Below are 107,944 nucleotides of genomic sequence, written 5' to 3' on the forward strand. Positions count from 1 at the left end.
TGAAGCTATATTTTAGCAATCAAGATGTTAAATAGACAAGTGACAATTTTAAAAGATCGGAAGTGTATGCAGAAAGACTAGATTTAGAGGTACAGTAGATCAGAAAGTAAGCATACAACTGCAGAAATTTTATATGATTTAAATTCAGTATGAGGAATGATTAGTTCCTCTTGTGAGTATTTTCTAAAAGCTATCTGATTTGACATTCTTATTGGAGCTGTAGACAGAAGAGTGCAAAGACAAAAGTAAAAAATTAAGTTATTTCACTGTGCTAGGAAATGGAAATGAACTGTTGTGAAAGCCACTGATACTGAAGAATTGGTGAACTAAGATTGCTAATACTTGACTGATAAAGCAGCATTCTGTGTGTTTAGCCCAATTCATCAGTTTAGGTCATTTGAAAGTTTTAAATGTTATAAGTAAGCGCTTAAGGCAAGGAAGCAATGACACGGAATTCTATTTGAAAGCCAACAGAGCGTGCTTGGAAAAGCAGTCCCACTCGGGCTTTTCAGCTCTTTCAAATCTGAATCTATAAATCCCCACAGAGCACAGATAATCAGTGACAGAGTTGGAAGGAAACAGTTATTGCTTGGGGATTACTTCCATTTTGTACACACCCTTGGTTTGTGTAGGCCATATTCCAACTGGCTTTTTAGTAATAGAAATCCAGTATATAATGTATCAAATACATTTGAAGTTCTAATCTAGTCTGTTGAACTGAAGTTGGATTTTTAAAAGTAATAAAAAGTTAAATGTACTTCCCTTGGAGCCTTTATTTCTTTCCTTTTTGAAACAGGTGAACCAAGAATAAGGGATGACCCATTATTAATGGCACACATATGAAGAGATTACTGATAGCTTCCTGCAATTATATAAAGCAGGGTTCAGCAAACTTTTTCTGTAAAGGGCCAAATAGGAACTACTTGAGGCTTTGAGAACCACAATGCGGTCTCTGCTGTGACTGACTGTTGTACCCACAGTAGACAGTACATAAACTGATGAGGATGGATGTGTTCCAAAATAATGACAGAAACAGCCAGGAGGCCATCATTTGCTGACACCTGACATGAAGGATTTAAGATTTTATTCCGCCCAACTTTTGTATTTTGGAAGAAAAATAAAAGTACAGAAAGTTGAAAGAATGTTACAATGAATGAGGGTTGTCTTTTTAAAAAATGATTTTTATTTTATCATGTTTTGACATTTTTTCCATACAAGCTCTGACTCCTACACGGAAACCCCACACTCCCCCATGCCTGTCATTCTCCTGTTTGATAATATATTGCATTTGTCTGGTACTTCTTTTTACAAAGGAGTTTCAGATAATGATTCCTTACAACCATCCTGTGGAGCTGATGGGGTAGACACCTACATTTTATGGAAGCCGTGAAAGGATCTCTTATTTTTAGCCCAGAAGTTATCAGGATTAGGTTCCTATTGCTGTAACCATAGAATGGATGTCACCTCTCCAGCTTGTGGAACAGATACCGTGTAGAATTCACACTGAAAATGAGTATTCTATATTGATGGAAGGTATTCTCTTTATTGTACTACATCAAAATCAGTGGTTAATTTCTCCTGATGTGTTTGTACTTTTATTCTAAAAATTATATTTTTTAAAATACATTTTTACTGATTTCAGAGAGGAAGAAAGAGCAAGAGATAGAAACACCAATAATGAGAGAGAACTATTGATTGGCTGCCTCCTGCACACCCCTACTGGGGATACAACCGAGGCATGTGCCCTGACTGAGAACCGAACCAGTGACCTCCTGGTTCATAGTTTGACGCTCAACCACTGAGCCATGCCGGCTGGGCTATACTTTTTTCATCTCCAGTCTTAACTAGTTATTTAAATTGTTGTCAACTCTGGTTTTTTTCTCCCACTGATTTTATTAGCTACCTCAGTCAAAACCTGTACTTGATAATTCCTAGTGCCAAATAGTTTAAGTTGGTACAAATTTGGATTACTTTTGATCTCTTTAGTGAACAGTTTTCATCTGGTTGGAAAACAAGGGGAATAAGAGATCTGTTATTCAGCCAGCTTCTAGATTTCAACGTGATAACTTTTATTAAATGCTTAATTTACAGTTTAACATTAGAAAAGGCGGGGCGGGGGGGGGGGGGGGGAGAGAATAAGCCTTTGGATATGTGGAGTCCATCAATGGTAATGTAGTCTACACATGTATTTATAATTATTTAAAATTTTAAAAAATGGAGGAGGTGGTTGTAGGGAGAAGTTGATGTAACTTACTTTACCTGGCCAATGTGACGGTTATTCTTAGTGGTTCAATCTAAGCCACTAAGATTATGGGATTTAACCGTGAAGATCATTGAAGGGAATGAAGGGTCTAGAGCAGTGGTTCTCAACCTTCCTAATGCCGTGACCCTTTAATACAGTTCCTTATGTTGTGGTGACCCTCAACCATAAAATTATTTTCGTTGTTACTTCATAACTGTAATTTTGCTACTGTTATGAATCATAATGTAAATATCTGATATGCAGGATGTATTTTCATTGTTACAAATTGAACATAATTAAAGCATAGTGATTAATCACAAAAACTATGTAATTATATATGTGTTTTCTGATGGTCTTAGGCGACCCCTGTGAAAGGGTCATTCGACCCCCAAAGGGGTCGCGACCCACAGGTTGAGAACTGCTGGTCTAGAGAGTGATACAATGGAAATTGGTTCCCAGTTGGAGTTGTCAGACAGGTCTGCTGCAGGTTATATGCCAGTAGGGTCGGACAGACATAAGTAGGTAAATGCTATAAGTGTGGTAGCTGCTTTAATAGGTGTTGGCATGATAATGCAAGCTGTGTGGTCATCAAGTTGTCCCCAGCAGAGAGATGCAAAGCAGCAAGGCCTTATTAAGACCACTGCAAGGTGTTTAATGCAATAAGGTGGCAAGAGCCAAGGCTGGAGTAGGGAAAGGAAGGCCTGATGTTTAATGGAGGGCCTGGTGTGCCACCCTGAGGAGCTCAGATAAAGGCTTTACACAGCTGTTAAACACTTAACTATGAAATATTTTTCATTACCGCCTCCGAAGAAGTCAAAAGTACCTTCTCAGTGGTCAGTAATGTGAGCTAAGGAACGAGACAGCAGATGAGTACCCATCTCTTCTGGAGCCTCTGTTCCCTGCCTTGGAGGAGGTGATGATGTGTAGTGGCCTAGAAAGCAAAATGAGGAGAAGGTGGCCTATGTGCAGTAGTAGTTCAGGAAGTCAGAACATGGAAGACATGGAGGGCTTTGAGCTGCTGACAAGAGAAATGGGCCACTCTGGGTATAGGGTATAGATGGAATGAGTTGGGTGGAGGACAGACATCTGACTAAACGGGGAAAAGCTTACTGGTATAGCCACTTGCAGATATTCTGCACAATTATGAGCAATGGGGGAGGAAGCCCACAAATATGAACTTACTAATGGAACAGAGTTGGGCATTTTTAGGTAATGAAGCCTTTTATTTTAAACCTACCTCTAGTTTTTTTCATGGGGTTTAAATGAAAGAAAAATGTATTTTAAACATACAAAATGGTGAGTGAAATCAGGAACTATAGAAATGAAAAAGATACTAATCATCCCTTTTCAACTGTTCCTATCTAACCTATGATCCAAGTATTTTGTTGATGTTGGTTGATAGCAAAAGGAGCATCTAAACAGGGCTTCTGACATAACCCTGCAGCTTGGTCATCCAGCAGCACCACTGTCTTCAAAGTTTTTGGACAAAGTGCTGGTGCGAAGACCTGGCAACTACTTACCAGGTGGGGATTAGAGGCAATAAAAGCTTGCAACCTCAGTGCTTGCACAAGAGGTCTCCTGGACTGTCTATTTTCCAGAGGATTCCCTGCTAATGAAGCCAGTTGGCTGTTTGCCTAGTGCCATCTGGAGACCGGAAGTGTCACAAGTTTGTTCGGCCTTTTAGATGTTGACTGTGGACTTGCCTACTGACAGGTGGTGACCTTCACTGGGTTGAAGGTAGAAAACTATGGCGTTGTGTTTGACTCCTTCCAGCCTTGTTCAACCCCCTCCCACACCTATCGCCTGTTTAATGGCCACTTGGTCTTTCCTGCCATTTGGTGGCATCCGTTCCGCCCACATTCCTTCCACCTGTCAGTTCCTAGCCAGATCCTGCCCAATCTAGCTCCATCCCGTATGTGCATATTTGATGAAAACTGATAGGATGACGCAGAGTCACTTGTATTTTTTCCTAAGGGCCAGGACAAAATATCCCATAGCACCCTCCCAGTGGTTAGCTTAACCCTTCACTGGTTTGAAGGACTTGTTATCCTAGTTATTAGAGGAGAAGGCAGATGATCATAATACAGGAAACTTGGGAGTCCTGTGTAAAGCCAAGCTTTGGGCTCCCTGTCGACTATTTTGTCATCAGAGGCTGCGAAGCCATGTGAAAACCCAAAAGGGAAATTCAGTCTATTTTTTCTGCTTACAGTTTAAATGAAAAAAGATTGTTCTGGGCGTGATGCTGAAAATCTGTACACATTTGGTGTGTTTTACTTCTTGATTAGGGCAGTTTTGCTTGCATAAAAGGTCTTTGAAAAGCCTCATGGTAATAATACTTTTTATGTCTATAAATCAAAATAGCTGTTCTGACAATTTTTACATTTAGGGGACAACATAGGAGTGGGTTTCAAATATCTCTTGATTATTCTAAATTATTTGGGCATATGTTTTTAATTGACAAAAAAATAAAATAACCAGACTTTAGAAATTGGTCATTTTTATTCCATCCAGTTAATGCTGAATGGCTTATTTTATAAAGCATGTCTGTAATTTAACACAAATAGCACCGTACAGCTGTTCATTTGTCAATCTTTTTGTCTGTATGAAGCACTTTAGACTGTTTTAATAAAGGATAGGGTCACTTAGAGGGGAAACCGGTCATTTAAAATTATTCTTCCCAAGGCACTAGGTTAGGTGGGTGCTGCAAAAAGCACCCCTTCATGGTGAGATGGAAATCCTCTATTTTTTTCTGCACTGAAAGCGACTAGACCCAGTCACTAGAGAGAAGACTGACTTCATCCCTGCAGCGGAACGACGGTCTGAGAGCAGTTGGTAGGGAAGCGGACAGCTCTGGCCACTGCTGCATGCCTTTGCCCACGTGTGCACTGGGGAGTTGTAAAGTGAGTTATGCGAATCAAACAAGGCGGAAAGTCCAGCCTTGATCTTCAGGAGCAGCGTTCTCCGGTGGGAGCACCGGGGACCAGGGTCCTTGCCTTCAGCATCTTCCTCCGAAGTTGCGGAGGTGCCGGGAAGAGGAGGGGCTTCGCCTCGGGCGTCCGAGTGATTGGCTGCCCGGGGCCCCTGGCGAGGGCTGTGTGGTCCAGCCCGGGCGGAGAGGGGCGGAGCGGCCACTGTTCCAACCACAGCCACCACCGCCACAGTCGCCAGCCGCCGCAGCCTCGGCCGCTGGGCAAGTCTCTCCGAGCGGCGGCTTCTTGGATCCCCGACGAGGACTGGGGCGCCACGTTCTGTTCACTCCGCGCCGAGCCATGCTGGGCACGCGCGCGTAACCACCGAGCCAGGCAGCCCCGACCCGACCCGGTACCGTTCCTCGCCTCAGCCCAGCTCTCCGCGCACGCGACTCCCTCGGTCTCTGCCGGTCCCTCGTGACCATGCCCCGGGCGGCTGCTCTCGGGGCCCTTGGGCCACTGCTGCTGCTGCTGCTGCTGCCGCTGCCGCTGCCCCGCGACGCCGAGGGCCTTGGGGGGCGCTCGGACGCAGCCTCGGACTACTCCGCGCTGGAGGGCGAGGAGGGCGCGGAGCAGCAGCTGGAACATTACCACGACCCGTGCAAAGCCGGTAGGTGCCGCAGGCAGCGGGCAAGTCCAGCAGAAGTTTGCCTTTGAAATGCAAATGAGGCGGTGGGCAAGCCTGCACTGCCGTCTGTGGGGCGGGTCTGCCCTCCCCTCCCCTCCCCGAGGTCCCCCGGGCTCCCCTGGAAAACAATGCCCCAGAGGAATGGCTGCAGTGCCACTCGGACCGGGACGTCCGGGCCCCTGGTTTGCGGTGCGCTCGGCGTGGCGGCCGCGGGAGCGTTTCCGAAGCGAATCCGGGGAATGAGGGCGGGTGCCTGAGGCCGACTGGGCGCGGGGCTGGGGCGGGCGCCCGGGCTGCCTGACAGCCAGGTGGTCAGCACGGGCCACCGCCGGACGCGCGGGGCTGGAGCGGAGCTGGAGCGGAGCGGCGGGGCTGGGTGCGGCGTTCCCGGCCTCAGGTGCAGCCGCTGGCTCCGATTTCACCGCATTTGTAAGTTGCGCGTAAAGTTTTCCTACATCTTGCGGTTAGTCCTGGGAAGAGAATGTTTAGACACCGAAAAGCTTCTTCGCAGGCAGAGGACCGGGGTGCCTCACTCCAGTTGCCGCACACTCCCCTGTGGCCCCGCCTGGGGGTCGCCCCGCGCGCGGGAAGAGATGGAAGCCGGCAGGTGCCGTAATCCCGGCAGGAAGCGGCGCCCCGGGGCGCACGGATCCTGCTGGCGCAGACCGCGGCGGGGGCCAGGCAGCTCCCGCTTCCCACGAGCCACCCACCCGCTCGTGTGTCCTGCGGGGCGCGGCTTTCAAGCTAGACTAGTTGCAAGGACAGTCCCAGAAGCGCCCAAGTACATTTTCCAAAGAACCTATGGATCCGAGGCAATTCCCAGCTGGGACAGGGGGGTATTCACGTTCCCGGCAGAGGATGGTCTCAGAGGCCCAGAATAGGGGTGTTTTCCTCTAGCCATGGCCTGGCCTTTTCACGTGGCGGCCTGCAGAAATGACTCAATACTATTGACTAGAGGAAAGATGCTATCTTCACCCGCAGAAGAGCAGGTGCCATGGGCCAGTGGCCCAATTCTTCACTCCCTGAAGACGTCGAGTAAACTCAGTTCTCTTATCTCTAAACTGGGGGCAGTAGCCCTGCCGGTGTGGCTCAGTGGTTGAACATCTATCCATGAGCCAAGAAGTCATAGGGTCTATTCCTGGTCAGGGTGCACGCTCGGGTTGTGGACTCGATCCCCAGTAGGGGCGTGCAGGAGGCAGCCAATGAATCTCTCATTGCTGTTTCTCTCTATCCCTCTCCCTTCCTCTCTCTCTCTAGAAAAAAAAATAAATAAACTGGGAACAGTAATTATAGGAGGACTCAGATGATTTATGGGGAAATTCTCTGCAAGTGGAATAATGATGTTGGCCCTGTAATTATTTGTATTGCTACTACAGTGGTTGTAGTCTGAGCTGGTGTAGGGCAGGTCAGAATTAGGTGAAATCTGGAAAAGATCAGGTTACTAGGAGGCTGGAGGACCTAGGGGGTTGTGAGAACTGAGAATCTTTTGAAAGTTGAAGATCAAACCAGGCTTAAGGGGCTTGCTCTTATCGTGTAGGAAGATTCCTCCAGAATACCCACCTATTGCTGTACCTTGCAGGGCTTCTGGGTGGAAAGGTGGGCAGAAGAGTTGGTTCCAGGGTAATTTGAGAGACTATCAACCCTTAGCATGGCCCTGGCTGAGGTATCTCAGTTCATCACAGGTCTCGGGAGCACTGTAGGAATGGTGGTCTTGACTTGAGAAGAGGGAAACTGAGGCTGCAACGATGGGATTGGGGATAAAGAGGGTGGATCAACTTTCACCTGCACCGGTCAGATCCTTGACTTGAATGAGTGTGAGCTGGCGGCTGTAGGAGGCAGCGTGGGCAGCTGGGGTCTGGGCTGGGGAAGTGATCAACTTGTTGAGGAATGTATTGAGCACCTCTGTGATGCGGGGTGCTGCAAATCCAGGTGATAGAGGCATAGGTCTGTCTGTGAGAGCGCCCAGCTCCTGGTCTCCGCCTTGAGGAATAACCCTGAGGTAGGTTTGCCTGTTGGGCCTCATTTTTTTCTCCAGGAATTTCGGAGGAAATGCTGGATAACCCGGATGTGTTTGCTTCACAGACAGATGGGATGGATGGGCAAGGCTGGAAAGTAGAGGATGGGTGGTTTTGTCAACTCCAGGCATCCTCCATAGCCATCTTTGATCCTCCCAAATGGTTGGCCTCTCCCTGGGCTATGCTGATGCTAAGAGTGGCCAGAAGAGGGCGATGGCGAGGGAGATCTGGGGAAAAGGCCACATCTCACTCTGCCTCTGGTTCTAGACATTCCCTGCTCTGGGGAACAGGCTTCTGGAAGACAACAGGCAGTTCACCAGAGCACATCATGAGAACACAGAGCGGGTGTTCACACGTACTTCTTGAATTCTTGTTGAAATACTATAGAGGAATTTGAATTTTTGTAATAAATGAACAATTCATTTCGTGAAGTGTAGTTAGTTAGGGATTCTTGAATTCAGACCTGATAATTATTGGTAAACACGGTCTCAAAAATACGGGAAGGGTGAAGTTTATGGTATGTGAGTGATAACTCAATAAAGATTTTTTTTTAAAAAGTAAGTGAAGATGAGGATGGGCCAGGGCAGTGTTGGGGGGAGGAAACACACAGACGTCCCAACTCTGGCTAGACTCACATTGGAGCGGGTAGTATCTGGAGAGGGGGACCAGGAAAAGAAACACATTGGCCCCTTTTGGATTAGGGGCTGAGTAATAGCCAGAGCAACACCCCATTGACCTCTGACCCAGTCCTGGGGTAGATAAGCAGACTTGAAGGTTCCATTTGCATTTGGGGAACCTGAGCTTCTTGCCAAGATCTGCCTGACAGTGATGCTCCTTTGACTTCAGATGCCATAGCAGTAATCAGAGCTCAAGTTCTGCAGACAGAAAAGTCCTCAGTGGTATCAGCTAAGGTAGGTCCCCACTCTGACATCAGCAGAACCCATTTTTTCTTCTTTCTCCTGCCCAGTCCTGTGTGTTGAGAGAGTGTCCTTTAATCCTCTGTCCAGCACAGTGAGAGGAGATGAGAGGAGGGATGGGGCAGTAGCTGGACCACAGAGCCATCCACAGCAGCCCTGGATGTGCTGGCTCCGTGGATGTGCTCGGTCCTGCCCCAGGTGCTGGGGATCTAAGTGCCAACCAGACCTCAGCCCTGTCCCTGGGAGCTTCCAGCTCAGGGCGTGGCATTTTCAGCAAGAAAATGCTCCTGATGGCAGCTGAGTGTAGACAGGTCAGCAGGTTGTCTCATTCAGCACCTCCTGTGGTCAGTTCTGGGCCTTCCCCTGATCACTGCTTTCAGTCATTTTCATGGAACTCCCTGTCTTGGGCCATGGTTGTTGTTTGAGCACCTGGCTCCTCCTCACTCCATTTTTTTTGGACCCAAGCATTGGAGTCAGGCTGACTTAGGTTTCCTTCTCGGCTGTCACTTACCTGCTGCTAGACCTTGAACAATCCTTCATTCTTAAAGCCTCAGTTTCCTGTAACGTCGTTAATAGAAACTCCTATTTCGCAGGCTTGTTGTTCTATGAAAGGCACTTGATACGGAGCTAAACACTCAATAAATACATAAAAAGTGTGCAGGTTAAATTGAATCCTGTGCACAGTACCACTTTCTATTCCTGTGAGAGAGCCCAGGGGCTAAATGGGCAAACTCTGGAGGCAAACTGCCCAGGTTCACATCCTGGCTGTGCCACTTGATGGCTGTGGGATCTGCTTAAGCTTTCTGGATCTCAGTTTCCTTTTTGTAAAATGTGTCTACTCATATCTACCACAGGGGGCTGTTATGAAGATTAAATGAGTGAATATAGACAAAACACTTAAATAGTGCCTGGAACATGGTAAAAAAAAGTCAGTAAATAATATCATTATTATTATTATCATCCCATACAAATCCAACAAAGTTTCGAAGTGGCAGGAAACCAAGTATCTGAACAACTGAAGGCCTATAATGCCAGCGCAGATAGCTCCTCTATATCCAGAGTCTTCGGTCTAAAACCCAAGCTCTCTGCATCTGCCATGACTCTCATTGTCTTTCTTGAGGTTAGGCTGGGGTGGCAGGTTTCATGTCTTGCAAGCCAACCAGGTATCCGGACCCCACCTGAGAAGCCAGCCCCTGACTACCGCAGATCCTCAAATAAAGTCGTTTCATTTAACGTCATTTTGTTATAAAATGTTCATGAGATGCTGTAGGAACTATCGAGGATATTAAGTGAGGACTTATTGTATTTGTTTTTCATTTTTTAAATTAAGTAATTATTTTTTTTGAGGACTTACTGTATTTGGAGATGTGTGAATGGTGTTGGGCGGGAGCCTTCATTCAGCCAGTGGCTCCTCCCAGCTGCTCCCCTTTCCTATGGCCTCCAGATTCCAAACAGCTAAGGTATGACCAGGATTGGGGCCCACTTCACATTTGATGGAGGACCCATTCGTTTGCGTCAGAGACCTAGCCAAGCAATCTGAATAGACGCTATAACTTCATTGGACCCCAAACCTTTCCCTCTCAACCCTCAACATATTTTCCAAGAGGAAGAACAAGATATGAATCCTCACGTATCTTTACCTTTTTGCCTGGTTACAGCTTTGCCTTCGAGCTTTGGGTGACACCTGATGGTTTACAAAGCCCTTGTCCTTCTGTTCCCTCCTTTGGTCTCTCAGCCAGGAGATCGTCTGGGCTCCTGTGATTCTGTGGGCATTGCAGGACTGTGGTCTGTGTGCTTGCAGAGGGGAGTGGCTGGACTGGGACCCGTACAGGGCATTGAACTTGTACGTGGTAGAACAAACCCCTCCAATCTCTGTTCTCCCCTCTAAGCACGTGGCCTCTCCAACCCTGGAACCACTCCCCTTCTCCTGGCTCCTTCCGCACACAGCACATGCATCTGCATGCCGCCCAGGTGAAGGGCATGTTTGTGTACTTCTTCCCCAGAGTGCCATCACCCAACCTTCTCCCTCCCTTTGTCTTTATCCTTGGCTAGGACTCCAACAGCAACAGGGCAGTTCTGGCCTTCACAGTACTCTTAGTCCCATTGCATAGGGAAGAATGAATGAGTAATTCAAGGTGTCATAATGCACCTGTACCCCTCTCTGTTTCTCCATCCCTTTTTCAGAAGGCCTGGCTGGGGCAGTGCATGGATGTCAGGTCTGTTGAGGATGGTGGCTCCAGCCATCTCCCAGAGGAAGAGGACTTATATGGCCAGTGTTTCCCAAGGGGTCTCTGTGGGTGGCAGCCTGGGAGATAGAAGCAATAAAACATCCTGCTTAAGAGACTGTTTTGGGCATCAGGCAGCCTCTGGCGTGAAGCCTGTCTATCCTCACTGCTGGTGTGGTTTTGACTAAGTTTCTTAACCTCTTTGCCTCAGTTTCCTCATCTGGAATATGGGAACGATAGTAACACCCATCTAATAGATTTGTTTGAGGGTGAATTGGGGCAGTGAACATGAAGTGTTTAGCAAGTAGGCATTAATTCTTACTTCTTCTCCTTGCCAGTATTATTATTAGTCCTATAATTGCTCCCCGTTTAAGAATTTCCCTATATGTGACAATCTCTCAGGGGCCTGTGTGGGCTTATCTCTCCCTTTCAGGGCTGCAGAGAGTTCCCTTGGGATCCATAGCTTGTGGCAAGTGATAATTTATTGCTCCACCGCTTATTCGCTCTCATCCATGAAGCAGGGAGAGGACGACAGATAAACCAAATGCATATAAGCAGGTTTCTCATGGTATCCTCTTAGCCCGCTCATAATACAGTTCTGCCTGGATGCAAACATAGCAACAGGAACGGAGCTTTCCTGCTGATTGGTTACAGACCTGGCTGTGATCACGCCATCCTCTAACTACTTCTGTCAATTACTAATAAATATTCTCAAGCTCGCCTGCACGAGCACTTGAGTGTTGATGCTCACCCCCGAGTCTCTGCCTGCTCCACCAGCTGGGCCACTTATCTCCCAGCTCATCCTGCAATCTGCACCGAGCTTCCTCCCCTTCCTCCCACCTGGGTTACTGGCCTTGAGTTGATGTGAGTCTTGCGGGAGCCAGTTTCCCACAGGAGCAGGCTGCCTTCCTCCTTAGCTCTTTTTCGTGTCCCTGGGTCAGTTCTTCTTCCCGATGACCTGGCACTTGTTTCCCTGCCCTTCTCCTGGGCTCAGAGTCTGCGGTGGCTCATTGAGGGCTGGGCTCCATGGTGAGGTAGCAGGTGGCACCAGAGACCACCTAGTGCTTAAAACAGAAACCCAAGCACCATCCTGGACACCTGTGTCTCCCTCCCCCTCTCATGCAGTCCAATCCAGGTCCTGCCTATTCTGCTTCCAAAATTGAGTTCATCCACTTCTCTCTGTCTTCACTGCCACTATTTTTTTTTTTTTTTTTTTTTTTTTTTTTTTTTTTTAGGCAGGCCCATTGTCTGTTTTTTTTTTTTTTTTTTTTTTTAAATATATTTTATTGATTTTTTACAGAGAAGAAGGGAGAGGGATAGAAAGCCAGAAACATCGATGAGAGAGATCGATCAGCTGCCTCTTGCACGCCCCCCAGTGGGGATGTGCCCGCAGCCAAGGTACATGCCCTTGACCGGAATCGAACCCGGGACCCTTGAGTCCACAGGCCGACGCTCAATCCACTGAGCCAAACCGGTTCGGCGTCACTGCCACTATTGATCTAAGTCCCTACCAGCTTTTTAAATATGTTTTTATTGATTTTTTAGAGAGAGAAGAAGGGAGAGATAGAAATATCCATCTGCTGCCTCCTGCATGCCCCCTACTGAGGATCGAGCCCACAATCCAGCATGTGTCCTGACTGGAAATCGAACCAGTGACCTCTTGGTTCATGGGTTGACGCTCAACCACTGACCCACACCAGCCGGGTCCCCATTAGCTCTTACTTGGGCTACTACAACAGTGCCTAACTCCTCTTGCCTCCTGCAGTCTGTTTTCTATGTTGCAGGCAGAGTGATCATTTTGAGACTAACTTCTGATCATGTTTGCAAAATCCAACCTGCTTAGGACCCATTAATGACTTCCCATTGCTCCTGTCCCTCCTATTCATCCAGCCTCCTCCCCTTAACTGCCACGCTCCATCTCCCACAGGTTCATCCCCCTGCCTGGAAAGGCCTCAAGACGCCCCCCTGGTCACCTCCAGCTCATCCTCCAGGACTCGGCTTTCATGTCCTTTTCCCCCTGAGGCCTGCCTGAGCCCTGATTTTAATCATGTCCCTTCTCTTAAATCTCTCATCATGTCTGTCTCTCTGACTGGCATTTTTTACAGTCCATACCTGGGTTCAGTCTCTGGTGTGATTCCTTGCTCAATGTCTGTCACCACATTAGATAACGAGCTCCAAGGGGAAGAAACTAGACTCATTTGGTTTCCCAGTCACCAGCACAGTACCTGGCACATGGTGGGTGCTCACCTACTATTTGTCAAGTGAAAAAATGAGATCACATAGGGATTCAGAAAAGGTAGCAATCACTGTGAGGCAATCAAGGAAGGCTTCCTGGTGAGGAGGCTGGTAAACCCTGAGCTTGTCCTGGAAGAATGGATGGGATGTGGAGAAGGTGGGATGCAGGGGAAGGCATTTCAGGTAGAAGAAACAGTGTGAGTCAAAGTGAGGCAGCAGGACTAGTTGTGATGTGTCTGGAGCTGAGGTTTACCGTGGTTTACTCTGCAGAGTAGTATTGACATGATTGAAAGAGGCTTGGGCCCGGCCGTCATGACTCAGTGGTTGAGCATTGACCTATGAACCAGGAGGTCATGGTTTGATTCCCCATCAGGGCACATGCCTGGGTTGGGGGCTCAATCCCTAGTGTGGGGCATGCTGGAGGCAGCCGATCAATGATTCTCTCTCCCTCTCCCTTCCTCTCGGAAATCAATAAAAATATATTTAAAAAAAAAAGAATAAAAAGAAAGAGGCTTGGCACAGGCCAGTGTAGCTCAGTGCTTGAGCGTCAACCCATGAACTAGGAGGTCACCTTTCAATTCCCAGTCAGGCCACATGTCTGGGTTGTAGGCTGGATCCCCAGGAGCGGGCATGCAAGAGGCAGCCAATCAAGATTCTCTCTCATCATTAATCTCTCTCTCTCTTCCCCCCTTCCTCTCTCTGAAATCAATAAAACATTTTTTTAAAAGAGGCTTGATATACTGCATATTTGAACCATCCCTTAAGAAATATTGATGGTTTTTGAGCAGAGGACTGTCATATGAAGACCTATGATGCTTAGGATTTGTAGAGGCAGGAAGTAGGAAGACCACCAGGAGTTCTAGGCCTGGGAACATGAGGACCAGACTTGGGCTATGGCCTTGAGAATAGAAGGGAAGGGATGATGGGAGAGAGATCCTGGGCTGAGCTGTGTCGCAAAGTCATCTTTGAAACATGAATGAGTTAGTTCATTAAGACATACTCAGGAAGCATTGGGGTGCCCTTGAGATGGGCAGAAAAGGGAGATTATTTTTTTAACATAAATTTTTTTTTCAACTACACAGCTAAGACACACCCAGTGGAGAACAGTTAGAAAATATACTGGTAGAGGGCAAGAGTAAAAACTTCTAGTAATTCCATTGCCTGGAATAATTGTTAACATTTTGTTATGCATGTTTCTATTTTTAAAAATGCCGTATATACCACTTTGAACCTGCTTGTATTCCTTTCTCTTAGTACTATGAACCTCTTTCTATGACAATAAAGATGCTTATGTAATAAATGTACATATATAACATCAATATTAGTAAAATGGTTTTGTACACCATTCTATAGAGGCACCACAATTTATTTAATCAATCCCCTATTGTTGGACACCTACCCCCCCCCCCCATCTTATTCTTTTGCTTTTATAAACAATGATGCTGAAGTCATTTTTATTGCCAGATTTTTATGTATTTTAAATTATTTATTTAGAAAATTTTTCTACCGTTGACCTATGAACTAGGAGGTCACCTACACACAGAATTGCTGGGTCAAAAGTATAGATGCTTTTAGGACTTTTGATTCTTCTTTTTAAAGTTCCCTTTAAATATTTTTTATTCTTTTGCACTCCCATTAAGGTTGACATTTTGTATTCTAGTTTTAAAAGTCTTTGCTGGTTGGAGACAGACTCATAGATAGAGAGGAGGAAGACAGCTCTGGTGGTGGGAGGGGTGTTGGGGAGATGGAGGGACTGAGCAAAAAAGAGAGAGAGGGAGGGAGAGAGAGTGAGAGAACTCATGGACATGAACAACAGTGTGGTGATTGTGGGGCCTGGGAGGCGGGGTGGAGGTGGAAGAGGGTAGAGAAGGAATAAATGGTGATAGGAAAAATAAAATCAAATTTTTAAAAAGCAAGAAAGTCTTAGTTGGTTTAAGAAGAGAGAAATATTTTGCTATTTCTTTAATTCACATTTATATTGTAATTGTATGCCTTTTTCAAATGATTTTAAACTTTAAAAAATACGTTTTGACCATTTGCATTTCTTTTGATATGTTCATTTCCTGTTATGTGCTGTCCTCCTGCCCTTTCTATTCATGCTCTTTTGTTTTCTAATTAGATGTTCATTTGTTAAAATTTCTATAGGGAACTCTCAAATATTAAGGACTTCAACTTTTTACCTGTCATGTGTGTCATTTTGTCACAAATGCATTTTGGAGAGATTTTGAAAAAGGAGAAAGCTTCGTTAGTACCATACTATTCACTTTTCCAAGGAGACCATTGCATAGCTGTGCCAGTTAAGCTGAGGTTAAATTGCTAGTAACGGACCCAAGCTAATGGACTGTGCCCTTTAGAGTCCAGTTGGGAGACTGAAACCACACCAGTAATTTAAAATTTTAATATACAGGGTTATTAACTAGCAAAAAGGGATTGATTACTAAAGGAGGTAGGCGAACTCTAAAGACAACAGAAATAGCAGCTGTAGGGAGCAACTACTAGGGAAGGGATAAACGTGGGAGAGCCACCTTCCCCACCCCTCGCCCCCAAAGTGGGCTGAAATTCTAACTTCACAGGAGAAGGTATGGCTGTGACCCACTGGAGGTTGGAGAAGTTCGCAGAGATGCTGCAGGAAAAGGCTGATGAGCCAGGAAATGCCCATTGGACTATTGGCAAAACTTTGAAGGGTGGGCGCCAGGGAGTTTCCTGAACACTGCTGGCAGCCACTCCATAGGATAAGAAAGATGAGACCAGCAGAACCAATAAGAGAAGCCCCTTCCTCTTACAGTACCCTCTCTCTAGTGCCCTCTACTGACAGAGCAAAGGAGAAATGTTTCTAGGGTCCAGCTCCAGCATTGCAAAGCATGGCTAAGAAGAGTAGATTCAGAGCTGAGAGGCAATAGCTGGAACATTGGCTTAGAAAAGCTAGGAATTTCTTCCTCACATTGGTCTGGAGGTCTGCAGTGGAGGCCCAATAAGGTAGTTCTGCTCCAGAAGATCCAATCTCCTTCAGGGACCCAAGGTTGAGACCTTCATGGTCCAAGATGGTAATCAGAGCTTAAACCATCACAAACACCGTCTTTGCATGGAAGGCATGGAAAAGAAAAGGGGGCAAAGAGTATGTGAGAAGTTGTTTCCCAGGAAATGCCATTTGTCACTTCAGCTTTCATCTTATTGGCCAGGACTCAGTCACATGGCACAGATAGCTATGTGGAATTCTGGGAAATCTTTCTTCTGGAAGGCCTGGAACTGGAAATCAGAGGTCCTGTTATTTTGGAAGAAGGGCAGAAAGGTATTGGTGGGCAGTATGCAATCTCTACCACAGTGGACTAAACTTGCTGTATCTTTGCGAAGAAAATTTAGCGTAATGGTGATAGGCCCATTATCATTAACTGAATGTTAACAAGATACCCAAAGTAAGATCTTAGAGTAAAATCTTGTAGAATGTTAGAGCTGGAAGAAACCATTGGGAGTAAGTTTTTTATGTTTCCTGTGAGAACCCTGAGGGCCTAGGAGGGGCAGTTTCTTATCCAAGGTCATGTGGATAGCAGCTGGTCTGGCTGGAGGTAGATCCCAGGTTCCCTTTGCTCTCCACCTGCTGTGTCTTTCCACTTTCTGCACGGCTTAGGGTCTCCAGTGGGCCTTCGTCTTCAGAATGAGTCACACAGAATTGCACTGCTAACTGACGGCCCAATGGGAGGTCATTCCACAGTGGAGATCTTAGGGCTTATGAGCTGTGCCTGGGCCTGGAATCAGGCATATATAAGGTGCAAAATTAGAGCCCAAGAAGCTTCTGGCCTTTAGGACCCAAACTGTACCCTTCTCCCCATTACTGAGCCAAGGCCATGTGAGCTCAGGCCGCGGGAATGCAGCAGGTGTGAGAGAGCAATGAGTCATATTCTGCTGGAATTAAGCAGTGAAAAGTGTCATCTTAGGCCAAAGTAGCCATTCGCTTTACCCGTCTGAATCCCATCTTTCTATTTAGCTATGAAAATAATGGAAGAATTTTCTTAGAATGGCTGTTGGAGCCAGGGTCCCAGCAGGAAACAGACTTTACTCCAGATGTTTCAGATGAAGAAGCCTTAAGGAACGGAATACTCATAGAGGCAGGGTTACGGGAACAGACTGGACCAGCGAGCTACCCCTGTGGCTGAAGGGACAGGGGAGGGAGCAGTGTCACAGAAGCTGGAACCTTTCCGGAGTGCAGTGCTGGAGACACAGCACCAGAGCAGGGAAGAACTGCCTGCCTCGCTTTCTCCTCTTCCCTCTGGCCTGCCAGTCTCCTCCAGAGACTGCAAGCAGAAGCCAGAGGGAAGTAGAGGATGCAGTCGCAGGCTCAGCCTTCCTGGGCAGAGTGGAACAGAGAGGGTGGAGAGTAAGTATAAAAAGAATAACTTTAATCATAGCATAGACCTTGCCACACATATTCATTTACATGGATGAAAAATTTTTAGTATCTTTACAACATACATTAGTAAATGGCCAATCTGTGGGACCTGTGATGTCACTCCTCTGTGCCAGTAGCAGACATGGCTATTGATCATGGCTTTCTTTCTTATGGGTCCAAGAAGTGCTCACAGAAACATCACCACGTGAGTGGGGTTGGCACATGAGATGAAACCTATTTGGAGCTATAAAACTTAAATATCCTTGCAAGTATGGCCTATTGCTCATGCCAATCTGGTGGGTAACCTTTTTTTTTTTTTTCTGTGAAATTAGCTGAGTAGGTGTTTCTTAAGCCAAGGAAATCCTGTTTGGAAGCCAAGCTGTGACATGCTCTGAAATGTTTTGATGCAACAACATTGTGATACAGATGAAGAGTCAAGTCGGGAGGCCATATCTGCCTTGAGCAAGGTGGCCACCAGACAGACCTTCTTGGGTCACCTGTAAAATAGAATGATGGCAGCCAAGGTGGAAGTCAGGGCTGGGGGTTCTCTTGAGGTGGAATCGGTTTTCAGAGCTGAGTTGCAATGTCATACCCATCTGTGTGTGGCGCTCTCCTAGGTCCTGATTGAGCTATAGTTTTTCAGGTCCTCTATGTTGCTAGTGTGGACTCTTGGACCCAAGTTCAGACGGTAGGTGGTTTTGAGTACAAAATCCTTAGCTGGAACAAATGGGCAATGTGTTATGGGTGTTGCCAGCATGGTGTAGGGCATAGATGGCAGATAGTTCCCAACACATTTGCCATTCATATCAATTTGTGCTGGTGCTCAGTAGCACTGTGTTGAGATGGATTTGAAGGTTGTGTCCAGGTTCAGTGGAGAGAAGGGCCATGATCCATTAGAGATATCTGCCCTGGGGGATGGGGGTAAGGGGGGCACATGGTTGTTCATAATTACCATCCCTGCTGTACGGGAAGAACACATGTTTAGAGTAAGCAGACATGGGCTTCTTGGTGTATTATTTTGAACAAGTCTCTTAGCTTTCTTGGACCTGAATTTCCTCATATGAAAAATAAGAACATTGCTTAGATGACTTTTAAATTCTATCCATCTTAGAAATCTCATGATTCAAATTAGTGGTTTTTTTTTTAAGTCTTCAAGGTAAAACACGCAACAAATCTGTTTGATCCAATTAAAATATTTCCAGCTCCCCACTCCAATCTGCCCTATGCTTGAGTAACCACGCTATCTATCCCCTGAAGGCCATTTCCCCGCTGGAGCAGCTGGAGACCTTGGAGACAGAAGGCCTCCCATACTAAACAGATTCTACTCTTTAATCTCAACTGAAAGATCCAGGAGGCATGATTCACATCTCACCCATTTCCTCTCCTCTGTCCTCCGCCAGCCTGAACCTCTCCCCTCCTGCTCAGCAAATGCGCCTGAATGCAGAGTTCTGAAAATTTAGGTTCATGGTTTCAAAGTTCATGGTCCTGAGAATAAACAAAAAAACTATTGTGGTTGCATGGAGCTTGGACCCCATTAACACCAGCCCATGAATATTTATGGCGTGAAACTACAAAAGAACATAGAGGCCATATTGTATTTCCTAGAACTTTCTTTCCATGGGGTCCTTTCTCTGCGGGTCACTTTAATGTAAGCTTTGCTGATTTAGTTGCACACTTTAAGCCGATTAACTTTTTACTAAAAAAAAAACAATAACAAAAACCCTCCCTGTTTGTTTGTACATACACTCCCTTGACAAAGATTCACAGAAAACTGATTTAAACCTGTTAAATCCCTCTGCTGGAAACTTGAAGTGAACTAAATGTGTCTCTGGGTAGGATTTCCCTGTAACTCGCCCGGCCTCTGGCCCCTCCACCCTACCTCAGCCTGTTTCCTGAGAGGAATTCCAGTGGTTCAAATATTCCATATTTAGTTCCTCCAATAATCTCGGCTTATCTCTAGGTGACTATCTCCTGGAACATTAGCGAGGTCCTTCCTGAGTGGCTTGTTATTGGGGTGGACAAGCAGCAGGCCCTGGGTGGGTACTCTGCACGTCACTCATGGAAATTGTGGGGAAATCAAACGTTAGAGCTGCAGAGACCTCAGAGGCCATGGGCTCCACTGATCTCCAAACTGCAGTGTGGATGAGTTGCCTGGCCAGGGGGCGGGGCATGAATTGAACATGCCTATTTCTGGGCCCTGTCCCCAGAGATTCTGATTTCATAAATCTGAGTTGAGGCCTGGGGATCTTCATATCAGCAGCCTCCTTAGACACTCTAATTCAGTGGTTTGTGGACCATGCTTGAAAAACACTGCAGCTGTCTCATTGAACGCATGAAGAAAGGGCCACCAAAGGGAAAAGTCACAGACCCAGTGTCACACACGCCATTCAAGCTCCCTTTCCCCCAGGACAGGCGATGCCTGTGGTTCCATATTGCTTTAATTGGGCTGTTTGTGTTCCGGAAGCAGCTCTTCCATGCAACATTTGTGATCAGACCCATAAGCGCAAAGCTGATTGAAAAATAAAGCACCCGCAAGCCCAAGTTGTAAGTGTCGAAGTGAAAATCAGGAAATGGCCCAAATGGTGGAGGTGGGATGAGGTGAGATGAATACCTGCTGGAGGTCACTCCCATGGGATAAATCCAGGTCTCTGTTGGTTTTGGAGTGAGCCCTCTCCCTTCCTCTTTATAAAAAAAAAAATCAATAAAAAATATTTTTAGCCCAGCTGCGTGGCTCAGTGGGTGAGCATCAATCTATGAACCAGGAGGTCACGGTTCGATTCCAGTCAGGGCACATGCCTGGGTTGCAGGCTCGATCCCCAGTAGGGGGCGTGCAGGAGGCAGCCGATCAATGATTCTCTCATCATTGATGTTTTTCTCTCTCTCTCCCTCTCCTTTCCTCTCTGAAATTAATAAAAATTTAAATGTTTTAAAAAATATATTTTTGAGAGATATAATGCAAAATAAAACAACCCCCCACAAACAAAAATCCCATATCTTTCTTGTAGTATCATGTCAAACACAGCTAATGGCAACCAAAGCATGAAATTAACATTCTGACTTCCAGTGTCTTCACTTAAAGCCATAGGCTCATTTAGCTCACCATCTGCCTTCCAAGCTAATGCAGGCAATAGTATTGCCAACTACTTCATCACTGCATAATATAGGTCACTTCTTTTCAGCCTGTAGTAACAGTTTCCTTGACACCCCCTGGATTGCCCAAAGATGATGCATTTTTGCTACGGTGGTATGCCACTTTTGATAGCAATTTCTATATTAGTCAGGATGAAGAGGTTATGCTCCAATAACAAATAGCCTCAATTCTCAGATGCTTATAATAAACTAGAGGCCCGGTGCACAAAAATTTGTGCACTTGGGGGGGAGGGGGGGCCCTCAGCCCAGCCTGTGCCCTCTCGCAGTCTGGGACCCCTCGGGAGATAACGACCTGCTGGCTTAGGCCTGCTCCCGGGTGGCAGAGAGCACGCCCAATCCCTAGGTGCAGCCCCTGGTCGGGCTCAGAGCAGGGCCGATTGGGGAGTTGGGGCGCCGTCCTCTGTCATGCACAGAGCAGGGCGGATCAGGAGGTTGCTGAAGCCTGGCTAGCTCAAAGCAGGTTTCTGGGGTTTTGTTTAGCTTCTATATTTGTAACAATGTTTCAAACTGCAAGCTCAGAGGCCGGCAGTGGCAGGCGGGGAACGTTGGAGTCCTCCGTCATGAAGCAAGCAAGCCTCATGTTCGCTTCCAGCTGCCTGGCTGCCGGCCGTCATCTTGGCTGGCAGTTAATTTGCATATCGCCCTGATTAGCCAATGGGCAGGGTAGCAGAGGTACGGCTAATTACCATGTTTCTCTTTTATTAAATCGGACTAGAGGCCCGGTGCACAGGTGGGGTCCCTAAGGGCCTTCTGGCTTCCAGCTGGGGCCTTCCTACTGGCCGCCAGCTGCCGGTCGGGGCCTGCTGGACAAGGGTAGGGACCACGGGAGGTTGGTCAGTCACGGGAGGTTGGCTGTGGGAGCGCACTGACCACCAGGGGGCAGCTCCTGCATTGAGGGTCTTCCCCCTGGTGGTCAGTGCTCATCATAGCGACTGGTCATTCCGGCGTTCTGGTTGCTTAGGCTTTTGTATATAAAGATAAAGGTTTTTATCAGGAAAAGGGGGACGTACACTGAGTGGCCAGATTATTATGACCGGCCAGATTATTATGACCACCCCATCAGTACTTCACTGACACTTCCAAAAATACTGAATATTGAAAACTTCCTAAGCAAATACTCTCAAGGTTTTATTATTATTATTATTTGCATAACTAATTCACTTCATTGTACTGATGGGGTGGTCATAATAATCTGGCCTCTCAGTGTATATAATACTTTCAACAATAAAGATTTTTTTTAGAGTTTTTATATTTCTCATTCATGCTACATATTAGCCATCCCACTGCTCCACATGATCTTTACTCCAGAACCCAGAATGATAGAGTCACCCCCATCTGGAACATGGCTTGTCTTCTAGAAAAGGGAAAAGAGGACACGGAGAATCAGGTACTAGCTCTCTAATCTTCCTCCCGTGCTTAATTAGTCAGCAGGTAAAGTGACTCATCCTGACATCAGTGCGGCAGGGAAGTATAACCTTCCCCCAGGGAAGGACAGCAAATATTGTGAACAATAGTGTTATTTATCGCATTATGATTTGTCATGTGTATCCTGGGGACTCTGAAGAAGAGAGAAACAGCTGTCCTTACTATGGTGGTTTTTCCCAGAGTAGCCTACAGCTAGAGAAAGACAGGTGACCTTCCAAATTACCTTACAGACCTAGGCCTTTGATCTTTATGACAGTTGGCCCCAGCCCTGTGGCTTTAATGCACAGAATTATTATTTGTCTTTTCTTCTTCTCTACCAGCCCTGTGTCAGGATAAAATTGGATTGGCTGGACTGTCTTTTCTAGGGTTTGCTATCCAACACCCAATGCCTTCTGGGACATTAGTAAATCCATTTCTTGACCTCCAGGTTAAATTGACCCACTTATGTTTTTTTCTCTCAGCTGTCTTTTGGGGAGACATCGCCCTAGATGAAGAAGACCTGAAGTTATTTCAGATCGACAAGACCCAAGACTGGATCAAACAGTCAGTGGAGAAAACGGGACATCGAACAGGTAAGTCCTGTATTGTCGCCCTGCCCTGACTTGCCCTGCCCCAGAAGGAGGGGTCAGGGACTCACCAGGAGTAGATGTGGGTCACACGTCATCAGTGTTTGACCTGTCAGGCCAGTGCCCACTTGTCTGTGGAGAACCAAGGCTGTGGAGCTGGAGCCACCAAGTGTGCTGATCCTGTTAAGAAAATCTCACCTGCCTGTTCAGACTTGACTTAGTGGGTTCAGACTTGAGCTCAGTGTAGGTTCTCAGGACTCGGGCCTTGGGGTCCGTCACTCCCAACTGGAGAGGATTCTGGACGGGATGCATTTAAGGCATGTGTGATGCTCATGATTAGCACTGGCAATGTTTGCCCATGGCTGACACTTGGCTGACAACCCAGGCGGAAGTTCCCTGGGGCCAGGAAACATGGGTGGGCTTCGGACTTGGATTTCTGTCTTCCACTCTCCCTCCTTACCTCCATCTCAGGGTGAATAGGAATGGGACTGATCTTTTGAGTGCTCCCCACCTTCCAGCCCATTTTGCTCAGATACCCCAGCTCTGTGGAATCACCTTCCCAGAAGCAGTCTGGGGGGCTGAACTGTGGGGCTGATGGGCTGGTGTGGCTGACGATGGCTTATTTGGTGACAAAAACTCACGCGTACCTGATGCTACACTGTCTCTGCTACCCAAGACCCCCTGAGACCCTTTCCTGCCACCCTCTTTTCCTTTTTGCTCAAGGCTTTTAGAAATTATTGTAGTAAGAACACAACATGAGATTTGCTTTCTTAACAAATCTTAAGTGTACAAACAGTATTAGAAACTTTATTTTTTTCAGCAACATACACAACCTTAATTGAGCTCTAATGGAAGGAAGCATCTTTTCATAATTCTACCACTCCCACTAGCATAGTCTTACCCAGCTTCTTACCTGGAGGCCTAGTGAGGTTGACACGATTGCAATCTTTGTGTGGTTTAAATTATTTTTAACCTTTTTCCATTTCTTAAAAATAGTGAAATTCATATATCCCAAACATCTAGAATAATAAAAGGGTAATATGCTATTTAGACCAGACGTCTTCCGGATGTCATTCCAAATGTCCTTCCTGATGAAGCCGGGCCGGAGGGAAGCCAGCCTGGGTCCTGGGTGCCTGCGGGCGGCCGGAGGAGGAAGCCTGGGTCCCACGTGCTGGAGGGAAGCCGGTGCTGGCAGCCAGGGGAAGGAAGGCCTACTCTTGCACGAATTTTCGTGCATCGGGCCTCTAGTACAATGTAATGAGCTTTTACATACGTCCATGTAACCACCACCCAGACCAAGGTATGGAACATTTCCTGAACTCCTTATGACCCCTTCCATTGCTGCCCTTCCCACAGCAGCCACTAGTCTGACCTCTGAACTGCAGATTCCTTTTACCTGCATAAAGGAATCATGTGGTATGTGTAGTTTTGTGTTTCTTTTTCACTCAGCTTTATGCTGCGACATTCCCCCACATGGTTGAGTAAAGCAGTAGTTGGTTCTCTTTCATTGTCGTGCGGTAGTCTGTTGTATGAAAGTACCCTAGTGTATTTGTTCTTCTGTTCACAGACATTTGGACAGTTCAGTTTTCGGCTATGATAAATAAAGCTGCTGCTGGCATTTCTGTATGTGTCTTTTGGTGGACACAAGCCCTCACTTTTATTGGGCATAGAACCAGGAGCAGAATTGCTGGGTCAAAGATGCTGCATACGTTAAGCTTGGGTAGCTACTGTCCAATAGATTTCCAAAGTGGTTGTACCAGTTTACACTCTGCATGGGTACATATTGATTTGGAAAGCAGGAGGGGTGACCATGTAGGATCCAATGAGGCCTCTTGAGTCTTGGTCTTTCTGGCTTGGGGACCTGCCTCACTCCCAGGGCTAGCACAGCAGTCAGTTGACATCCATCACCATCCTGGAATGCTCAGGGTTGCCCCTATCAACCTTACCCTCATGGAATGCTCAGGGTTGCCCCTATTACCCTTATGCTGTTCCTGGGGAACCTGCCACGGGACAGCATAGGGGCCAGGCTTGGCCAATGTGAGATACCTCAGAGAGGGGCCTGGAGTGGCTAGCCCCCATGCCAGCTGCATTCCCAGCTGTCCTGAAGGTTGCCTGGGGATGCTGCCGTAAAGGGAAGCCTAGCAACCCTGCCTTCATCTCCTTCATGGCAATGCCCTAGTGGTTTTCACCTTTTTTCATCTCATGGCACACATAAACTAATCACTCAAAGTCTGCGACACACCAAAAGTTTTATTATATTTTGTGTTGATCCAACAAAAAGATTGGTATAATTTTCATTCTTTTACACTGGATGGCTGTTGTCATTTTTTTTTATTTGACAATCTGAAGGAAAAGAGGGCAGTGCCCCTGACTAAGTAGTCAGGCATTGCAAGTTTTAAAATTCTTGCAGCACACTGATTGAAAATCGCTGCACTAGCCCAATGCCAACATGATCAACCTTGTGGTCTAAGAACTTGAGAGCCTGTCTTCTCTTTTCTTCTCCCCCATGAGCTGAGAGAGGGCAGAGTCTATGTCTTATTAAGCTTTGGATCCCCAAAGCTCCCTGCACCTAGAAGGTACTGGCCAATATTGGCTGAGGAGGGAGAAGGAGCAGGTAGACAGAACCATCTCCCAGGGGCCTAAGAGGTGAAGAGCTTCAGCAGGGCTTTGCTTCCAGAAGGGTGGTTAAAGCACTGGCCACAGTCATGGGCTATTGGGTCAGACTGCCTGGGTTTGAATCCTTGAGCTGGACCTTAGTTTCTTCATTTGTCAAATGAGAATGGTTATGTTCTGAGGACAAAAGGAAAGAATATGTGTGAAATGCTTAGCATGGTGTCTGGCACTTAATAAATGCTCAATAATATCAGTTCCCCTTCTCCTCCTCTTCCTCTTCCTCCTCCTCCTCCTTCTCTTCCTCTTTCTCCTTCTCCTTCTCCTTCTACTTCGTCGTCGTCGTCGTCGTAGTTGTTGTATTTGCAGAAAGACTACTGACCTGGGAAGGTTTAAAGTGGAGAATGGGAATATTGGGGGCTTGGGCCAGAAGCCTCTGAAACATGTACCTACCTGGTGTTTCTTCCTTCCTAAGCTTGATATCTATATATCTATATATCTATATATCTATATATCTATATATCTATATATCTATATCTATATATCTATATATCTATACTGATGAGATAGAGATAGAGACAAGACAAGAGAGAGAGAGAGAGAGAGAGAGAGGTAGAGGGAGAGTTTTTTCCCCCAGTGTGTTTTTCTGATAAGGTAATTTTTATCCTGATTATTTTTCTCCGAGGGCCAAAAGTACTTTGCATCTATCTAGAATAGTTATTTTCAGAATGGGAATATTTTTATTATTTTTGCTGATTAAACTAATACTGCCAGTTGGGCTTAAAAAAAAAAAAAAAAAAAGCCCAGTTCAAAATTGTAGAAAGTACCAATCCCCTGTTATCCTAGCCCCAGGGATCGCCATCACTCTCTGTTTGCTGGACTCCTTCCCTCCCTAGATTCGGGCCATGTGCATAGAGATCTTTTTAAAATACAAAAGGGATTTTTTTTCACCACCTCTTGTGTAATCTGTGTCTTTCATTTAACACACCTGATGGACATCTTGGGAGGAACATTGGGGTCTATTGCGTCTAATGCACAACTCAGCCACAGTTTACCAAGCTGATCCCGTGAAGATGGGCATGGAGGCCGTTTCCTTTATTTTTCTGCAATGTTTTCTTCCTATTAGAAACTACTACTGTGAACAATATTGTGCATAAATCTTTAAACATTTGCTTTGATTTAAAATAAATAAATTAAAAAGGAACCACACCTTTACCCCCCTACTTTGTACTTCCAGACGTTTGAAAGGATGTATTCTTAGGTATAGGTTATCTCATTTCAAAGCTTTGCTAAGTTCCCTTGTTTATTTGTTTGTGTGTCTTGGTGGGGCTCAGAGGTGAATCCTGCAGGGGGATGAGATGCAGTATGCCCCCAGAGGCCTCCTTTCCTGGTTCATTTTGTGAACTTGGAGCTGCTCTCCTGGCTGCAGAATGAAACAATGCCATTGTGTTAGAAGTGACCAAGTTGGCCTCGTTTCCTAGAAGAGCCCAATGTCCAGAACTCAGTAGCAGAACCCAGGTTTCCCACCTCCCAGGCTGTGTCCTCCCCTGTACCAACCCTCCCCTATGTTGTCAGTTAGAAAGAATGGAGAACAACAGAGGTGCATGTAGGCATTCCTTTGCCATCACTGGAAAGTAGGCTGGATTCGCCCTGGACCAAGGGGTGAGCAAAGACCTTGTACCCAGGTTGGCAGCCCAGGCAACTAATACAAGCATGCTCCTCAAAAACCTTCAGTGGCCCCCTATCACTTACCAGAAATATTCCTTAGTCTGACCCCCAAGGCTCTCCATGCTTTGTCCATAGCCTGTATATCCAGCTCCCTTCCCTCTCCTCATCCTCCAGCAAACACAGTGACACTTTGTATAAGCCCTGAGCGCCCTCCCTTCCAGCTTCTGTTCCAGCTTTGCCCTCTGCTCCAAGTCCCCATTCTACAGAAAAAGAAATGAAGGCCCAGAGAAAGCCAGTGACCCACTCAGGGCCCTACAACTGCTGTTTTCAAGACACCTCTTTATTCAGCACAGCTGCTGGCTTTGAGGCGGCCTGGATTGACACTGCTGTTAAAATCAGCCTCATTTTGTGCTTGGAATTTCCCCCAATTTTCGAACAAGCCAGTTCCCCTGCATGGGAGCTGCCAGAAAAAGAGGCAGCAGCATTTTGGATGTACGAGGGCAAGGAGGCAAGAGTGCATTCTTGGGGGAGAGAAAGTCCTTCTGTGTGCATTTTACTTGCAGTGAGAAGAATAAGCGTTCTGGGCAGGCATTGGCCAGGCTGTTCTATGAATGGGGCCCTTGAATTAACATTGCAGAGTTTCCTAAAGCTGCTAATCGGATTAGCTGTGTAGTGAAGGAAGTACTTAGCGGGACACACACACAGATACACACGCAAGCACCCCCCCCCCCCCCCCCCCACGCCGAGTCCTCTTCGAAGTGATGGTGCAGATCCTGACAGCCCCACTGCTGAGCTCTGACACCTTCTCCTCTAGCCACACAGATGTGGAGGAAAGGCCTGGTTGATGTTTGGGACTTTGTGCATGTTTGTCTCTTCCCTGAAGAGTCCAGAAGACCATGTTGAACACTCCCATCTTTGCAAATGTCTGGAAACCTGGGGAGGAAATTTCATCCCGCAGTTACGCCATCCGGATAATGGATCTGATTTCTTGACCTTTGTAATGAGGACTCTGGAAGGGGAAATGGTTTTAATTACTTATTGGCTCTGATGGAAGCTGATGTTTCCCGCCTTGTCTATTCTGAGCCACTGGGCCATGTCCATCTCTATTTAAGAAACCAACCTTGCTCTAAATCCTCATTTCCTAAACTCTTGCCATCAGTTTCGGGCGTCTGCATAAGGCCAACTGTGTGGGCATCCAAATTCAAAATGACACATTAGCAGGAGAGAGTCATGGATATAAGTTTGGATAACTTCCTTCCCCTCTCTGGGCCTCGTCTCTGAGTGACGAGGCCCCTTCCTTCTGGCAGACCCTTTCTGCTCCTAGAGTTCCTCTTCCTAGTCTAGTTATGACTTGGAGTGGCACAGGCTACCAGCACGTGGTCTCAGTGTTCCCATCTGAATAGAGGGCTGCATGAAACCACAAAAGGCTAATGCATACCCATGAGATACCCACATGTCCCACACAGGTCCTGGGCTCTGCCTTTCAAGATTTGAGGGCCTAAAAAAGAACCAACATGTCTCTGCTCTCGACACATTGTTTTAAAATTAAATTCATTGGGGTGACATCTATATATAAAAGCCTAAGCGACTGTTATGACCGGTTCACCGAATGACCAGTTGACCGGTCGCTATGATGCGCACTGACCACGAGGGGGTAGACACTCAACACAGGAGTGTCGGGACAGCCCTTGGGCTGGGCAAGCCCAGATTTGTAGGGAGTGTCTGGAAAGGGCATTTCCGGGCCCTTTGTACAGATCCCCAGATGGAACTGTGGTCCTTAGGTTTCCCCCATTTCCAAGCCGGAGAGGGAGTGCCAGCGTTCCTGTTCGCCCCTCCAGGGCTCGTTTCTGCCCTTCCCTTCAAAGACCCTTGGAGGGGCCCTCAGCTGATGACTTTGTTTCACCCCTGCCCCAACCATGTTGCTTTGGCTCCCACAGTTTAGAACTTGATCTTTTTTTTTTTTTTTTTAATCTTTTAATTGTCAATTTTTATTATAAAAATTTTCAGACATAAACAAAAGTAGTATGGACACCCACATAATCATCCCAGATTCAATGGCTTTCAAGATATTGACAGTCTTTTTTCATCTGTCCTCCCTCTTTTTTTTTTTTTTTTTTTGTTGCTGAGATGTTGGAAGGCAAATCACAGACTTCATGTCATTTCACTCCTACATGCTCAATACAGGGGTCAGCAAAAGTAGGTTTATAGTTGTGAGTACACGAAACAGAGTTTATTCTTGTATTATTATTTTATTTAATGATTATATTTATTTATATTATTTGTCTTATTATTGTTGTTATTGTTTCTTTTTTTAAATAATTTTTATTTCTTGAAGTATTACAAAGAGTATTACATATGTCTCCTTCCCCCCCCCCCCCCTTGACATTCCCCCGGCCCCTACCCCCCATTGTCTTGTGTCCATTGGTTATTCTTATATGCATGCATATAAGTCCTTAGGTTGATCTCTTAATCCCCCCCCAAACCCTCCCCAGGCTTCCCACTGTAGTTTGACAGTCTGTTCAATGTTGCTCTGCCTCTGCATCTACCCCGGTTCATCAGTCTATACTGGTCCCCATTATCTGTCCCAACCTCACTGAGTAGTCCCAACCTCACCGGGGCCATCTTGGCCTCACCGGGGCTATTTCAACCTCACCGGGGCTGTCCCTACCTCACCGGGGCCGTTTCAACCTCACCGGGCTGTCCCGACCTCACCGGGGCCATTTCAACCTCACCAGGGCTAGAACTTGATCTTATGCTGAACTCCTACTGTGCACTGCCCTACGCTCTTCCTTTGTGTCCTGTCCACAGCTCTGTGGCCTTCTGACACCAACTTCATGACTGGAGTCACTTTCCTTCCCTCTTTCCTTCCTTCAAGTAACAGATGCTAACTGGGGACTTCTGTGCTCAGCACCAAGGATACAGCAGTGTCTATTTTTCTTCTGCCATTGAGGTGATGGAGTTTTAATGATGGGATTGATAGTGGTCAGGCTTTGAGAGTACCGGAGGAATGGGGCAGGCTGGAGGGGTGGGACCTGGGATCAAATGCCCCCTCTCAGAGGAGGTGTGGTCAATGGGCAGAACTCACCCCTGGAGAGAAGTCCACAAGTGACAGCTGCCATGCAGGCAGGGTTGGGGTTGAGGGCCAGCCTAGGGCATAGGGCCTGATAGAAAGCAGAGCAGGGCCATGGGGAGGCAGCAATGTTCATGTGAGCTCAGAGACCCTGACAAATAGCATCAGAGAGGCTTTGCCTAGAACTCACAGAAAATTCCAGTTCTGTGCCGAGGTACGGACCCCTGGTTCTTCTGGGAAGAGGGTATGAGGGAGAATAACATGCCAGAAGCTTGGCCTGAGAGAATAAGATAGGGATAAGCATCAGAAATTGAGCAGAACACCACAGATCAAAATCAGGCCCAAAGATATGCTGCTGAAACCCTCAAGTGTTGATCCCAAACTTTTTCAACTCCCCCAACTGAGCACAGGGCCGGTGAGCCCACAGCAGCAGTTGGCAGCTGGGAGACGAGTGGGAAGGGCCTGGCAGTCATTCCGCCCATAAAGTTTTCAATTTAGTAAGATGATTTGAGATGATAAAGAGGCATCTGATAAAGTGCACATCTGTTCTTTGGGAAGGAAAAAAGAATGCAACATAAGGATTCTATCATCTCATTCCCTGGGGCCTCATTCAGAGGCTGACTTATACCTTGGATGGAAGCCAGAGTTCATTGTGAACTTGAAGTGCTGGGAAAAGAAAATTCACCTTTTGGTTGATTTTTATTGTGACTACATTGGTCAGAATGTGGAGAAACTGGGCTGGGAGTCCACTTGGAGGCACAGTGGGGGCTGAGAACCAGGTCGGGGAGGGACAGTGACCACCTGTGGGCATCTATCCATCCATCCAGAGAGCCCTTATCCCAGGCCTCCTCATGGGCCATGAATCTGGGAGCCTGAGTCAAAATTGAGAGATTAGTTTGACAAACCAGGACAAACAAGAGCTTAGGACCTGACATTCTAGACAAGTTTCCTTCAGTTTCAAGGTACAGAATCCCACTCTGAATAGCTGAAGTAAAATCATTTATTTAGAAATATACTCTCATGGCCATCTAAGACAGAAGCAGAAGAGCTGGCCTCTTGGGGATTGAGCTAGAAATTGGAGAGAAAGGAACAAGGCTGACTTCTGTTCTCAGGGGCCATCGAGTGTCTTGTTTGTACTTTGCCTCTTCCTTTTGCACCTGACCCATCATGGCCAGCATGCCCAAGTCTATATCATGACCCCTCAATTCGAGATCCCCACTGAATGTCTATAGTACCTACTGATGTAGGGGTACCGTGGAAGTCCTAAGAGTGGAGAGATATCCAAGGAAATGAGCATAAAGTGAGCTGATCAGAGGGCTAACAACAGAGCCACCAGGAGGTAACAGGAGCAAACAGTGATAATGGAAGCAGGTGGTAGGTCTGTGCCTTTGTTCCAGAGAGCATGAGAGCTGAGCATGGGGAAAACTGAGGATCCAATCTTTGCCTCTCAGTTTTGGCCAACAAGAGGATCGTGCCTCACCTCACCTCCCCAAACATCATGTTTTGGTTCTTCTTAATCTGATTCTATTTTTGTTCTCCTTTAACTGTGTATGTATGTATTTATGTGTTTATGTGTTTATTTATTTATTTGTTTATTGAATGGTAGTATGTTTCCTGTTCTTAAAGTAAATGGTAATTGATTTCTAAAGCAAAATGAAATGAAATAAACCATACTTAAAGTCTTGTTATTTATGCAGCCCTCCAATCAGTCATTCTACATTAATGACCTAGACATGAAAAAAATTTCCCACCTTGACTTAAGAGAACCTGTAGTGGATCCTTTTTGACAAAATAAAGAATGATCTAGCCAACAAGTAATCACCTCCTAACATTTTTGAACTCAGCATTTGTAGTTTTCTTAAAGCTATGCACCTTTGCTCTGTGTTTCTTGGCCTCTCTGAGATGTTTGCATTTTGTTACAGCTGGGAATGGACCTTTGATTCAAATCCATTTACTACTCAAGTATTTTCTTATTGGGCACGATAGTGAACTAAATTGTTTTTGGACAAAACTAGTGCCACAGACTTTCAGAGTTACCCACTATATGGCAGACATTGGCCATGTCACTTTACCTAATGTGACCTCAGGTTCCTTATCTGTAAAATAGAGGGTTGGACTCTAGGCTTCCTGAGGGCCAAGAATGAGACTTCTTGGTTCTTTTACCAAAGATAAGGCATGAATGGATGGGGACGCACTGCTGAGTGGGGTCTGCTGCATGCAGGTCTGATTGGATAACAGTAGTTTTGGGCTTCTCCTTCATGGAACCTCGTGGAACTTTAGAACAGTCTGCTCCAATTGCATCTAACCCGAGACCTTCCAGAGACCCTCCAGTGGGGTCGCATAGGTGTTGGCAAAAATGTGACTGTAGCCTCCCTGTGTCTTATCTTAGAAAACAGCAGTAAACAACAATGGGCTGAAGGGAGGAGGTTAAGAAAGATCAGCCTGCCTCCCACAGCAGAGCCACGTGAGGGACGGAGACACTGCACACCCGTGACAAGTGAGCTGGACTGGGAAAGCCAGTGACGCAGCTTGAGGGGTGGCAGATGGCCCTGCTAGTGTGAGTTTGGATGAGGTTCCCCGCTGCCATCATGCTGACCTGTGGCTGGTGTATAGGACAAAGTCACGTATTCTGAGGTTGTTTACACAACATCTGCAGGTCATTATTTCTGTGGTTTCCAAGGAAGTCCAGAGAGAGAAGGTTATGATGGTGGTGGAGTTGCCAGTGGAATCTCATCCTGAGTTCTGGTCATCTTATTTCTCTTTGGTGTCCTTCAGTGAGCCCGCATGCTCTAAACAGCGAGAGAAGAGCCTCAGCTGGCCTTGACATTGAACCTCTGATCTTTGCCCAGCCCATGTCCTGTTCCTACTGCCTCTTGCTTTCTGCTTCCCAGGTTCTCCATTACCCTCAAGCATCCCCTGCAACTTGGCTGCCATTGCCCAGGGAATTTCTTCCATCCCCCTAGACATTGGCACCCCCTAGAGCAGTGGTTCTCAACCTTCCTAATGCCGTGACCCTTTAATACAGTTCCTCATGCTGTGGTGACCCCCAACCATAAAATTATTTTTGTTGCTACTTCATAACTGTAATTTTGCTACTGTTGAATCGTAATGTAAATATCTGATATGCAGGATGTATTTTCATTATTCACGACCCACAGGTTGAGAACCGCTGCCCAAGAGGCATGACTTTTCCATTTACTCTGCAGCCCAAAGGTCCTAAGGGGTCAGCCCATGAGCCAAATCTGGTCTGCAGATGGGTTTTGCTTGTTTTGTAGTGTTTAAAGAATTTTAATTTACTGCCAACATTTAAAAATCAGGTTTCTCATAAATATCCAGAATTCTGGCTTCTCTTGAAGAATTGGAAGATCTGACCATGTGGGTCCAGCAACCCCACATGGCAACAATCAACGGAGTTGCATGATGATGGGTTGAAATCGGGAGGAGCAGGTGCTCTGCTATTTGCCACAGACCCCACTACTCCCTATCTACCTCCCCCATCCAACCTCTTTCACTCTGATGTATTACGTGCCTGGCCCCCCAACCTTAGGCATTTGCGTTTGCATATTGGGCCATTGAGGAGGAGACACCATCCTTGGACCCCCATTCAGGTCCCATGACACTGGCCAGGGCCACTTCTCTCATCTCCTTTAAGGGGAGAGGATCCTAGAGCTTCAGCTATTGCCTGGTAGTCTGGAAAAAGTTCCTTCCCTGGAACGTCTTTTCTTCTTTTCCATGAACTTTCAGTTTCTGGCACCTGCTTGCAACACAGCAGGTCATGTGTCGGGCCCTGGATGATACAGGGGAAAAACACAGAGAAGTCAAACAGGACACTCGGTGTCTTGCAGGGGTGATTAATGGCCCAGCATGTGTGTTGGCATCAGAACAGTTTCTTTCTGGCCCAGTGCATCAGTGGGTTAGAACCATTAATGGGCATTAACCACTCAGAAACAAAGAGCCCATTACATTTCACTGGCATATGCCACCACCCAAAAAACATTAGTTACCTTAGCCTCTAGTTACCTGTGCTATCTCTTAAAGGTGAAGACATTGCTCTGCACTTCTTGAACCAAGTGGAATTCTGTCCTGAAAGGTCAGAGACAGGTCATGAAGCTCCGTGCTGTTCTTTCTGCTTCTCTCCTCTAGTTCTCTGGAGAGGGTTTGGGGTGGCCTTTTCCTTTCTTTCATTTCCTGAGTTCTATGCTACTGTTTCTGTGACCCAACTTATGGGGTTTGCCCTTTGAGATATTTGTACACCTTTACTAGTCATTTGGCATCTGTGCAAAGGCCACGTGATAAAATTCTTCTAGGATTTTCTATGAAGACACACATGTGCTTTACCTTGTTAAGTCTCCGTTTCCTCATCTGTAAAATGGAGATAACAGTAATAATACCCTGCCCCACACAGGTGCAGTGAGAATTAGCTGAGATAATATATGCAAGCATTAGCCAATTCAATTCAGTCCAATTAAAATGGATGTATTTGTTAGCATCTGCTGTGAATGCCACACGGTAGAGATAGAGAGGTGTTGTCTCAGTCCTTAAGGAGTGGTCTTGTGGGGACAACAGATTGGTTTACAAATAATTGTACTGTGGGCATGGTATGACCAGGGCTAGGAGCTCCTTGAGAGTGGAAACTGTGTCTGATCTGTTTTTCTGTCCCTGGCACCTGGTACAGTGCCTGGCACAGAGAGATGCCCCATAGAAGCTTGTTGAATGAAGGACTGAGTGAACTAATGGCCATGAGGGAGATGAAAATGAAGCAGAGAGGAGGGGGATGGCTTCATGCAAAAGGCTGAGTTTAGAATTTGAGTCACGATTGCATTAAACCCATAACTTCATTTGGGGAAGCTGACCTGAAGAATAATCATTAGTAAGATTATGGCTACAATGTGCCAGGCACTCTTTTAGGTGTGCTCACAAACTGAAGAGTTAGAGTCCTAGTATGTCGATTTTTACGGATGAGGAAACTAAAGCTCAAAGAAATGAAATATCCTGACAAAGACCACTTAGATAGAAAAAGCTGTGCAAAAGCTGGGCAATTTGGTTCCCTTCTGTGTTCTGTTCCTGCCTGACACCTTCCCACCCCCACTTGTTGTAGCCTTTCATGTCCTTCAATGCCAGTTCCAGAAAGCCCTCCTCGACTTCCAGGTTGGGAGTGGGATTTCCTTCATCTGATTGCTCTCACTGTTCCTTGTGCCTCATGGCTCCTGTGGGTGGGTTAGTGTCTGGGTCACAGCCGTGTCTCCCACACAGTCTATTGTGGAATTAACATGATTCAAGGCAGGTGGTGAGAGCTATCCAGAAGTGGGATCCTTAGGTCAGTGGTTCTCAACCTTGGCTGCACATTAGAATCACCTAGGAATCTTTTTAAAATCCTGATTTCTGGGCCTCATCCTCCAGAAATTCTGTTTCTTTGTTATGGGGTGGGGCCACAACATTAGTAACAAAGAAACAGAATTTCTGGAGGATGAGGCCCAGAAATCAGGATTTTAAAAAGATTCCCAGGTGATTCTAATGTGCAGCCAAGGTTGAGAACCACTGCCTTAGGTGGTTCTGAGGTTATCCAATGGTTCTGAGCTCAGCTGGAAGTGAAGGGGCCAATCAGCTCCACTTTCCCAGGAATAACAGGATGACTACACATAATCTAGTCACTCGTATATCTTTAGTTAACTTTTAATAGTTATTTGATATCTCAAATTGTTATGGGTGAGCACTATTTGGAACCAGGTTTAAGGAAATCCATGCCTGGGTATAGTGGATGCTTTTCTCCCACTGACTGCCATTGACTTTCAATGGATTCTCAGCCTAAACTTGGTTTTGTTAAGTCTATTTTAAGGATAACTTGAACTTTTTACTTGAATTGGGATGGTTCAGGTATAAAATGTCTTGTCTCTGTGGCTTATTGTTTCACCCTAATCTGCTCCTTCAGACTTCAGAGCAGTTTTAGAGTCAATAGTGATAACAATAATGCTAATAGCTAACTCAATGAGTGCTGATTATGGGCCATTGTTCTATATCTTGAATGTATTATATCTCTTCATTGGCATAAGAACTCTAAAAGGTGAATGCCCTTAACCCCATTTTATGGATGAAAAAACCAAAACACAGAGAGGGTAAGTGCCGAGGTGTGGACTCCTTATTTTTCTCTTTCCATGGCCAGAGCAGAAAAAAAAGGTTGGGCCACAACATTCCATCTGTGTAAACACAACTATGTTTCTTTCCCATCGGCTAACGGTTTCCCCAGCAACCGTGTGTGTGTGTGTGTGTGTGTGTGTGTGTACGCGCGCTTGCGTGCACATACACTACAAACTGCAGAGCACATGTTTTTAGACAAAGTGTATGTTGTAATCTAGTTCTTCTTTTTGAAAATCTTTTTACTTCCCGATTTTAAAAAGTAATATATTGAATAAAATTTGGAGATTTTGGTAAGTATATGAGAAAATAAAATTAATGCAAAAATCACCAACCAGAGATAATCACAATGGACATTGTGGGTATTTCCATCCAATGTTTTTTCTTTTTCTTTTGTTTTTGTAGATTTTTTTAAAAAGATGGATTCAGACTCTAGTCTATTGGAATCACACTGGGTACTACTTTTTAACCTGTTTTTTTTTTTTTTTTATTTATTTATACTATGAACATGTTTCCCATTTAGGAAACTCTTTTCTAAAACAGTTTAAAAGGTTACACAGTGTTCCATTATATCATAATTCATGTTACCACTCCCCCCTTGGGTGTGGTTGTCAGTCTTTGTTATAAAAAATGTGGAGATGAACATCCGTTGTCTTCATTGCCAATCAATTCCTTAGTACAGAAACATAGAAGTCATGTTCTTGGGTGAAAATCATATTGCCTCTTTTAAAAGACTTTGGTACATCTTGCGAAATACCTCATAACATGTTATCAATTGATATTGCTCCTCCACCAGCAGTGTACAAGGATTCCCATTTTGTTACACAATCGCCAATATTAAATCACTTCATTAACAGAAACTGGCAAAAATCATTTAACTCTTTTCCCCTTCCCTTCTGTAGCATTTGAAATTTGGCAGAGATATAACAATTACTTGGCACCGAATTACTTAGGATTACACATTGATTACTATCGTGGTTGCCTGGTTCGTTCCTGAATCATTAAGAGTCATGTCATTTTTTTTCCCTAATGGATAACTGAAACCTCAGCTGAGCCTGTATGTCTTGAAGGTAGTTTTCTGACCGAGGTGTACAGATATTTCATTCATTGACCTTGCCTGGAATGCTCGCTTGGACCATACCTGCAGGTATAGGGTTGAGGGGCAGGGGTTATGAGCATGGATTCTGGAGTCAGAAGGGTCCACCTTAGAATGCAAGTTTAGTCTTTTACCAGCTGGATGACCTCGGACAACTTATTCACGAGCCTCAGTTTTATCTTCTGTAAAAGAGGAACGATGCTTACTCATGGGGTTGCTGTGCATTTACATCTGACCAAAGGGCATGGCAAGTTGAGATTGCTTAAGCCATGGTTGTGAGGATGAGGCTGCAGGAGCTGGTGCGGCTCAGTCAGCCCTAGCTCCAGCCATATCAGACTGTTTTCCTTCTTGAGGACTTTTTATTTGCTTCCCCCTCCCTAGAAGACTCTTCCCAAATGAATGTCCCCCTTTCATCATGCAGGTCTCCGTTGTGAGCTCGCACCCGCCGTTGCTCTTTCAAAAGCTCTGTTTTAATTTCTCCAAAGTGCTTAATCCCTCCATAAAATGATCTGTTTATTGTTGATTTTCATTCCCTCCATGGAACCGTGAAGGCACCATGAAGGTAAGCCCTGCCTGTTCTGCCTTAGGGAACCCAACACAGTACTGCCCCAAGCAGGCCCTCAGCCAATATGTATTGAATGAATGGACTGGTAATAAAGCCATTTTTAGGATCTTTACTGGAGATTACTTTTTCTTTTTCATAGAGTAAAGCATAGCAGTTTCATGCTAGATTTACCTCTGATGGGCCAGGGCTGTATGTATTAAAAAGTCAGTGTTAACCTAAAAATAAAAAGTCTGAATGAGAAGCAACAAATGTTTATTTGAGATCAAAGAATTGTAATTTGGGAAGAACAGATTCAGGCAAAAACCCAAATAGTGTTCCCCCAATACAGGAGAGGAGCTCAGGGTCCCGAGGGAAGGAAGGAAGATGGGTACGTTATTTCATTGGTGCTGGATGAGGTGAGGTTAGGTTTGTACCTCATGGACTGGCTTAAGATTTGGTCATCTGGAAAAAGGCTAGATTTGTACTTCATTGACTGGTTAGAGATTTGATTATTGGTGAAGTCCACTTCCATCAGTCCTTACAAACAAGGTATTCTCATTCCAGCTGACTTCTTGGAATGTTGGCGGTTTTGTCCAGTTTGGAAGATAAGGAAGAGGAAGATGTGCAGGGTAGCTCCTCTGAAATGGCTACTCCTGCCCTGTTTTAACATGTCATCGTTCACATCAGGAAACAGGAGCGCAAAGGTTGCCCAGGCAGGGTTACTTTAGCATGCAATGTATACGGCAGGCTTTGACACCAGACTGATCTGGAAAGAATCTCAACCTCCCCACCCAATGGCTATGTGCCCCCAGTGATATTGGTGCTGCTGAGAGCCTCAGTTACCCTGCACGTAAAATGGGGATATACCTGTTATGCCCAGATTTCAAGATCCCCAAGAAACCACATCAGGGAGCCAGCCAATCCGATGCAAAAGCATAAGAATCTGTATTTCAAGCTAGCTTGAGCTCCACTAGACTCACCGACACAATGGCAAGCCAAGTGGCTGAGAGACAGAACCCCGCCTAGAAACGGGTTTTAAAGAGGGGGTTGGAGTAAGGGGAGGAGAAAGGACTGTGCTCTGCCGATTGGCCAGGCGCAAGTCGATGTCTTGTTCCTGGGTGTGGCTAGCAGAGTCTTAGACTTCCGGGAAGAAGCTCCTTGCCAAGCACGTGGCCAAGGTAAGATGGAGGACGTAGCCCTTACCCTAGGGCAAGATGGAGGGCGTAGCCTTTACCCTGGGGCAAGGTGGAGGGCCTAGCCCTCGCCCTTTCAATACCCACCTGAGAGGGGGGGCTTGAGGCTTAAATAGATAACATATGTGTTGTACCTGCAAATAATCAGCGCTTAAAATGGTAGTTATCCTTGTGTTTAAGAAAGCCCAAGCCCAAGCAGTGTTTGGCTCTAAGAGTGAGGGGTGGAGGGAATAATGAATATAACATTTTGTTTAGTAATTTCCAAATTAAGAATATGAACTCATAGCCACTATTGTTCAAATGAACAAGACTGAGGTGTGGAACCAGGCTCTGCCCTAGATGGCTTTGGATATACATAGTTAACATTTCATTAATTATGGCGGAGGGGCGTTGTGTGTACATCAATGGCTCTTATGATGCATCTAATTAAGCCACTTTTTTGTTCGAAGCAGAAGAAAATTGGGCTTTCCCAAAGAAAAGCAGCTTGCTCACAAAGTTGCTAACAGATTGCTTCTTAATTGAACTTGGGAGGTGAATTATATGGTGAATTAGAAAAAAGAACAACTCTGAATTTAGTGAATTGTTCCATAAAGGAAACTGTGGGATTGAATTGCAAATGCTGGATAGAAACATTTCAGCCTGGCCCCCAGGCATCATGGGCCCTGACCTCCGCTGTGTTCCAGCGAGAGCCTGAACAGGCCCCGGGCTCTCTTTCAAGGCCTGGAGGGCATTCTTTCCCAGGGACCAGCTGTAAGCCTGGGTTTCTTATGCAAAGGAGATGTTTGAATAAACCCCTGTGACTAATGAAATCTACAAGATCTTTGCATATCCTCTGTCTGAAGAGGTAATTAACCAAAGATCAAATATAAGGATATATATGTTTTATTTTTCCAAATATTTTTGTCTTGAAATCCCACCCGAGGAAAAACATATCCCCACACTCTGAGTCCCTCCCCCATTGCCCCCGAATCTTTGTCTGCGTCAGGCTGTATTTCTCTGTTCCTTGTTCCGTGTGCCTAGTACTGCAGTTTTAGCCACAGCCACACCTGTTTTCAGTGAAACAGAGCAACACTTTCCACGAGCGTAGATGTGAGAAATGACTTTTCTTAGCATTTGGTGTCTGTCTCCAGCCCCACATCTTCCATTCCTGGTGAGCTTGGAAGGAGAGAGGTTGGTTGTAAGAAAATATTCCTGAGACGGTGCTTCCTCTGACAGGATTTTAGAATCACTAGGGAGCTTTAAAAAATCCCAAGGCCCAGGCCATGCCCCAGAGCAGTTAAACAAGAACCTGGGGGGCGGCGGGGGGGGGGGGGGGGGGGAGGGGGGGACCCAGGCATCAGTATTTTCCTAAAAAGCTTCCCAGGTGATCCCAAAGTGCAGCCAAGGCTGAGAACCATTGCTACAAGAATATCTGCTTTCTCCCTCCAAAACTGATAAAGACAATTTTTTCCATCAGTTCCTCTGAGTTAAAAATTATCGAATTCTCTTTTCAAGTAACTGTCTGTCCGTCCATTTATGCATCACATATTTCATTGAGTGCCTGCTCTGTGCCAGGCACAGCGTTGGCTGTTTGTTTTAAGACAAAACAAAGTCAATTTCTTCAAAATGCTAAAAATTAGAAACCAGACTGGGGGGTGGGGGGCAGCTGAGTAAATAGGAAGTCATAATACCTTGTGATGAGGGATGTAAATCCAGGGGGTTATAGGGCACAGAGGTGCCCCTCTAACCTGCGAGGATCAACAGGGCAGCTTCCCAGAGGAAGTGGTATCCAGGCTGACACTTGAAGGACCAGTAGATGCTGGCCAGGTGAAGAGGTGGGTATGGCCAAAGGCAGGTGCATCACTAAGGGAGAAGTGGAAATCCACGTGCTGTGAGTAGCTTAGGGTGACTAGGCAGAGAATGGGAGTGGGAAAGTAGCAGGAAGCCCCAAAGCACAGGTGGAGGAGGCCAGTGGGCCCAGATCACAGGGCCCCATAGGCTATGTTAGGAATTGGGACTCATCCCAAGAGCAGTAGGGAGCCTTGCAAGGGTTTTCATTAGGAGAGTGGCCAAACCACATTAACTCCAAGTAGATTCCAGGCTCAGCTGTGCTAGAACGTGAGATCCAAGCTTCTGAGAAAGCCCTTCTAAGAAAAGACAGGGCCATCCGTCTCTTGCAGGTAAGGATGGCAGATGAGGGATCTGTGCCCATGGCCTCAACCTCATCACTGACTTTGGATGTTCCCCCCCAAGACCTGGAAAATGCCGTGGGTCCCTGGGAGGTAACCAGCCTCTCCCAGGCACCCCTTGTTCTCCTTGTTCTTTTGGAGATTAGGCTGAGGGGAAGGAGTACAGGTTTGGGGATCAGACAGGACCCACCTCCAGTGTCACCACCACTACTAATCTCTGTTCTCTCAAGACAGGCAAATCACTTTGCCTTGTTTCTTCATCTATAAAATGGGGATATTTATGGCCCTTTTGTCGTTGGTTTTTATGAGGCTAGAATTATACAATTCAAGGCCAGGAAAGCATTTGGCATTGTTCTTAGTGCATGGTCAGCACCATAATTGACACTTAGTGAACACCGATTCTTTCCCGCACCGGGTCTCCCCCCAACTTCAGAGCTTTATAACCCTAAGCACAGGAAGTGAAGGGAATCAGAAGTTATCAACCCATCCCCTCCTCTGCCTGCCTCTACCAACCCCCCCGCCCCTCCCCCACCCCCCCGGCCACTCTCCTTAGCTCTCAACCACAGCCTCCAGCTAACCTGAACCAGTCTTTGCCCAGGTATCCTTACAGGTCTGTTTCTTATGTTTCCCACCCCTTGTGCAGGAGCCAAGCAGGTTTAACTTACCAACCCTCCAGGCCGAGTGCTATATGGAATCTTTCAAATCCAAGCTCCTATGTCTCCCTCCTATCCACTGCTGATAACCTGGCTCATATTCAGAGCTGCAGTTACAAAACTCTTTCATGTCCTCTGGGTCCCATCTAGGTCTCTCAGCATCAATGCCCCAATGCTGAAAATGGCCTGCAAGGCCTCACATGAGCTGACTCTCCAGACCCTCCCCTGCCCACTGACCTCATTGCCTACTACTCTCTCCCTCGCTCATTCCAGTCCAGTCATATCCGCTTCCCTCCTGCCAAGTACACTCCCACCCCAGGGCCTTTGCACCTGCTATTCCCTCCCTTTGGAATGCTTTCATTTAGCTGCAGACTCTTGCCCTCACTTTCTTTGGGCTTTTGCATTTTCTACCTCAACTGAAATCACACACCCTCATGCCTTGCATTCACTATTTCTCTCACCTTCATTTATTTTCTTCATAGTGCTTGTTAACAACTGACTTAGATACTTAGTTGTCTATTTGTTTATTGTTTTCTTCCTGCCCTCCATCAGAATATAATTTCCATGAGGTCAGGGTAGACTTTGTTCAGTGTCATATCCTGCACAGCAGAAACAGCATCTGGCATGTTGCAGGTGCTGGATAAATATTTGTTGAATGAGTGAGTTCCTGAACAAACTCATTACCTCATTTGGTCCTCACAACAGCCCATTTGACAGATGGAAAATACTAATACCCAGGGCCTTATCCACAGTTACACGGCGGAGGAAAGACTAAGCTAGTCCCGGAGCCTCGGCCTCGGGCTCTCCTCCACTCCACACATGGCACATTCCTCTGCTGGCCAGTGATTTTCATACCATCAGGATTTCCCCCAACCTTTAGCCCGAGAGGAAATGATATCGCAACTGGAAGAATACCCAGAGGGCTGGGAGCTGGCAGCGAAGGCCCCGGCAGCTGCAGGGAGTGTGTGAGTGGATTCTGAGTTGGCCAGAAAGGCATCAGAATGAGCAGGATGAAGGCATACAAGAATGTCAGCATGCAGCCTGGTCCCCCGCCAATGTCAGTCACAAGAGAGGAAGAAGTCGTCTGCACATCGAGAGTTGGGATGTGGGACCACAGGGCTGTCTCCAGGGGTTGTCTGGGGCCAGACCATGGGCTTCCGTGTTTGGGACCCTTTCTAGCTGTGGGACATGGGACAGATCATCAGGCTGTGACCAGGGGGCTGTCCTGAGCCCTCAGCTTCCCTGATAGGATCGACAACCCTGGGATAATTATTTTGTGTCCCAGTTTCCTTCTCTATAAAATGGGATGCCACTCTGTCTGCCACTGAGTCTTGTACTCAAGGGGCTGTGGGGAAACTACTTTGGAAGTTGCAAATTTCTAAACGAAGGTAAGAAATAATTTTGAATTAGTAAATACTATTGTCCTATAATGGGTTTGGTGTGGATTCATGTGTATGATCGTCTCTCATGGACCCAGGTTTTGTCCTCAAATCTGCTTTCTGGTGTCACTACCCATTCAGTTTTTCCAGCCACAACTATAGGAGTCCTGGGTGGCCCCCCTCAGTCCCATCGGCCTCTCTCGTTGCTCTGCCTCCAACTCCACCTGTAATATGACAGGTCCTCAACATCTCCATTGCACTGTCCAGCCCATCCACTGCTGTCTCGCCTCTGGACCTTCACAAGGCTCCTTACTGATCGCCCGGCTTTCTCTTTTGCCTGCCAGAGAGACCTTGGTAAAGCAGATAATAGCACCTCGCTCTGTCCCTCTCCTGCTTTCAACCCTGCCCGCCTCGGCCACCATGTTGGCGCCTCCATTGGCCAAGTCTATTCCTGATCCAGGTTCTTTCGCCACCCTGCCTTCTGCTGGGGTCGCACTGACCTGGGTCTCCGAGTGTCACCTCCCTGGAAGGGCCTTTTCTGACCACCTTCTAAGCAGCTGCTCCGGTCATGCTTCACCACATACTGAATTGGATCTCCAGAGCATTTTCTGAACCTGCAAGGATCTTATTTATTTTCTTACTGTTTATGGCCCACCCATTTAGAATGTACACACCTTCCTGTCTTTTCATTGCTGGATCCCCAGTGACTTGCAGTGGGTCTAATAAGAATGGGTGATGGACCGTGTTCCGGGCGGGGAGGGATGAGAGCCGGCTTATGGATCATGGCTACTGGCAAGCATCGCTGTCCTGGCCTGAGGCGCTGTCCGCAGAGTCTGATTTACAAAGTAAGCAGAGCAGTTTCTGAAAGGAGACTGACCCCGAAGAAGAACCAGAATGCCTGTTTCAGCCAAGGCAGCACAGATGATGTCCTGTGGGTTCCACAGCAGGGGGGCTCCAGGAGCCTGTCCTGTTTGTGTTCGGGCTTTCTCATGGAGGTGGGGGTGAGGGAGCTGCCTTTGGGATTTGCCTATTTGTATATTTGACTTCAAGTGCCCTTGAGCTGATCAAAGAGAGTTTATAATTTGTGAATTATGTGTGTGGTTATTAAAAATAAGCAGGGTTGGTTTTTGCTTTTGCCTTAGTGTCTAGAACAGGTCCTGGCACACGGTAGGTGCTCAGTAAACCCTTGTGGAACAAATCTTTACCATTCTGCTGCTGATTCGGATCATCCCCCCAGTGACCAGGTGTCTCCCTCCTTTCGGTGCTGGTGCAAAGAAGGCTGATGTGTCCTCATGGATTTTCTTCTTCTTTCCTTCAGGTGGACTTGAAGACCAGTCATTCGAGAGCTGGCCGAATGCTACAGCCGCGAATGCCAGCAGCGAGGACGCTAGAAAGGGTAATGAGAGGCCCACCAGGCCTTTGGGTCCTTAAAAAAAACTGTGTAAATTTCACATAAAATTTACCATTTTAACATGTACGATTGAGGAGCATTACGTGCATTCACAATGCTGTGCAGCCATCACCATCTAGATCCATGTTGTTTTCAATACCTGAAAAGCCAACTCCATACCCACTAAGCAGTTGCTCCCCATGTTCCCTCTCCACAACCCTGGCTTTGGGAACCTCTTATATACCTTTTATCTTAGTGGACTAAGAAGTCCTGAAGTCTGTGGGCATGAGGGAGTGTGTCCTTTTGTTGAGTGGGGTGGGCTGGCTGCCAGAGAAAGGGATAGAGTGTGGCATTTGGTTGCTCAGAGACGGTATGGTCTTTAGTTAAACTCTGCAATCTGTACTTGACCTTTCTCTCTAGAACTCGGCTTGTGAGTTGAAGCCCCTGGGGGCTGAGAGGAGGGATGATGAAGTTTGGGGTCTGACAGAACAAGTGGGCATGGGAGGCAAGGGTTAGGGGCTGGGGAGGGGTGGGTGTTGACGAGAGAAGCCTGGGCTGTTAGGGGAGGCAGCAGGTGAGGTTGTGGCTGTCTGTGGGCAAGGCCACCTATCAGCAGGTACCAGCCTGGAAGTACCACCACTTCCTGTCTGCATTATGCTCAGGCCTATGAATGCTCTCCAAGTTGTGAGATTCTAGCCTGGAGGTTATGGGAAGGTGTCTCAATTTTGGAGAACTTTTCCTGCTTAGTGGCCCGCTTTCTATGGGAATCAGGGCTCACAGCCAGCGATGGCATTTCTTCTACATAAAATTAACACAGAGCAAAGGGAATAATTTTAAAGTGCCAGAATCCTAAGTTTGGGGAATGACTATGTAGGGATGAAGTACAAATTATTATTTGCTTTATTTTATGTTTTTGCTTTAATGTTATTTTATATTTCACAGATACACATGCATATACATAATTTTACACAAATGCATATATATAATTCACACAAATGTGTAAATGTGATGATGTAATTACATACTTTTTAAGTGTTTTCTCCTTTTTTTTCTTTTCCCTTTAATTTGGCTACCTCCTTCTCTTCTTTTTTTCTACCCTTTTCTAGGTAATGCATGCAAATGACTTTGTATGCACTCTTCCATATTTTTTCTCCATGCATATATATGCACATATATTTATGTACAGATTTATACATATACACATACAAACATATATATAGCGATAAGCTTTGTCATTTTTTAAAAAATGGGATCATATTTGATACATGTTTTTTATGTATCGTGCTTTTCTCATTCATCAATACCTTACGGGAAACCCCTCTAAGATACTTGTTACAACTTCAATTTATTCTTCGGAATAGTTGCAAAATATTACTGGTATGAGTAGACCATCATTTATTCAATTCTTTCTTTATCAGTTAATATTCACTTCAGGTTTTTGCCATCATGAACAGTGTTGCTAGAATGCGTTTCAAAAGGGGTAACCATTCACATTTCCATAGCAACTTAAAGCTGGGTCCCTTTCCCCATATCCTTCCTAACTCTAGGTATTATCGTTATTTTCAGTAATGCAAATGGAAGCTTATTATTACTTATTTGTATTCCTCTGACTGCCCGTGACTTTGAGCGTCTTTTTCTACCTTTGCCAGTGATTTGGGTGTGCACTTCTGTGACCCACCTTTTCCTGTCCTTTGCCCATTTTTTTCCTCGGTTTCTGATGCCCGTCTTGTCAATGTGACCTCTTTCAGAGGCAGGCAGATGCTTTAGCCCCCACTCCCCGCCACCACCACTTGACATTGTGCACTTGTTTCTCAGTCACACAGTTGTTTCTGGAACCATGTGCAAGGCCCCCTTTAACATCTGTATTTAACTGCTTTGCTTACTCAAAGGTATTTTGACTTATGCATGTTCAGGCTCCAAGACATCTGACAAACTCAGTGGCACTTCATTTTGGCCATGGATGACCAGCACTTAGCGGTGACAGTGGAGCATAGGGTGTGGGACTGAAAACAGAGGGGTTTGCCATCCCATGCAGCGATACAGATGCCAAACTTAATGTTTCCTTCCTGATTTAAGTGATTTACTGTCGCATCAAAACTACCCTCAAACTTAGTGACTTCAGACAGTGATTTTGTTATCTTCCATGGTTCTGTGGGTTGACTGGGCTCAGTGGTGTGGTTCTTCGGCTGACGTTGGCTGAGGTCACTCACCTGACTACATTCGGCTAGAAGCTGTGCTGGGCTGGGAGGCCAAAGGAAGCTTTAGTCACAGCCTTGGTGCGTCAGTGTACCTCCCCACATGACTCCTCTCTCCACGTGGACTTTCACCACTTAGTTGTCTAGCCGGAGACATAGCATGGCAGCTGGCTTCCTAGAGGGAGGAAGCAGAAGCCATTAGTTGACTTAAAACTCCCTGAATGCTACTTCAGTCACATTCTATTGGTCACAACAAGCTAAAGTCCAGCCCAGGTTCAAGGAGAAGAAAATAGATTCCATCCCTAATGTGATAAGTGGCAGGAGCTCACAGGGATGAGAGAACTTGCTGGTGGCTGTATTTGGAGACCATCTGCCACCTTTCCTCATTGCTTCTCACCTGCTCACCAGCAATAGACGTTGTCAGGGTTTTTAATATTTACTAGTTTACTGGGTGTAAAATGACCCAACCAAATAAACTGGGATAGTCAGACACACTTGGGTTTGCATCCCAGCTCAGCCTCTTAGTAGCTATGACCTTGGATAAGTTATCTAACTCCTCATAAGAGATTTAGAGAGAACTAGAAATAATGTTTATCCAAAGTGCATAGCCAGGTGTCTGTTGTGTAAATGGCACTCCATGAACGTACCTCCTCCACTTCTTCTTCTCTACCTCCACCTCCAAGAATTATATTATCCAGCATTGAAAGTGCATTGTCCACCTCTGGACTGGAATCCCACAGCTGTTCAACAGCTGCAGAGAAACACAATTAAGAGGGACAGGAAGGAATAAGGCTGCTGCAGCCCATTAAAATTCTGTCTCCAGAGGGGTTGTGCACAATACCACACCGCAACAAGAGACCTTCTTGGATTTTTTAAGGAGGATGATGACAGCATTCCCTCATCTACCAGGCCCCGAACTCCTAAAACTGGCTAAATCCATAGTCTGCAGCTCCTCAGATGACCCTGGTTTGTTTGAAGAGGATAATGTCAAGGCCAGGCCGATCCTCCACTCTGTATGACAGCCTCGGAGGAGCAGGTCTTTCAGCATCCAGGGCAATCCTGAGGGGAACGCAGACCCCAAAGGGGAGGTGAGGGCAGGCTGTGCTAGCCTGTCCTTTCAGCCTTCTCATCCAATCGTCCCCCCTGGACACTGTCAGGCTCTGGCTTGGATGCTTCCTCTTTTGTTGGAATTAAAGATAAGGCAAGTTGTGTCAATCTCAGATTCTCCTTTAATCACAACCTCCCCCTCCCTCCCCGCCTACTCCCAGAAAAAGAGACCGCCCAGGCAGGAGAAAGGATCTGAGGGAAGCCCTGGGCCTGCTGGCTTCAGTGGCCGGGTTATTTCCTGGCTTTATGTGTCTCCCCTCAGCCCTGACGGTGGGATTTGTGCTCCCAGCTCTGGGGAGGGCTAGGGGCTGGGAGAACTGCTCACTGAGCATCCGGGCAGACGGTCTGGTCTCGGGAGCCTCCCTCCCTGGAATTGGGAGCTCAGCCCGCATTTCGGGGCTGATAATGGGATTAATGAAATGGGGGTGGCGTGTAACTGCTCCATGAACGAAGCTATGATTGTGCTGGAGCCTGATTTCCAAAACCATATTCGTAATAGAGAACGGACCTGTCACTTCCAGGAACAGTCCCTATGGGCTTTGTGCCCAAGCAAATAACGGAACCTGGTTGCACCAGAAAATAGGGACTTGGGCGCAAAGCACCACTCAGTCTAAACCCCTGAAAGTCACTTACATCAGCGTATCTGGCTGTAACCGCTGAGCCCCACCTTAGGCATTTTTTCTATCTTCTCCCCAAATGCAGATCTTGATAGTCATCACTACAGCTCGCCTTGAGTCCCCACCACGGCGGGCATTTGACATTTATTACCTGGTTCAGTGCCCACACCGCCACCATGCAGCAGGAAGGAAGGCTCAGGGGAGGGCGGCTTATCCAAGGCCACACAGGGAGCAAATGGCAGTGTCTACCCTGCACTTAAGTCCTCTGACCCCACACTCCTTGCTCTTAACCTTTGGGCTATATCGGTGGTTCTCAAACTAACCTGCACCTGCGAACCCCCTGGAGAGCTTCAAAAACTACAGATGCCTTGAAGACACTGTAGGCCCATTGAGTCACCGCCTCAGGGCAGGGGGGCAGACACCAGAATTTATTTTTTATTTTTATTGATTTCAGAGAGGAAAGGAGAGGGAGAGAGAGATAGAAACATAAATGATGAGAGAGAATTATCATTCAGCTGCCTCCTGCACGCCCCCTATTAGGGATCAAGCCCGCAACCTGGGCATGTGCCCTGACCAGGAATCAAACCCTGACCTCCTGGTTCATAGGTCAGCACTCAACCACTGAGCCACACAAGCCGGGTCAGAATTTTTTTAAAGTTCCCCAGTTGATTCAAATGGGCATCTAGGTTTGAGAACCACTTATGCAGTGAGGAGCTGCTCTTTAGTCGCTCGGGATTGCCACAGCTCTGGCCAGGTGCACATTTGCCCATCATCTGTGGGCTGAGGGTTATGCAGATGGCTGGACAGTCCGGGTGTTTACTTCTAGTGTGGGAGTCATCAGTTGACTAATTGAAAATTCACAGTTCCTCGCTTGAGAAGACCGGGTCAGGCCTGGTTCTGTTTATGACACGGCTGTGCCTTCCGCTGAAGATGGAACATTGAATAGTTACGGCCGCTCTGCTTCTTCAGGGAGGACAGGGTCCACTCCCAGGGCCAGAGGATCTAAATGGGCTTTATCCCCCAGCCCACCCCGCCCCCAGCGTGTTAAATCCTTTCAGACCCCCTGAGCTCCTTTTTAAATGCAGGACTCTTGGCCATAATACATAATTACATCCTTCTATTTGCACTCCGGTTCCAGATAGTAGTAATCCAAGAAAATCCAATAATGACAGTTGCATTAAGATCCTTCTTCCAGGCTAAGCGGAACATCTGTTTAGACATATTTTTAATCGGCAAATGCTTCCTGTGTTGAGTCCTTGGCAAATTAAATTTCTCACCGGACCGAGGGGGAAGCTGTCATTCAATAACCCATCTCTGGAAATTACAGCCTGGTCTCTTTCCAGGTGCACTTAAGACTTTCCCATGCTGACTCGGCTGCATACCGGTCCTGACAGTACTGGGTCACATGCACATATAACACAGTTGTCTGAGAAACATGCTCTTAGGGTTAGTGCCTCCGAGAGAGAAGTATTCTTGTCCATTCTCCAAAGGAGAGTTGGAGGCAGAGGAAAATTAAGAGACTTGTTGAAAACCATATGGGAAATGAATAACAAACTTCCACTTGCTACATCGCTGCCTGTGATTACTTAAGACGTGATGATTCTCAGTATTTGAACATTAAGGGTTTGGGGGCTGCCAATATTTTGAAGAGGTTACCACCACAGAATTGTTTGGACTGTGGGGCTGTTTATTTTTAGCATAACTCATCCATTCTTTAATTAATTCATTCAAAATATGAAAACCCTGAATGCTTACCACCAACCAGGCAACGTGCTGGGTGTGAACAGAGTGTGAACAAGCCAGTGTCAGGTCCTGACCCCCCGGGACCTTCCAGTCTCCTGGGGCAACTCATATTTGAAATCTGGGCGCAATTTGTAGTCTAGGACTGAGATAGCGCGTTAGAATATATGTAGAGGCCAAGCAGGTAATGTCAGTGGGTGAAGCTGGCTGGCTGGGACAGGGGGAAGTGGGAGAGAAAGCCGGAAACTGACTATGGGGAAGAGGTGCTACTTAACTCCAGTGGGTTGTAAATGACAGAAGATTAGCTCACTGTTGCCAGGTCTTACCGTTTTTTAAAGAAAAACTAGAAAATCTGCATTTTTATGTGAAATCTTTTGATTTTTAAAAATTGGCTACTAAAGTAAGATTAAAAAAAAAAAAAATACACAGTGTGGGCCAAAAGTGTTTAGGCCAAACAAAACACATCTGTGGGTTGGGTTTATCCCAAGAGCTGCAAGTGCACGACTTCTGATCTAGAAATTCTAGCGGTGAAACAATTATTTTCAGGTTAAAAAATGTATTACGTGCCAACTTTTTGGTTCTGGTGATATGACCCGTTGAACAAGTGGGGACCTCTTATACAAACAGAGAACTGCTGAAAAAACATGTAACCTCTTCTCCACCCCAAATTAAAAATACAGAGTTAAGCTCAAAGGAAGGAACGGGAAATTGCCCTGATCAGAAGAGAAGGGGAAACATAAACACATGGAACTAACCTTCAGATGGAGGCAAGACTGCAGAGGACATTGAAACTGACAGGAATGGCAAGAAATCTTGCTATCTTTCCTAGGCTCCAAGTGGGGAAAAAATATCTCCTATGAGAAACTGAATCCCAAAGCCTGTTCCTCCTATAGGTATAAGTTCTCAAATTATATTTCCTATATACTAGTATGGAAACCCTAAACTTAGACATTAACATAATAATGGATCGAGAATCCACAGCATTCCAAGAACCCTGAAAAAATGAAAAACAGGGTCACACTCATGATGAGGCCATAGGGGACTCCTGTGGAAAGGAATCATCTCACCTAAAAAAAACTTTAAATAAAAACATGAGAAACATAAAAAAAATGTATTAATCTGTGAAGAAGAATCAGCAGAGACAATAAGTTGGAGAATTAATACCCCAAGTATAGAAATAATAGAACAATCTGTATGACATTAAGTAAATATACATAAACTAACTGAAGAACCAGTGGAAGAATCTGAACCCTAGTGGGAAAAAACAATACAAAAAAACAGGCAAATTTAGAAGCCCCTAAATAGGGCTCTAGAAATGACAACTATGTTTATTGAAACTGGAATGGGATAAATGTTATATTGAACACAATTGAAGAGAGAATTAGTGAAGTAGAAAGTAGATCTAAGGTGAACATGGAAATTTTACCACGGAGATAAGGAGACAGAAAATGTGAAAAAAGGCATAGCAACATGGAGGATAAAATGGGGCCGTTTAATGTGTAAAGATGCCAGCTCTCTCCAAATTGATCTATAGGTTTAATGTAATTCCTATCAAAACCCCAGCATGGTTTTATTGTTGGTATAGAGAAGCTTATTCTAGAATTTACAGGGAAAGACACATAAAAATTTTTATGAAAACATAGCTAAAACAATCATGGGAAAGAAGTCTAAAGTAGGAGTACTCACTCTATCTGATATTAAATACCTCACTATATAACTGCAGTAATCAAGACAGTGTCGTGTTAGCAGAGGGATAAACACCTAGATCAATGGCACAGAATAGAGGACCCAGAAATAAACCCAATTGCTACTAGTATATGACTCAGCAATTCCATTCTTGGGTATTTATCTCAGAGAAATAAAAACTATCTTCACACAAACTGTTGTGCTTGAATGTTCATAACAGCTTTATTTGTAATAGCAGGAAACAGCCCAGAAGTCCTTCAAGAGGTGAACAGTTAAACAAACTGTAGTACATACATATCAGGGAATACTCATTAGCATCCAAAAGAAACTATTGACACATGCAACAACTTGGATGAATCTCCGGGTATTGCATTGAGTAAAGAAAGCCAATTCCCAAAGGTCATATACTGTAAGATTTCATTTTTATAGTAGTGTTCAGATGACAAACATTTTCGAAATGGAGACCAGATTAGTGGTTGGGAGTTTAGGGATGGGTTGGCGGGGGGAGAGGAGTGAGGAGGTGGATGTGATTATGGCAACATGAAGGATCCTGGATCCTTATGATGGAGCTGTTCAGTATCTAGAATGTGGTGGTGGATACAGAAACTTATACATGTGATAAAACTGCATCAAACCTTACCCCCCCCCCCCACTCCCTCCACGCCCACCCCGCTACACATACACACACACAGGAGTATACATAATGCTGGGGAAACCTGAGTGAGACCAGTTGATTGTGTTAATGCCCATAATCCAGTTGTAATTGTACTATAGTTTTGTAAAATGTTTCTATTGGGGAACACAGTAAAGTGTACACAAAAATGTCTCTCTATTATTTCTTGCAACTGCATGTGAATCTACAATTCTCTCAATAAGAATTTCAATTTATAAAAACCATGTCATATACAGCGAAAAAACTGAACTTCAGCATTATGACTCAGTTTGTTCCCTCAAATATGGGTGGCTTTGAGAAGGGAGCATGCTCCTAACTTGGCTCCAACCCAAAGGGTTGTGAGATGTCTGTGCCCACACAATTCTGTGGTCCATAGGCTGCCCTCAGGCCCCATATGGTCTCATTCAAGGCCTCCAGCAAGCCAGACCCACTCTTGTCATAGGTCTGGTACACTTACCACCCTCATTGTTGCCCTGTCTGGAAAATTACCGTCCACGGGTTCAAAACCCAGACCAGATCAAATGCTCCCTTTAGAACACACATTTGGTGGATTCACGGATAATATATCTTAACCATAATGCACAGGACGAATTAAAAGCAAAGTAAATGGCAGTGTGACTCTCTTGCAGATGGCGAGGAGAATGCCATGTTTCCGCAGAGCCCTGGGACCTCGAGTGCCAGAGCTGAGACCTTCTCTTCCCGGGTCCGAAGAGCCACAACCTCAAGGACGGAGAGAATATGGCCCGGAGGGGTCATCCCCTACGTCATTGGAGGAAACTTCACAGGTCAGTAGCCCAGATGAGGCCTCCTTTGGGGCTTGGTGTTCGGTCTCCCTGGGTTGACATAGTCCTCCCAGGAAGGACTAGGTGGGACTGAGCAGCTGTGGGGTCACAGCAGTCCTACCTGCTAACTCTCCCTCATGCAAACAGGGTTTTGTGCACTAGGCACAGGGAAACTGCAGTCTCTGTTGGGGTGACGTCCTCAAAGATGGTCCCCTGGTCCCCAAGGCTTCATGTAGGGGTGACAGATGATCCTGGTCTTAAAGGCCAGACAGGGTTTGCAGGCAGAAGGAAGAGTGTGAGCAGCTACACATGATGGCTCCCCTGTCCTCTGCCTGAGCACCCTGGACCACCCCCACCCCAGAACTATTCCAGACGGTACTAGAGGGACCAGTAGACATGGTTAGTCCACCTGGGTCCAATCCTGGCTGCAGCACTTACCAGCCGATGCCCTGGGGCCCGTTACTTAGTTAACCTCTCCTTTCTCAGTTCCCTCTTCTGTCAATGGGATGATATTCTCCACTCTATAGGGTTGTTTTGAGAATTAAATGAGTTCATTGAGATAAAGCACTTAGAATAGTGCCAAACCCGTAGTAACTAGTAATTATTTGTTATTGGTATTATTATCTTAAAATGTGTAAGTCATTCAGTGGCTTCCCATCACCACTGATGCAACAGAAAGTCCTGACCACGACCTCCTGGCAGCCCTTGCCCCTCGCCCAGCTAGTGTTTTACCTTCTCTCCTCCTCTTTCCTTAGTTGCTGTGCACTAGCCTCACCAGTTGTCTTTCTTTTCCGGAACATGCCCACCGCATTGCCAACTTAGCACACTTGCACTTGTCCCTCTGTCTGCCTGGCGTGTTGTTTCCCCCATCTTCTCCTGGCGGGCTTCTTCTGATCATTGGAGTCTCTGATCAATGACACGTCCACAAAGGCCTTCTTTGACTCCCCAACCAGATACTCTCTCCCAGCACCCGCTTTATATAGTCTTTCTAATATTTGGTATCTTAACTGTGTTCTTTCAGACCTGGTGTGCTTTTCTGATCAAGGATTTATATAACCTTCATCAAAATAAACTAATTTTATATGGAGAACTTCCTTTACACAGAGATTTTTATTATCCTGTAATTAGTGGGATCGCTATTTCCGTGAGTAATTGAGCTATGAACAATTTGAACCCAAAGTATAAAGATGTCAAAAAAAGGACAGCTAAGCAACTCTTTTTTCTATATGCATGTTTCTAGGGACAACAATAGGACACCACACCCATGTCTTTTAGACTGGGGGCCTGCTGTTGGTTGGCTGAATTCAAGGTCACCCTAGAATTCAGATCCACCAACCTCTGTACTTACCAAACTATTCGTCTAGCTAGCCCCGCATTGCTTCTAGCAAAATAAAAATAGTCTTCATCTCTGATTGATAGATTTTGAAAACAATAATTATTCCCTATTTCTAACTAGCAGCCTGGAGTTAACAACTACTTTATTCTTACTCGTGACTTACTTAACTGTTTTATTTTTCAATACATTTCTAATCAAGGAAATATGAACACAGGTTCAGAGGAAGCATGAAATTCACCTGTTTTTAAAGGCTTTTTAGAAAAGTAGTTTCAAGGTTGCTCCAGAAAACACTGAACCCCATGCAAGGGTAGCAAGGATGCCCATGCAAATAGAATTTTTAGAGCACAGGGGAATGCCCTCCTATGGTTATAAAATAAAATGAGGGTGTGGAATGTTGTGCTGGTGAGCTACTTCAGAAGCCTAAAGTTTCCAAATTGGGTAACCTGTGTAAGATAATTTTTTGTAAGTTTAGAAAAGTACTTTCAACACAAAGGAAAAGCTGGGAAGCCTAGATAGCTTGAAAATCCATTTTCCCCTCTTCCATTTCACAAACGCCTACTCTCTATGCTTCGGTAATTCAGGGAAATTGTATTTATTCTTAGCAAGGTAAACCCGGATTCCTAGTACATTTCTACTCTGAGTCACCTGAACAAGTTTTTGTTGTTGTTGTTGTTGTTTGTTTGTTTGTTTGTTTGTTTTTAATCATTGGCACAAGCTGTGTTGTAAGCCAGCATGCATTAACCCCTAGAGTGCCGGGGAGTGCGATCTCACTCCTCCTGTCTTTCACCAAAAGTGCCAGGAGCGCTATCAAAGCTTCGAAATGGCATCCAGTTCTAAGTCTGCTTTTATTAGTGATGATGATATTACTAAATATGTCAATGTAGTAAAGGTTTCCTTAAGTTTTTGAATATGTAACTTCATTTCCTTGCGATTCATAATTTTTTCCCCTAAACTGCTGTAAAATCAGCAAAAATGCCTTGGCAATTTTAGCATAGTTCCTAGGATATTGGTTGGCACTCAAAGGGTTAAAGCATCTGAGGAAAGAGCCATGAGTGAAGTGATGGGCACTTGCCTTGTCGTTTCAGGAAGCCAGAGGGCCATTTTTAAGCAGGCTATGAGGCACTGGGAGAAGCACACCTGTGTGACCTTCGTAGAGAGGACGGACGAAGAAAGCTTTATTGTGTTCAGTTACAGAACCTGTGGGTGAGTAAACGAAAGCTTGGCCACCTTGGTGGAATCAGGGGCAGACGAAGCTGATGGCTCACGAGTCTTGAATTTTCTCTATAAAACCAAGTATTTCCAAGGAGCTATACTATATAGGAGCCCAGGGTTTGTCTGAAACTCCCCTTGCCCTGAATGATCTCACAGTCCAACGAGAAAGCAGGTGGGTCCAGAGGGAGACTCCAGAAAGACAAGGGGTCTGGATGCTCTGCTACGGGAGCAATGGAAGGAACTGGGGGGGGGGGGGGGGGGGGGGGAGTTTCATATGGGGAAGTGATTCTGAACCAATTTGGCATCCGTGACCCCACTGAGAACCTGATGGATGTAAATACGTGTAAAATTGTGCATGTAATTTCATGAGCTTATGGATTTCCTCAGGAAAACACAACAAATAACAAGATAACTGGATTATGCCTACATTTATCCGTTATGCCAATAAATGTCAGTGTGATATATTCAGTTACTGACAGAAAAAGGTTCTCCTATTGGCTTCAAAAACTTAAACCTAACTACATGCTGTATATATGAGATAACTACTGAAGGAAATGACCCAGGAAGATTTAAAAATAAAAAGAAAGAAGGCATACAGGCAAATGCTAAGAAAAAGAAAGCTGGGATCACAAGTTTTGTTATAGACAAAGCATTTTTTGTTTTGTTTTAAGTGTTAAAAAAAAAGTTGAGACTTTATAATGAGAAAGGGTACAAGCTCCGGTGAGAATATAACTGTCATAAATCTTTATGTACCAAATAGCACAGCATTAAGAGTCATAAAATAAGCCCCAGGGAACTCAAGGGGAGATTGACAGAAACACGACCAACAGGGGACTTTACTTCATTTCTGTCAATGCACATAGATCACTGTCAAGTTGACCAAAAAACAAGTAGAGATTTATAGAGAACTATAAAAATATAATTAATAGAGTTATTTCTATGGGTATACTAGATTCTATAACCTGATAACACATCTTTTTTAAAGTGGCTATTGAGCTCTTGTTGACATTGTCCATCTATTAAGCATTAAGAATAGCTCAATGAATTCTAAAAGGAAGAAATCCCATTTATTCTCCAATTGCAAAGCAATGATACTGGAAATACCAAACATAATAACAAAAAATAAAATAAACTCCCCTGCATTACCTGGTAAATTAAAGATCACCCTCCCCCCCAACTCTTTTTTTTTTTTTTTTTTTTTTAATATATATTTTATTGATTTTTTTACAGAGAGGAAGGGAGAGAGATAGAGAGTTAGAAACATCGATGAGAGAGAAACATCGACCAGCTGCCTCCTGCACACCTCCCACCGGGGATGTGCCCGCAACCAAGGTACATGCCCTTGACCGGAATCGAACCTGGGACCCTTAAGTCCGCAGGCCGACGCTCTATCCACTGAGCCAAACCGGTTTGGCGTCCCCCCCAACTCTTAAATCATAAAGAAATCAGGATTAAAATTACAAGATGTCTAGATAATGAGTGGTCGGCAAACTGCGGCTCTCGAGCCACGCGCAGCTCTTTGGCCCCTTGAGTGTGGCTCTTCCTAAGCCTTAGGAGTACCCTGATTAAGTTAATAACAATGTACCTACCTATATAGTTTAAGTTTAAAAAATTTGGCTCTCAAAAGAAATTTCAATCGTTGTACTGTTGATATTTGGCTCTGTTGACTAATGAGTTTGCCGACCACTGGCCCTAGTTCAGCATTAAAGAGATATGGCTAATTCTGGTTGAGTAATTCAGTTGGTTAGAGCATCATCCCCATATGCCACGGTTGCAGGTTCAATCCTCAGTCAGGGCACATACAGGAATCAACCATGAGTGTGTAAATAATTAGAACAACAAATCTCTCTCTCTCTCTCTCTCTCTCTCTCTCTCTCTCTCTCTTCCCCCCCCCTTCTCCCTCTCTCTCTCTCTCTCAAAGAGTAAGTTAGAAATTGAAAAATTGAGGGAAAACACTCCCTCAAAGCACCAAATGTAGAATTTTACAGATGAATTCTTTGAAACCTTCAAGAAACAGATTATTCTGGTACTATTTAAGCTTTTTGGAGCATAGAAAAAGAAGAACAGTTCTTTCCAGCTTACTTTTAAGGAACTATCAAAGCATTGCTACCCAAAAGTGACAAAGATAGTACCCAAAAAGAGAAAATTATAGACTCATCTGACCAAAATGGCCATGCCAAATCCTAACTAAAAAGTGAGCACGAAGTGTGCAGCAGTATGACAATAGAAGAGTGGGCTGCCAAGAAGGTGTATCTAAGGAATGCAAGGCTAGTTCAACATTAGGAAACCTGTTTTCATGATTCACCATATTGATAGGGCAAAGGAAAGAAGCCATATTCATATCTCAGTAGACGCTAAAGAAGCATCATCTGCACAATTCAACATGCATTTTTTGTTCTTGTTTTTTTAAAAATATTTTGTATTGATTTCAGAGAGGAAGGGAGAGAGAAAGAGAGAGAAACATCAATGATGAGAGAGAATCACTGATCGGCTGCCTCCTGCATAACCCCCACTGGGGATCAAGCCCACAACCCGGGCATGCGTCCTTGACTGGAATCGAACCCGAGACACCTCAGTCCGCAGACTGATGCTCTATCCACTGAGCCACACCAGCTAGGATAAGGGGTTTTGTTTTTAAAAAGTAGCCAACGTAGCATAGGAATATATATCAAGGATAGATCTTTGACTTACTATATATATATCCTATTTAATAAAAGCCTAATATGCTAAGTGTCCGACCATTTGTTCGAACGTTCGACCGGTTGCTATGATGTGCACTGACCACCAGGGGGCAGATGCTCTGACCAGTGGGTTAGCTTGCTGCTGGGGTCCAGCTGATCAGGACTGGGCGAGACGGGCTGGACATGCCCTGGAGCCCTCCCTCGGTCCCTCCCCAGCCCTGATGGTGCACCGGTGGGGTCGCTCGGCCTGCCCTGCACCCTCTCGCAATGTGGGACTCCGCAGGGGATGTCGGAGAGCCGGTTTCAGCCTGATCCTTGCAGGCCAGGCTGAGGGACCCCACCAGTACATGAATTCGTGCACCAGGCCTCTAGTATATATATAATCTGCATGGTGAGGTAATGGCTATTTTAATTTTTTGTTTTATACCTTTCTATGTTAGGAATAATGATAAATATTACCTGAAAAAATCATTGTGACCAGAAGGAGAGTCATCCCTAAGGCTCTTCTGATAACAGTACCAAGATGCATCTTTACAGAAGTGCAGCTGCCTCCTTTCCCATCTCTTTTCCTCATCATCAGTGATGGTCCAGCCAAGACTCAGAGTGGAAGGGTGGGGGAGTGTATGTGCTTTATTCCAGGGAGAGAGGCCATGAATTTTCAAGAGGGTCCATGAGCACCAGAAAGGTCAAGAACTTTTGGAGGTTATTTCTGTATTGGGAGGAAAGTTGCACAATGAGAGAACGTTCAGCTCTGAAATTGTGTTTCTTTTAGACCCCGCACACGCACACATTACACCCTTGCTGTTCCCTGACCTGCTGATTTGGGTATTTCTGCACTGTCCAGCTGTTGCTCCTATGTTGGGCGCCGAGGAGGAGGCCCACAAGCCATATCCATTGGGAAAAACTGTGACAAGTTTGGCATTGTGGCTCACGAGCTGGGCCATGTGGTTGGGTTCTGGCATGAACACACCCGGCCAGACAGAGACCAGCATGTCACCATCATCAGAGAAAACATCCAGCCAGGTAAGGCGCCTGTGTGGAGTCTGGGAGTTAAAGGCCAGGAAGGTAGCATCCCTGGGGTCAGGCAGGAGTGAAGGAGAGAGGGTTTGCTGGGAGCTGACCAGAGCTCATTTCTAAATACTAAGGCAGGGACTCCACTATGCAGGCTTTTGCCACCAGCCTGTCGCTGTCCCTGTGTCACCTTTCCTGGGAGGTCACCTGTTATAGCTTGTAGGTTAGAGCAGAAGCAGAATGACTTTCCATGTTGTAAATGTCAATGAAATCTAATTCCGTTTCCTAAAAGGAACAGAACCGACCACAACACTGTTGCTGAATCAAAGCTAAGCCAAAAAAAGAGTTCTGGTTGCTTTTATAAGAGTCATTTTTGCTGACTTAGGCAACCCATCCTTTTGAAACTGAAATACAATTGGGACATGAGTACAAATAAAAATAATATTTCTGCCCAGAAACATTCTGCCCCAAGGCAGATAAAGTGTCTAGATTTGAAAAAATACCTTCTCAGTGTTAAATAATTTTATATAGAAGTTCACATTAACTGTGACAGTATCTGGTTGAAGAATATGGTTGCTTGAAAAATGTTTTCGAGAGTCTGAATCGTGAACTGTTTGGGATTGAACTGAACTCTGACTTGTTTTCTTTTGTTCCTTCAGTAGCAAGAGCAGAGTCCCCCCCCTCCCACCCCAATCAGGTTGATAACTAACCTGTCTGCAAACTTAGTGTAAGAGTTTGGAGTGGCATTTGGGGAGAGGTGTTGGGTAGTGGGGTTGAGAGGATGTCGGGCTTATTCTGAGTTTCAAATTTCCAATCTTAAAAGCAGCTACAAGAACCACCACCAAGATGGTTATTTGACTGCTCGGGCTGACAGAGCTTTCGGAAGTCGCTATGGGCCCCCCTTCCCCCCTCTGCCTCCTTTCAGGTGCCTGCCTTGCTTTTCAAAGGCCTTAACAGAGTGTTGTGTCACAGGTCAGGAGTATAATTTCTTAAAAATGGAAGCTGGGGAAGTGAGCTCTCTCGGAGAGACGTACGACTTTGACAGCATCATGCACTACGCCCGGAACACCTTCTCAAGGTCGGAACCTATGCTTCGCCTCGTCTGTTTTATTGTGCCTGCCGCAGGCTTGGGTCGGATTCCTGGAGGTCTGCAGAGAGCGGGTCTCCGCATGCTCCTCGCACGGTTGGTGTGTCTGTCCTTGAAATACAGTGGCCTCTGGGCTGCAGTGAAATATAATCTAATCAGGCTCCTTCTAATAAGACTGAATCCCATTGTGAAGTGGGTGTTCCATCATGCCTAGTGTCACAAGCAGCAAACTGGAAAAGGGACATTATCGAGAGGCTGGCTGCCCTCATAACCGAGAGGCTCTGTGTCACATTTCCAGTGGGTCGGGGGGTCTTCTAAAGCAGCAGCCACCAACCGGTGGTCCGTGGACCCCTGGTGGTCCGTGAGGTCCGAAAGGTTGGCGACCGCTGTTCTAAAGCCTGACCTTGAAGTAGGCACGGAGGCGTTTCCCGGTTCTCCTCAAGGAGTCTAGGTCTACTGGAAGCTAGATGGTGTCAGAGCTGGGAGGGTGCTAAATCATGGCTTCATTTCAGAGGTGAAGAAGGTGAGGCTCCAGCCAACTCGAGGGCACACAGGTCACTGGGGTTGGCGTGAAAACAAAGATTCAGGTCTCCTGGCTGGTGGTCACACACGATGGTAGCTGAGATCCCCAAGTACAGCCGGACCCATTCTTTACGGGAGGTGTTGGCAGGATCTGTTTTGATGAGTTAGTGTTGTGCTGAACCAGGTGCTAAATATTTTCAATACTGCCCTGGCATCTAGGCCATCCCACTATTCTGTATATAGAAGTGCTCCCTGCCCCCAGAGGAGGTCCCTCAAAACCTCAGTGTCCAAACCGGGCGGAGGGAGACTCAGATTTCCATATGGCAATGAATGAGGCCATATCTGTCCGTCCTTCACCCATCTGTACAAGGATAAATGTATGATAATAAATAATAGATAAATTATAAAGCAATACAAAGAGTTATGACAGCTACAGAAACAAGACCCAAGTGACCAGCTTCTTTCTCACTTGGACCAACTTGACACTGGTTCCCTCATGAAATCAGTGCTTTGTCTCCACTTGGCAGCCCTACAGCCCCTGGGGCTGATGTAATGTGGCCCAACTGGTCCCTGCTCCATTTCCCAAACCTCCTGGCCACCCAGGGCCCAACACCCAAGCATCCTTCACTCTGATCTCTGATCCTCCGAGAAGCTACTGGCCTTTCCACTCCGTGGGAGCTTAGAGTTCCTTAAGGACAAGCTGGCAGAACTCACATGACATCACTTCTCTCACATTTTATTGGCCAGAGCAAGTGACAGAGCCGGCCCAGATTCGAGTGATGGAAAAATAGATACTACCTCTAAATATGGGGAGTGGCAACTTCAAGTTGCAAAGGGATATCGGGAGGCATAATTCATTATTTTAACAGTCAGCCACAACTACCTTCTCACCTCTGCACCAGTGTTCACAGTGGTTCTGGCAAATCTATTTCACAGCAAGTAGATGCCTGCCTTGCCCTGCCTGCAGTTTTCTGCATGGATCTTCAGAAAGCTCCTTTGTTCAGTGGGATGTTTATCAGTGGCATCCTTTTTTTAAATTATTGATTTCAGGGAGGAAGGGAAAGAGAGAGAGAGATAGAAACATCAATGATGAGAGAGAATCATTGATTGGTTGCCTCCTGCACGCCTCCTACTGGGGATCGAGCCCGCAACCCAGGCATGTGCCCTTGACCAGAATCGAACCTGGGACCCTTCAGTCCACAGGCTGACGCTCTATCCACTGAGCCAAACCAGCTAGGGCTATCAATGTCATCCTTACTGGTGGACTTTCCTGCCCACTTTTTGTCAAAGTTTCCCACTCCTTAACTCCCTGTCATTACTTCTGCTCACATGTCCCCTGTAAAAGAGCAGAAAATGGTCCACAGAACATTTACTCACCTGGGAGGCAAATGCTATTCCTGCTGATGGGAAACCCAGTCTTCGTGTGTCTTGACGACTGAGCTGTCTTCTTCCAACTTTATTCCCTTGAGTTTATTGCAGCTCCCCCCCTCCCCTTGGTTGGACCGGGGCTGTGGGTAGTGGTGTCTTTGGAGGACTTGTGGGGCGAGGGTCCAGGAGATAAGGAGACAGTTCTCTGGTACAGTGTTGTCTTTGTTTGGAGGATTCTGAGAGGACAGTTTTATTCCCTAAGGCAGTGGTCGGCAAACTCATTAGTCAACAGAACCAAATATCAACAGTACAACGATTGAAATTTCTTTTGAGAGCCAAATTTTTTAAACTTAAACTATATAGGTAGGTACATTGTTATTAACTTAATTAGGGTACTCCTAAGGCTTAGGAAGAGCCACACTCAAGGGGCCAAAGAGCCGCATGTGGCTCGCGAGCCACAGTTTGCCGACCACGGCCCTAAGGCATCTGCCAAACCCTTTCTTAGTTTAGCAGAATGCCAATGCTAAGAGTTGTCCTACATAAAAGGGGGAAGGCATTACTACAGTGGTTTACACAGGGGACGTCTCTTGTTGTAAACATCTTCCAGAACCCACCACCTTGCTGGCGGCTCAGGATGTGCTGGAGTGGGGATGGGATAGGGGTGGGGAAGGGGAGGGCTCAGGCAGGGGGTACACTAAAGCATGAAGCTGTGCATAGGGCCTGTACTCAGCTGGGCATCCTGGTATCCTGGCATCCACTTGTCTGTTTTGGTCATTTTAGACTTTATTTCCATGGGAGTAGAAGACATTAATGTTAAAAGGAATGGCTGAGACCATCGAGGCCAATCTCTTATTGTTCAGAGAAGTAAACTGCGGCTCAGAGAGGGGAGGGGACTTGTCCGAGCTCACTCGGGTGGCAGAGCCAGGCCTTACATAGAAATCTCTAGGTCCGGGCTCTCTTGAGTACCCCTAGTTCTCTGCATTCACTCATCTCACTTTCTATCTGATTACCCCTCTTGCCCAGGAGTCCCCAAATTCCAGTCCCCATTTTTACCAGCTCATATAGCACTTCCTGACCAGCCCCTGGCAGTCTCACATTGTACAGGTTCCCATGAGCTCTCGCAGCCTCTCCAAGACTTGTCCGTGCTCAGCACTGCCCATTGCACAGCTCCAGGGGGAACCGCTCGCATCATCATCTCTCTGAAGGGTGTTCCCTGCAGTTTTGAGCGTGGTGGCCCTGGGGCCTGAACCTGTAAAGTGCTTTGTGGGAATGTTCAATAAACATCAGTAAGGGAAGCCCTTCGGCCACTGGGCTAGGGCATATTTTTAAACTTGGCAGAGTCATTTTCCCATTCGAAAGGGAGCAGGCAGCTGATGAAACGGAATGCTCAAATGCCAGCACACGAGCTGCGCAGGGAGGAGGAATGTCGATGGGGTTATGGGCAAGGGAATGAAGACTGTAAATCCCAGCGCGGTCCCTGACAGCCCTGACTTTTCTTTCTCCTTCTCTCGCTTTCTGTCCCTCCTGCAGAGGGGTTTTCTTAGACACCATCCTCCCCCGCCGAGACGACAGTGGCGTCAGGCCAACCATTGGCCAGCGCGTGCGGCTCAGTCAGGGAGACATCGCTCAAGCCAGGAAGCTGTACAAGTGCCCAGGTAACTGAGCCCTGGGAGTCCCAGGGCCCCCAGAGCGTCCCCAAGCACGACTCCACTGCCCTTTGCAAACATTCTCCTTGGCTGGGAAAACAACTTGGGGAACCTGGAGGGACGACCTCTGGCAGCTGTGATTCCTAATGTGCTGCTGTTGGGAGGTGTGGGGTGGTATAGAAAGCCCAGAGGGTGAGGTGGTTGCCCGCAGCGAGGTGAAGAGTAGGCCTGGAGCCCACAGCTTAACTTGTGGGACGCTGCAGAGCTCTGGCAAAGCCTGATGTTCAGAAGAGGAAGGAGGCATCGTAGAACCACAGTGCACCCTGTAACGGCAAAGGCGCCTCTCCTTTCTATGGGAGTAAAGGGTGTGTTTTGGCAAAACAAGAGGCAGTGGTGTTGCAGGAAGACCAAGCATGAAGGAGAATGCTTTGGAAGGAGGGAGTCAGCTCCCCAAACCCTGGGAGGTGGAGGGGCCTCAGTGCTGTAAATGAGGTCTTTGCTGTGGTCTTGGGGCTCTCCTAGCCGACCAGGGTGCTGGCCCGTGGCCCCCCAGTCTGCCATTGAAGTCTGGGCAGTACACTGGGTTCTGAGCAGATGCCCACTTCTCTGCCAGTTCAGAAGCCTGCTCCCCTTGAACTTGCCCTCTTGTTTGCCTTTTGTCCCCTTGACTTCAGCATCATCAAACCCCCTGCTGCCTTGGGTGGGGGGGGGGGAGGGGGGTGACCTCACATCAACCCCTTTAAACTGCTGAACTTGAATGCAAAGCATTGGCTACCACAGCCACGTTTTTACCACTGATGGGACAATGCATTGCAGCTTTGGGGGTGGAAAAAGGAAACTCCATTACCAACAGGTCCGGTTACTTTTTTCAACCCCCAAGACCAAGCACACAGTTGATCATGGGACAGAATATTTGAAATAGGGACCATCCTAGAATATCTGGGTTATCACATCGCCCTAAGCAGCGGGGTCACGGGGGCTTTGCTCCATCATGAACCTCTAGGAAATATGTTCAGCCAGCTATTAGTCATCTGGGGGTGCATTAGGGCTGCAGCACAGGACACACATATCATGTATCCCTGCTGGATTGAAAGAGAAACCTTATAGCATTCCCTGGGAAATGCCATCGTATTTATTTAGTTATAATGTATATGCCTCTTACTTCCCAAAAGGATTCGAGGCAGCTGGTAAATACCGCGGAGCCATACAGTAACGTATCTGTTCCCGCAGAATGTTGATGATTATTCTGAAATAATTTCCATAGAGCCCTCGGGGGTGGTGACTGCCAGGCATAATCCTCGTGATGCCTGGCAGTTGTTCGGTAACATGATATTGAAGCCCCGCTATCCAGGACTTCCTGAGGTGAGGATGGGCCGCCCTCCAGCTACCCCTTCCTGCAGCTCCAAAGACGGCAGCTCCCAGGAGTTTCAAGTAGTAGCTGAAAGCAAGAGTGGTTGCTGTGCAGAGTCTGAATTGCACTCAGGAAAATATGCAGAAGGAGCTTCTATCCCACGTTTTGGGGGTGGCCCCCTAAGAGCAGGGGCCCCCAGCAACCCAGTGGCTATGTCTTTGGGATCTGAGCCCGGGGAGTCAGGGGAATATGAAACCTGCAGTGTCCAAGCTTCCTCATACAGGTATGAGGACAAATTAGGGAAATATTTTCACATACATAAGGACTAGGCTTTAGACTCATGGCCCAGCAACCCTGAAACATTCAAGACCAGGATGGCCTCTTGTAGAGGGTTCCTACTTCCCGGGCCTCTGGTCATTTTTTTCCCCTGTTTTCTTGACTATTTGGTAGCTCATTTGGAGGTGGGAAGCAGGAAAAGAAGAGGCAAGGTTGAAGCTAATTGCTGATAGGAGTTTCAAAGCTTTTTTTCTTTTTGGGTTATCTACTTGGGCTTTCATATCCTTTCTGCCACAGACATTGTTATTGGCAATTGCAAGACTGCTGTGTGGGGAGCACTCACCATGTGCCAAGCGTCAAGCTGATCCAGTTCATTTAATGCAGATGAGTTCATTAACCTTTTGGGCAGGCCACACCCATTTAACAGATAAGAAAACTGAGGCTACCACCACACATTCTGCTGGAGAGCTGAGATTTAAACCCAGCTCTAGGCATATTCAATCCTGAGAGTCTCAGAAGTATTCCTGGGGTGTTCCTTTTTGGTGCCCAGACTCTATTTTCACTTTTATTAGCCGGGAAGATGCCAGTGGTCCTGGCACACTTCTTGCCAATGCGTTCTGAAAGCTGTGGCTAGTAAAGGGGTGTGTCTGCTCGGCAGCCCTGTAGAGGGCGCTCTGAGGTGGAGAGTGTGTGTGTGTGTGAGTGCCTGAATCTGTTTGTCCTTTTGCTTGTGCAGCATGTGGGGAGACCCTGCAGGACACAACGGGGAACTTCTCTGCACCTGGCTTTCCAAACGGCTACCCTTCTTATTCCCACTGCGTCTGGAGGATATCGGTCACTCCAGGGGAAAAGGTAGGAACCTCAGGAAATGACCTAACAGCCTTTGAGTTGGGTGACGTGTGAGGAGTTATTATTAACGGGAGTAATAACGGCTGTTATGCTGTGGGCACCCACTGTGCACCAGGCGCAGTGCTAGCTTGCCTAATGTTATTTCCTTCTGGACTTTTCAGCCAGCCTCCCTCGTACAGATGGAAGCCTATACACTAAATGTCCATACGAGGCATAAATCAAGCCCACAGTGTGTAAAACAAAGTAGGTCCTATCCTTTTACCTTGATAAGTGCACTGTCAGAATGCCCTGGGAGGTGAGGAGCCAATTGAGAATGTCTCAAAGTGCTGCTCTGGCAGGTGGCAATATGGGGAGAGCTAGACACCAACCCACAGCTGCCCTCTCCTCCTCCCAGCCCCAGTCCCATCTCAGGAGCACCCAGGGTGACCCGTCAGCCCACACACCTGAGCACCCTTCACTGCTGCCTTGCAAATAGCCATTGCTTGGCTGCCCCTGCAGTGGAAGTGGACTGCCCAGGTGTGCTGTCTTCCCCCCGGGAGGATGGATCCAGGGCAGAGGTCCTTGCATGTCCTGGAAGTGGACTCAGGGGCTGTTTGGACAGGGAATCCCGGGATTCTGAGCTCCTGGTGTGAGGTCTAGAAGCTGGGCAAGTTCTAGGTGGGCATGTTCCTTTAGCTCTGAAGACCATGCCTTTTGAGAGCTAAGCCCAGGGCAGGGGCCACTTTTGCCCTCGTCCAAGAGGGTATGTTCATGACCCTACTGCAATGTGCATTTCCATATACCCACTATATGGACATGCAATCTGAGGCTCAGACCTTTTATAAATTACCCAAATTCACAGTAAGATATAGAAATGAGGACTGGGCCTCCACAGTTCGAAACAAGTTTTCTACATGACACCTCTCTACAGTTCAACTTATCTCAAAACAGATGCAGCTGTCTTGGAAATGTTTGCTCTGTCATACCTGTCGTAGCTTGTCTCACAAATCATAATGCTGGTTTATTGGGCTGCCCCCTTCTAAACTCATCGAGGACAGAGCTTGTTCACCTCCAGCACCTAACATAGCCCAACACTCAACATAACCCAGCACCCAACGTAACCCAGGGTACAGAGTCACACAATAAGTATTTGTTGAATGAACGTGTGGATAGACGAGTGGCTGAGAGAAAAACCTGCAGCTGGGGGTGCAGTGAGAGGTCTCGGAATTTTTCAGGTGCCCATAGCCAACTTACAAGTATTCCAAATTCATAACGTTAAAAGATGTTCATTGAAATGTCACTTTAAACATAGTGTGAAAACTAGAGAGAAATAATGGCTAGGCATGATTGGCAGCATTTTCTGTGTACTGTTTTTAGCATATTATGTAGAGTCCCTTTTTTAATCCTCACAAGTTCATGTGAAAGGTGCTGTTACCACACTCATTTTGCAGGTGAGGGAATGGACCTGCCCAAGGCTACCCAGTTTGTCGCAGAGTTGAGAGTTGAGCCCAGGCGCTGAGAGCCAGGATGCTTACCCATCTTCCTATATTATTCCACAAAAGGGACAGGCTAAGACATTTGAACAGGCATTCACACACACACACACACACACACACACACACACACTCACACTCACATGCACACACCCTTCCTCTGGCTCTAAGCATTAAGACATTGTGGTTGTCCTATTGAGCCTGAGAAACTCGAGACCTGTCCGCCTTGGGTGGATGTGCCATCCCTGTGCCTGTGGGGGTGGCAGCGGGAGGGAGGCAGGAAGGAGGAGGAGAAGGAGGAAGGGGTCTTGTAATCCCCAAATTGTTGAATTGCCCCTGCTCGCAGAGGATCTGTGATGTGTGTGAACTGTGTAAGATTTCGCCCAGCCTTAATTATTATTGCTAACTGGGGGCAGGGAGAATACATATCATTGAGATTCCTGCACCGATTATTTCAATTTCTGCTCACCCAGCCTTCCCCAGAGCTGCTGGTAATTAGCAAACTTGATTGATTCGCATTATCACCTCCTGTTCATCACCTCTTCCCCTATGGTCTTTATGGCTCACTAACATACTTAAAGTAATTAGCCTGAATAATTACCCCATTCATTCAGATCATGAATGTGTTACTGAGGAATTTGTAATAACATTTCCTTTCTGAAATTTTAAAAAACAATGGCTGCAGAACCGTATTGCAACCAGCTAGCAAGCACTCCTGAGCCAGTCCACTGGGATATAAGCACTGAGGGGGGATGCAAAGGGAGTGGAAGGCACAATTTCTGTCTTCAGGAGACTTAGAATTTAGTTAGGCTCCTCCACACCCCTGGGGAGCCTGATGTGATTGAAAGAGGAGCATTTGCTTGGCACCAGTATTGTTTTTTATTTTATTTTTGGTTAATTGTCACCTGAGGATATTTTTTCCATTGATTTTTAGAGAGAGTGGAAGGTGGGGAAGGAAGAAGGGAGAGAGAGGGAGAGAGAGGTACATTGATAAGAGAGAGACACATCAATCAGTTGCCTCCCACACACTCCCAGGTAGGGGTCAGGGATTGCACCTGCAATCCTGCAAGGTTTGTGGCCTTGACTGGAAATTGAACCTGAAACTCTTCTGTGCAGGGGCTGATGCTCTAACCACTGAGTAACCTGCCAGGGTGGCACCAATATTTTTTTAAGCTTCTGAGGTGATTCTATATGCAAGTAGGGTTGAGAACCACTGGTCTAGTGTCAAAGAGCAACATCTCTCTCTCTCTCTCTCTCTCTCTCTCTCTCTCTCACACACACACACACACACACACACACTACAACGCAGGAGAGGAGCTGGCCTGCTATTTTCTGGTGCTGACTCTTCATTTCCTAGGAGGGCTCAGGGCTTTGTGGACAAAGGCACTCCTCGTCCTGAGACCTGAACACTGGGTGTGAGGCATTGCCCATACACTCTTTGCACACCTGCTCCGGGACCACTGTGAGAAGGAGAGGGGAGAGTTCCAGAGAGGGAGAGGCCGTGTCCCTGTGGGTGTCAGAGAAGGACTCAGGGAGGGGGAGGGGCTCTTGAGCTGGGTCCGGGGAGGGTTCCGTTTGTGTAGCTATATTGGGGCGCACTGAGAGGTAAGGTCACCTATTAGGGTGGGCACTGGAGGTTCTGGAAGGTTAGCAGTGACTTTAATGTATGAGATGGGGACAGAGGGAGCCACTGACGTTTTCTGAGCAGAGGAGGGCTCTAGCAAACATGAGACAGAAGTGCAAGATGGGTCTAGAAGCCCTACTGTGCAGACTGGAGGTGGGCACAGCAGCAGGAGTGCAGGAATCCTCCCAGCAGGAGCGATGCAGGAAGAGCTGTTGAAGGGGCATGGAGACAGCCTTCAAGCAGGGGGCACAGACACCTTAAAGGAAAAGAGTCTGTCGGCATCGGGATAAACAATAGGGGAAAAGTAGAGAAAACACCAGGTGTTGCACCTGAGTGATGGTGTCGCCTCCAGACAGGAAAGCTGGAAGGGAGGTGCTTTGTGTTTTTTGTTGTTGTTTTTGTTTTTTAAAAAAATATTTTTATTGATTTCAGAGAGGAAGGGTGAGGGAGAGAGAGATAGAAACATCAATGATGAGAGAGAACCATTAATCGGCTGCCCCCGGCACACACCCCCGCCCCCCGGGAATGGGGCCCACAACCCAGGCATGTGCCCCTGACCGGAATCGAACCTGGGACCTTTCAGTCCACAGGCCGACACTCTATCCACTGAGCCAAACCAGCCAGGGCGGAAAGTGCTTTGTTTTGAGGTAGCCTCACCATTTCATGGGGAGTGAAGAAGACAAGAGCCAGCAGAGAAGAGAGACGGTGGAGAGAGGACCGGTTAGTGCGGCAAAACCAGAGAGGAGAGGCTCACAGCAGAGCGCCCACGGAGAACCAAGACGAATACTTAACAGTCTGTTCTATTTGGCCAACGGGGCCCTGGAACCTTTGCCCTGCAGCCCTCCAGCCCAGGGGTTTATTTGGAGACCAGAAACTGGGGCTGTTTGAATATAAATGAAAGTGGGAGGATGAAGATGCTAGAGAGAGTTGAACTGAGAGAGAGAAATGTTCCCCAGGTGGGAAAAGGAGTAGGGTCAGAGGTGCAGGGTCTGGAGCAGGGCTGCCCTCAGCGGGACCCTGCAGAGCAAGAAGACCTGAGAAATGATGGAGCAGGGACATGCTGAGCACGGGCCGGGACAACGTGAGGGCAGGGCTGGACGAGCCCCGGCTGCTCAGTGCAGGAGAAGGCACAGCAACCTGCACGGTGGGATCCATGGGGGTGATGGGAGCGGGGAAGTCTGAACTCTGGGCCATCTGCCAGCGGAGCCCTGAGCTGGAAGGTTGTGGTAGGGACCAGGGCCAGTTCATGGGAGCAGCGCCTGTGTGCAGGGTCACCCAGCCCCCTGCACTGGTGGGGACAGGGCGTCCACTGAATGGCCTCAGGATGCGCAGAAGAACTGGAACCTTCCTTTCCAGTCCAACTGATTCCCACCTCCCAGCCTTCGCTCCTTCTCCTTTCCCCTCTGCGTCCTCGTTCCAGACACACACACAGGGAACCGGGCTGGGTGTACATACAATGCAGTGCAGGTCTGCAGGCTTGTCCTTGCCTTTGCTCATGTCACCCCTCTCACCAGAATGATTTCACCCTACTCCTTGGCCCAGGGGACCCTTGTTCCCCTTAGCTTAAATGCCACCTCCTCCGAGAAGCCTTCTCCAGGGTCACCGGGCAGAATTCAGTTCTCTCTCCTTGGGCCTCCTCAGCACCCTTCCCATCTATTCCTCTCTTTGCAGCATTTATTCATGCTGTTCTAACTGGCTTGACACACCTGCCCTTCCCTCTCTGTCTGAGATCCCTAAAGGCAAGAACCCTGTCTTTCTGATCTTTCTGTCTCGATAGGCCAGCACAGACTGGCACACAGTAGGTGGAACGAATGAACGAGCGAGCGAGCGAACTGTAGGGAGGCTATTAGACACACCACACCTCAGAGGAGTGAGGTCATGGCCGAGGGGACATTGATCACAGAGGTGCTCAGATGCACTCGGGCTAACCCCAGGCCCTTTAGAATGATTGATGATGTTATAAGATCTCTTCGTATCTCTGAACTTCATCGACCCCTTGCCTCCTTCCGCATCCCCAGGCTCAGTGCGTCCTGGCCCGGCTTTAATGCATCTTGCTTTCTGTAAACCACCCTGTGACTTCAAAAGCTCGACGTATTCCCCCGACGGAACCGAAGGACCCATCTCCTCTGTTCACCCCCCATCCTGCTTAAGGTTTATTATTGAATGTCATGCGGTTTCCTGTGAGTGTGTTTTTGAGAGGACACTCGGTCTGTGGCCTAAGAGCTGTGTATGCTAAGGGGTAACGTGAGAACACCGGTATGCGAGATGAGGCTTTCAAAGCTCCTCAGGCTTTGTTGCCAAAACTCACTTTATGGTAACTCTTTACAGATCGTCTTAAACTTCACGTCCATGGATTTGTTTAAAAGCCGCCTGTGCTGGTACGATTACGTGGAGGTCCGGGATGGTTATTGGAGGAAGGCCCCCCTGTTGGGTGAGTTGACTTAAGAAAGCTTTGGGAGAGGAGCGATCGGATGTTCTGTGTGATGCTGTTAATGTTCGCAAGGGCCCATCCAGACGGAGTCACAGGAAGCTCTCGAGGGTGTGTGTCATTGTAAAACTCGGAACCTTCCATTTGGCCACACATGTTCAAAGCTTTTAAAACTGTGAATGCCCTTTGACCCGGCAATTCCACTTCTTGGAATTTGTCCTGGAGAACTAATTAAGGAAGTGTGCAAAGCTCTAGCTCCAGGGATGCTCACTGAAGCAGGAAGAATCGAAAACAATTTACATGTTCAACAGCAGGGGCTAGCAGAATAAATTATGATTCATTCTTTCAATGGAAAACTATCCAGCCATTAAAAACAAAGTTGGAGGTGACCCTTTCTTGATACAGAAAGGTGTTCATTCACATTGTTACACCAAAAGAGGTATGACACAATAGAATATGCAGTGGGATTCCATTCTAACAAAAAATACGTTTCTACGTCTATTATGCTGGCGCTGCAAACTCAGATGCCTTCAGAAATAAGGTGTAAAAGAGTGAAGAGGGGTTGGTATGGTTGGTATGATAAAACAAGGCGTGGAGCGGAGTGTGGCAAACTGAACAGTGGATATCCTGACCAGAGTTGCTTAAATCACTGTGTGGGCTGGATTCAACTGGAAGAAACCATCCTGTGATCTACAATGTGAATATCAAGTAGAATTATAAATATAAATAAATTATACAGAGTGGTTATTTCAGGATGATGGAGTATTTACTCTTATTGTTGTTCCTGGTTTAGCTCTACTTTCTAATTTTTCTTTAATGAGCATGTAGTAGTTTGGAGAGATGAACGTGCACAAACTCATACATGGAAAGGCAGCTCGGCCCCCTGAGTGAGAGGCAGTGGGCAGGGGGCATAAAGAAGAAGGTCAGTCCACTCGGGATTGGTCACCAGAAGAGAGCTGCCTGTGGGTGACCAGGGAAGATTAACGTCATAAGGAAGACCAAGGGCTTTGGTTCCCCGGGGGGTGGACATGAGGAATCCCCCAGGAATGGCAGCCGTGGTGGAGACAGAGAAGCAGATCGACACGGAGCTGTCCTCATGTTTAGAGTGGTCTGTAGGGTGGGCTTCTGGTCTGTAAGTCTAAGCTCTCGGTGAGAGCTTGGTCCTTGGCTTATGTTCATATGGACAGAAAGGCCACCGTGTTATGCTGTGAACTGCTTGGGAGTGAGCTGCTGTAGGGACAGCTGCCTAAGGTGGGAGCAGGAGAGAGAGAGAAGAGAGCGACGCTGGGGAGTTACACAGCCAGGCTGAGCCTGACTTCGTGTCCGATTCGGGAGTGGGTCAGAAGAGACGGAGCCGGAGGCTTTGGCTGGATCCCAGGGGGCCTGGCAGATTTTAGGCTTTGTATGACCAAGGGGTCTCAGCCAGGTCAGCTGCCATCTGGAAGAGCACACAAGCCCCCTCTGTCCAGAGGGCACGAGTTTAAATTCTTAGAGGTACAAATAGGTAGGAAGTTGTGTCCATGGGTGCTCTAGCAGGGAGCCAAGGCAGCCTCTGAGTGGGGGTACCAGGCTACCAACACAAGGAGGAATCAGGTAGTTAGCAGTCCAGGTAAGCAAGCCAAAAAAGGGATCCCCGGGCCACGCATAGACAGTGTGTGCACCGCAGGGCACACGGTCATGCCGCCCGAGGGCAGGTCGGAGGCTGTCTGCCCTGTGTTCCTGCCTCCTGTCTAGTGAGAGCAGACGTGATGTATGCTAGCAGCCGGAGGGAGGCACGGCTTTACCCGTCACACTGAATGGATGTGGCAAAACTACAAAGGCTGCATTCCTGGTGGCAGAGGCCCCTAACCCAGGCTGCGCACCGGCATCAGCCGGGGAGATTTCTGAGTACAGATTCCTGGGAGAATACTGAATCGGAATCCCTAGGAGCCGGGTCAGGGAATGATCCCACGCACCTACAAATGCACGGACACGTGCTTGTCTAGTACCAAGTACACCAGACGCATCTGGTATTATTTTATAATTAAAATAGTAAAAGGAGCAGCGACATGAGAACATGGAATCACACACAGACCCCTCGGCCTGGCAGGGACCTTAGAGTCACTTATCCCGCATCCTTACGGGAAGACCACACTCCCCAAGTGTGGACCAACTCTCTGAGGCCACACCGCCTGCTAATGGCTGAGGTCAGGCCAGAACGCAGATGTCCCAGTGATGGGGAGAGACTGTATCTGAGAAGGGTCTCCCCCAAGGATTGCTAGATAAAATGCACGATTCACTGTTTATCTGAAATTCAAATTTAACTGGGCTTCCTGTATTTTTGTTTGCTACATCTGGCAACCCTATCCTCCCCCAGGAGTGTGACAGACTGAAAGGGCTCAGCAGGAGGAAGCTCTCTGTTACTGAAGTTCCCCGGAGAGGGCCCAGGCACGCAGCAGAATGGGCATGGCGGAGGGGTAGCCACTCACTCCCTTTTCTTGAAAGAACAACTTTCTCACTGCAGATCCTGGTCTTTCTGGCTGCACTCTCATAGATTAACTGGGGCTTTTTCTGTTCTTTGCTGTTGTTGGTGATGGTTTGTTTTGTTTTGGGTGTGTTTTTTTTTGGGGGGGGGGGCTTATATTGTACACACTTTTGCTGTGTGTGTGTGTGTGTGTGTGTGTCTTGCAGCCAAGACATGGCCCGGTGCCTGCAACCATTCTTCATTCACAGGAATCCTCCTTTGCCAACTATTTGGCCCGCTCTGATGTTTCCAAATGCAGTTGTTAGCGAACTTTTGTGTTTGGAACAAGTGCATTGTGTGGGCCGAGCTGGTCCCTGGGAGGGGTCAGTGCCATGAAATCTGCCGGGAGGAGGCAGGTCAATGCCCCTTTGGCAGGAGGGAGAGCGGATTAGGGCGAATTGTGAAAGTATGCATCTCGCTCTGAAAAACCGTGCATCGCATATTTTCCCAGGGCAGTGTGTGAAAATCCAGGCATAATGGGTGCATAACTTTTTATGAATGAACCCTTTATGACGCCCCGTGGAGCCTGCTTGTCGTGCACTCATCTGCATTTCCTCTCTTGATATCCTTATTAAACTCCTCCTCCAACGCCAGGAACCAGATTTCAATTTAGGAATTTGACACCTTTTCTCTAGTCCAATTTCTCTCCAGCCTGTTAAGTCCCCTTGGAAGGAGGCTGTTTGGGACCTGGGTTTTCACAGCGTGATTAAAGGGAAATGTAAGTAGATTGAGAACATTTCACGGCTGGTTAAAGATATCAAATTGGTTTTTCAGTTTCAGGGGTCACTTATGAGATTGCACCTAAAGGGGGGGAGGAAGGTGGCCACATGGAGCACTCGCCCAGTGATCTGAAATGCCATCCTGTTAATTGGATTCCCTCCCTTATTTCTGCAGAGGAGCGACTCTAACAATGTACTCTTGTGTGCAGAACTGTCCTTGAGTATTCTCTACCACCACAATGCACACAAAGGCCCTTTCTCCTCCTTTCCCTGAAGTGGGGAGGGAAGTTCAGAAAGGCCAGGCTGGCCAATCAGTGTCGCGTGGCCCACTACTGGGCTCCCTGGGCAGGGGCAGCCTCCCGAATGAGCAGAAACGGGCCCAACAGCCGATCCTGGCATTGCCACAGACTTGCTTTACGGTTGAGACTTTGATCTTCATTCCCATATGTGCTTCCAAGCTGGGGAGTGGGAATGATGTTTACATTCTCAGAGCAGACTGATGTCTACTGGTCCAAAAATGCCCAGCATTTAGAATTGAACTTTAAACTGGGAAGTTCTTTTTGATGGTGGCGATGGTGATGATGGTGAAAATGGTGAAACTGATGATGAAGGTCAAGGTCTCAGACTGCCATGGTTCAAACCCTGTGTTTACTGACAACTGAGAGTGTAACTCAACTTAGATTCTCCAACCCTCAGTTTTCTCATAAATGAGATTAATTCAGGGGGTAGAGGGGGTGCAATTAGCTAATCTGTGTAAAATGCTTAGTGCAGTGCCTGGTATAAACATGCTCAATAAAAAGGGGGATTTTATCAGTACCATTTTGGTGAAGAAGAGAATGTTGAGACATCAGTCCAGGGACACTATGGAGGATTCTATTTAAGAATCACAAGTGACCCGAGGAGAGACATAGAAATAATCTGTAATTTATTCTACCGAGTCGAGCTCTGCCAAGGCCATAAAATACACCTTGGTCTGTAACCCCTACCTCGTCCAGAGGACTGAGCAGAGACGGCTGGTCCGGTGTCCCTGCTGTGGGTGGTTTATCACGTCCGGTTGGGTTCTTAGGCAGCACGACAGTGGCAGTCCCTCTCTCCGTTGGAAACAGTCCCCAGCGGCTGTGACAGCTGGGGCTTTAAAAAGAGAGCTTGGACTTGACCCTTGGGCGAGGCTAAGAAGGAATTCCTTGTGAACCAGCGTTGCCCAACAGAGGCTCAGGGGCTGCGTCCCCTCGCTGGTAAGCAATACTTCCCCACGCTTGCGTACTGTTTTCCAAGAACTAATTGACACTAATTGGCCATGGCAGAGGAGCCATTATCGAAAATTTATAGGCTTCTCACAGATTTTTCCTCGCTGGATTCTTGGCAGCAGATTCAGCTCATCGCGCTAATATTAAGCTCACCCAATCCAAAAGGCTGCAGGTGGCCAGAATCGGAAGGAAGCGGAGGGAGATTAGCAGCCTCTACCCCCGTGTCTCTCCAAGGAATGTGTGCCACAGTTGGCCACTAGGAAATGACTTACTCCCCCATTTCTCAGAAAGGCAAAGCAGAGTTACAGCTTCAAGGTGTAACGTCACATGGTGCTGGCAATAAGAGAGTCCTCGCTAAATATGGATTTCAAAAAAAATATAGAGAGAAAGATATAATTCACTTGTCAAATAGCTCACCATTTAAGTGTCCACATCAGTGTTTTCTAGCATGCCCTCAGAGCTGTACAACCATCACCACAGTCAAGAGAAATCATACCCATTAACAGTCACTCCCCATGTCCCCGTGTTCAATGGATTTTCCGAGGGACTCACACAGTGGGTACTTGTCAGAACCGTGACCTCCAGTCCAAGTAGTCCCTGACTGGCCCGCACTAAGAACTGCTCAGTCCGACACAGCTGTCTTCCACCTGCCCCATCTCTGTCCCTGCCCCGCGCCACCTTACGTGGCATTAGGAGTAATATGGACAGGGATGACCACGCACCGGGAAGGCATGGCCTTTCCCCTTTTCCTCTGTAGAGGGTCCAGATTTCAGACTCATACCCAAGTGTCCAAGAAATACACATTTATTTATAATTTTCAGTAACAAAAGTTCAGTAACAGTTATGAGCCCTCTCCATCAGGTATTGGGAACTTAATTTCTGTCCATTTGTGTCCCCTCCCCCACCCCACCCTGGGTTGGGGTGCTGGTGGGGGACAGACTTTGTGTCGGGGCGTGGCAGCAGGGAGGCCTCCATATCGCTACGCCGGCTGGCATGCTGGGATGTCCTCATCCCTGTCTGGTCTCCACACATCTGTCCATCTAAGTGTCTGCTGTATCTCCTTCTTGTCTCACTCGAGCCAAGTCCATGTCTCCCTAGGAGACGTTGGGTGGCTCCCCAGTTCCTCAGACTATGGGAAGTTACTTCCATGTCCCTCCCAGGAGCCTGGCATCCTATTGCTCCCATCATGCCATGCTTTGCCTGAAGAACTCTGCATACCTGCCTATCTCTGGCCTCATGTCCTAACATACCATGCAGACATGTCTGTGCTGACCCCAAATGGGACAAGCGAAATCTAAGGATTTGTCATCCCCCCAGGCTCTGCCCAGGGACTGGGGCACGATTCTCTGCTTCTCCCAGGTCCTTAATCCTACCGAGCGCCTCTATCATCCCTTCCACACAGATCTCAGCTCAGGGTGGGACAGGGCACAGGGTCCTCTCAGAGGCTCCATGGTGCCTCTCCCACCCTCTCTCTCTGGTCCCCTCACTCCTCCATCCCAGGAATCTTTCTAAGACTCCAAGGATGGGAAATGTGCTCGTATTCACTGCGTAGTCTTCTAACTCTTCGGTATTGTGACTAGCCTGTGACATTCAAATGCCAAGAAGATCTGATTTCTTCATCATGGGACCTGTGGCATGCCTTCTCTGAGGCAAGGAGGCAGAAGGTCTGCCCACGGGTGTGCCCCACAAGAGAAGGGTGTATGTGTGATGGGAAACACCAGGGGGGCACAGCCATCACCGCCTCAGACCTTACCCCCCACACCTTCAGCACCTCAGCAAGTGCGGTTAGCAGGAGGGAGTGGTGCTTGGGCTACACCCCAGGCACTGTGATGGATTGGGGTTGGAATTCCCCTGAGACAGTCTGAAGAAGGCACATGCTGGGTGACTGTTCCCATCCACATGTTAATCCCGTGTGTGCTACAGGATGAGTTGCCCCGGCGGGGTTATTGATCACCTTGGCAGGGTTATTGATCACCCTGACTCCCATTGGGAACACTGCTTCTCTGTCTGCAGCGAGCCCCTTCTTACTGTCCACCTGCAGCCTCACCGTTCTTTTCCGCTTCCCAGGCAGGTTTTGTGGCGATAAAGCCCCAGAGCCCCTCATCTCCACGGACAGCCGGCTCTGGGTGGAGTTCCGGAGCAGCAGCAACATCCTGGGCAAGGGTTTCTTCGCGGTGTATGAAGGTTTGTTCACGATGCCACCTGGGCAGCTCCCGATATGCCGCTGTCCTTCCCATGCAGCCCACTGTCCCAGGCACGCGTGGCAGCTGCCAGAACCTTGACGGTGGGGCAGCCACAGCAAGGGCCAGGCTGAGGAATCCACTGTCCCCTTCCTCCACATTCCGGAAGCAGGGGGCCGTCTGTGCTCACTTCAGGACAGACATCATCTACCTGTCACCACCCTGCTGAACCCTCATTCCAGTCCAGTCGATGGTGTCGGGCTGGGGGGGGAGGGGGGAGGGGGCCCTGTGGACATGGAAGGAGCAGCTCTGAATAGTTGTGGGAGCCCGAGAAAAGCATCAAACCTGTCGGAGCCTCTGTTATTTCATCGGTGAGAAGAGACTTTGAGCAATGCCAGGGCATTTGCAAATACATTTCTTGGAAGGGCCTGTGAGGCCACCATGGTGTTTGAGTTGAGGGAACCATAGGCCTAGGCTCTAGGCAGCTGCCACCAGGCCAATTCTGCTTCTATTTGTTCCACACATTACCTCCTCCCCGAAAGGAGCCCACTAGGTGGTTATTAAGGCCCCCTTTGGCTTTAAGTGGTAATTTTGGAGAGGCCAATGTTTTGTGTTTATGAAAGAAAGAATGTGTGTGGACCTGTGCGCATGTGTGCGCACACTCACCTGTCCTTCTGGCCCAGCGCTCCTCTACCCTCCGCATTAGGGTCACCTGGGGAACGTGAATATCACTGCAGCTCTGAGCTCCCCAGACCCACTTCATTCAGAACTTGTGGCCCCGGCTCCTGTGGCTTGAACACTCTCCCAGTGATTTTGATGCACAACAAAGGTGGACACCCACTGCTCTACGTGGTTATTTTCTGTCTATGGAAAGGATTCTGAGTTGCAAACAAAATTATGCCTTTCTGGAGGCACAGTCTCGGTTGGATGGAAATGAAAATGTTGGCAAGTGGAGTCACCTAGTGGTGATCAGTGGCCATCTTCCTCTGTAAGATCCAACGGGGACCCTCTTTCTCTTTCTAAAGCTGGTTCTCTGGTTCTCTTCCTAAAGCTACGTGTGGGGGAGACATTAACAAGGACTCTGGTCAGATTCAATCTCCTAACTACCCGGATGACTACAGACCTTCCAAAGAATGTGTTTGGAGGATTACGGTTTCCGAGGGATTTCACGTGGGGCTTGCCTTCCAGGTGTTTGAGGTAAGTACTGCTCAGATGGTCTTTCCAAGGATGACGTAAATGTCAACTTTTGCTAGACACGCTCTGCTCGGTGAAGATGGTTTCCATTGTCTGGTTGACAGTGGGAACCTAAGAGGCCAGTTCAAGCCCATGGTGTGTTGTACCCAGACATCTGGTATCAAAAGCTTTGCAGACTTTGAAATCCTATCTGTCTCCTTTCTGAAGGCTTCTAGAGAGGGTGGGGGAGTCATCGAAGTGGATGTCTAGGATGGGACCTCGAAAAGTGTTGTAGAATTATCCTGCCCCGTTTACCATTTCTTAGTCTCTTCGAAGCTTGATTCACCCTTGGTTTTCTCAAGTAGGAGGCAGCTTGGAGAAGCCAGGGGCACGCTTGGGTCCTTTGGCCGCTTGGTTAGATTTTTCAGAGTGAGATTGAGGTTGCTTTCTTAAATTAGAAACCTCAAGGCCAAGCCATCGGCTATCTTCTATGTTGCCTCTGTTTCTCCACTTAGATCGAAAGGCATGACAGCTGTGCATACGACTACCTGGAGATCCGCGATGGTCCCACGGAGGAGAGCGCCCTGATTGGCCACTTCTGTGGCTATGAGAAGCCGGAGGATGTGAAATCAAGCTCCAACCAGATGTGGATGAAGTTTGTGTCCGATGGCTCTATCAATAAAGCGGGCTTTGCAGCCAATTTTTTCAAGGGTATGAATTAGCAGTTATTCCCATTTTTAGTCACAGAAAGAGGTGTTCACCCCTCCCCCCGCTTAAGAATCACAAAACCCACACAGAACCCTAGCACCTTGTAAACAAGGCTCCCTACAGGGAGGAGCCAGTGACCCATGTTAGGGCTGTGCTAGGATCCCCAACAGAGTTCATGACTAACTCGGGAACAGGCTCAGCCGTGGTCTCCGTGGCAGAAAGTCCTGCTGCTGTGCTTGGAAATCCGATTTAGTAAGTTTACAAGGTCAATTCAGTGAACCTTAGTGAAACTGAGCACGGATAACAATCCATATCTGTGTAGTTGCTAGCAGTAATTGAGCACCTACTGTGTGCCAGGCACTGTGTAAGGTACTGATTTACACAATTTATTTAATTTCCAAAATAACCCTTTGGGTTGGGTTTGGATTACGTTTGGTTAGTGTTGAAAGGGGCTGCTCAGGGTCACTCAGATAGTCAAGTGGCAGATCAAGAACCCAAACACGGTGAGTGTAACATTACGTTGCATTACCTGGTGTGGGCCGCTCCGGAAGCATCAGCCCCAGCCTACAAGTGGGTGGGGAAAGGATGGAGAGTGAGGGGGGGTTGGTGCTCTGGGAACAAACCTCCATGTTGCCTTAGGGACCGACTGCTCTGCAGGGTCTTGATGAAACCAGACCCAGAATGGTATGGGAAGGCCTGCATTCCTGGCCCCGGGGCAGCAGGCTTCCCAGGACTCCCTTGAAAGGGTAGGTCTTCCCTCTCTGCTCTCAGGGCCCGGAAGCCACTCAGACCACATCCTATAAGGGCATCTTGGGCGTTCCCCAATACGTTGTGATTGGGCGCCGGTAGCACTGAATGGAGAAATCATCCGCAGCGGAGGTCCTCTGATTAGTGGTGTCACTCACACAGGAGAAGGCTGCTTTTCCTCTCTTCTCTCCTCTCCCGGACTCCTCACTGTGCCAACCCAGAAACCCTGATCCTCCCTTACTCCCAGTCTCCCCAACTGCCCCCTCAGAGCCCCGTCTCCCAGGTTCTGCATAAGTAGATGGGTGTCAGGAGAACCCACTTTCAGCCATGTGACTCTGACCAGGCAGCCATCTGTCCCTACTGAAGCCTCAGTTTTCCTCTCCCTAAAACGGGGGAAGGAACCTGCCTATTTTACCAAACCAGTCGTGGAGCCCAACGCAACGATGGCTGTGAGGCATTTTGTGAGCTGAAAGTGGCACACAGCATGGGGAGGGTTCTTTTCTTCTGTCTCGAGGTATCTGGGGAGAGCAGAACCCAAGCAGAAACAGAATCATAATGATCATAATGCTTTCAATTATTGGAGACAAAACTTAATCCTTTCCCAAGCAAAAAAGCCAGGCCACAGTAAGTGTATATTAGATGCTAGGGTTGTAACGGGAAGAAAGCCATGGCAGTATTAGTTGAGGTGCCTGGAAACTCACTGTCCCGGCCCCACCCTGCCCAGACTGCACGTGACTTAGCAGCAGCCACACAGGCTGGGTGGCCTTGAGCACGACCAGGTTATGGCAGAGTTGTTGTCAGGAGAAAATGGCATCGCGTAAGCGAGTACCCGGGGTATAATGTTTAGTCCCACTCATTGTTTTTGCTTAGGAAGGAGTTTGAGATGGTTATTCTTCTCTCTGGAAAAAGTGACAGTTTCTTCTTGCTGTTGCCATGGATCAGTTTCCTGTCGCTGCTGTAATAAATGATCACAAACTGGGTGACTTAAAGCAACACACATTTATTATCTCACCATTCTGAAAGTCAGATTTTCTTGCCTTTCCCAGCTTCTCGAGGAGGCCCCTGTCTCCTTGGCTCACGGCCCCTTCCACCTTTGAGCCAGCAATGGCGGTCGGCCTTTCTCATGCAGACCTTCTCGTCCCGGGCCTCTGCTTCCCCAGGTGCATCTTTTTCTGACCCTGACTCTCCTCCTTGTAGTTACATGGGTCCCCCCAGATAATCCAAGACAACCTTCTATTTCCAGGTCTTTAATATAATCATACCTGCAAGGTCCTTTTTGCCATGGAAGTAACGGATTCACAGGTGTCAGGAGCTAGGTCATGGACAGTTTGGGGAGGCCTTACTTTGCCACATGTCATGAATGATCATGAGGTTTTATTCTGATTCTATTTATTTTAATTCTCCTGTCATTCTTCTCCCCCAACTTCCATCCCCAGGTCTATACATTGGGTACTGGGATTCTTTCCAGGGAGATACCTGGGCACTGCCCCCACTCCCACTCTGGGTTCTGCTGCTAGTCAGCGATGCACATTTTTGAGAGGACCAGCCGAAGCTGGAGAGTAGGGCTGCCAGATTTAGAGAAAACAAACAAAGCAGGATTTCCAGTGAAATCTGAGTGTCAGGTGAAGGATGACCTTTCAGTTGCAGTATGTCCCAACTCAAATTTAACTGACCTCCTGCATTTTGTGTGGCAGCCCCACTGGAGATGCCAGTCAGGGCAACAGACAGAAGTGTTTCTCCCTGTGATGCTAAGAGAGTGTGTAAGGACTGAGTTGAGAACCTTGGCCTGCTTCAAGTAACCATGATAACCAGCTCCGTTGGCTGGTTAGAAGATCCCATCTTCTCCCTCCTCCCCACTTAATTCATCCAGCAGTCATCAAACAATGTGTCAGGCGCTGTGCTAGGGGTTGGGGACACAAAGGGACACAGTCTTTGTTCTCAAGAGCTTAACGTGGTGAAAAAGACTGCAAACAAATGGGCAATGGTATTGCCAAAGAAGTGTGAACCTGGGAGGAGGCCAGGAGACCTTCAGACTCAGACTGGGGGTGCGGGGCAAGTGACCCAGCTACTTCAAGGGCATTTCAATTGGCAAACATCTTTTTAGATGCCCTTGAAGGTGTTCCCTGAGGCCCAACTACACCAACTTAGTGCATGGGCCCAGCTTGACATCTTTTTAATATCAAGGAGAATGACCTTGACCCTGAACCAGGGCTGCTGGAAACCTCACTGGAACCTATTAAAGGGCAAAGAAAAGACATCTATTGATGTGCTGGAAACGACATTAGCTATTTCACTTTATCTTCAGAACAGCCCTTGGTAGGTATTATCATTACTCCCATGTTCAAGCTGAGGAAGCGAGTTCTCAGGAGGCAGAGCTAGAACTAGACCCTGGACCTGCAGGATTCCGCAGCACTCTCTCTTCCCATGGCAGACCAAAAGCCACAGGCAAGTAAAGGATCTTGACTTTCTCATTCATGTTTGTGATTTGATGCTGACACTCTTGTTACCATGGGAGTACAGGGAGAAGGGCCCTGGGTTCAGCATCTGAAGTTCAGTTTCTAGTCCTGCCCTCGTGTCTAACTAGCCATCCACTCTTGGGCAGCCAGATTGCTTTTCTGAGATCAGATCATACCTCCTCTGTTCTCCACTCTATTCCCAGTGCCTGGCCCACAGTGGCCTCAATAAATACTTACTGGGCAATGAATGAAGGGTGAGGCTCAGACTCATCTGTGGATTGGGCAACCTGCTACCTACCTTTTGGGGTTCCCATGAGGATGAATGAGATGGAGATCGCAGTCTAGAGCTCTGCTGTCAACAGATACAAAAGGCCAATCACAAATGCAGGCCACATGTGTAATTTTAAACTTGCTAGCCACTTTACCAAAGCAGAAACGGAAACAGGAGAAATTAATTTTAATATATTTATTTTACCCAATATAAATAGACTATCATTTTAATATATACTATCATTTAATATTTAATCAATATACACAATATTAATGAGATGCTTTACGGTTTGTTTTTCATACTAAGTTGTAAATCCAGTGTGCTTTACACTCACAGCACATCCCAGTTTTGACCAGCTGCATTTCACATGTTTGATAGCTGGTATCTGCCATATAGTCAGCGCAGGACTAGAGACTGGGCACAGCCAGCTTCTTTGCCCAGCCGTTTCCCAAGAGACCATAAGTAGGATGTCCTGTGAATCCCCGGTGCCCAGTGCGTGTGTCAGGACTTCTCTGGTGAAAGGAGCTAGAAGGGTAACCACAAGGCTACGCAGAAGAATTGGACCAAGTCTAAGAAGCTCTGGCCTTGGTGCCAGTTGGCAAGAGGCTCTGCTCAGGGCCCAGCTGGCGTATGACACTGACCAGGGTGCCAGCTGGCCTCGGCGCCCCTCTCCGGGTGCCAGATGGCATCCCTCTCAGAGCCTGCTGGCTGGGCAGCTGGCAGAGCACCTCACATTTCTGGTTACTTCAGGAGATGGCAGGAGCATTCGAGGATTGGCAGGGCCACTGTGGTCACACACTTTCCACAAAAGTATATGAGGATTCCCACCTCAGTCCCCACACTCCTCTGTCCCATTGCCGATGGACCACTATATGGTGTTTGATGAGGGGGACTAGCATCTTTCAAGGTACTTCTCTTAACCCTCTTTGAAACAATTTTGGGATCCTACCTGAGTCATCTCATTATCTAACCTCAAAATGTTTCCTTCTTTCACTAATACCTCTTGCAGAAGGCAAAGAAGCCAGAGCTCCCGCTACGCAAAACTGATTCCTGGTTCAGTTTCTTCTCCCACCCCCACACTCTTCCAAAATTTTCTGGCAGACTTGGCCTTGGCCACTACAGCCCAGAGCAAGCACAAACCCTTGGGCTTGGAGCAGACGCGACTGCACCGTAGGGTGGAGGCGATACAGAGAACAGCCAGGCTCCCACTGAGAGCAGGGTCCCTCACACACTTCCATGCCATCCACCCACACTGGGGAAGGATTGGAAATGGCCCAACATCCCACTGCACTTGCTGGCGAGAGCTCAGGTGTAAATGTATACCTGTCACCCACCTTCCTGGATCAATCAGCCCATTCTTCTAGTGTCTGGAGGGACTAAGTTCCCTTTGATTTAGGCCCAAATCCATTCTACCAGCACGCCTCCCCCCATGTGGCTAAGATGACACCAGGAGGCTTAGTCTTCTGTGATCCTCCCTTTCCTGCCTATGACATACATGTGGCCTGTCCATAATCAGAGCATCTTCTGGCATCAGTCTCCTCCCTCACACGCCCCCCACCCCTCTGGTCCTCTGTTCATCTTAGTCTATTTTGATGTGATGGGCCTTTTCCACAGTTCCTTTCCCTATGCCCACCAGCCAGTTTCTTGACTCTGTGGTGCTGCTCATCTAGTCTTCATGGGCCCATCCCTGGCCCATTTTCCTTCTTTCTGTTCCTGCCTTGTCTCACTCCCCTCCTCAGGCCTACTCTCACGTGATTCAGGTATGGCCAGGTGACTTTATTCTTTTCACTCCCCCCATCACTGTGACTCTGCACCCTCAGGAATTTCAGAAGAACCCGCTGCGGTCTATAGTGATAGCTGCCGTGTACTGACCCTGTGTCTATGTGCTGGATACGTCACACGTGTCATTTTCAATCACCACAACCCTAAAGTCAGGTGTTATTATTATGATTATTTTCCTCGTTATAAAGCAGGAGGAAGGCTCACAGGGGTTGAATCACCCAGTTTGTTGGGGGAAGATCCCACCCTGGTCTGTCTGGCTCACTCTAAGGCCTGGACTCTATTTCTCCTTATCGCCGATACTCCTTCTATAACAGTGGTTCTCAACCTTCTGGCCCTTTAAATACAGTTCCTCATGTTGTGACCCAACCATAACATTATTTTCGTTGCTACTTCATAACTGTAATGTTACTACTGTTATGAATTGTAATGTAAATATCTGATATGCAGGATGGCCTTAGGCGACCCCTGTGAAAGCGTCGTTCGACCACCAAAGGGGTCGCGACCCACAGGTTGAGAACCACTGTTCTATAAGTTCTAGCAAAAGTCAAAGATAGTGCTTTGCATATTGTAAAGTGATAAGTAATTGCAGGACTGTTACTCTTTTAGCACACTTAATATTTACTTTTATTTGAGGCCATGGACAACTTTAACCCCCTGCCTAGAGCATATCTCTCCAACTGACTGACTTATTTAAGGCTTTGTTGAGCCTAAGAACACATCACTTTAGAGTTAGCTGTATTACTATCCAATATGTAAAATGATGGGACATCTGCAAACTGTCTTTTACCCAGTGAAGAGCAGCCTGGTTCACGAGTATTCTGTGCATCCTAGACAAGGAAGGCTGGAAGGAAATGGGTTTATTTGATCTGGAAGAGGGCAGAGTGGAGAAAGGCATTATGGTGGAGGGTTTGCATTTTCTGGAGGACCAATGGGTTGGAAGTTTGACAATCCAAATTGCAAAGGACAAGAAATACTTTGAAAAGCAGCGAGAGCCTTATTTCTGGGCATTTTCAAGCTGGGTTGGAAAAAGCCATCCATCAGAAATGTTATTAAAAGAATCCTTGCTAGGACCCAGGATCTTTTCAGGTCTTTACCAAGGAACCCAAAGATGTCCTGATTCCTTTTACTTACGTGCAATACGGTCCTTTTGTGGACAACTCTGTGCTCGTTCTATTCCTACCTCCCATGGTGTTATAAACCACCACTACTTTCCTCCCTGCTCCAACCCTTTCCTCTCCCTAGATTGGAGTTTATTACTATTATTATTAAGATGTCTCAGTGTTCAGATTTCCCTTCACTAGGCTCTCGGCTCAGGCCACAGCCTGTATGCTCTCTTTCAGGGATAGAGATACTACAACTTGGCAATAGAAAATAATGATCTTTCCTTTTATTTCTGATACTCTTCTTGGAGATGCCCAAAGCCTGGGATTTTCTGGGCTTCAGTGGTTCCCTGGGCTGAGGTGTCTAGGAAATTCTCTGATGAATCCCTGGTTCTACTTTGGACAGCACTCCTGGTGTCCTACTTGTGTTACTTAATTGCCCCACACACATCCCTAGACACTGTCGATGCTGAATCCCATGTGACTCCCCTGCTGCCTCTTTCTGCGATTTCTCCCGAGCAGAGGCTAACCTGAGAGCCCGGCGTTTTCTGTAACCTTGAAGATCTCCCTGTGCCCACCTCTTCGGATCATTTATAAAAATGCTAACTTGCAGGTTCTTGTTCTATCCCTGGAGAATACTTCTACATCTTCATCTAGAAACGCGTCCCTTTTCCTCACACTTTACTTAATGTCCCTGAGAAGTTCCATATTTGGGACTGGGGGGAATTTGGTGGCATTGAAATGGGTTCAGCGTTTGGCATGGAACCTTTGAGGGTTTTTCAGAAATCATAAATGAAGACAGCTGACTGAACCCTTCGACGAATGGAAGTACCCAGGCCTCTCTCTCCCCAGCGGAGCCCTGCTGCTGCCTAACCAGTTACTCTTGTGTGCCCCAGGAGCCATTCTTGTGCTTGGAGGACACTTGTTTGGGACCCAGGACGTGGGCTATGATGGGCAACAGACCAGGCAGCTTTGTCATCTTTTAACCGGAGTCACCTTTTCCCCAACAGAGGTGGACGAGTGTTCCTGGCCAGATCGTGGCGGGTGTGAGCAGCGCTGCGTCAACTCTCTGGGCAGCTACAAGTGTGCGTGTGACCCTGGCTACGAGCTAGCTGCTGATAAGAAGGCATGTGAAGGTGGGTGTTGGACCTGCCACGCTGGAGTGAGAGGGGTGGCGGGGGACAAGTCTTCGGGGAGCGGAGCAGAGGTGGGCGCTGGCTGACTGTGCAGTACCAGGGACAGCTGTGGCGGATGGCCCACCTCCTTCTCGGAGGGAGAAACAACTCGATCAAGTCGTGAGTGTGAGAGGACTGCCCAAATGACATGGACTCCATCCGAGGCACTGTAACTGGAGCCTTCGCTTATTTTGTCCTGTGACTGTGTAAAATTCACATGATTACTAAGGTAGAAGATAAGAGCAAAGGAAAACCATGAGCACTTGGGTGTGGCTCAGCTAGGAGCACATTCCGTTCGCTCCATTCCCGCCTGGCTGGTGCCCTGTCTTCCTTGCCCACCTGCGGGGCTGCTTGTGTACGTAAACCAGGTACAGTGCGTAGCCTGCTGCAAACATCGCTAACTTTCCTTTGGTCCAAGTCATGTGAGCTCCCCAACTACGCCACTGGGTGACAGGTCAGCACAAATGCATTGCCCTTATTTTTAAAAGCGGTAAAGACCTGTCCTCAACTTTATCCCTCCAAATCCTCCGTAGAAACGGACTAGAAGAAAGGACGCTGCATTCATCGGTTCAGATTGTCTAACCTTTTTATTAAAAAATATATATATTTTATTGATTTTTTACAGAGAGGAAGGGAGAGGGATAGAAAGTTAGAAACATCGATGAGAGAGAAACATCGATCAGCTGCCTTCTGCGCCCCCCCTACTGGGGATGTGCCCACATCCAAGGTGCATGCCCTTGATTGGAATCGAACCTGGGACCCTTGAGTCTGCAGGCTGACATTCTATCCACTGTGCCAAACCGGTCAGGGCTAACCTTTTTTTTTATTATTATTATTGAAGAACAGCAGGGCCTAATGCTGCTTCAGGGAAATCGCAGTCACTCGGAACTAACGCCAAACCAACCGTGCTTCTGTTTCCCCCGCGCAGTGGCCTGTGGCGGCTTCATTACCAAGCTGAATGGAACCATCACCAGCCCTGGGTGGCCCAAGGACTACCCTACCAACAAAAACTGTGTCTGGCAGGTGGTGGCCCCCGCGCAGTACCAGATCTCCCTTCAGTTTGAAGTGTTTGAACTGGAAGGCAATGACGTACGTTTCTGTGCTCTCATTGACTGGGGATTGTGTTGGGCTGTGACTCATGAGGGGCTCAGCCGGCAGGGAGGCGGCTTCCTGGGCATCTTAGCTGTGCAGCACGGGGGACGGCTTGTGCAGCAGTTTCAGCTGCACATCCTCTGCGGACAGAATGCTTGGGCCCTCTTGTCACTGACAAATCCCAGGAGCATCAGGACGAGAGTGGAGGAGGTGGTCTTGGATGGGGGTGGGGGGAGGTAATCTGGACAGGCATGTCCCCTGGGGAAGGGATCTCGGGGTTCGTGTCTGGCTGAGGGGAATGGAGAGGGTGAGGTGCAGCTGGGGACCAGGATGGTATAAACAGCCTGTTCCCTCCCTTGGGCAATGGTCATGGGATAACCAAGTCAGCCCAGGTCCAGGCAGAGCCCTACAGCCAGAGTATAGTCAGGCGTGCCCAGGTCTGTCCCTCGGGCTGGAGAGTCCCAGTGGGAGTCGAGAGGACCCTCCTGCTGGACCTGGCTGAGCCTGTCTGGCCACCTGGCAGGGTGCAGCTCTCAGGAAGAGGATCCCGCAGAGCAGGGGTCAGGGGCAGGGACATGGGGGCACCGGGCAGCTCCCCACGTCACTTCCTTGCAGGTCTGTAAGTACGACTTCGTGGAGGTGCGTAGCGGCCTGTCCTCCGACGCCAAGCTGCACGGCAGGTTCTGCGGCTCCGAGACCCCCGAGGTCATCACCTCGCAGAGCAACAACATGCGTGTGGAGTTCAAGTCGGACAACACGGTCTCCAAACGCGGCTTCCGGGCCCACTTCTTCTCAGGTGCGGGGGTTTGGATGCGAGGCCGCAGTGCTGAGAGCCACCTGGCTTTGCCAGCTCCCAGCCTCGGGGCACCTGGCCACCCCTCTCTGCCTGATGCCCCGTCTCACAGTAGTTCCATAACCAATTGCCACCCATTGGGTGGCTTAGAGCAAAAGAAACGCACTCTCCCAGCTCTGCAGGCAGAAGCCCGAAATCAAGCTGGGGGCAGGACGGTGTTCACTGCAGCCCCTGGCGAGGCTCCTTCCTGGTTCCTCACTGGCTTGTGGTTCCAGAGCTAGTGTGGATGATCCTCATCTATTCTTCAAGTGTTGTCCAAGGATTCTTATCTGTGCTCATGGAACAAGAGGGTGTGACTAAGATATACAGTGTTCAGTGGCCCATTATCTGCAGAGGGTAGGAGAGGAGATGCCACCTTGACCGCTGACCCCTGCTGTTACCCCAGTGGGGGCAGGGCAGAGGAAGGAGGTTGGCCCTCTGTTATTAGAGGAGAAGTTGGCTCAGGAGAGGGCTGCGTACTGCCCTGGTTTGAGCTAGAAGAACCATAACACTAACACCTCCTAACACTTGAGTTCAAACATAATCCTATATAATAAAGGGTAATATGCAAATTGACCTTGACTGTGGAACGACTGGTCACTATGATGCACATTGACCACCAGGGGGGAGATGCTCAATGCAGGAGTTGCCCCCTGGTGGTTAGTGCATTCCCACAGGGAGAGCTCTGCTCTGCCACAAGCCAGGCTGACGGCTGTGAGCGCAGTGGTGGCGGCGGGAGCCTCTCCTGCCTCCTCTGCAGCTCTAAGGATGTCCAACTGCAGCTTAGGCCTGCTCCCCACTGGCAAGTGGACATCCCCCGAGGGCTCCTGAGCTGCCAGAGGGATGTCTGACTGCCAGCTTTTGCCCAATCCCCCAGGGAGTGGCCTAAGCCGGCAGGTGGACATCCCCCAAGGGGTCCCGGGCTGTGAGAGGGCGAAGGATGGGCTGAGTGACAGCCCCCCACCCCCGAGTACACAAATTTTCATGCACCGGGCCTCTAGTAATAAATAAAGCTAACACTAATTCCAGGCTGGATATTGTTCTAAGGGCTTTCCTTGAACTAATTAATTTCCTCCTCTCAACAGCCCTGTGAGGTCAGGAACCAGTATTGACTCCACTTTAAAGATAAGGCATTTAAAGCATGGAGGTCAAGGGTGCCTGAGGTCACAACAGCTGGAACTGGCAGAGCAGGGCTGGCACTTGGCCCCACACTTACCTACTCCACAGGCAGGAGGTGGCGTGGGACTGTGAACGATGACCCCAGGCCTCCAGTCACACAGGCCACTTGCTCACTGAGTGACCTTTGGCACATTAGCATTCTCAGCCTCAGCTTTCTTATCTGTAAAATGGGAGCATAAGCACCTTCCTCCTAAGGTGTGTGAGAATTGACTTAGATATGTATGGAAAGTGCTTGGGAGAGTGCCCATTGCTTAGTAAATACTCAGTACATGGTAGTATTTTTATTATTGTTAACATTAGCCCATCCTTTAAGGAGCTCCTTGTTTTGGTGGGGAGAAGGGATGGAGGAGATATATATATATATATATATATATATATATATATATATATATTTAAGTGCTTTAGTAGCATGGGGAATTGCATATAGTCCAGGGCCATGTATGCCTAACACATGCTGCCTCCCTCCTCCTCCCAGAGGATAATCAGAGTCAGGGCAGTCAGGGAGGCTACTTTTTTTTTATGACATCACTTTTACTAGTAAGTTCAGTCATATGCTTGTCATTGCATGCTCATCATGGGGTAGGGAGGCTACTTTTGAGTAGGGTTCTGAGCTGAGAGCGACCATCCCAAAGTGGCAGTCCCCCTAAGGCAGCGGTTCTCAACCTGGGGGTCGAACCACCCTTTCACAGGGGTCGCCTAAGACCATCGGAACACACATATATAATTACATATTGTTTTTGTGATTAATCACTATGCTTTCATTATGTTCAATCTGTGACAATGAAACTGGGGGTCACCACAACATGAGGAACTGTATGAAAGGGTCGCGGCATTAGGAAGGTTGAGAACCACTGCCCTAAGGAGAGTCCATTGATCTCCCCAGACAAGGATGAGTGCGCCAAGGACAACGGCTGGTGCCAGCACGAGTGCATCAACACGTTCGGGAGCTACCTGTGCCGGTGCAGGAACGGCTACCGGCTCCACGAGAACGGACACGACTGTAAAGAGGGTGAGGCTGGACTTCGGGCTGGAGTGGTGTGGGGGTGGGGTGGGCGGGGGGAGAGGGGCATGGGCAACCTGCTCCAGGCTGCCGGGAGGGTGCTCGGTGTCAGAGTGAACCCCACTGAGGCTGCGCATCTTTCTCCCCCTTCTGCCCTCTGCCCTCCTGCTGAGGACTCATGTTCTCAGGGCAGCTCACTCCTTCAGGAGGCATGTGGGGCCCACAGTGCTCTCCTGGAGTTATTATTGCCAAGTGGTTAACCCCCCAGGCTCCGGGCTCAGACTACCTAGGTTTAAATCCTGGCTCTGCTACTTACTAGCTGTGTGACCTTGGAGAAGTTACTTAACCTCTCTGAGCCTCAGTTTCCTCTTCTGTTTAAAGGGTGGCTAAACCTACCCCCTTCTTAAAGTTTTTCTGAGGGTTAAATGAGAGAATGCCTAGAAAGTATTTCAGACAGTCTGGCCCATATTAAGCACTTGAAACATTACCATCTGTGTCATAATATTATTAACCATATGCAGGTCTAATAGTAAAATAGAACTGGGACAACCTTGCTCCCTGTTCATTCACTCCTGGGAGTTCTCAGGACCAGATGGCTTTGACTGTCCAGTCATTTTGGGAAAGGCCTTCCTGTGTTCCCACCCCGCCCTGCAAGGGGAGTGTGAACATCTCGGATAAACACACAGGCCTCCAGGCCTTGGCCCCAGCCACAGGGCCCTGCAAAGGACATCAAGGGTGAGGGATAAACATCTCAGAGTGAGATTTGGCTGGGCTCACAGTCTGCACAGGCCCTTCCTAGACTGTCACAGGATGAGCTAAGATGTCCTTAGAAGCAGGATGCAGCCGCCCTCCAAGCCCAGCCCTGGGACACAGACAAGGGCAATCATGGGTTGGGTTGGGAGGCGGGTTGGAAGAACTTGGAAGGAGCTGTCATTCTGGAACTTGTTGTCAACCCCCTGTGAGGTGGGCCTCCGCCAGAACAATGCGTGCCTCATGTGGTGTGGGGGAGGCCACGGGGGATATAAAGTCCATGGAGGTCCTGACAGCTGAGCCGTGGCTGCCTTCCTGTGGGTTCCCCTAGGGTGCGGCAGGGTGAGCAGCAGGGACCTCCTGCAGCCATTTCACCCCCCACCCCACCTGCTCTTAACTGCTTCCTCAGCTGAAACCACAGGGGGATGGGGCCCACCTCTTCAGCTCCCTCTACTTCCTGGTCAGTGACAGCAAAGGCAGGCCCAGTTCGAGTCCTGACTCTAACCATTCCAACAGGTCACTTACCTGCTCTAAACTTCTGTTTTTCTCATTTGGAAAGTGGGAAGGAGAAAATGAGAGGGTGCATTCAGGATGCATAGCACAGCACCCACCACAGAGGGAGACACACACTAGCTATTGGTCAAAATGCTACTCATTGAGCAGGTAACCAGGGCAACAGCTGTAGCCTCCCAATGAAACTGCTCTGAAGAAGTGAAAGGAGTGTAGATACGAAGGCATAGTGGTGAAGATCTTTGTTAGCACTTGCTAAGCCTTTTACAAGCGTCTCACTTACTTCACATAATCTCCCTCTGAGTGAGGTTGGTGCCCCTTTCACAGGTAAGGACACCAAGATTTAGGTGCGTGCCCAAAGTCCCCGCTTGAAGGTGGCAGAACCAGGACTTGAGTCAGGGTCTATCTGACCCCAGGGCCTGTGCTCTTAACCACGAACCCTACTATATTCCTAGTGATAACCATGATGTGAATAGTAATAATAAGAAAGATTACTTGGCTCCTGAGCCACCACCAGGAAGGCAGCTAAGCCAAATAAAGCGACAGATCCCTAAGCCAGGTGACACTTGATTCAGGCTGACTCCAGCTCCCACGCTGCCCAATGACCATGTGACGATGGGGTGGGGGGGGGGGGAGGAGGACTTCTTAGAATGCCTCCTATGATGCCCCAAGTGAAGTACTTCTCTCTCTGCGTCTCTCCCTGCCCCCCTCCCACCAGCTGGCTGTGCGCACAAGATCAGCAGTGCAGAGGGGACCCTGGCGAGCCCCAACTGGCCTGACAAATACCCCAGCCGGCGGGAGTGCTCCTGGAACATTTCTTCCACCGCGGGCCACAGGGTGAAACTCGTGAGTCGTTTTCGTAGTTAATGAACAACAGGGACAGGGAGACGTGGTGTGAGTCTCTGCTCTCCCACGTCTCAGCTCTGAGACTTGGGGAAGTGACTCAGCATTTCCAGGTCTCAGTTTCATGATCTGGAAAATGGGGGTGCCTCCTCATGGGGCTGTTGTGCAGATGAAAAGAGGGTTCACAGAAAGCCCTCGGCGCCGGGAGGCAGGTGAGGCAAGCTCTATGAATCGCACCTGTTCACCGTGGCACCAGTTAGAGGTAGAACCTGCCACACGGTGCTCCTTGAGATTTGTTTCCTGTTGTAATTTCTTTTACAAATTAATACATTCACTCTTGAATTTAAAACATGTATCTCCCAAACCTTTCCTTAAAGTCCCATCCCAGCATGAGATTGTGGCCTGCACACCACGCCCAGTTATTTCCAAGATAAAGGAGTCTTTCCTACAAATCTCTTTCCCAGCCCCGAGGGACTCCCAGGCCCTGGAGCCTCACACAGCCTCTCCTGCCAGCTGGAGAAGTTGCTGTACTTGAGACAAACAGTTTTTAAATGGGTTTGTTTAGACTAACACAGGGAGAACGGAAGGAACAAAGGAGAGTACGATAATAAATAGACCATGGCCCTGGGGTTCGCTAGGGTGCTGACTGGTGAGAACAGTGAGGACAGGTGGGTGGAGGGCTGGAGCGTGGGTGCTGGTTTCTCTCTGTGCCAGGCCTGGAGTGTCGAGGGGTGGAGAAGGCAGGGCCCCTGACCACAGGGTGCTCACAGTGGGCACCTCATATGTATGGCTGCCCATGTGAGCAATGCTTTCGGGTGCTGCTCTCTTGAATCATCAGAATAGCCTTGAATCTGCGTGCAGGTAAATTAAAAAGAGCGCCTTAGAGAAAGGCATCCTTCCTGGAGACTGCCATCTGCTGGGAAATGCTCCCAATGGCAACATAAATATCTGACCACGGCGGGGGAACGGCGCCCCCTGTGGTTAGGAACGCGCAATCTGCACAGTTGGACAGGAGCTTCTTGTCCAAGGGCCCCACAAGTAGTTGCCGCAAATGTCTTTTCCTGTCCTTTAAGGTACTAAAGAACTAAAACAACTGATCACAGTGGCCACAGGTAGGCCAGACCTCAAATTTATCTGAGGTTCATACACATATGAGCTAGTTTTTTAAAAGAACTTCCTTGGGAGTGGGTGGTGGATTTATTGACCAGGCTCTACTTTTTTGCGAGTTAAATACTTCCGAGTAGCTAGTGTTCCCCTGCATGGGGACAGCCAGAGGTGTCCCAGGGACCTTTGGGGAGCGCCCGCCTTTCTGGCTCACTGTCTCCCTTCCAGTGCGTCACCCACCCTGGCACCATGGTCTCCCCTTCCTGCTCCTGCCCGCTGTCCCGACCCCCACTCTCCAGCCCTTTCTATAAGGTGTGAAGAGCTTTGCCCATTTCAAATGTGTTTGTCATTCCTATGAAGGCCGTCACTGCTAATGGCCCCTCTCCACTCCCATCCCTGCTCTGTCTCCCCTGTCCCTTTCTTGTGAATTGAGATTCCCCCCTTCCCCAACTATTGTCCTCTCTCCCCACTCTGTCTTTTGATCCAAGTCTGTATTAAACACAGTCCCCTCTCACCTGTCCCGTAGGCAAGCCATCAGTCGGTCAACTGCCCAACGCCTGAGAAACCCTACATTTTGGGGGGGACAGGGAGGAGGGAGGCAGTATGGCCTGATAATGTTTAAGCTCGGGCAAGCCCTGTCCGTAACTGCTCTAAGTCTCAGTTTCCCCTTCTGCACATTGGGGATAATAATAGTTCTCCCTGCCCAGCATCGGCAGGATTGAGTGAGAAAAGGTAGGGCTCTGCCTGGGAAAAGGCATTCTGCTAACGTCAGGCCCCTGGGGAGCGGTGTGCCCGCATAAAGCTCATGCGCGTCGCCTGTGCTGCAGGATTGCACCATGTAGAGCGGAGGGTGAGGGCGCGGTCATGCAAGCGGGGACCTTGGGCAGGTCCTCTGACTGCTCTGTGCCTCAGTTTCCTGTCTGTAAGGTGGGGGTTGTCATGGGAGACACGTCACAGGACCGTGAGGATTAACATTTGTAAAGCACTTAAAGCAGCTCCCGGCCCCAGGAGCACGCACTGCGGCTGCGCTGGAGAAGCTGCGTGATGTGATGGGAGGCGCACGGGCGCCGCCACGCCAAACCCCGTCCCGGCTGCAGTGGTCACAGCAGCAGCGGCTCCTGGCCTTGCCTCCTGGGGTTGTTCTGGGGACCGAGAGAGGAGCCAGGCCCAGGCCTCTCCACAGCTGTCACCGTGATCGCCACGGCTCCCTGTCCCCTCGGCAGCCAGATGCGCGTCCCGCCCCACCGGGTCCTCGCCCGGCTAAACGCCAGGCCCCGGCCTCACGATGTGCTTTTCCATCTCCAGACGTTTAATGAGTTTGAGATCGAGCAGCACCAGGAATGCGCCTACGACCACCTGGAAGTGTATGACGGACCCGACACCCAGGCCCCCATCCTTGGCCGTTTCTGCGGCAGCAGGAAGCCGGACCCCGTGGTGGCTGCAGGCAGCAGCCTGTTCCTCAGGTTTTATTCAGACGCCTCGGTGCAGAGGAAAGGCTTCCAGGCGGAGCACAGCACAGGTGCGTGGAGGTGGATGGGGGAAGGCGGGGACAGGACTGCCTTTTATCATGGCTGTGGGGAGGGAGGCGTGTGATAGCATGTCCCGTTGAAAACGAAACCTGGGCAACAGTAGGGGAAGGTCGTTTTCCTTTAATGTCCCTCACTGGCAACATTTAAAGTGGACAGTATTTTATTGGCGCCACATTTCCTCCGCCCCTTCCTTCCTCCCGTCCCCTCTTTTAAAAAGCTATTTGTGATTTTGCTGGTCTGTGCAACCCAGAATTCTAGGAGCTGAGTGCTGGAGAGCAGTCCTTTCTAAGGACGGGTCCAGAAAAGGGAAAATAGTTCTGTTCCCCATTGCTTTTCCTTTACTTAAATGGAGCTTTATTTGGTCCTTTGGAGGAAATATATATGCTTATAACTGACATCTGCTTTGTTAAATAGAAGAATGTCAGTAAGAAGATTGGCTCTGCTCTTTCGCCATTAAAATGTCACCGCCTGGGATAGAACCCAGGAAGCAGTGTTGGCTCTGATTCTGGTGTAAGATTGTGGCCCTTTGGCTAAGTGGCGGCTGCCCGAGACACACTCAGAGTCTGAGATCAGGGGGCCCTGTGAGGTTCTCCGATTCCTTGAACAGCCCCAGCCCTCAGCTTTTTTGGTTTTCAGAGCCAGAAAATAGGAATCAGGTAAAACCAAAGGACAACCAGCACCCGCAGGCGGCTTAGCTGTCCTTCCCTTCTAGAAAACACTCCATTATCTGCACCCTCTCAGCTCCTCAGCGGGCTCTAGCTTCCCAGCAGGAAATGTAAAAGCATGGGCTAGTGACTTCACTCTCTTGTCCCTACAGACAGAGCATAGGTGCTTGAGGTGGGTCAGGGTCCCAGCAAGAAAAGGGGAAACACTCGGATGGAGTCATTATTTGAGGAGAATTTAATAAGGGACTATTTACAAAGGGGTGGGCAGGGTGTGGGGACACCACAGGGACAGTGCAGCGACCAGGACTAAGAATTATAAGGCTGTTACTACCCCCAGGCCCAGGTGAGGGTGTAGGTTCTGGAGCCTGGCGACAGAATGGGGGGTAAGCAGAGGGTACCTGGACAGAAGCTGTGACTTTTAGGTGAAAAACGCAGCCTCAGTGACCAGGCAGGGAAGGAGCCTGGGACTAAATACCTTGACCTATCTCCTCCCTCCCGTCATCTGCTGGTCCTTCCCTGGCTGAACCCAACCCGGAGGCAGAGGGCAGAGGCCAGGGGGCCCACCCATGTGGACCTGGAGATCAGCCTCCTGGGGCCGGCGGGGGATCTGGCAGGAGGGAGAGAAGTCATCCTGCCCTGCTCTATGCCCATTTCATCGCCAGCGGCCTCTCAGGGATGTGAGGTTTTTCAAAGGCTCTCACCTAGAAGAAATTCTAAGCCAGAGCACAGATGGGCCCGGGGGTTGCAGTCAGACAGGACTGGGGCCAGCTGGGCCTGGATGAGGCAGAAGGCATGCCCCAGGGAGCTCCGGGCCCCTCGGAAGCGTGGAACACATTGAGGACAGACAGCAAGGAATTTACTTCCAAAGTTTCTGGTGCTTTCTAATCACTGTCATTTATCCATTTATATTTTGTGGCCTGTAGTGGCCTAGACACGAGATAGCATGGGACCCAGGCCAATCAGAGTTACAGTTTTAGTAAAAACCCCAGAAGCCAAGACTACAGAATACAAAGTATGAGGTAAGCTCACTGGTGACACGCACAGGGGCCTCAAGGGTGCCTGTGGTCAGTGCTCTGAAATGCAGGAGCCTAAGTCTGTTCTGAAGCTTCTAGGTTTCAGACCTCACCAGCAGTTCTGATGTGCTTTGGGTGCCCTCTGTTGGCAAAAGTTACAAATTACAGCAAGTCAATTGGGCTGGTGTGAGCCCTTGGCAGATGGGTCTAGCTCTTCCAGGGAGTCAAGTGGTCAAGATCCAGGCGGCCAGCTTTTTCAGTGGTAGGCCTAGATATTCCCGGAGGCCTTACGTGGCTCAGCCTGGGGACATAGGACCTTGGCTGTGAGGCCCAATGTGGATCCCGCAATGAGCCCTGAAACTCAGAGTCACAGGCCTCTGTTTACTCCTCTGTAAAATGGGATGGTGACACTTGTTTGGCCTCTCCCACAGGGCACGCACAGGCTTTGCAGACAAAACTGGCCTGGAATGAGGGGGTGTGCAGAGAGAAGTCCCAGACTGGGAAGTGGGGAGTGGGGGTGGCAAGGGGGTTCTCTGTGCCGAGGGGGTATCGTGGTTCTCTCTTCGCTCCAGAGTGCGGGGGCAGGCTGAAGGCCGAAGTGCAGACCAAAGAGCTCTATTCTCATGCCCAGTTTGGGGACAACAACTACCCAAGTCAGGCCCGCTGTGACTGGGTGATCGTGGCGGAGGATGGCTACGGCGTGGAGCTGATATTCCGGACCTTTGAGGTCGAGGAGGAGGCGGACTGTGGCTATGACTACATGGAGGCCTACGACGGCTATGACAGCACGGCGCCCAGGCTCGGCCGCTTCTGTGGCTCGGGGGTGAGTCCCAGTTCGCTGGGCCCAGGGTACAGAGCATGGTGATAAAGAGCGTGAGTAGTGGAGTCAGACACCCACTTATGAACACCACCAGGAGGCCTGTTCTGCTGGAAAACAGTGGGAAATGGGAGAATAGTCAGAGAGGAGGGTGGGAGGGAGCCAGGAACCAATTCATAAAGGCCTTGGACTGAGGTCAGCTACTGAGGAGCGTTTTCCATTTAAGACTCTTTCCTAATTTTGCAAAGCACCTACCCCCACCCCCATTTCTATTTGGCCTTAGGCTTTTTAAACTCTCGATTGTATTTTTGTATATTTACAGTTCTCTCCCCAAGCAAAACTAAATGCCTATGCAAATGACAAATCGCCATCTTCGGTTATCATCAAGATCATCATCATTTTTCTCACTATTACCTCTTTCCTGGGCCACCTCCCCGGGACAGGGCAGAGCCCTTTTGCTCACCACTTCCCCAGTACCTGACATAGGCCTGCCATATTGCTGGTGCTAGTGAAGGTGTGTGGACCAGCAGAACAGCGTCCTGGTCCCACTCCGGCTGTACCACGCTGGGCACTGCCCACACCAGGCCCTCAGCCCTCGGCCCTGAGGCTCATCACTCAATCTTCTTTGCTATTGGCTGGATACATAGCCAATCATTTTGGAGTCACTAGTGCTCCTGGTGCTAAGCAGAAGCTCAAATTGGCATTTATATGTCTGAATAATTTCCCTTCATCTTCCTGTACCTCCCAAAAAGGAAGGACAAATGTGTGACGTAACCAATGCGTCTTCCATAGATAACATCTTTCAAAATGTGGGTCCACATGCAGAGGAAAACCTTGGGGCGTCCTGAGCAGTGAAATATGTGGGAAGTCCAGTGTGGTTCCACTAGTATCTGGCAGGTAGCAGCAATCTATATTCTTTCTTTATACTTCCTTGTTAATTTTGTGTTCGCCCCTTGTCAAAACTTAATTACTTCAGGAGTAAGCCCACCTAAATATATTTTAAAAGCTGGAAAATTTTAGTATCACCTTTTAATCAAAGCAATCAATCACATCGTATCAATCAAATCAAATAAGTCAAATCAGTCAAATCAAATCAATTAAATCAGATCAATCAAGCCAATCACCATGGTGCCTCTAGCGCTGGGTGATTCATGGTACACACTTGACCACCAGAAAGACCGGGGTTTGGGTCCTGCCTGTCTGTGTGCATTTGAGTCTCAGTTTCCTCAGCATGAAATGGAGATCGCGCCTGCCTTGTAAAGTTTAGTAAAATTTACGTGAGATAAGATCCGAAAGCACTTAGACCAGTGTCTGGCCCATCTATGGCCTTAATCAATTCTATGTGAGCTGTGTCCAGGGTTGTCTGTGGAAAAGCAGGGCTGGGAGCTCCTGGAGCAGAATTTGCAATGAGCTCCTTCAACAGGGAGCTGGTTTTGGTGCTCTTCAGAGTCTCTGGGGCCAGGGATACTAATGGCCCCATCAGCTATCCCATGTCTGGGTGAGGCCCTGGCTCATCCTTATTTTAAACTCCAACCACAGTCCTGTGGCTTAAAGTGCCCTGTTTTCCTTTCTCCTTCCCTCAGCCGTTGGAAGAAATCTACTCTGCAGGGGATTCTCTGATGATTCGCTTCCACACGGACGACACCATCAACAAGAAAGGCTTTCAGGCCCGGTACACCAGCACCAAGTTCCAGGACGCCCTGCACATGAAGAAATAATGTCGAAGTTCTCGGAAGACAGCGACTGAGAAGGGTTTTTTTGTTTTTGTTTTTGTTTTTTTTTTATAAAAATAGCACCTTGTGAATCTGCCCTAAAAAACAATGTACAGTATTTTTCTCAAACAAAACCTCAAAATCTAGCCTTGGAGGCGTGTAGTTGATGAAGTTTGGCCAACAAAGAAGAGAGATATTCCTTTGATTCCAGTTGCAGCATGATCAGTTATGGACTTTTAAAGATGAAGGTTTGAAGCCACTAATCACTCAAGCTATGCCTGTCATTACCCATTCTCCTTGTCCCCGCTCCTCTGGGGCAAAAGGCCAGCCCCTGCGTTGGTCACTCCTCCATTCTGGACGTGCTTCCGTAGGTGCCAGTAACCTGACTGTGTGCTGGAGACTCCGGCTGTCTTCCGTCTTCACTGGGCAGTGAGGACGAGAGCTTGACCGAGGCTGGTTTGTTACAGCTTTGGGCAGAGACTCTTCCAGAGACAGGTTAACCAGGAAACCCAAGAATATGGACGTCAGGACGGAAACAGGCAGCACAGTGAGCAGCACACAGAGGGAGCTCGAGTATTGAGAGTCATTGTCACCAAGCTGGGAGGCCTCAAGCCTTTCTTCTGTGTCATCAGCTCTCCCTGGCCCCTGGGTTTCCCCCTCATCCCTAAGTGCATCAGGGGGCTAAGGCATCTGCTGTGAATCCCAGCAGCACGTTGGCGTGTGAGGGTCCCCAGTTTGCTGAGAAGAAAACATCCTGGCTCGTTTTGATGCCCCTTTGCCCACTGACTTTGAGAAGACTCCACCCATGCACCGTGGGATTCCATGGGCTTAGAACCTTTGCTCCTTCAGCTGTGGAGGCGCCGTCTGTGGTGGACCTTGACTCCTTGACAACCAATGCAAACTGCATTCGTAAAGATGTGCAAAGACATCTTACGAGGGACCGGTTCAGGTCCCTCATGGGCGAACACTGTTGAAAACTGGTTAATTATAAGTTATGTAAGAATCAACACTTTGTGGAACAAGTCAACCTGTGACTAACTTCCTGTAACTGATCAGGTGAAAGAGCGCATTGGTGATTTGGCTCAAACTAGTTAGTCTCTTCCAATCGCCAACTTGCAATCGGCATTCACCACACTTGGCACTTGTTCTAGAGACGTGTAGAGGATGTTGTTTACACAGTTTTAGAACCTCCAGGTAAACTTTAAACAGTGAGGTCGTTTTGAATGGCATTTCATTAAGGCGTCCATGGGCATTATGAGCTAAAAGCTGTGGTATGTGGCTTTAAAAGAGTATTTATGTTGGAATAATTTTAAATAATGTTTACATAGCTGTACATCCTGTCTGGTTGGTACTGAACACCGGACGGAGCACCAGTGTTTTCAGTGAGAGCGTAGATAGCTCCCAAGCACACAATTCCTTTGGGGGGAAAACAACATTATTTTAAACAAAGTGTTTGCAAAAGGTTAAAGGTTATATTTTTTAAAGATCAAAGTATGCCCCCAGAGGACTATGTCTAATTAAAATGATTGCTGGGAGTAAAAAAAAAATAAGAAAGAAAGAATAATACAAAGAAAGGTGGGAAAACGCATGGAAATATTTTTCCTTAAAACAGAAAAAAAAATCAAAGTATTATTATGAATAATAATATATGTCTGTATATATATGTATCTGTAAAGGATCAGCTGTCAGAGCCTTAATCCCTGCAGTGAGACAAATGCCAACCTGGGACCATAGCTTTACTGAGCAGGCCCTCCTGACCGGCCCCGCATCTATGCGTTGTTTCCCTTTACCAAGCCCTCTCTTAGCCTCTCTCAGGCTGGAGGCTCAGCCTATATTCTCATATCGTGATATATCGCAGACCCTGCCCAGGGGATCTTTGATGCAGCAAATGGAGCAGCTTGTCTTGTGGTTCAGGTCTCATCTGCCTGTGAGGGTGGATTCCATTTCTCTGATTTTTGTATCTTCTGGGTTTTATTTTGTCTCAGCTTATCTGTCCAAGTTAAAGCTGAAATCAGGATATCTAAGTGGCTGTTAAGAGTGTTTCTCCAAGGACATGACAATTCTGTAGTTTCAATCTGTAGAAGTCTAAATAAGAGTAATGAATTCCCTGGAGAAGTGGAAGGGAGTCAGAATCAGGCAGCTCTGCCTCAGTATATGTGCCGCTCCCCACCCCCCCAACCCCCCTCCCCAATGAGAAACAATATGACCCATTTTTATCTCTGTAGTATGAGTATTTTCAAAAACACAACTTTAACACTTATCAACCTGTGGCCAATTTGAAACAATGGGACGCTTGTGAAAAGCTTTGTTGGGCCTTCTGGGAGTGACGTATTCCCAGAAAAGACAAGCTCTGATTCAGCGGGGACTGGCCAGATCGCTCCCCTGGAAGCCCACACTCCTGGGATTGACACGCGAGGCGGGTTCTGCAAGTGTCCGCACGCTGGCTTCATGGAGAAAAGCCCGTTCAGCAGGAAGGCCCAGGCCCCTGCCTTGGTACTTCCAGGTGTTCAGTGACCTTCCCACAGACATCTCCGGATGGACAGGAGGGAGCCAGGGGGACGTTGCTCTAGCCAGCTTCCTCCTTTAATCCGTGCTGGGCCTCCAGGCTGTCACAGGGGCCAAGCCTGGCTTCAGTTCAGAGAATTAGCTTGACAACCTGATGAATATTTAGGGTCTGGGTCTTCAGCTTGGTCTGATTCTAGTGTCATCTGGTCTAGCAGAAGCTAGAACCTGGATCCCAGGGCAGGGTAAGGGTTTGGAACTTCTCTAAACAGAGAAAGCGAGGCTGTGCGTTGGTTCACTTTAACTTCATTTCTTCTAAAGGGATGTTTCCTATTACTCATGATAAATCATCTGTTTAAATCATCTGTAAAATCTTGTTAACTGTCAAGTTTGCACTGGGATTTGCCATTGATCTGGTCCCTTTGATAAGTCTCAAGTGATTCGTGGTATTGCTACTGTTCAGTTTGTGAACAGATCTTCCCATGGCTCCAGCAGATGTCTTTCAAGTTTCCTTTGTAGACTGAACTTCTAAAAAATAATCCCAAATGCCTAAAAGGTTTCTTTAAAAAAAAGAAAAAAGAAAAACTGTTTAGAGTGTTATCTATAAATATATTGTATTTTTTATTTTGTGTAATTTTCCATTTCATGAAGTGTTGTCAGTTTCAAAGAGAAAGTGGAGGGGAGCAAACATATGGCCTAGAAATAATTGTTTTATTAAAGAATGTGGATGGATGGCTGTGTCCTGGGTGCATATTACCAGTTCAGACAGGACTGGCCCTCATGGTGATGGTTTTCCCCAATACCACAAGAATTTGGGGAGCATAGAAAAAGGGGGGCCTTCTCTATAGCCTTCCGCTCTCTGGTGAGTACCCAGTGCCCAGCTCCAGAACAGAGCTCTCTATTGGACCCAGACAGTCATGAGCAAAGCTAAAGGTGGCCTCAAAGTTGTCCTCTTTCCTGGAAATTTGACAACATAGTGATTGTGGAGATGGTTGCTCCCCAAGGGTGTAGATGTGGTGGACATCTTCCATTTGTCCCTCAGCAACTCACTCTCTCTACTCGTCTCTACATGGTTTTGTGCCTGAGGACCACACCCGAATCTAAAACTGAAGGTCATGGCTCCTATAAAGTGGCCTTTTCTCTCTGGCTTCTGGCAGCCACCCCTTCCACTCGCTCCTCCAGGCCTAGGGGTGCTAATGACACTCTGCTGGCCTAACCTGGGGTATTGCATTATCTGTCCCCTACAGGCACCTTTATAAGTAGTCCTTTTAATAAACCCCCCTCAAATACTTCAAATTGAGTATGTCACTAATTTCCTGTGGGGACCCTGACTGATACGGGGTCATTTATAACTCAAGGATAGAGACTCTATCTGATCGAGGACAGTCTTTTTAGATTGACCAGATGAAGAGACTTTTAGGTCTTCTTGGGTCATATCAGGGAAGGATAATAGAGGCCATATCTTTTAAAACACTCAGAATTAATGCCAGACTATTTAACACATGCCACTGTTTTGTGCTATATGTAGTGTCAAGGTTTTATGATTTTACTGCTTCCTGTAGTCACCAGAGCCAAAATGGTGCAAGGGTAGGACTACTTGATATATCAGTCAGTGTAAGGTAGCTTATGCTGCAATCAAACAACCCCCAAATGTCAGGAGCTTTACATAAGAAATGCTTATTTCTTGTTCATGCTACATGTTCATTTCTGGTATCTGGTAGCTCTTCCATGTCATCCTCAATCAGGTCTGGGCTGGGCTGGGCTGATGGACTAGTTGAGTTGCTACCTGGAGCACTGCTGATTCCTATGTCAGAGGGAAAGAGAGTATGAAAATCACACACTGGTTCTTACATGCCTATGTGTGACATCTCACTTCTCACATGTCATGTGGCTGCTCTTAACTTCAGGTGAAAAGCGAGGTGAACCAGAAATATCTGATGGACCCCATCGATGACTCTCACCTGTGACACTCATCGATAGGGAAATGACCAGAACCCTGCTATTTGTTTTAACACTGTACTTCATCACTATTTCCTTACTGACATTTTTGTTTTATTAAATCTTTATTGTTCAGATTACATTTGTTCCTCTTCCCCACCCCCCATAACTCCTCTCCTTCCAGTTCCCGCCCCACCCTCCGCCCTCACTCCCCACCCACTGTCCTCATCCATAGGTGCACGCTTTTTGTCCAGTCTCTTCCCGCATCTCCCATTCCCCTTTCCCCCCCAGGAGTAGTCAGTCCATTCCCTTTCTATGTCCCTGATTCATTATAATCACCAGTTCATTCTTTACATCAGATTATTTATTCACTTGATTCTTAGATTCACTTGTTGATAGATGCATGTTTGTTGTTCACAATTTGTATCTTTACCTTTTTCTTCTTCCTCTTCTTAAAGGATACCTTTCAGCATTTCGTATAATACTGGTTTAGTGGTGATGAACTCCTTTAGCTTTTCCTTATCTGTGAAGCTCTTTATCTGACCTTCAATTCTGAATGATAGCTTTGCTGGATAAAGTAATCTTGGTTGTAGGTTCTTGGTATTCATCACTTTGAATATTTCTTGCCATTCCCTTCTGGCCTGCAAAGTTTCTGTTGAGAAATCAGCTGACAGTCGTATGGGTATTCCCTTGTAGGTAATTGAGTCTCTTTCTCTTGCTGCTTTTAAGATTCTCTCTTTGTCTTTTGCTCTTGGCATTTTAATGATGATGTGTCTTGGTGTGGTCCTCTTTGGATTCCTTTTGTTTGGGGTTCTCTGCACTTCTTGGACCTGTAAGTCCATTTCTTTCACCAGGTGGGGGAAGTTTTCTGCCATTATTTCTTCAAATAGGTTTTCAATATCTTGCTGTCTCTCATCTTCTGGCACTCCTATAATTCTGATATTAGTGCGCTTGAAGCTGTCCCAGAGGCTCCTTACACTATCTTCACACTTTCGGATTCTTTTTTCATTTTGCTTTTCCAGTTGGGTGTTTTTTGCTTCTTCGCATTTCAAATCTTTGGCTTGATTCTTGTGCTCCTCTGGTCTGCTATTGGGTATAATATTCTTTATTTCAGTCCGTGTATGCTTAATTTCTAGTTTCTTTATCATAGCATCAAGGGTCTCTTTAGTTTTCGTGAGGCTCTCCTCAAGTTTATTGCAAGCCCTCAAAATTGCGTTTTTTAGCTCTATATCCTCCATTTCTGTCATGTTTTTTTGTCTCCGCATTTTTTATGCTTTCTTGGTGCACCCCTTGTGGTCTTTGTGCGAAATCTTGTTCTAGTTAAGCCTTGATTGTTGTAGTTAATACTAGAGGGATTTGACCACTAGGCCAACTGGCTGTGGGAATCAGCTGTGGGAAAACTTCTGTCCTCTGGGGAGGGCTAATCTAGCCTTTGCCTGAGGCTATCCGGCAAATGGCTCTGCGCAGGGCTTGGGCGGGGCGGGTCGCAGGGGCTCAACAGGGCGGGCGGAGGGAGCAGTTATGGCTGCTCTCAGGGGCTCTGCCTCTCTGTCCCAGCAACCGCTGCAAACCTCGGAGGGACCGTAGCCAGACAATCCTGCTTCTCCCGTTTGAGTCTGGGTCCCTAGAGACTCGCCCGGATCTGGAGCTCAGAGTCTGAGACTCCCTCCTGATTGAAAACGACAACCGCGCCCTCAGCCACCAGCCCGCTTTGCGCGCGCACCTCCGTACCTTTAAATTTTTCACACTGCGCCTCCTCTGAGCCTCGGAATGCTGTTGTCTTTCCTTCTAGTTGAAGAGTCTCTCCTCAGCCAGCCTTCCTGTGGTTCTGGGTGATGTCCGTTCCGTCTTTTAGTTGTATTTTTGAAGTGGTTGTTTGCGGCAGCAGTCTCCGGTGTTTACCTATGCCGCCATCTTGGTCGAGCAGCTGGTCTTACTGACATTTTCAACAAAGATTTTTAACAATTAGAATAAGGCCATCTATCAGGTAGAATGGACCGACTTTTTAAACTGACCAGTTGTTGCCTGGCAAGCCATCAGTGTGATTGGGCTGATACAAATTTAAATGGTGGCAA

At 47.6% G+C, this 107,944-nt stretch overlaps 1 protein-coding gene across 1 annotated transcript; it reads left to right on the forward strand.

Moving 5' to 3' along the window:
• The first annotated feature begins 5,634 nt into the window (after window positions 1-5,634).
• On the forward strand, window positions 5,635-101,987 carry TLL2 (tolloid like 2). The gene is made up of 21 exons (XM_070431862.1): window positions 5,635-5,821; window positions 22,652-22,762; window positions 44,588-44,665; window positions 53,307-53,462; window positions 55,881-55,998; window positions 59,533-59,711; window positions 60,672-60,777; window positions 64,207-64,331; window positions 66,686-66,801; window positions 72,223-72,325; window positions 78,859-78,975; window positions 80,023-80,168; window positions 80,660-80,855; window positions 88,219-88,344; window positions 89,312-89,472; window positions 90,091-90,271; window positions 92,370-92,495; window positions 94,465-94,592; window positions 96,999-97,212; window positions 99,473-99,723; window positions 101,301-101,987. The coding sequence occupies exons 1-21, from the start codon at window positions 5,635-5,637 to the stop codon at window positions 101,433-101,435; spliced, it is 3,060 nt and encodes a 1,019-aa protein (XP_070287963.1). The 3' UTR covers window positions 101,436-101,987.
• The last annotated feature ends 5,957 nt before the right edge of the window (window positions 101,988-107,944 follow it).

This window comes from Myotis yumanensis, unplaced genomic scaffold, assembly GCF_028538775.1.
Source record: "Myotis yumanensis isolate MYYU_CA2020_CCGP unplaced genomic scaffold, mMyoYum1.0.hap1 SCAF_13, whole genome shotgun sequence".
NCBI lineage: Eukaryota > Metazoa > Chordata > Mammalia > Chiroptera > Vespertilionidae > Myotis > Myotis yumanensis.

Bases quoted from the DNA above. Each gene is read 5' to 3' on its own strand.
- TLL2 (XM_070431862.1), top strand. From the start codon at position 5,635: ATGCCCCGGGCGGCTGCTCTCGGGGCCCTTGGGCCACTGCTGCTGCTG. The intron at 44,666-53,306 runs GTAATGAGAGGC...ACTCTCTTGCAG, and splicing joins CAGCGAGGACGCTAGAAAGG to ATGGCGAGGAGAATGCCATG. The intron at 55,999-59,532 runs GTGAGTAAACGA...TGCACTGTCCAG, and splicing joins TTCAGTTACAGAACCTGTGG to CTGTTGCTCCTATGTTGGGC.